General features: G+C 41.7%; 1 long non-coding RNA gene across 1 annotated transcript; it reads right to left on the bottom strand.

Moving 5' to 3' along the window:
- Nucleotides 1–24,549: 24,549 nt before the first annotated feature.
- LOC129639927 (uncharacterized) lies at nucleotides 24,550–93,736 on the bottom strand. The gene is made up of 3 exons (XR_008708676.1): nucleotides 93,596–93,736; nucleotides 24,902–24,979; nucleotides 24,550–24,658 (listed from the first exon to the last, which is right to left on the bottom strand). It is a non-coding gene; the product is annotated as an uncharacterized LOC129639927 (long non-coding RNA).
- Between the last annotated feature and the right edge of the window lie 50,443 nt (nucleotides 93,737–144,179).

Genomic DNA, 144,179 nt, shown 5'->3' with positions numbered 1-144,179 from the left:
CTTTCTTTATAGTCCAACCCTCACATCCATACGTGACCACTGGGAAAACCATAGCCTTGACTAGATGGACCTTTGTTGGCAACATAATGTCTCTGCTTTTCAATATGCTGTCTAGGATGGTCAGAGCTAGGTATGACCAAATATGAGTGCCTTCCCCCCTACACTCCGTTCCCAAACCACAAAATGGTATTTGCATGGCACACTAGATACTATGGATGAGACTATTTATGACCAAACGTGGTGGTTAGACTCTGATGCCACAATCTCTGCCAGCCCACCCTGAGGGGGAAGGACTTGGTGTCTCCGCTGACTCAGGACCAAGCACTGAGCTTGGCCAAGCCTCCTGCGCTGGCTGGGAAGGTCGTTATAACACATCCTGTGAAATGACTCTGTGGCAGACCCTGGCGAGCGCACCAGCAGTTTCCTTATCTGGTGCAGAGGTTTGCAGGATCCTGTGTGCAGTCATTCTGGCCCTGATCATAGTTCTCTTGCGCCACTGTCCATGCTCCCCCCAACCTCGTTAGCCGGCAGCCCAGTGTTCCAACAGGCCAGAAACACATGCGAGAAGGAGCCTTTACTCCTGAGACAGTATTTGGAGAAAAGCCTTTAGGAAAGGCCCCAGACCTCCCTTTAGGCCAGGATGCCACTGAGAAATAAACTTTTATAGCATTCAGGCAATGAGGTATTAGAATATTTTTCTGTCGTGTGACAGCCTAGTGTGTACTAATAGAGAGACAACTCCAAAAGAGTAAAACAAGCTCCAAACCTGTTCGAAGCAACGGCAGCACCATCATAAACCCGTGCATGCACGCATGCATGCTCACTCAGTCGTGTCCAACTCTTTGTGACCCCAAGGACTGGAGCCCACCAGGCTCCTCTGTCCATGGGGATTCTCTGGGTAAAAATACTGGAATGGATTGCCATTTCCTTTCTCCAGGGGATCTTCCCAACCCAGGGATCACCTGTGTCTCCTATGACTCCTAAATTTGCAGGAGGGTTCTTTACCACTAGCGCCACCTGGGAAATTCCATAAACCCCTGCTTCAGCTGCTGCTCCTGCTGCTGCTGCTAAGTCGCTTCAGTTGTGTCCGACTCTGTGCGACCCCATAGATGGCAGCCCACCAGGCCCCCCTGTCCCTGGGATTCTCCAGGCAAGAACACTGGAGTGGGTCCATAAATCCCTAAGTCTCTTGAAATGGTATGAAGGACAACACTGATTGCCAAGTGTATCGGTACTCATGGTTTTACTTAAAATGTGATACTGTTATTTTAGAATTACACTCTGCAAACTTGTGTGGTAAGTCACTCATGTGCTGAGCAAGATTTCTCCGAAAAGAGCTAGATGTTGAGGTCAGGTTAGGATTTGTGTGGCTGAAAAAGGAAAGGGAGGGCGTTTTAGGTAGAAGGTATGACGAAGCACATGGGTGAGCGCCTCTGACTGGGGTGGAATGCAGCTCCTTACAAAGAAGGAAAATACTCTTCTTCTCCCACTTTTTAAAACCCAAACAAAGCAGGTAAGAGTAGCCAGATCTTGTAAACATCCCCTAGCTTTGAAAGACCCAGATTTTATATAATGTCTACCTGATTAAAAATTCTGAGTTTTAAAATAAATTTCAAATTGTTATTAAAAGCACAAGACTTCTGGAAGTTCCAATATCAATAGCTAATTTTTACTGAGTGTTTAACATGTTCCAGGACATAAGCCCTTTGCTTTTAACTGGGACAAGCACCATGGGTGTCCCCGGGAGCTTGTTGGAAATGAAGGATGTCAGACCCCATCTCAGACATACCGGATCAACCCATGTCTGTCTTTTAGCTAGAACCTTGGGGGATCTGTATATATGCTAAGGTTTAAAAAGCACTGCTTTGAATACTTTATTACAAATCCCACAAAAATCCTATTTTTCACTTCTTATTACTTCAAAAATTGACATGTTTTATATCTCATGGAGAGACTTCTGGAAGTCACAATACCAACAGGTAGAATTTACTGAGTATTTAACATGTTCTGCAAAAATCCCATAAGGTAGGCACAGGTATTAATTATTAATCCCATTTCAATAGATAAGGAAATAAGGGTCTCAGAGATTAAGTAATTCACCCCAAAATACAAGTTTAATGTCTCTGATAATACATATATATATACACACACACACATATATATATACACACACACATATGTATATGTATGGTGGCTGATTCTAGAATCTAAGCTTTTACACCCTGCACTGGCGGCCTCTCCTTGTACGAAAGGCACTGCCAGTGGAAATTAGGCTCACTAGGGACACACGAACCTGACTGGAAGAACATACCCAATTGGGAAGTGCAGCAGAGTAACCTACAACATATAGAGAAGTGACTGGGAAAGGAAATCGTTGAAAAGGTGAATCAATAATTAAATATATATTTAAGCATATGAAAGAACACACATTCATACACAGGTAAATACGGTAACTTGTAACTTTAAGTCTGAGAGCTTTAGCAACTGAGGTCTAAAAAAGCCAGGACATGGAAGCAACCTAGATGTCCACCAGCAGATGAATGGATAAGAAAGCTGTGGTACATATACACAATGGAGTATTACTCAGCCATTAAAAAGAATACATTTGAATCAGTTCTAATGAGGTGGATGAAACTGGAGCCTATTATACAGAGTGAAGTAAGCCAGAAAGAAAAACACCAATACAGTATACTAACGCATATATATGGAATTTAGAAAGATGGTAATGATAACCCTGTATGCGAGACAGCAAAAGAGACACTGATGTATAGAACAGTCTTTTGGACTCTGTGGGAGAGGGAGAGGGTGGGATGATTTGGGAGAATGGCATTGAAACATGTATAATATCATATATGAAATGAATCGCCAGTCCAGGTTTGATGCAGGATACAGGATGCTCAGGGCTGGTGCACTGGGATGACCCAGAGGGATGGTACAGGGAGGGAGGTGGGAGGGGGGTTCAGGATGGGGAACACGTGTACGCCCATGGTGGATTCATGTTGATGTGTGGCAGAACAATACAATATTGTAAAGTAATTAGCCTCCAATTAAAATAAATAAATTTAAGTTAAAAAAAAAGATTTTATATTTCTTTCTGAAGGAAAATTAATTGGGATATTCCCCCATTTATAAAATTCATTGAGCCAAGAAGACAAAATCTAGGACACACTAGTGAATGAAATACAAATTTCTGTGGCTTTGACTTATTGTAACTGTTTTTACTGCTGAGGGCACCTGCTCTAAGACTTCAGTACAGTGGGTCTCAAACTTTAGCATCAAAATCATCCAGGGAGCTTGTAAATGAGTTTGCTGGGCCCCTTCCCTAATCTCTGACTCAGAAGGTCAGAGGGGAGGGGTCCCACAGTGTCACATTTCTAATAAATTTCCACACGATACTGGTGCTGCTGGGCTGGGGACATCTTGAGGCCCACTGGAATGGGATGATGTTCTAGAGTAAGTGTCAAACCCAAGACTGAGGTTTCAGGTTGCGCACAGGTACTGTAAACCTTCCCAGGTCAAAAAAAAAAAGAGAGAGAGAAGGGTGGCAGAGCAACCTGGTGTTCCACACTGCAGGCCTTCCTTGGGGGAAATTGCTCATTCTTTCTGAGCCAACCTCTTGCTTTTAACTGGATTCCAAGCCAAATGTGAGGAGCAGGACACACGTCTTTATAAGGTGGAGGCAGCCTCAGTTGGCTTTGCCCGGCCCTTTCCCACCTCTCCTCTCTGCTCCTCCAGCCCCTTCCTCTGTCTTAGCTCCTCAGCCTGGCTCTCAGCCATTCCATCAGCATGGCCTGCATGGGGCACTGGGCCCTCTGTATACCTAATCCTCGGGGTAACTTCACAAAATAGCTATTGCTCTTCGTGCACAGATGAAATGCTGAGACCCAGAGAAGTTAAATAATTGACCAAAAAAAGACAAAGCTAATAGGTAGTGAAGTAGAGTTCAAATTCAAATTTCAGTTCAGTCGCTCAGTCGTGTCCAACTCTTTGTGACTCCATGGACTGCAGCATGCCAGGCTTCCGGGTCGATCACCAACTCCCAGAGTTTACTCAAACTCATGCCCATCGAATCGGTGATACCATCCAGCCACCTCATCCTCTGTCGTCCACTTCTCCTCCCGCCTTCAATCTTTCCCAGCATCAGGGTCTTTTCCAATGAGTCGGTTCTTTGCATCAGGTAGCCAAACTATTGGAGTTTCGGCTTTAGCATCAGTCCTTCCAATGAATATTCAGGACTGATTTCCTTTAGGATGGACTGATTGGATCTCCTTGCAGTCCAAGGGACTCTCAAGAGTCTTCTCCAACATCACATTTTGAAAGCATCTATTCTTCAGGGCTCAGCTTTCTTTATAGTCCAACTCTCACATCAATACATGACCACTGGAAAAACCACAGCTTTGACTAGGGCCTTTGTTGGTAAAGTTATGTCTCTGCTTTTTAATATGCTGTCTAGGTTGGTCATAGCTTTTCTTCTGAGGAGCAAAGGAGAAAAGGAAAAATATACCCACTTGAATGCAGAATTTCAAAGAATATCAAGGAGAGATAAAAAAGCCTTCCTCAGGGGCTTTTTTCCCCCTCAGAAATAGAGGAAAATAATAGAATGGTAAAGAATAGAGATCTCTTCAAGAAAATTAGAGATACCAAGGGAACATTTTGGGAGAAGGCAATGGCAACCCACTCCAGTACTCTTGCCTGGAAAATCCCATGGACAGAGGAGCCTGGTAGGCTGCAGTCCATGGGGTCACGAAGAGACGGACACGACTGAGCAACTTCACTTTCACTTTTCACTTTCATGCATTGGAGAAGGAAATGGCAACCCACTCCAGTGTTCTTGCCTGGAGAATCCCAGGGACGGGGGAGGCTGGTGGGCTGCCGTCTATGGGGTCGCACAGAGTCGGACACGACTGAAGCGACTTAGCAGCAGCAGCAGCAGCAGGGAACATTTCATGCAAAGATGGGCACAATAAAGGACAGAAATGGTATGGACCTAACAGAAGCAGAAGATATTAAGAAGAGGTGGTAAGAATACACAGAAGAACTGTACAAAAAAAGATCTTCATGACCCAGATAACCATGATGGTGTGTTCACTCACCTAGAGCCAGACATCCTGGAATGCAAAGTCAAGTGGACCTTAGGAAGCATAACTACAGACAAAGCTAGGGAGATGATGGAATTCCAGTTGAGCTATTTCAAATCCTAAAACATGATGCTGTGAAAGCACTCACTCAGTATGATACCAAAGCTGGAAAACTCAGGAGTGGTCACAGGACTGGAAAAGGTCAATTTTCATTCCAATCCCAAAGAAAGGCAATGCCAAAGAATACTCGAACTACTGTACAATTGCACTCATCTCACACGCTAGTAACGTAATGCTCAAAATTCTCCAAGCCAGGCTTCAACAGTACATGAACCATGAACTTCCAGATGTTCAAGTTGGATTTAGAAAAGGCAGAGGAACCAGAGATCAAATTGCCAACATCTGTTGGATCATGGAAAAAGCAAGAGAGTTCCAGAAAAACATCTATTTCTGCTTTATTGACTATGCCAAAGCCTTTGACTGTGTGGATCACAATAAACTGTGGAAAATTCTGAAAGAGATGGGAATACCAGACCACCTGAACTGCCTCTTGAGAAACCTGCATGCAGGTCAAGAAGCAACAGTTAGAACTGGACATGGAACAACAGACTGGTTCCAAACAGGAAAAGGAGTACGTCAAGGCTGTATATTATCACCCTGCTTATTTAACTTATATGCAGAGTACATCATGAGATATGCTGGGCTGGATGAAGCACAAGCTGGAATCAATATTGCCAGGAGAAATATCAATAACCTCAGATATGCAGATGACACCACCCTTATGGGAGAACGTGAAGAAGAACTAAAGAATCTCTTGATGAAAGCGAAAGAGAAGAGTGAAAAAGTTGGCTTAAAACTCAGCATTCAGAAAATGAAAATCATGACATCCGGTCCCATCACTTCATGGCAAATAGCTGGGGAAACAATGGAAACAGTGAAAGACTTTATTTTCTTGGGCTCCAAGATCACTGCAGATGGTGACTGCAGCCACTAAATTAAAAGATTCTTGCTCCTTGGAAGAAAATTCAGGTTTATCTACCTGCAAAGCACTCTCCTCAGGGCAGTGCTTGTTCATGCTGGTTAGCTATTAGGGTCCACTAATGCCAGGGCCCCACCCCAGATCCATTAAATTAGAATCTCAAAGCTGGGACCACGGGTGTTATTGTTTTTTTGTTTTTCTTTTTTAAATATCCACAAATGATTCAAATGTGCTGTCAGGATTGAGAACAGCTGCTTTATCGGTATCTGTTTGACTCCATTATAGATCATTACAGATATATTCGAACACAAACACATATATGTGTATATATACACACATACACATATATACATATAGATTTTAAAGTAATACTGCCCCTTTGACATTGACCCAAAGGAATAGAAATGGTAGAATGTTCCCATATCTGTATATTTAAGGGATAATTTCAAATCTCACCAGCAGGAGCAGTTTTGTCTAAGATATACAAAATCTTCTTGAAAACACGTTGTCACAAGCTGTTTGACTAGGTGGGGACATTACGATCTTGAAATACTAAATTTTTACAACACAGTAACTAGAGTCAACAGCAGAAGTAGAGCCCCAATCTCTCTGTACAGAGTCTGCTATTTAACATCAAACTAATAATGATGGTTATTCACTTTTCTAAAATTATGTTTCCTTATTAGTACAATATCTACTACACCTGTGGGATGGCATAGTTGTTTCTAGAGCCCAAAAACAGAACTCAGAAAACTGCATCCTGTTTGTTCTGCTCGCTCACCACTCCCCTGGAAGAATTCAGTTAGCAGCCTTTGAGCATGAAATATGTGAAATATTCTTGCTATTTTTCCTTTTACCCTGGCTAACAATGAAGTGAATGACCTAAAACTTCTCTTTTCAGGCTGAGAACTATTGTATACACCTATGTAAACAATTAAGCTGAATTGTCCCTCAAGAAATAAGGAGGAGAAGTGCAGGAGAAAGCAAAATATTGAAAACCACGCAGATGTTAGAATCAGGCAAAACTGGATTCAAATTCTGGTTTTGGCCCCCATTAGCTGTGTGAATGTGGGAAATTTGAGTGTCTGAGTTCTCTCTCTCTCTTTTTTAATCTGAAGAATGTGGCTCCTGATATCTACTTTAGTTGTTATAAAACTTACCAGCACATGGCAGACAGTGCATGAAAGGCAGCTCTCAGCACGTACCATAACGTGCCGGAGACTTAGTTCTAGGCTGAACAGCACCACCTGAATGTTTACCTGAAGTCTCACACGTGATGTGTCAGAAGCTTCAATTTGCTCTTTTCTCCAGTTTTCTGCCTCAGAGTGTGGCCTCAGCGTCCCTCGGCCCCCTGGATGGCGAGGGTCTTTGGAGTCACGCTCAGTGGCTCCCTCCCCTCTTTGCCCCTCTGCTCTTCATCTCCGAGGCCTCCTGAAACCATCTCTCTTCTGTTTTCTCAGGCACCAGAAGTCAGATTTTTATTTTCTGCCTGCACAAATGGCAAGGCGACAGCTAAGGGATACTTTGTCCTCCAGCCTTCTCAGCCTCTTGTCCACTGAGCTCATTCTATGAGCGGCTGACAAAGACATCGTTTTGATCACGCCTCTTTGATGGATTGCCATTGTTACATAACAAATTCTAGATCCTCTGCATAGATATTGAGTGGCCTACATTCTGCCATCTAGGACTTTAAGCCTAATTTTCCATCAGTCCCAAATTCTTTGCTCCATTCTAATGGACTCAATGATTCATTCCTATAAGTCCATGTTCCTCCAATTGATTCTTTAGCACTCCTCTTCAGTCCTTTTATGGGCTTCTCTGGTGGCTCAGATGGTAAAGAGTCTGCCTGCAGTGTGGGAGACCCGGGTTCAATCCCTGGGTCAGGAAGATCCCCAGGAGAAGGAAATGGCAACCCACTCCAGTATCCTTGCCTAGAAAATCCCTTGGATGGAGGTCCCTTTATATGCCCTGTCCCCTGTACCTGGAATTTCTCTTCCTCTTCACCTGTTCAAGCTGTTCAAGTCCTACAAAGGCAAATCCATCACCATGGCCTAGGTGCCTCCTCCCATAGACCTCAATCACCATGAATTGTTTCCTCCTGAATACATCTCTGCTGCATTGTTTAAAATTCACCATGTAGCCCTAGCATCATCCTTATCTGTACACATTTATCTGTTCCAGTCCCAAATTTAAAAGATCTTAACATCAGAACCCAAGTCTTATTCATCATCTTTTCAGCCATGGTGGAATCCAGATATTATTGAGAATCAAATGATTGCAGTACATTTTGACCATAATGAGGACTGAGATCCTGTCTTCCCCTCGTATTCCCAGTACAATAAACACTAGTCATGTTGATGAGTGAATACATGGGGAAAATAACGAGGAACTCTATGCAGTCTAGAAAGGTATTTAATATTTTGCACTCAATCTTTATTGTCATTCATAATTTTGTCCAAGATTGAACCCATGTTCAGTAGTTAAATGGTTGTTTTTATGTCAAAAGCAATGGAATATAGAACTTTCTCCAAAAAAGTGGACGCTGACCATGCTGAAGACAAGGCAGGTAGCCACAGGGACACACACACACACACACACACACACAGCTGAACTGTAGTGTCATAAAAATTGAAGGAGAAGATATTTTTCTATCGTAAGTAAACTAGCAGGAGAGCATTTTGTAGGACCCTTTAGATGGAAGTAAAATCTTCTTAGTGAAAAGGATGCCAAATTCTACATAAGCTAACAGAAACAGCTGATGCAGAGACTCAGATATGCTTGTTAATGATATTACAAGAGAGTAAAATCTCAAGTGAACCAGTGCGGGACATAGAAGCATATCAATAGAACCTGGGTCAAGAAAGAAGAAAAAATCTTACTGGGAAAAGAACTAAGACTATCCCTGGCTATGTTCAAGCTAACAGAACCTTTTAAGTTCTTCAATGAGTATATACTTCAAATTACTATCAGAAACTCACTGATCATGCTGAATGAAAAGGGATAGGGGCAAAGAGGGGCCAGCTCAGAGAGAGTGGCTGGCTCATCAATATGCCTCACCAGAGGGGACAGTAGCCAAGACTCCCTGCCCCCAGATATCATTTAGGGGAGAATCACCAGGTTTCAGCTCCAGGATTTTTTTTTTTCTTTCTGTATTTTAATGGCTGAACAAGACTCAGAAAAAATACATTCTTTCTTTGGGTAGTATTAATATCACTCAATACCTCCTTGTCTTTTTTCTTTTTAATCTAAAGAAACATCTTACTGACGTGCTAGCCTTCATACGATGTGGCATATTTCTTTTCTCATTTCTGATAGACAAATCAGAGTGATATTGATATCCCAGGGGCCATGTTCCCTTCCCACATAATTCCTCTGCATTTGCAGTAGCTGGCCACAGGGGTGGGCACAGGACAAAGGCTACCTGGGCCATAACCCCTCGCTTCCCTGACCACAGCAATCGGCTCAAGGAGTAAGACAAAGTCAAGGTAATCAGAGTCCCTCCCTGTGTTTTTCAAACTGGGTTGGGAGGAAAAACCCTTTGTTTCTTGCCTGATTAGGAGGCTGTATGAAGCTCAGAGGTACCAGCATCTATGGTTCTAGCCTAGTCCTAGGACAGACTGACTTCAACATGCACACAGAGGCAGAGAGAGCTGGTGACATAGAGCCCTTGGCTCCAGCAGCTCCAGAGAGTATTCCTTCCGATTCCATGAAAAATCCTCCAATAAACCCTCCCCTATCAACGTTGTTTTCTCTTAATTTGGTCTGATTTAGATTTCTGCCTCTCGGAACCAAAAAGAGTCCTGATAAATATATAATCCATCATGTACTGATCTCAAAATTTAAGTCTCAGAGGGCAATTTTACTTCTCCTGTCCCGAACTGGCAACGTCTAGGGAACAAACACCACTTTGTCCCTGTCATCACACTTCAGATATTGATACACTGTCCTTTTCTCTGGCCCTTGGACATGCCAGGCTGCTTTATTTTTCCAGGCCTTTGCACTTGCTGTTCCCTCTGCCTAGAAGGACTCTTCCCAGCATAAAAGGACTCTTTTATGCTTGGCATGTTCTTGGTATGTGAGTCACATTCAAATGCCAGTTTCTGGAGTAGGTTTTCCCTGGCCACCTTAAACAAAGCTGTCGAGGAAGTTTACCTGCCGACCCTGTTTATTTCCTTTATATATATACATCCTAATATGAACTTCTCTTGTTTGTTTGTTACCCATCTTCCTCACTTCAGCTTTCCAAGGGCGGGACCCTTTTCTGACACTGCCTGTCTCATTCCCAATGCCCAGCCTGCAGTCAACACATAAACATTTCTGAAATGTTAAGTGAAGACATAGTTTCGCTCACTGCATATAATTATCGTTGCGGTAACCTGTTACATGGACTGCATGCATTTTGAACACTTCTCACGCCATGTACGTTTTGCCCATTCTCAGCGCCCCCTGGCTCCCCCGTGAAGTTCTGAGTCAGCTCACTCCTCTGGATGCTCTCACGTACAGACCCCGAGACCCCACCTGACGTCACAGGTGGGATTCTATCGCTCAGAGTGGAGAGGCTGGGTCTGGTAGCCTCTCATAAAGGGACTTGTCTGCTGCCCAGAAGAGTCTGAAGCTAAACCCAGAGCGTCCAGCCCGGAGTTCAGGGGGATCCTGGCTGAAGGCATCACTTACTGCAGTTTTTAATTAAGACACTAGGTGGCAGATGACTATGCTCTTGGAGACAAATGAGCAATTAGCATTATAATGCTTAACAAACCATGGATAACTTTCTCTGGTGACATTAATGTCACCAGGAATTATAATCATTTGACAGGATGGTAAGAATTATGACTGGGGCTTTGGCCTGAGCCTATGAAGGGTAGGATATATTCTGAAACATTTTACTTTCAGATTCACGAAGGAAATGTACAGCATGGAAAAATTAAAAGACTAATCTAGCAGAGAGATTTATATCAGCTACAGGGGACCACCGATTGAGCTAATGTCTATATAGTAAGGCTAAAATTGCTATTTGCACTGTAATAAGAATTCTGTACCTTTTGAATTAATAATCTAATTTAGCAAATAATTGATCACATCTTTCTCTTTCTGTTCTCTTTTCTACTTAAACACCAGGGAGTGTTTCTTTCTTTTTTTTTTTTAAAGTCTTTCAAATAGAAACTGATCAGAGAATCCATTGTTTCCCTGGTAACCTTCTATGCACAGTCCTGGTCTTGGAAAGCCTTTATTTTCTGCCAAGGCCACAGCGCACGGCAGAAAACAATCGGAGGGACACATGCAAAAGCGGATTGCATTGGTATTTCTTTTAATTAATCACAAATAAAATGCTCAGATCGCCTGCTATTAAATTAAGAAAACAGAACACAAAATACAATAAACACAAGAAATCCCAATACATAGATTTCCTTTTCATGTGCAGTCGTTAAAGAATGGCAGCAAGGAAAGAGATGAGAGGAGAGGCAGCCAGAGAAGGAAGAGGGTGAAAGAGCGAGGGAATGAGAGGTAGTGAAGGGAGTGGGGTGGGGGGACATTGACACAGAAGGGGAAACCAGAGGGAGAAGGAATGCGAAGAGGCAGAGAGAAAGGAGAGTCACACAGGGGAAGATAAATCGTAGAGGGAGGTGGGGAGCAGGAACAGAAAACTGTAAGGAAAGCCAAGGAACACAGAGAGGAGGAGGAAAAATCCAGAGGAGGAGGAGCAAGGGAGACATCTAACAGGTTTCCAAATGTTTTCATCAGCGCCTATTTCTCCAGGGCTTCCTTATTTTCAAACTTCAGAAAGGAAAAAAAAAAAAAATCACCTGTTATTTGCTGCCCTTTGAGATGTTTATTAATCAGTGAATCATTGTTTACTGCTCTTTGACTGCCCTAATACTTAAGCCTCTGGAGTCTTGCTTCAGATAGATGTGAATGAGCCTCTCGTAGGTTGCAAGGACCAGAGAGAGGCTCGGGTTGAGTCAGAGGATTAGAGAGTGTGGAAGGGATCTGCAGAGATGGAAGGAAAACAGGAACCACGTGTAGCCAGGCTCTTCAGAAAAAAATCGGATCTGAAGGATCTTTTAGCTGAGAACACTCTGACAGCTCAGTTGGTAAAGAATCAGCCTGCAATGCAGGAGACCCCAGTTCGATTCCTGGGTTGGGAAGATCCGCTGGAGAAGGGAAAGGCTACCCACTCCAGTATTCTTGGGCTTCCCTGGTGGCTCAGCTGGTAAAGAATCTGCCTGCCATGTGGGAGGCCTGGGTTCGGTCCTTGGGTTGGGAAGATCCCCTGGAGAAGGGAAAGGCTACCCACTCCAGTATTCTGGCCTGGAGACTTCCATGGACTGTATAGTCTGTGGGGTTGCAAAGAGTCAGACACGACTGAGCGACGTTCACTTTCACTGTTCGAGCCGCCACGCGTCCTGTTGCTAGGTCAGCAGCACAGATCTCCTGTTCTTTCTTGGCTTCTTCTCCATTTCTGTCACTTCACTTTTCAGCTCTGCGTCCACAATTCTCCCCATTATCCACCATTTTCTCTCTGTCTCTGGACTCAAACTGGGTACGGCAGAATATCCAGGTGTGGTCATCACCACCCACTTAGGGTGCCCTTAGGGGCAGAACTCTTTCTTGAGGCCATTTCCGAGAATGGCGGGCCTTGAGTTAGGTGTTCACTCGTGGTTCAAGTAAGTCTCATCAGGATAAGAAGGACTAGGAGGAACATGTATGTGAGAGGCCTTTCTGTATTACGGAGCCGGTAGGGCCGCAATCCAGAAAGGGAAGGGATAAAACCAAAAGGCACACTGGTTGGTAGGACCAGTGCATCCCAGGCTTGCGCATCAATCATATATATATATTTTTTGGTGGGGGTTGGGGGGCAGATATGGCTTCAGCACTGCCCACGTTGTACTAAACCTACTTAAACCTCACAAACCCAGGGCCAAGTTTAGCCACTACATCCAGGAGATATAACATGAATCACTTCAAACCTAAGTGTTCGAAACACTTTGAATGTTTTTGAAACCTAAGCCCAATGAAGCAATAATACAGAATGTTTTGAGTAGAGGGAAAGGGGAAATACAGGAAACAAAGAAGCTGTTTGGGAGAAAGAGAAGGGAAAGAAAAGAGATTTTTCTCTGGTGAGAGACGGAGGGAGGTCTGTGGACCTACCTGTGCCCACACCTGAACCCAAGGGGGTGGCAATACTTCAGAGATGATGGATCAGGACATCTTGGGAGGGGGATTTCCAGCCTCTGCAAGCATTTCCGTACCTCCCATGAGGCTGGCTTAAAGCCTGGGGACTCTGACAGACCACTACGGATTTAAGCAACACAGATGTCATGGCGTCCTTGATGGCTTGAGGTATGAAGACCCCAGAAAGGCAGATAGAAAACAGATGTTACAGGATACTGCAGGCTTCCGGGTACTCATCAGACCTGAATAGGAAGCCAGTTCCAATATTACCTGATGTGAATTCCCTGACAGCTTGGGAAGATGTTTGCTTAAATTCATATTTCATTTGATTTATAGGAAATAAACCAATAGAGATATTTTTGAATCTCTGAGTTTAGAGACTGAAAATTATACCACTTGAACATTTTTAAGCCTGGGGAACAGATTGGGACACTACTCTTCAATGTCCTAAGTTAAGATAGGCCTTGGTCAAATCATGATTTTTACCTTGTCTGTTTGGTGACTTAAGATTTTTCTATAAACACAACCATACCTCTAGAAGTCTCACAAAAGTTCTGTATCAGTGATTGCTTGGTCTTCTTGGGATGTTACAGCAAACACACCCTAGATTAGGTAGCTTGTAAACACCAGAAGACTCTTGAGAGTCCCTTGGACTGCAAGGAGATTGATCCAACCAGTCAATCCTAAAGGAAATCAGTCCTGAATATTCATTGGAAGGACTGATGTTTAAGCTGAAACTCTAATACTTTGTCCACCTGATGTGAAGAGCTGACTCATTTGAAAAGAGTCTGATGCTGGGAGAGATTGAAAGCAGGAGGAGAAGGGGATGTGGGAGGATGAGATGGTTGGATGGAATCACTGACTCGATGGACATTAGTTTATGCAAGCTTTGGGAGTCAGTGATGGACAGGGAGGCCTGGCATGCTGCAGTCCATGGGGTTGTAAAGAGTCGGACACAACTGAATGACTGAACTGAACTGAAACAGCAGACATTCATTTCCCACAGTACTACAGGCTATAAGTCCAAGACCAGGGTGCCAACATGCTCAGGTTCTGGTGAGAGCCTTCTTCTGGGATGCAGATAGTCAAGTCACCCTTGTATCCTCCCACGGCCCTGAGCAGAAAGGGAAGCACCTCTCTCATGACTCTTATAAGGTCACTAATCTCATTCATGGGGCTTCCCAGGTGGCACAGTGATAAAGAATCCACCTACCAATGCAGGAGATGTCGGTTCAATCCCTGGGTTGGAAAGATCCCCTGGAAGAGGAAATGGCAACCCATTCCAGTGTTCTTGCCTGGAAAAATCCCACGGACAGAGAAGCCTGGTGGGCTACAGAATACGGGGTCACAAAAAGTCGGACAGGACTTAGCAACTGAGCACTAATTCCAATCACGAGGGTTCCACCCTCATTACCTCCCAAAGGTACCTCCTAATACCATCACCTCCCAATACCACCACCTGGTCGGCTTTCAACATCAGTGTTTTGGAAAGACCCAAACATTCAGTTCATAATAGTGACCATCATCACTTTTTCTCATAGAAAAACAGGAGCAGGACAATATTTATTGGCTTGCTCTGTGGCACCCAGCCCACGTGGCCCAGCTCAGAGAGAAAGAAAGTAAGCAGAGCCAAGCCATGGCCTGTCTTCCCAAAGATCAAGGCTGTTGTCCTAGAGAAAGCACAGCTGGGAGGGAAGCTGGTTTCCCACTTGTTTTTTCCAGTGGTGGCATGGCTGGGACGTGACCATCCTTTTCGGTCCTGAACATGATGGAGGCTGAGTGCAGGGAACTGGCTGGCCTGTGCGCAGATTTAGGGCCCTTTCTCAACTTGGGTGGGGAGAAATACATGGGACAAAGGCAATAAAAAAATGGGTCTTTTGTCATTTCACTTGGGACAAGGAAATCTACAGCAAAAATAGAGCATATTTTCCTGTAGGCTGACTGTAAGCTCTCCTTAGGCATAGAAGCCAGAGCTTATTTATAGAACAGAGTTTTGCCATGTCTGGACAGCTAGTCTAACCAATTCTCATCAAGCCAGTTGCACAAGTTCCTGCTATGATGGATTCCCATAAAATCACTCTCTGGGCTGAGCATCTCTGGGGAATGTGAAGGACGATATTGGCTCAGGGATGGGAGAGATGAGCTCAGCTGGTGCACCTGCAGCTTCGTCGCCTCCTTCCTCCAGCCTTCTCTCCCTGTTCCCTGCCCCTTCCATGCCTCCGGATGCCCACTGGGATGACTCAATGCTAGTGCCGAACCACATCACTGCTCTGCTCCTCACTTTATTCATTTATAGAGGGATGATGTCTACTTACCCGGATTACAATGAGGCTGAATAAAATAGCACATATGAATGTCCTTGCACAGAACAGACACTGGATAATTATTCAGCAGGAAATAAGGACAAGAAAAGGCAGTAGTTAAAGTGCTACCCAGCACATGGAAAGATAAATCACTCGATGGAAGGTTTATCGGGTGGTAGGACGTGAGGAGGGTGAGTCAGAGCAAACTAATGAAGGAGGGTGATATTGGAAGTTGCAGGCTTGTCACTGTTGCTGCTGACGTTATTTGAAAGAGACAGAAGGCTACATCTCCAGCCGGTATTAATTAGTGGAGCTCCCTAGGCATTCTATGTAGCTGGGATGGTAAACCCTCATGTCCTGCTTGAGACCAACTCCTGTTTGTATAATTACCTCCTGACAGCCGGCCCTCAGCTGTACAGTTTTTACAAAAAGATAGCATCTCTTCTATTGTACTCGCTGTAATTAGCCTTTCACAAAGAGGATGAGGAAAAGGTGACAGGATGCAATGGGGTCCCCTTCTCTTTCTTAGGGCAGATGGGTGAATTCTTGGGCAGACTGTGGCATTAGAAAGACTTAAGAATGCATGAATATTAAAAGGTGTTCTGAAAGTATTTTTCATATTGTTTTCTGATATGGTCTTCATCACAATAATGACTATGAGGTCATGGACCCTAGAAGTAAAAAATGGTGCTATCCTGACTGTCAACATCTGATGCTGACTGAATTATGTCACCCCCCCACCACTCCCATTCATATTTTGGAGCACTAAAAGCTATGGTTTTTCCAGTGGTCATGTATGGATGTGAGAGTTGGACTATAAAGATAGCTGAGCGCTGAAGAATGGATGCTTTTGAACTGTGGTGTTGGAGAAGACTCTTGAGAGTCCCTTGGACTGCAAGGAGATCCAACCAGTCCATCCTAAAGGAGATCAGTCCTGAATATTCATTGGAAGGACTGATGCTGAAGCTGAAACTCCCAAACTTTGGCCACCTGATGTGAAGAATTGACTCATTTGAAAAGACCCTGATGCTGGGAAAGATTGAAGGCAGGAGGAGGAGACAATGGAGGATGAGATGATTGGATGGCATCACTGACTCAATAGACAAGAGACTGAGTAAGCTCTGGGAGTTGGTGATGGACAAGGAAGCTTGGCGTGCTGCAGTTCATGGGGTTGCAAATAGTCAGACATGACTGAGTGACTAAACTAAACTGAACCCCCAGTGTGACTGTATTTGGAGACAGGCTCTTGAAGGAGGATTAAAGCCCAGTGAGATCATAAGGGTGGATCTGATAGGACTGGGGTCCTGTCAGAAGAAACACAAGGGATGTCTCTCTCCACACGCACAAAGAGGAAAAGCTCCGTGAGGTCACAGTGGCAAGGCAGCTTTTGGCAAGCCAGGAAGAGAGACCTTGCCCCAAACCAAACTCCCAGCACTTGACCTATCCCAGACCTGCTGGCACCCAAGCGCTTGGGACACTGGTCTGTGGCCTGACTGGGGTGAGGTCGAAGCCCCCTCTGTGATCTGTGTGGAGGAGGGAAGAGGATCTCAGCAAGTTCTATCACGCACTTGGTTTTACTGGCATAGCCCTTTGATTGTAAAGGGCTCCGCATCTTAGTCCGTGTTCTTCAGCGCCTCTGTGAGCTTCCCATTGCTGCTGTAACAGATTAGCACACTCTCAGTGGCTTAACACGACACAGATTTATTCTCTTATGGTTTCGAAGGTTAGAAAGTCAAAAATCAGTCTGACTGCTAACGTCAAGGTGGTCACAGGGGTTCCCCCTGGAGGGTCTGAGGGGAAATCTGTTTCCTTGCTTTCTGTGCTTTTGGTAGCTGCCTGCATTCTTTGGTTTGACGTTGTTTCCTCCATCTTCAAAGCACATCACTCCAATCTCTGCTTCCCTCTCCTCTGACCTGGCCAGCATCTGTCTTCTAAGGGCTGCTGTGAATTGCCCTGAGCTCACACAGATAATCAGCCCACCTCATAATTGGATCTCATCTGCTGTTCTTCTTGCCACGTGAGCTAATGTTTGCAGGTTCTAGGACATGGCCATGTATAGAGGAGTGTCAGCCTACACACCGCCCTCCCCAGGGTTCCGTACTCCCAGGCAGAGATCCTTTATGGAGATCACCGCCACAGAGATCAGCTTCCTGTGGGTTTATTACAGCCTTCCTGCCTGGACTGAGTCTCTCTAATATTCAGGTCTTGTGCCACCTCCTCCCGGAAGCCTTCACTCGCTCCTCCAATCCACTTTGATGTCCATACTACTTAAAAAGTGAACTTCATTATTTGGCTCTAATGTGTTAGGCTGCTGCTGCTGCTAAGTCACTTCAGTCATGTCCAACTCTGTTCGACCCCATAGATGGCAGCCCACCAGGCTCCCCCGTCCCTGGGATTCTCCAGGTAAGAACACTGGAGTGGGTTGCCATTTCCTTCTCCAATGCATGAAAGTGAAAAGTGAAAGTGAAGTCGTTCAGTTGTGTCCAACTCTTAGCGACCCCACGGACTGCAGCCTACTAGACTCCTCCATCCATGGGATTCTCCAGGCAAGAGTACTGGAGTGGGGTGCCATTGCCTTCTCCAGTGTTAGGCTGAGTTCAACCCTATTTTGTTTCGCGTGTGTTTGTTTTCTTTCTGCAACTAAACTGTAAGTTTCCTATCTAAGTTTTGTGCATCTCCCCTGCTTTCTTCCCCTCCATTCCTTAAACAATTTCTTTAGCCTCTAGGTCGCCTTCTCAGCTGGACTCACCAATGCCTGCAGGGTCTGTGTCACTCCCCAACTAAGTACCCGAACCCACCATGGACTCTGCTTGTTCGTTCCCCATATTCCATCCTCGGCCTTGGTTGTGGGTCAGTTTCCTGCTCTGGTCCTGTCTGAGATCCTGTTCTGAGAACCTTCCTGAATTGTTGAACCTTCTGTGACTCCACTGCCTTCCAAGACCGGGGTCCTGATCCTTTTGGTTGTCCTTCCTGGGACCTGCGGTTCTGCTGTTGAGTCTCTATCTCCCTGGTGACCAGGCCTCAGGTCTATGCACACAAACACTCCAGACAATACCTGCTTGATAGGAATCTAGGGGCTTGGGCTACAGTCTTGCCTTGAGGCTGAAGCCAGACAATTTACCAGGATTGCAGGAATCACGCTTTTCTCTGTGTACATAGACATCCACTTTGGTATCTTAGGCAGATGTCCTGGCCCCTGGCCCGTGTGATGCTGCATGTATATACATATCTCCTGTGAGCATTAAGCCCTCACCATTTATCCTGTTTCTGGGAGGAAGCAGCCAGACCTCTTAGATATAATGTGGCTCTCTCACACACCTAACACAGACACAGGTGTTCAAAACCAGCACCAACTGATTGGGGGTTTGGTTTTCTCCTCCCTACCCCATATTGGCACCTTGAAGACAAAATGTACTTTGTTAGGCACTCCTTCAGGGCTTCCCTGGTGGCTCAGAGGGTAAAGCATCTGCCCACAATACAGGAGACCTGGGTTCAATCCCTGGATCAGGAGGATCCCCTGGAGAAGGAAATGGCAACCCACTCCAGTACTCTTGCCTGGAAAAGCCCATGGACAGAGAAGCCTGGTAGGCTATAATCCATGGGGTCGCAACCAGTCGGACACGACTGAGCAACTTCACTTTCTTTCACTTTCATTCTGGTATGAGAGTTGTTTATTTTGTTGCTCCTTTTCTAGAAACATTAAGATTAGCCACAGTTGCCTTTTAAAATTCATCATGTAAGAGTTTGCTTCATGAAAGCTCTAGGGATACTTAGGTGAAAAACACTCTCCCCCCTTTAGGAAACCCCTAATCTAATGAGGCACACAGACAAGGACAGCAGAGACGATGACGGGCTCAGCAGGGTCAGCTGCAGAATGCAAGTGTCAAACCTCTCATTAAAAAATCAGAATAAAAGTCCCCATTAACCCTAAAATATAAAGCTTCTTGCCACGCGTGTACTCTCTGCCTTTAGTGTCCTGGCGAATCAGTAAGGGCTGGAAGTAAAGGGACTGTGGGCTGCCTACCTTTCCCTTTTTTCCCCTGTGCTATCACTTCTGGTGTGAGTGGTTGCTAACACAGGGACGCTGAGAAGAGTAGGAAGGAAGATAGGATTCCTTGTTCATTCTTCCTTGTTAGAACATCACTGGCTTCTTCATATCTTCAAAGCAAGTTCTAGCTGGAAAAGAAAGCATGTCCTTTTGGGCTTGTAAATACCACTGCTTACTCAGTAGTAGACGTGCATGCTCGGTTGCTGAGTCATGTCTAGTGACCCCATGGACTGTAGCCCACCAGGCTCCTCTGTCCATGGGATCTTCTAGGCAAGAATACTGGAGAGGGTTGCCATTTCCTTTTCTGGGGGAACTTCCTGACCCAGGGATTGAACCCATGTCTCTGACACCTCCTGCAACGGCAGGCAGATTCTTTACAACTGAGCCACCTAGGAAGTCCCAGAGTTGCCAATGTTTTAGGTGGATGGGGCCGTTTAAAGAATGACACACACACACACTGCATGGGTGTCCTCTGCTCAGGGGTACGTTCCATTCTCCTACAGGACTTCACTTGAAAACACACATTTAAAGATGAAATTATCAGGAATTTCAAAGGGGTCATACCAGAGCATTAGGTAAAGTACAGGGCCCTCCAGAGAGCAGGGTTCTGTGTAACTATACAGCTTGCACGCTCACAGGGCTGGTCTGAATTTCAAAATCCTATGAGAAATCCATGATCAAGACGTATACAGGGCTCCAGAAGAACAACTCAGTAGAAAGGAAGTAAAGAAGAGGACTTTCCAAGAGGGGTTGGCACTGGGGCTGAGGTCTCAAGGATGAGAAAGGTTTACCCAAGTGAACAAAGGAGGAGAAGCACATTATAGCTGAAGAGACGGCAGGTGCAAAGAAGGCGCGAGGCATCATAAAGCCCTGCACATGTGGGGAACTCAGCTGATGATGTGGCTGGAATGCTGGTGGGCGTGAGATCATAAAGGAAGATGAGACTTAAGAAATACCATGAGAATCACATGAAGGAGTTTCAACTCTCTGTAAAGCGATGCAATTATCACTGGAGAAGTATAAGCAGAAAGGTGGCATTAAAGGATTTGTATTTGCAAATTTTCTCTCCGACAGCTACGTGGGTAACGGGTTGAAAAGAGGGAAATGGTACCTAGAGAAGTCAATTGGAGGCCATTGCTGTGCTCTGAGAGGCCAAGACTGTGGAATTCTTTAGTTTTGTTCCTTTAAAATTAAAAAATACACATATTAATTGAAAAAGGCCGACCCATACTAAGGAACAAGAGTTAAAATATTAACTGAAAAATTTACTAAAGCACAAGGCCATTTACAGCAATAACAATTGCAATGGAGTTGGGCTCTTATATCAACGTTGAAGTTGCCCTCTTCAAAGCACAGGACAAATATTTTGACAAATACAGCTTAGATAAATGCTTTTTCTGATTTGGTCTTTATCGTATTCTTCAGTGATCCTTCCGTTGTCATTGTCAAGGATTTACTGCTGAAAAAATTTATGCATGTTTTTGGCTCTGCTACTTTATCTTAAAGCAAGAGCTATGAACAACAAATCCGCCAGGCAGGAGCTGTTGTTCCAACATCATGTGATTATTGTTTAAGTTCTGCTTATTTAACTATGCAAGGAGTTGGAGAACTCAACCAAACCTTGTCTCATCCTGGCTTCCTCATTCTGAGTTGTCTCTGCCCAAGAGCATCGGTTTCCCTGGTGGCTCAGATGGTAAAGAGTCTACCTGCAATGTGACAGACCCAAATTTGATCCCTGGGTCGGAAAGATCCCCTGGAGAAGGAAAGGCAACCCACCCCCTAGTATCCTTGCCTGGAAAATCTCGTGGATGGAGGAGCCTGCCAGGCTACAGTCCATGGGGTCGCAAAGTGTCGGACATGACTGAGCGACTTCATTCTCACTTTCTTTCTAAGAGCAGTGGTTTACTGTTTCTCTACACTTTCTGTCTCTAATCCTTCTCAGGAAAATATCCCCCCATTAAATCTAATTCATCTGAGCTGCATTCTGTTGCCTTTCCAGGTAGCAGCGCATACAGCTAATGATGTGACTGTGTGACGCCTGGGGGTTAGCGGGCAAGGTCACCTGCACCTGCAGGGGCTGCCCTGGGTTCTGGCTGCGCCAGTCCCCACCCTCGGGCGGCCGTTGCCTCGGTGCACCTGCAAACCATTTGCTGCACAGCAGCCTGCCTCAGCACATAAACGGGGACACTCTCTGCAATAAACATTCTTCAGCCCTTTCGAGTGCCCATGTTCACTATATGCTGCTTCTCAAACGTTACTATGCTCATGCAACACCTGGGAGACTCATTAAAGAAGAGCATTCCACAGGTCTGAGACTCTGCATTTCCTACAAACTCCCAGACGACACCAGGTGGGTTCCTGAACCATACGCTATGTAACAAGGAGATAGATAGCTCATTAACTCAGCTTGCTCTGGAAAAATAACAATATTTTGAAAAATTATGTGTGTGTGTTAGTCGCTCAGTCATGTCCGATTCTTTGCGATCCTGTGGACTGTAGCCCATCAGGCTCCTCTGTCCATGGAATTTTCCAGGCAAGAATACTGGAGTGGGTTGCCAAGCCCTTCTCCAGAAGATCTTCCCAATCTGGGGAATTGAACCGGGGTCTCCTGCATTCCAGGCAGATTCTTTACCCTCTGAGCCACCAGGGAAGCCTTGAAAAATTATAAAATTTCTTGATTTTTTAATATTAGTTACTAGAGCAACATCACACACACACACTAGATTAGTTACTAGAATGCCAGAAATAGTATAGGTAAAGTCCAAATTGTAAAGTCAAATTGTAGGTAAAGTCCAACACTCTTATTTGGCTAAACCTGCCTCGGTTCTGTTATACACATCTAATTAGAAACTTCAAATTATTGTTCTTGGTAACACTCTTTTAAAACCCATGTAAAGTGATTATAACTGACAGTTCCTATTATAAGGAACACTTGTCTGGAGTGCAGAGGACTAAATTTGGCTTTCTTGTAATCAAAGAAAGATCCTTGTCAAAGAGAGGTGAGAGCTGGTTATTTAGCAAGACTCTTGTACTAGATTGAACATACTCAAAAAACATAATTATGTTGAAAATTATTATATTCTCATGGTCCTTGATGCAGATAAATTCTGCCATTAAAAGAATCCCTTGACCTAAAACAAAATATCCTTTCCTCCTAAGATTGTGACTAAACCATTTGCTCTAGAAACTGTTCCTGTTTCTTCCCAACTGTCAACAAATGCAGACTCAGATGAAATGTTCTATTTCCAAGTGGAAATAAATTTAATGGCAAATGTAAAAATGACTTTCAGACAAAGTGAAAAGTGGCATTTAATATAAACTCAATGGCTTTATAATTTCTTGAAAGAAGAAATGAATTCCCAAGACTCAAAACATTTTGAAAATGAAAACTTAAACCTCCTAGTTTTACACAAACCAGTTTTCAAATAATAAAAAGCACTGACACGTTATGAGACTGAAAGGAAATATATCTCTATTCAAATTCAAATTGTGGAAAATTGGGAATTTTTACAAAAGTGTTTATTTATATAAGACCCAAACACTTTACTTCAACCTCTTTGAAAAGTTTATGGAACATTTGGCAATTTAGTACATCAATTTTTGTAATATGAGCATTAGATGAATCTAAATTGATTCACAGGGAGTGAATTTAACATTACTTAGAAATCTACTATCTTTAAAGTATTGTAACTGAACTCACTGTTTCCTGAATGAAAAGGTCATTGGAAGGAAGGGTAGTTGAAGTAATAAGCTGGAAAAGCTAGAAAAGAAAACATCTATCTTTACAACAAACAGGGAAGAAAAAAGAATATGTGGGAAGACAACTTGGTGATTCTGGAGGCCTAAAAAATTACTGCTTTCATTTTCAAATAAATTATGAAAGTGAAATGCAGAATTCCATTACTATTTTTATGAGGTCTTCCTTTTATGTTGCTGCTGCTGCTAAGTCGCTTCAGTCGTATCCGACTCTGTGCAACCCCATAGACGGCAGCCCACCAGGCTCCCCCGTCCCTGGGATTCTCCAGGCAAGAACACTGGAGTGGGTTGCCATTTCCTTCTCCAATGCAGGAAAGTGAAAAGTGAAAGTGAAGTCGCTCAGTCGTGTCTGTCTCTTCACGACCCCATGGACTGCAGCCCACCAGGCTCCTCTGTCCAAGTGATATTCCAGGCAAGAGTACTGGAGTGGGGTGCCATTGCCTTCTGCTTCTATGCAGAGCTAAAAAATGGGGGTGGGACTTTCTCCATATGGGGTAACTGTTGATCAATTTCACACCAATCCTTTCTCAGAAAATTGCATTAAGAAATCATGGCACAAAATACTTTGACTATGGATGAGTAGTTTTATAGTCAATAAATTGTAGTACATGGTGTTTCACATTAGAGAAAAGGGCAATCAGATTTCATGCTTCTGAGTGTAAATGGATTACTCTCTTGGGATCTGAATATAAATAATTTTTCTGGCCATTTTACTGCACTTTCATCCAGTTGGTAAAAGCACCTTTTTCCTTATCTGCATTGAAATTATTAGACTTAGACCACTACAGGTATCAAATGGCAAAACCTCCTGAACTGCTATCTTATTTTAATGAAGAAAATATAAATTTAACATAGGTTAGAACATCTAACTTAATTGTATGTACAGGTTTTGGTTAATAAAAGAAATAACAGCATTCTAGAAGCTATTGCTTCCTCTGAAGTGACTACAGTTTAGGTAATTACACCCAGGTGGTGGCTGGATTGTGGAACAAAAGTCTGAACAGCTAGAGTTTCAATAAGGACAAGAAAGCTGAAGTACACCTGTGATAAGCACTGTGCTATGTATTCTACATTAAATACCACAAGAAAGATTATATGTAAGAAAGACTACTTTCCATGAGAACTGAAGCTTTTCCGAAACAGCTAAGCAAATCTTCCAGAATATTCCTTATTTAAATACCATATGTTACTAGAAACAAAGAATACCCTCACCTTAGGGGTATCAGGAATTGATCTTCAGTGTTTCTCCATCAACAGTTTCCTCCTGATTGATCACGAACTATTTCTTGAAGATGAAATCTCTTTGAACATGTCCACAGAGCTGAAATTGTCAGTAGATTTGCCATGTATCATGATTCATTAAGCTCAACATTCTTATTACTCATTTTCTACCCACTTTTCTGCTTAAAATACAGATGCATTTAACAAGTCAAAGAAACAGCCATTTTGTTCTGTGCCCAAACTATTCTCTACTCACAAAGAGGACACTCAAAATATTTACCAACTTATATGTGCAGCAGCCAATCCAGAAATAATATTTCTAACAGTTTCTTCTTATACTTACCAGCATGACTATCCTTTCACTAGTCAGAAGTCTTCATCAGTCTCCCCAGCCAACCACTTGCAATCCTAGGTCTTTACCCTTTGAAAGACAAAATGCATTATTATGTTGTTGCAACTCTAGGCACCTGCAATAGACCTTCTGTGCTACAGAGACAATGGCCCTGGCAGCTATAATGGGTTGCTATTAAATATAGGTTAATTTTGCTTTCTATACAAAGAGCTGCTTTACTAGCTGATGTGGTGAATTGAAAATGAGGGTCTTATTTTCTGAAAGCAAAACTCTATTGCTTAAATAACCACAGCAATTATAGAAACAAATAACACTCTATGTTCAGTAATAGCTGAGGCAGCTTGACACAGTGAAAAGATCATAGGCTTTAAACTCTAATAAATCTGGGCTTGTAGGCAGCTTTCCTACCTCAGTGATCTTGAGCGTGTTCTGTAATATGGAGATAAAAATACCTTAGGGTGTTTTGCTTGAGACTTACATGGTATACATAACGTATAGAGAGGGCTTAACACAGTGACTGGCTAACACCGTAGGTGCCTGGCCAGTTGGAGCTCTTATTATTCCTCTTATCCTCTTCCCTTTCTGAATTAACCCCTGATTAATTCCTACTAGGTAGGCATGCTTTTAGTCCCTCTGCAGATTTTTATGGGACACTTGGAAGATGGGCCAGCCCTCTGAAAGTCCTAATTGTCTCTTAACTTTTAGATCCTCTATCAGAAACAGAATGCTGAGTGGAATTCATCATAGAACTGATGGATTGTGGTAATCCTTCCATTTTATACACATTTTGCTTTTCTATAGCTCCAAACTCTAAGCCCTCACCCCTCAACCACCTTGTTATATATGATATTAAGACAAAGGCTCTGAGCGATTTCAGCAGACGAGATCTGGCAGGACAGAAGGAGGAGAAGCAGCCTGGAATCCATACACAGGAATTTGGGCATTATTCTACAGTTTATAGGAAGTGAATTAAGAGGCTTAAGCTATGGAGTAATCGGGGTTATTCTGTGCAGACAGGATGAATTGATGGTAGGAAAACCGGTGGTAGGGAAATCAATCGGGTATAATTTAAATGGGACATAAGAACCTAATCCAGTGGAAATGAAGACAGATAGGGGCTGAAGAGTTGAGATAATATATAATGTAAATAGCAATAAAAACAATTGAATATAATGGAGTCTAGAAGACATCCAGTATAAAATAATTGCTTCTTCTGTAGCACCGGTATTAGTGGGCTAGGGCTACCGTAGCAACATACTACCGACTGGGTGGATTAGACACCAGAAATTTATTATCTGGTCCCATCACTTCATGGGAAATAGATGGGGAAACAGTGGAAACAGGGTCAGACTTTATATTTTTGGGCTCCAAAGTCACTGCAGATGGTGACTGCAGCCATGAAATTAAAAGACGCTTACTCCTTGGAAGGAAAGTTATGACCAACTTAGATAGCATATTGAAAAGCAGAGATATTACTTTGCCAACAAAGGTCCATCTAGCCAAGGCTATGGTTTTTCCAGTGGTCATGTATGGATGTGAGAGTTTTCTTCAGTTGTGAAGAAAGCTGAGCACTGAAGAATTGATGCTTTTGAGCTGTGGTATTGGAGAAGACTCTTGAGAGTCCCTTGGACTGCAAGGAGATCCAACCAGTCCATCCTAAAGGCGATCAGTCCGGGGTGTTCACTGGAAGGGCTGATGCTGAAGCTGAAACTGCAGTACTTTGGCCACCTCATGTGAAGAGTTGACTCATTGGAAAGGACCCTGATGCTGGGAGGGATTGGGGGCAGGAGGAGAAGGGGACAACGGAGGATGAGATGGCTGGATGGCATCACCGACTTGATGGACATGAGTTTGAGTGAACTCCGGGAGTTGGTAATGGACAGGGACGCCTGGCGTGCTGTGATTCATGGGGTCGCAAAGAGTCAGACGTGACTGAGAGACTGAACTGAACTGAACTGAACTGAACAGTTCTAGAGATTAGGGGTCCAACACCAAGGTATCAGTCGGCTTAGTTTCATTCTCAGGCTGCTTTCCTTGGCTTGCATATGGCCACATCTTCTGCTGTGTCCTTCCACAGCTGTCCCTTGATCTGTGCTGTGTCCTGATCTCTTGTAAGAACACCAGTCATACAGGAATCGGGCCTACCCTAATAGCCCCCTTTACGTTATACCTCTTTAAAGGCCTATCTCCACATACAGTTATATTCTAAGGTACTAGAAGTTGGGGTTTCAACATATCAGTTAGGAGGGACACAATTCATCCTGTAACACACATCTTATGTATTAATCGCACTTAACCATGACAGTGCGTGCATACATCGGTACTGGTTACTAAGCGACTGCCTCTCAGTTCCAAACCTGCCTGTGAGGCTGGAGCTGGGGACTCCGCCATTTTCTGCTTTGTCATCTGGTTGCTACTGAGGCTCTGCCAATAGAGGGCGCTCAAGAGAAATGACAAGGCTTGATAAGGGAGCAGGAATCTGGGCTCCTCCTCCAAATTTCCGGGTTAATGATCCCAGATTCTGCCCTGTGTTTCTCTGGTCCTAGCGGTGAAAGCTGCTTCCTACACTGAGTTTCTCTGCATTAACTCCATGTGTCCCCGTTTGCCTTTTCAGTCCTCCAGTGCCTTTCAACCAATTTCCTATATAACATTTTGTCTGTTAAAGTAACTGAGGTTATTTTGTTTTGTTTTCCCAACTGAAGAAACATCTTCCTTTTGTGAAATTCTTCCCTCCTCTGCTTCATGCAGTGAAGGGGTTACCAACTGTCTTATATTTACACAAAAATTAATATCAGAGGAGTGAAGAATGGCCAACATTAGTTATCATCTAGGGGGCATCAGAATTCCATACCTATGAAAAATAATGAGCAGAAAAAACCCAGCAACCTGTTATTAACTTTAACAGCTCTGTCTTGCAACTATGACAGAAGGCACACCATAGAAGAAAGAGTACTGTTTCTCAGTCACTAAGTCGTGTCCAACTCTGTGCGACTCCATGTACTGCAACATACCAGGCTCCTCTGTCCTCCACTATCTTCCCAAGTTTGGTCAACCCCTTCATGGATCACAGCCTCATCATGGTGAAGATGCTTGTGTAACTCAGTGAAGCTATGAGCCATGCCATGCAGGCCACCCAAGATGGACAGGTCATAGTGAAGAATTCTGACAAAACATGGTCCACTGGAGAAGGAAATGGCAACCCACTCCAGTATTCTTGCCTGGAGAACTCCATGGGCAGTATGAAAGAGTACTAGATTTACCTTAAAAGACCTCATTTCTATCTGCTCTCTTCTACCTTCATCACTTGCTGTTTGGTGTCTTCTCAGAACAATGGTTTCTAATCACAAAGTTTTATTGAGGAATAAAATAATAAATGCAAAAGTCTTATGACAATTCTGTAGCATAAATGATTGCACACAGAGTGCCTCTTAGCCTTCCCCTTTATTCTTCTCCTTGGTATCCATAGTTCTCATAGTATTTAAATTTGGGCAAAAGAATGTATAAAACAATAGTGGCATTAATATATGTGGAATGCTTATCCCACGCTAGATACCATGCTAAATACTTTCTGGATATTGTTTCCTTCACAAGAACCCTGTGGTGACAGTACTAATATTATCCCCAGATTTTGCTGAAAGGGAAACAGCAGCACTTAGAGAAGGTGCGCGTGTTACACTGAACCGTAAAGATGGTGGAACTAGAATCTGAACCAAAACACTCAAACTCTAGGTCTGTGTTGGAAAGTTTCCTAGCTCACTTAATTTCTCAAAATACATTTGCAATAGAAAAAGAACTGTTTCAAGAGGAATGCCTTTCTTTCAAATAGAAAGTGTCGTGCAAGTCATTTACCAACATTTAACTTAACTCCAACTCCCAGTAACAACTCCCTCCCCCGCCCCAAATGACAGTATAAAATAAGAATGAGGGAAGAAGGATGATCAGATACTGAAAAGAACAAAACAGATGTTCTCAAGTGGGATAAAGAGCTTTTATATTTTAAGGTGGGGTGTTCTGAAGGAAGTAAGGACCATTTAAAGATTTGAGGACTAAGGACTTCCTGGTGGTCCAGTGGTTAAGAATCTGCCTTGTAATGCAGGGGCCATGGGTTCCATCCCTGGGAGGGGAACTAAGATCTCACATGCTGCAGAGTAACTAAGTCTGAGCCACAACTGGTGAGCCTGCAACTCCAGAGCCCTTGTACCCCAAGTACTGAAATCCCTGTGCCAGAACTTGTGCATCATAACTAGAGAGCCTGTGCACCACAATGAAAGATCCTGCATGACACAATGAAGATCTTACGGGCTGTAGCCAAGACCCAGTGCAGCCAAATGAATAAATAAATAAGTAAATGAAAGATTTGAGAATTATGTGAAGAAATCACTCTAACAGAAATGTTTCGAGCTTCACTTACCCTACCTTTACTTTCCTGTTTTCCCTTGCTTGTGTTTTGGGGCAGGGATTATCAAGAGTTTTAGCAGTGAAATTTCCTATCTTCCAAATTATACTGAATCATAAAATAAACAATAGAATTTTAATACACAACATTATTTTATGCTTTGACATTCATGATACTTGTTAAACAGCCAATCAGTGAGAATGTATATTCATATTTTGATGGTTTCCAGTGTGTTAAAATTGGATATGTATCACATTTGAATATGTTTGCTAGCTAGTTTTTAATTACAGTCTTAAAAATAACTATTTGAACATATTTCAAACACTCGCAATGAATGCTTGCTGGGCCCCCGAAGCACCTCTGAGGAAGTATCACAGATTGCAAATCACTGATGGAGGGAAATGCAGGCGTCCGGCTGCTCACCCCCATCCAGTACACAAGGAGATGGCTTTCTCTGCTTCCTGAGTACATTTATGCTGGCCCACGCTCCTGGCAAAGGAGCAGGCATCGGGCTCCATCCATCTTAGACACACAGAGTCACTTATCCATATGCTCAGGGTGTTTAATGCTGTGTCCCTGCACAGTCACAAATTAGTCACTTTCTGCTAGTGACTATGAATATAAAAGAGGCATTTTTTGAAATATGGATCTTATTTCAACAATTAGGCATAGAGAACCAATAACCATTTGTTCTTCATTTATTATATATCTAAATGAAATAGCTTCAGTTTGTGGCCTGCATACATGCTAATGAAAATATTTCACCCCTTATGACTGCTCCCAAAGTCCCAATTCTAAAATAAGGAGAGTAGATAAAAATAGGGTAGAAAACTTGCCTTCCTTCCTTTCTCTCATTGAGGCCACTGTGCTGAATTTATAGAATTATAGAATTTCTGAGTCAGAAGAAAACTAAGAAATCACACAGACTAATATGTTTAGAATTCTCTAAAAGAATACCCCAGAAAGAATTTCTAACAGCCTTTGATGGAACATTCTAGTATGAGGAGCTTACTACCTCATTATTCCACCCTTGCAAGGCAAGTATTTATGTAAAGTTCTCCCTTCGATTGCATATGCCACTGTTTAGCCAATCACTAGTTGATGGACATTCAGGTTGTTTCCAAGCTCTTTTCACAAAAGTGTTATAGTAAACTTATTGATGAGTATCTTCCTAATTCTAGGTTTATTTCATTAGTGAAGACTCTCACAATTGGAATTGATGAGACAAAGTATATGTGTACATTTTTTATTTTAACAGATAATGCTGGATTACTTTTCAAAAAAATTGTGGTAATTCATATTCTACCAAAGATGCCTATTTCCCATTGGATTTTTATCAAGTTTTTAAACTTTTGCCTGTCCACCAACTGAGTTTTTATTATTATCTGTGTTTGGTCTTCTGTGATTTTTTAAAAAAATTTTTGTATTGTCATTGTAGAATTGTTTGTCAGTTTGTCTATGGATGGTTTATATTATCAATTTGAAAGAGCTCTTACTTGATTAAAGGTTTATCTTTCTACTGATACTCATGGAACTTAGTGTCTAACTTCTTTTTCTGTCATTGAAATATGTTTATAAAATACATACAAGGAAAGGAAATAAAATAAATCTCCTTTAGAATCACGCCAATCAGAGATGACCATCATTTCCAATTTGATCTACTTTCTTTTTTAGTGTCTAACTTCTAACTATCCAGCCTTATGTTCTCGGAGCAAATTCATTACTCAAAGATTCTCTAAAGATGTGGTGATTGCTCATAAATGAATATCTCACCCTAGAAGTGATCTGTATGGTATAGGGCTTTGCTCCTCAAAGTGTGGTTCCCTGATCAACAGAACTAGCATCATCTGGAGATTTTTTGACTACAGAATCTCCTGCCTCATGCAGTGTCTAATAAATCAGAATCTTCTGCTGTACAGGATATCCAAGTAATCTGCATGCACATTAAAATTTGAGAAGCACCATGATAGAGCATGAAGGATCTTTAGCTTTTGCCCCAGTTCCAAAATTTGTATTAAAATTATCATAGCTTTTTAGGTCACAGTAACTAAATCTTTTATTCTGGTTATCAAATAAAACTGTTAATAAATTGCTTCCTGACCTGTATTCACTTAGTAGTATTTTGTACCTAAATATATGATTTTACATTTATTCTCATTAAGTTTTATTATATTCATGTAAAATCATAATTCTGATTTATGATACACTTGTTGAATACTGAATCTGCATTTTAATACAGAGGCTCTCATTACTCAGTTTTTGGGGAAATTAATCTAAAATCTTTAGTAAATAGGTGTGGTAAGACTCCAGATAAGTCCCTTTATGTTTTCCTTTGTCTTAGTGAAAGTGAAAGTGGCTCAGTCGTGTCCGACTCTTTGTGATCCCATGGTCTACACAGTCCATGGAATTCTCCAGGTCAGAATACTGGAGTGGGAGCCATTCCCTACTCCAGAGGATCTTCCCAATCCAGGGATCGAACCCAGGTCTCCCGCATTGCAGGTGGATTCTTTACTAACTGAGCTACCAAGGAAGCCCATTCCTTTGTCTTATGGACACATTAGATCCAGTTAAGATGAATCTTAAGACAGGCTTAAGAGAAAAGAGAAGGAAGGCCATGTTCATAATATAAACATTTAACTGAAGATATTTATCCATGTGTTGGGACTTGACTGACTTTGTTATTGGTTTTTCCCCAAACAATAACCTGTTTGACCACTCATCCTCACAAGCTGCTTCTATGACAGATCCAGGCGCCAAGTCACAGAAGAAATTTGGGGATCATGTGGCTGCTTCAAAGCAGCAATGGCTAGGAACCACGAGTGCAAAAATGACTCTGGTCCCCGGAATGATGAAGTTTTTAAACACAGATAGGAGACATTTGAGAACCAATGACAACTCCTCTTTTAAAAATATACACAAACTCTGGTCTGGACAGAATGGTGGAGACCTCTTTCTCCTTGCTCATTCCTCTAAATATTAACTACACTGGAAATAACTCAAGAGGCAGCCAGAGGAGACCCTGATGGGTGATAAGAAGGGAAACTTGTTTGGGACCCCAGACAGACAAAACAGCACAATGGCAAGGCATTTTGCAGGTCCTACCCAACAGAAGAAGGTGATTCAAACTTGGCGTTTCCCTGGCCCCCAATCTAGCAATAGATGGCAGCCCAAGTGGACTCATTCCTCCTCTGGGTTGAAAGGGAGCTCCTCTGAAAACATCCTTCTGAAATCAGCCTGACATGTTGGGCAAGGGGAACAGAACTAGAGACCCTCCGAATAATACATGGCCAAGAAGATCTCTCAGTTGCTGTCAGGCTAGGGACTACCTTTCCAGTCCCCCCAAGTACCAAAGCTAGTGGGAGAAACAGGCAAAAGGGACCCATTACAACATGTGACTTGGCTGCAAAGCCTCTCTGATCCCATATACTCTGCCCAGGGTCATCGTGGAGCTTGGGGTGGGGGGTTACCATGAAGGGGACCCTATCACAACAAGTGCCAGACTAAGATGCCTCTCTACCTCCTCTTGAAAGAGACTCCCCTTCTTCACTGGGACAATTATCAAAATCAGGAAGGAAATAGCAGATATCACTACAAATCCTGCAATTATCAAAAAGATAATAATGGCCTAAATCAAATCCCTTACAGTGGAAATGACAAATAGATTCAAGGGATAAGATCTGATACACAGAGTGCCTGAAGAACTATGGACGGAGGTTTGTGACATTGTACAAGAGGCAGTGCTCAAGCCCATCTCCAAGAAAAAGAAATGCAAAAAGGCAAAAATGGTTGTCTGATGAGGCCTTACTAATAGCTGAGAAAAGAAGTGAAAGGCAAAGGAGAAAAGGAAAGATATACCCATCTGAAAGCAGAGTTCCAAAGAATACCAAGGAGAGATAAGAAAGCCTTCTTCAGTGATCAGTGAAAAGAAATAGAGGGAAAAAACAGAATGGGAAAGACTAGAGATCTCTTCAAGAAAATTAGAGATACCAAGGGGACATTTCATGCAAAGATGGGCTTGATAAAGGACAGAAATGGTAGGGACCTAACAGAAGCAGAAGATATTAAGAAGAGGTGGCAAGAATACAAAGAAGAACTATACAAAAAAGATCATCATGACCCAGATAAGCAAGACGGTGTGATCACTCACCTAGAGGCAGATATCCTGGAATCTGAAGTCAAGTGGGCCTTAGAAAGCATCACTACAAACAAAGCTAGTGGAGGTGACAGAATTCCAGTTGAGCTATTCCAAATCTTAAAGATGATGCTGTGAAAGTGCTGCTTTCAATATGTCACTAAATCTGGATAACTCAGGAGTGGCCACAGGACTGGAAAAGGTCAGTTTTCATTCCAATCTCAAAGAAAGGCAGTGCCAAAGAGTGCTCAAACTACTGCACAATTGCACTCATCTCACACACTAGCAAAGTAATGCTCAAAATTCTCCAGGCCAAGCTTCAACAGTGCATGAACCATGAACTTCTAGATGTTCAAATTGGATTTAGAAAAGGCAGAGGAACCAGAGATCAAATTGCCAACATACACTGGATCATCAAAAAAGCAAGAGAGTTCCAGAAAAACATCTACTTTTGCTTTATTGACTATGCCAAAGCCTTTGACTGTGTGGATCACAACAAACTGTGGAAAATTCTTGAAGAGATGGGAATACCAGACCACCTGAACTGCTGCCTGAGAAATCTGTATGCAGGTCAAGAAGCAATAGTTGGAACTGGACATGGAACAACAGACTGGTTCCAAATAGGGAAAGAAGTACATCAAGGCTGTATATTGTCACCCTGCATATTTAACTTATATGCAGAGTACATCATGAGAAATGCTGGGTTGAATCAAGCACAAGCTGGAATCGAGATTGTCGGGATAAATATCAATAACCTCAGATATGCAGATGACACCATCCTTATGGCAGAAAGTGAAGAAGAACTAAAGAACCTCTTGATGAAAGTGAAAGAGGAGAGTGGAAAAGTTGGCTTAAAACTCAACATCCAAAAAACAAAGATCATTGCATCTGATTCCATCACGTCATGGCAAATAGATGGGGAAACAATGAAAACAGTGGCCGACTTTATTTTTTTGGCCTACAAAATCACTGCAGATGGTGACTGCAGCCATGAAATTAAAAGACACTTGCTCCTTGGAAGAAAAACTATGACCAACTTAGACAGCATATTAAAAAGCAGAGACATTACTTTACCAATAAAGGTCCATTTGGTTAAAACTATGGTTTTTCCAGTAGGCATGTATGGAAGTGAGAGTTGGACTATAAATAAAGCTGAGCACTGAAGAATTGATGCTTTTGAACTGTGGTGTTGGAGAAGACTCCTGAGAGTCCATTGGACTGCAAGGAGATCCAACCAGTCAATCCTAAAGGAAATCAGTCCTGAATATTCATTGGAAGAATTGATGCTGAAGCTGAAACTCCAATACTTTGGCCACCTGATGTGAAGAGCTGACTCATTTGAAAAGACCCTGATGCTAGGAAAGATTAAAGGTGGGAGGAGAAGGGGACAACAGAGGATGAGATGGTTGAATGGCATCACCAATGTGATGGACATGAGTTTGAGTAGGCTCCAGGAGTTGGTGATGGACAGGGAAGCCTGGTGTGCTGCAGTCCCTGGGGTTGCAGAGTCGGGCACGACTAAGCAACTGAACTGAACCATAAGCTACTTTATGATCTATGATCATGTTTGATAACTAAGAATAAATTAATCAATTACTTGAAAAACCTCAAACTACCAAAAGTCAACCAAGATGAAAAAGATGATCCAAATAGTCCTCATAATATTTTTAAAATTAAATTCATAAAGAAGAAGTTTATGAAAAATAAATCTCCAGACTCAGATGGTTTAACTGGAAAATTCTACCAAACACTTAAAGAAGATTTAGCACGAATTTTACACAAGCTTTTTTTTTTTTTTTTTTTTTTCAGAAAATAGAAGAGGGAATACTTTCCAAGTCATTTTATCAGTCCATTATTACCTTGATAACAACCAGACAGATATAGTACACAGAAGAAACTACAGATCAATATTTCTCATGAATTTAGTTTTTTAAAAAAGAAATCCTCTAGCAAATCAAATATGAACATGATTTAAAAGAATTATACCATGATCAAGTAGATTTATTCCAGGCAAACAAGACCAATTGATCATTCCAAAATCAACCAGTGTAATTCATCATATCAACAAAGTTGTTTAAAAATCAAGAAAAATCATATAGTTGTGTCAGTTGACATAGAAAAAACATTTAATAAAATCTAACATCCATTCATGATAAAACCTTTCAGTAAGTTAAGGAACTGTCTCACCTTGATAAACACAAAATCCTACAACTGACATCATACCTCATGGTGCAGAACTGAGCACTTTTCTTCTAAAATGAGGAACAAGGAAAGGACATCTACTCTCAGCACTCTATTCAACATAGTACTGGGACTTCTAGCCACTAAAGTAAGTTAAAGGAAAGAATAAAGACATATACAGACTCAAAATGACAAAATGAAATAATTTCTGTTAGCAGATGACATGACTGTCTACATGCAAAATCCTAAGAAATGAATAAAAAACAATCCTAGAATTAGTGAGTTAAAGTCATAGCATATAAGATCAACACACAGAGATCAATCTCATTTTCATATTCTAATAATATATGTGAAACTGCAATTAAGTTGAAAATACATCAGTATACACTTAACAAAATACATGTAGCATCTGTATGCTGAAAATTAATAAATGCTGATGAAAGAAATAAAAAAGGACTCAAATAAATGAAAGCATATACCCTTCATTTGGAAGACTCAACAAAGTGAAGTTTGCAATTCTCCTCAAAGTAGTCTATAGGTTTAATTTGATTCCTATCCAGACCCAAGCAAAATTATTTGTTATTTGTTTTATGACATAGACAAACTTATTCTGTCATTTATTTGAAAAGCATAAGCAGAGAGATACATAAATCAGTAGAACATAATAGAGAACCTAGAGATAGACCCACACAAATATGCTGACCTAGTTTTTGACAAAGGTGCAAAAATAAATTTATGGAGGAAACTAGCCTTTTCAACAAGTGATGCCAGCCAGAGCAACTGGTGTATAGGCAAAAGGATGAATCTTGATCTAAACTCCATAACTTGTATAAAAATTAACCAGAAATGGATCATTGACAGAAATGTAATAAAACCATTAGAAAAACAAGAAGGAGAATATTTGGGGAATCTAGGGCTAAACAAAGAGTTCTTAGACTCAACATCTCAGAAAGTATAATCTGTAAAAGGAAGATTTGATACAATGGACCATGTTGAAATGAAAACTATTGCTATGCGAAAACCTTTCTTAAAAAGATGAAAAGAGAAGCTATACAACAGAAGAAAATATTTGCAAACCATATATTCAATATATGACTAGTACCTAAAGATAATCACGATGGTGTGATCACTCACTTAGAGCCAGACATCCTGGAATGTAAAGTCAAGTGGGCCTTAGACAGCATCACTACAAACAAAGCCAGTGGAGGTGATGGAATTCCAGTTGAGCTATTTCAAATCCTGAAAGATGATGCTGTGAAGATGCTACATTCAATATGCCAACAAGTTTGGAAAACTCAGCAGTGGCCACAGGACTGGAAAAGGTCAGTTTTCATTCCAATCCCAAAGAAAGGCAATGCCAAAGAATGCTCAAACTACCGCACAATTGCACTCATCTCACACGCTAGTAAAGTAATGCTCAAAATTGTCCAAGCCAGGCTTCAGCAATACGTGAACTGTGAACTTCCAGATGTTCAAGCTGGTTTTAGAAAAGGCAGAGGAACCAGAGATCAAATTGCCAACATCCTCTGGATCTTCAAAACAGCAAGAGTTCCAGAAAAACATTTATTTCTGCTTTATTGACTGTGCCAAAGCCTTTGACTGTGTGGATCACAACAAACTGTGGAAAATTCTTGAAGAGATGGGAATACCAGACCACCTGAACTGCTGCCTGAGAAATCTGTATGCAGGTCAAGAAGCAATAGTTGGAACTGGACATGGAACAACAGACTGGTTCCAAATAGGGAAAGAAGTACATCAAGGCTGTATATTGTCACCCTGCTTATTTAACTTATATGCAGAGTACATTATGAGAAATGCTGGGCTGGAAGAAGGACAAGCTGGAATCAAGATTGCCAGGAGAAATATCAATAACCTCAGATATGCAGATGACACCACCCTTATGGCAGAAAGTGAAGAGGAACTAAAAAGCCTCTTGATGAAAGTGAAAGAGGAGAGTGAAAAAGTTGGTTTAAAGCTCAACAGTCAGAAAACGAAGATCATGGCATCTGGTCCCATCACTTCATGGGAAATAGATGGGGAAACAGTGGAAACAGTGTCAGACTTTATTTTTTGGGGCTCCAAAATCACTGCAGGTGGTAATTGCAGCCATGAAGACGCTTACTCCTTGGAAGGAAAGTTATGACCAACCTAGATAGCATATTGAAAAGCAGAGACATTACTTTGCCAACAAAGGTCTGTCTAGTCAAGGCTATAGTTTTTCCAGTGGTCGTGTATGGATGTGAGAGTTGGACTGTGAAGAAGGCTGAGTGCCGAAGAATTGATGCTTTTGAACTGTGGTGTTGGAGAGGACTCTTGAGAGTCCCATGGACTGCAAGGAGATCCAACCAGTCCATTCTGAAGGAGATCAGCCCTGGGATTTCTTTGGAAGGAATGATGCTAAAGCTGAAACTCCAGTACTTTGGCCACCTCATGCGAAGAGTTGACTCATTGGAAAAGACTCTGATGCTGGGAGGGATTGGGGCAGGAGGAGAAGGGGATGACAGAGGATGAGATGGCTGGATGGCATCACCGACTCGATGCACATGAGTTTGAGTGAACTCCGGGAGTTGGTGATGGACAGGGAGGCCTGGCGTGCTGGGATTCATGGGGTCGCAAAGAGTCGGACATGACTGAGCGACTGAACTGAACTGAACTGAGTACCTAAAATATATAAAGCATTATCAAAACCCAACAGGACAAAACCAATCAATCCAATTAGAGATGGGAAAACATATGAGGGTTTGGATAACAAGTTTGGATATTTATAATGGAATATCATTCAGCAATCAAATCACTTTTAATTAAATACTAAAGCATAGATCATAGGAAAATCTCAAAAACATCATACTGATCAAGAGAAAAGAGTACAAGTTTTTACTCGAGAACAGATAGAACTAACCTATTACATGGCCCCAGAAGTGGCTGTCTGAGGCGGCAGTGGGGGGTTACGGTGAAGGGGCACAAAGGAACCTTCTAAACCACTGCCACTATTTTCTGTCTCGTTTGCAGTGAAGGTTACACGGGTGTGCACATCTGTTGGTGTTCATCAGACTGTACATTTTTGATTTGTGCTTGACATTTCTTATAAATTTACTTCATTAAAAAGCACAAAAAGACAAAATAAAAAGAAGAAAAAAACAGTCTTAAGGTTACTGAAGATGTTTTACTGAAGAAGAACCTTACTTAAGGTTATTGAAGTTTAAATTTCTCATCTTCCGGGGACTCCCATAAAGATCTGATAGAAAACCATCTGGCTCTTACCCAGTTGAGTCATCACACCCAGTGTACAGTCCAAGGGCATAAAGCATAAAAGACAAAAAAAAAAAAAAAAAAAAAAAAACCAAAAAAACCCCAAAACAACCTCTCTGTAATGGGGTAGACTCAGCAACCACAAGAGTCACCTACCTCCTTGTCCTTCAGTATCACTGTTCCTGTCCTTCTCCCCAGTTAGTCACCAAGTAACCTGTTCCTGTGACCACTCAATACCCTGCCTGGCTTGTTTCTATTGCATCCTGAACACACTTGTTATTCATTTGACCTTTCTTCCTGCTGTTTTACCAAGTCCCGCCAGGCTGTACATAATGCTGTGAGCCATATCCTCCAGGGCTGCAGACAGTTGGTAGACAAATACAGACTCCCTTCAGCTCTGGCAGGCTCACAGCTGCTCTGCTGGCTGGCAAATAACTGAAGCAAGAGGAAGCCTGTCCAAGGTGCAGAGACCAGCAGCAAGCAAGCTTTATTTTCAGCCAAGGGAACTATGCAAGTCTTGTTTTCATGTCCAAGTCAGATGTAGTTAGAGGGGATCGGGAAAGGGAGACCAAGAGATCCCAAGATTCAAAGGTATTACTGAATGGTTTCTCTAAAAAACCAAAGGTACTACTGAATGGTTTCTCTAAAAAAACCCTCTCCAGGGTTGCAGCTTTGAAGCATATTAAACTACCCAGCTTACAGCTTTTCTACAAAGTAATGTGTCATAGAAATAGCACAAGTTATATAATCAGAAAGAATCAGCTTCAAATTCTTTATCTGTAACTTACTGCATGCATATTTCTGGGGCAAATTCTTTAACTCCTCTGAGCCTCAGTTTCCATACCTGTTAACTCTAGAAAGCAATACTTAGGTGACAGGGTTGGGATCAGATTCAAGTGTTTAATAGTTATAAAGCTATCACTGCTGGAACATGGTAGATGTCCATTCATGTATGAACTAATTCACTAATTCCATTCAACAATTCATTTACTAATTAATCCTATATTTATATATTCAATAAAAACAGCACCTTGAACATGTTAGGCACAATTTTAGGATACCTCAGTGAGCACAGCAAAGCTCCTGCCCTCAAGGAATTATATTCCATTTGGAGAGATAGGCAATGAACAGGTAAGTGAATAAGCACATACTATAATAAGCATGTAATATAAGAGGTATAAAGGAAAGTAAAGCAGGGTTGGGGTATAGAAAGTGGTGCAGGACGCTATTTCTGATCAAAAACCCCCTCTGTGGAGATCACAGTGAAAGAGAAGCCAGACTGGCATGAAGGAGCAATGAACTGAAACTCTGTGACTCCTTTCCCCCTGGAATGGTTATTGATATCAGAAGACTTATGAAGCATACTGACTCCATTCAATGGTCTGTTCAGGCAATTATAACCATTCCCGGGTGAATCAACCTAGATCAAAACTCAGCATGTTTCTTTATCAACTTAATTCTCCTATAAGCCCCATCAATAACTATATGGAATAGTCTCAAAATTCATAGCACTGATAGGTCAAATAAATCAACAACAACAAAAAGATGACCAGAGACTACCTGTGTGAAGAAGAGAAATCAGCTTCCACTCTTTTTCTGATCAAAGTGAAGAGGTATTAATGAGAAAGAGAGCTAAGCCTCCTGAGATGTTTTTAAAGTCACAAATGACGGAGTAGCTTCTTTACATGTCCTCTCTGCGCCCTCCCCCGCCTCCCAGCTGCAGTATTGAGCCCTGCAAAACATGGAGCCAGAATGAGGTCCAGCTTTTAATATTTTATCTATAGCTCTGAACTTGGACCTGTTACAAAGGACAGCTTTGGCTTCTGAGACCACTCCTCAGGGTTTACCATTCAAAATCAGAGGCTAAGACACTCCAGCAGTTTGACAGAATTAAGCTCTGCTGGCTAACCTCTGCTTCTCCGAACATGAACTCACCCAATGTGGCATCATTACGCAGAAAGGCCCTAAATTCATAACACCATTCAGAGTTCTGGGGATCACCATATCCTGCTAACCAAAAGTTGGGAGCCATTGACACTGAATTTTTTGGTTCCTGACAGTGTTGGCCTAAGGATCATCTAAGTTCACCCCTCCATTTAACCGAGTTATTCTGTCTACAAATCGGATAAACTTGGGTCATCGTGTGGTCAATTTCAGCATTGTATGGCATTCAAAAGAAATATCAGTTTAACATTCTCCCCAAAGTTGTGGAAATGGCTGTAAATCTTTACTAAATTTGCCTAAAGAAATGCTAAAGGGGTAACTCATGGGAGGGCACACTGCACATGCCCTAAGCATCCTCTTTACCTTCATCGTATTTTCACTACAACAGTACAGAACATTCATTATGGAAGGATTTCCCCTGATATCTCTCTATTATCTATCTATCTATTTTCTATCCCTTCTCCAGCTCTACCTTTTTAAGCTTTTCTCCTTTACTCCCTCTGTTTTTCATCTTTATAATCAGTTGTCCTTATGTGAGTTTCAGATCCATTCTAATGTGAACTAACTTAGCTTTCCCCCGGTCCTTCCAATTCAGCCACTGTTCTCATTTCCCTGATCTCTACAGAAATAATCTAGACCACAGCTCCACGATTGGTGAAGAAAAGTTCCTTCTTTCCCAGCTAGCATGATGGGGAAACAGTTGTGAATACATAAATGCCATTATTTTTATTGGTCTCAAAAGTCATTTCATAAATATTTTTGAGGGCCTCCTCGGTTGGTACGTGTTCACTGTGGTAAACAAGTCACAAGCATTTTTTTTTCCCCCAAGGATCCTAAGGCTCTCACAGTCTGTGGAGGTAGACAAACAGGTCTATAAATGTGCTTCTCGACTGCAGTGCTGTTCAACATTCACAAGTGAGCTACCGATTTTAGATCAAGCTATAAATTTATTTTTGTTATAGCTGAGGATGCAACCCGTCACTGTGATGTCAGTCAGATGGAATTAGACTGAGAAGGTCTTAGACTGAGAGACAGGTGCCACCTGCTTTCAGCGACTGAAACAGGTGAGGCATAATGTCAAACGGGAGCCATAATCAGATGTCTTATTTACAGATTCCAAGCAGAAATGTGCTCTGCCTATTACACAGAGTGAAGTAAGTCAGAGAGAGGAAAAATATCATATATTAATGCATATATATATATATATATATATATATATATATATATATGGAATCTAGAAAGATGTACTCATGAACCTATTTGCAGGGCAGCAATGGAGATGCAGACATAGGGAACAGACTTGTGGATACACTGGGGGAAGAAGAGGGTGGGACAAATTGAGAGAGTGGCATAGAACATATACATTACCTTTTGTAAAACAGACAGCCAGTGGGAATTTTCTGTATGATGCAGGGAGCTCAACCCGGGACTCTCAGACAACCTAGAGGGTTGGGATGGGGTGCGAGGTGGGAGGGAGGTTCCAGAGAGAGGGGACATATGTATACCTATGGCTGATTCATGTGGATATGGCAGAAATGACACAATATTGGAAAGCAATTATCCTCCAATTAAAAATAAATAAATGAAAACAATGTGCTTTGTGCACATGTAAGAGGGTAGGCAGGAGGGAACTGCTCTCTTCAGACAGTAAAACAGCGCTGAGAGGGGTACAAAGGAAAAATGCAATAACTGTGGGTGCTTTCAGAGCCAGCTTGAGATATTCGACGGGAGAAGTCATTGTCTTGTCACTATTGATGACTTGTTTACGACTGTTTCAAGACTTTTAGTCCCTTCAAAGGAGAGACCTTCCCAAATCTGAGTATTCCTAAGTTAGCAGTGAAACAAAACTGAAAATAACAAAAGGGGAAACTGAAGATCCATGTGGACCTCAGGGAGAGGGGCTGCAGAGAGGCTGGTATGTCTGGGTCAGGGTGACAGAAGCAAGGGGATGTGACATACAAAGACAGCCAGAGGCAGCTGGCCTCTGGGTCTCAGAAACAGGGTACTTGTGGGTCTCCCAGGGGGTTTTCCTTCACATGCATGGGTCACAGGGAGCAAAATAATAGCTATTCCTATTTATTGTTCATTTATCATCAAGCGGGGCTTCCCTCATAGCTCAGTTGGTAAAGAATCCGCCTGCAATGCAGGAGACCCCGATTCATTTCCTGGGTTGGGAAGATCCTCTGGAGAAGGGATAGGCTACCTGCTCCAGTGTTCTTGAGTTTCCCTTCTGGCTCAGCTGGTAAAGAATCCATCTGCAATGCAGGAGACCCCAGTTCAATCCCTGGGTTGGGAAGATCCCCTGGAGAAGGGAAAGGCTATCCACTCCACTATTCTGGTCTGGAGAATTCCGTGGACTGTATAGTCCATGGGGTCCCAAAGAGTTGGACAGGACTGAGCGACTTTCACTTTCACTTTATCATCAAGCAGCTGAGCCAGAATTTGAACTCAGCTCTGTCTGACCCCTAAATACTTCCCATTCTGATGTGACTGCCACACAGGTCGCATATTTGTGACAGAGACAGAACTCTGAGTGAGGAGGTCTCTCACTGTGTCTGTTCTTTCAAGGGCTAGAATGTTAGGAATGTGTTTTGAATGCCTATTTCAGCAAATAGGCATTCCATAAAATGCAGTTTTATTTCTCTTGGTTTGGCATCAAGAAGTCCTCAGGGAGTTTCTTCCACTCATTATCTTAAAATGTGTAACAGCAACAGCTGAGGAGGTGCAGCCTCAGGCTTGTGTTCTGGGGGCGGCGGGTCCAGAGGAGAGCTGGTCTGTCTGTACAGAGTGTTGCCGCTGCCCTGTGCCAGGACGGTCTTCTATTTTGGGCTCTGACAGAACAACAAAGGCTGCTTCTGTGCTGATTTCTCACACATGTATTATTATTCCCTTCCATACAATTTTCAATGTCCCTTCTGTTTGGCTTTTATGCTCATGTAGAACATTGTTACGCAGAATATTGTTCACAATATTCTACGTAAGTACAGCCTGAATTATGATACATGTTGGCAAACATCCAGTCATTTTAGTTGCCTTTCACCAGCCCTTTGAAATATTCCCTTGTGCAACACGCACAGGAAGGAAACATCCCTATGAAAACGAAAGAAATATGCACAGAAAGAAAAAGGAAGGAAGAAGCACCTCACTTCTCGGTACCTGAAGGCAAACCATAATGCCGGAACACTCCCCACCCTGCTCTGTATTAGAGGGATAAATCAACCACCTCTACTTTCGGCCTCTTAATGGCAAGAAAAAAGTGAAACAGCATCTGTCGGAGGTGTACGGTGGTGTGAGAGTCTCTGGAAGGCTAAGCCATCCACCAACGTTCTGGTGGGGATTCAGTCTTGACTCAGAGCTAGACACCTGCCCGTCCCTACCCACTTGCAAACATTAAATTTTAATTTAATATTAAAATTAATATAAAAATTAATTTTATATAATAAAAATATTATATATTTTCCTACCCAGAAATAGAAGTTGCAAACTGGGTGCAGTCAAAAAGTGCCTTTTCTTCAAAAGAAATTTTGCCCCAAAGTCCAAGAAGTCTAAATGTGTAGAGTCAATAAAGGTAAAACTGCCTAGGTTAAATCAGGAAAAGGCATGTCACCTGCCTCCTCTTTTATCCCCTCCCCTTCCATGGGACTCAGAAGCTCTGCTAAAGCAGGGTTTAATGAAACATCCAGATCTTTAGGTGACTCTGAAACACCTGCATCATCTGGTTCCAAATTACCCTGCCCATACATATCACGCCCTCCTCACCTTCTGGATACTGCAAAATCGAACATCAAACGATGCTGACAGGTCTTCACTTGCCCCCTCTGACCCTGCTCACCCATCTCTCCCACCATGGTCAACCAGTATTTGTTGAATTAATGTGTTACGGCAGCATACACACGAAAAGACAATATGAGCCAGACCCTGTGCTCAAGGACACTGTAGTCAAGAGACACACGAAGAACGTGTAAGGAAAATGGTGAATAGTCAAGAGCGGAAGCCCCCCACTCCCATTTCCAAAATCAACAGCCAGAGGACACCCTGTAGAAGAGGGGGAGCTTGCAGTTTCTCAGAGGATGAGTGAGGACTGGGTGGGCAGAGGGAAGGTATGGAGGTGAGAATTGGTAATGCCGTTTTGTGGTTAGGAAGGAGAGGATACGGTCTGGAAGGAAGGGTTAGCATTGTGAGAAACAGGAGCTCAGGATGGACAGATGTGCTGGAGCCAAACTGTGGAGGGTGTTACAAATTAGGGAGAATTGGGTGTGACTTGGTTTTCAGTGGGGAGCCATCATCTAGTCTTAACTAGGAGAGTGACATGATAAAAGTGGTAAATGAAGATCTGGAGGAGAGGAATAACGTGATTTGACTCATAGACTAGAAAATGAGTCTAGCGGTGTTATGCTGACGAAAGACGGGAGGCTAGAAGGCTGCTTTAGGAATGAATGAGTTCTCTTCTTTCCTGCTGAGAAAGAGATGTATATGCCTACACTCAGATTCAGAAACGCCCACGTAATTTGCAGCAAATGCTGACAACCATTCTTGTGGCCCTTCTTGTGCAGATGAAAGCAACCCAGTGTTGTGTTTAAAACAAATTCACATGTTTGCAAACAAGTCCATGTGGGGGGGAAAACATAAATAAAGCATTCTTACTATTTCGCAAACTCAATGACAGTGTCTATTTTTAAACTCCATTTGTATATGCAATTAAAGTTGTGTCAGCTTTTTACTAAAATTTTTTATTAACTTCAATTTTTTAAACCTTCCAATTGTAAATACATTGGTTTCCATGCCTGCCCTAGCAGGGGTAGAGGTCATGTATGGTTTGTATGTATTTTTTAGGTTGCTAACCCTTTCCTTCCCTCTGTCAGCTCTAGACTTTAGATAACTTGAGCTATTCTTTCTTTGTTACACCCGCTTTGTGCCTGGCTCAGTGCTCTGAAAACAGTGACCAGCACGTAAACACATGGACTGTGATGCTCTCAGCTTTATTTCCAACAGGTTACCTCTGTCTTTGCAGAGGTTCCTAGCTTTCTTGCTTAACTGCCTGTGGTTCATCCTGTTTGAAGAAGGGTCAGAAACTGCTTCTGGTTGTTTTCTTCAATTTCATGTCATCAGTGGTGGATTAGCATCACCCTGTCACACAACTTTTCATTCATTTTTTCCCTTCCTGTTTTGCTTTTGGGGCTCATCTGCTTCATTGCGATCTTAATTTAGAAGAGAAGGGATTGCATTAAGGGAACAATGGAATCAACAAGTCTGATATATGAATCAGACAAATTCCTCAAGTGCTTTTCTCTGAGGCAGAATTTGCACACAGAAATTCACATTCATTAGGCTAAAGGCAGAGCGTGCCAAGCTAGTTGCAGGTTTAATAGAGAGGTCAGACCCTTTTCTCTCCATCTTTCCTACTGAAGACATCATTAGAGCTACAGTAAAATAAGAGAATGTCACAGAATGTCAGCCTAGTCATAGTGCAACTGTTCTTTTTTCATTAGTGACTCAGCTGGTTGCTATGGCAACCCCACTCTAGTATCAAGGATACTAGGGCTGATGCTTTTCCGTCTCTATTTTCAGTTAGGATAAATTGTGCTCCCACCTCATGCGCTCCTGCCATGATATTTATATTTGGGTCACGATAATAGAGCCAGTTGTAAATATGTCTGTTGAAATTCTAGCCAGGCAGAGAGCCTTCCCACTAAAAGGGAGAGTGAATATAGGATTTCGAGGTTTGATTTGAGTACCAATTATCCTGTAGGAGGGAAGGTATTCCCTTCTGCTCTGTCTTGTGGGGAGACTGCAGACCTCTCATGTGCTCATTTTTAGTATATGTACTGCTGAAGCGAGTGTTCTCATGTACTCATTCTGCACTTTCTCTAAACTGGCTGATAGGCTCCGGAAAAATTAGGCAATCTATTTTCTATGCTCCCTGACTCACCCAAGGCTCCGTCCATTTAAAAGCTGCCTTCTGAGTGTGCTCAATACCACTTCATTTATTTATTCCCTCATTTATTTATTAACTGCAGAGTAATTATAATGGGGGCTTCCCTTGTAGCTCAATGGTAGAGAATCTGCCTACCAATGCAGGACCCTGGGTTGGAAAGATCCCTTGGAGAAGGGAATAGCAACCCATTCCAGCATTCTTACCTGGGAAATCACTTGGACAGAGAAGCCTGGCGGGCTACAGTCCAAGGGGTTGCAAAAGAGTCCAATACGACTGAGCAACTAAATGGCAACAATTACGATGGACCAAGCATCATGTTAAACAGCACAGTTAGCTGCTGGTTTGGGGTCTAGTACTCACAATAGCTAGAGAGCAGGCCAGGGAAGGAAGCAAGAGTATAAATAAAAGCTTATCATACCATCTGACACATGTTTTAGTTGAGGTCTAGGCATGTTTTCAAAGGAAGAAGGAGACAGTAACTCTGCCTGGAAGTCAGTTGGCAGATACTTCCAAAAGGAGGTGATATTTAAGTTGGAGTCTTAGCGAATGTGTTCTCCAGTTGAACGCCTCACTGATTCAGAGCTGAGGTGAGCCTGAAGGACTCTGGTGACAGCAAAGTTTTGCCTCGTTGAAAGTTAGCTTGTTCTTAAAAAGTATATTAATTCTCTTGAATGCAAAAGTATTTGCTGGCCACCAGGATGAGTGTCTCTTTCAAAAAGGAAAGATTCTGGAAAGCAAAGCCAGCTTCAGACAATAGTCTCTGGAGTCAGAGTACACCCAAGTGAAAAAGTTGACAGATACGAAGATCTTGTTGTCAGTTAACCTTTTGCCTGGAATTGATATATCATGAAGGCTTCCACTATATCTCTGAAGCAAACAAAGGAAACAAAGATTGAACAACAAAGAAAACTATACTGAACAAAAGTGTTCTATGGTCCTTGAGTTGGTTGGGAATAAAAGGATCCTTCTTTGCACCTATTTTCTACAAAATTCAGCATTTGGGGACCCTGTAGGATAAATAAAAGCATCTCTTTCTCCTGCATATCAATCATTGTTCAGAAGTAGGGGCAACAGCTTAATGAAGCCATTGCATAGAAGACAGTGCTCTTTATGAAATGTATCGTGGACCAGGGCCTCGTGATAGAACCAACATTATTTATCATGGACTGGAAAAGTCCTTTCTTACTGAGCCTGTATCACTACGTAGCTCACATATTCAAGCAGCACCTTCTAAGATGAATGCTGTCAACAGGCTGCCTACAGCAAAGAGTATTGCCAACATGTTCGGAGAAAGGCAAGAAGTGTGCGTCACTGTGTCTGCAGAACAGATCAGGACACAGGTCTGTGCAGGATCAAGAGGCCTCGCCTGCGTCCTCTGCCTTGAACAGGGTGGGCAGGCCTGGTATGGAGAGGATGGTCCTTGCCAAACTGTGCTCCTTAAAATCCAATTAACAATAGAGTCCAGCAACTGCAGCAGCAAGCATCACTGGTATATTGCAAGCATTAAAAATAATTTATAAAAGTGACATATTTTTGCATAGGTAATATATGCAATATGGTACAAAATTCTAAAAGTATCTAAATGTGGACACAGTTCAAGTATGCCTCAATCCATTCCTGACAGTTCAACATTTTACTTCCTTGGAGAAAACTGCGATGACTAGTTTCCTGTTTTCAGGGATCTCATGCTTATAGATACATATAAATATTTATGAAGTGGTATAATATTATGCAAACTTTCTGCACTATGATTTTTTTTCACTTAAAAATATTTCTGGACATCATTCCACATTCCAAATGAGCTGCTTCCCTTTTTTCTTTTTTAATGAGCTACATCATATTCCATTGAATGGACGTATAAGCATTTAACCAACACCATCTTAATGGATATTGTCTCAGCCCACTTGGGCTGTTTTAACAAAAGGCTGCAGAATGGGCAGGTTATAGACAACAGAAGTTTATTTGTCAAATTCTAGATGTTGGAAGTCCAAGGTCAGGATGCCAGCATGCCCAAATGAAGGCTCTCTTTCGGGTACATAGCCTGCGCTTTCTTACTGTACCTTCACATGATGGAAGGCTTGACAGATCTCTCTGGTCCTTCTTTTATAAGAAAATAATCCATTTTGTGAGGGCTCCATCCTCATGACCTCAGCAACTCCCTAGCCCCCACCTCCTAATACCATCATCCTTGAGGGTAGGAGTCAATGTATGAATTTTATGGCATTCAAGCCATAGAAGACATTGAAGGTCATTTTCAGTCTTTCACTATCATAAAAAATAGTGCAATGAGTACATCAACCGTAAAGTTTGTAGAAGTGCAAAGTGCTGAGGGAAAGTGTGTATACATATAATTTTAATAATTTTGCACACCAATTTTGAATAATTCATTATTCCCCGCTTACTTAAATGCTTAATTTTTCATATGCCAAATGTCAGAAGTCTGTTTGGTGTTAGGGGTCCGTTCCACTGACTTGTGTGTTCTTCACATGCTAATCGGAGAAGGCAATGGCACCCCACTCCAGTACTCTTGTCTGGCAAATCCCATGGATGGAGGAGCCTGGTAGGCTGCAATCCATGGGGTTGCTAGGAGTCGGACACGAATGAGTGACTTCACTTTCACTTTTCACTTTCATGCATTGGAGAAGGAAATGGCAACCCACTCCGTGTTCTTGCCTGGAGAATACCAGGGATGGGGGAGCCTGGTGGGCTGCTGTCTGTGGGGTTGCACGGAGTCGGACACAACTGAAGTGATGCAGCAGCAGCAGCAGCAGCTTATGCTAATAGTGCAGAGTTTTATCATTTGTATCTCTGTCAGTTATTAGAGCCAGTTTTAAGTGAAAGTGTCAGTTACTCAGTCATGTCCAACTCTTTGCAACCCCATAGACTGTAGCCTGCCAGGCTCCTCTGTCCATGGGATTCTCCAGGCAAGAATACTGGAGTGGGTTGCCATGCCCTTCTCCAGGGGATCTTCTCGATGGAGGGATCGAACCCAGGTCTCCTGCACTGCAACGGGCTTACTGGTTTAGCTCAACTCTCCCCATTCATCAGTCCCTATTCACCAGTGGCACAGAAGGGGGTTCAATCTATACTTTATTGCCCTGCTGGTATTATGGGAGTTGGCTCCAGTAAGTATTTCTCCCTTGCCAGGAGAGGGTGCTGGAGGGTCAGTGCAGGAAGAAGGAACATTTTTTCCTGATTTTCTTGGCTTTCTCCTGTGACAATGATGCTTACCTTCAAGCTTGCCTGGCCTGGTGTGTGGCTTCCTGTCCACCAGTCTTAGCGCGCTAGCATCCTGGTGGCGTGATTTCCTGCATTCAGTTCCCTGCCCTGCCAAAGAGTCTGCCTGCCAGCTGTGAATAGCTCTGGTCTGGGGAGAACTCAGGGCCAGAGCAGGGACGTATTTCTGCTACATTTTTTGCTATTTATCTGAAATTCAAATTCAACTGGATCTCTCTCTCTCTTTTTTTTTTTTTGCTAAATCTGGCAATCATACTCAGAATACATACTCACTTCACTGAAGCACTGAGAAACAAATTAGAGAGAGAAGTACTGCATCCTTGAAAATGCTATAGTTGTTCCCTGTGTGGAGGCAGGGTATGGTCATAGGGGATTCCTGCACAGGATCCCAGAGATCTTTGGGGTGTATCATGCTCTAGATGGGATGTCTGCTGGAGTATTAGTTGGTCTGTATGACAGAAAACTCTAGCTATGGTTGTTAAAAAGATGACTAGCATCACCATAGTGGAGAATCACGGCTTCAGTGACAGACTGAAGTCAATTCATAGACCCTGAATTCCTTGGTTGGAAGGTAATTTGGGTCTTGTCTTGTTGAAGAGGTACATAATATAAATATTTCTCTAGGGCTTCTCCACAGGACTTGGAGAAAAGTACCCAGATGTTGGGGGAATTACCACCCATTGCTCTGAACTGACAGACACCCAGATGCCATTGTGACCCACCAATCAGAGTGGAGGCTACGACTGTAGGTAACATCTTAAGTCTAACAGTGACCACGTAGGCCCAAGGACCCACCTTGTGTTTATTTCTCCAGTTCTTGATGTATAATTGGGACAGACATGCTTAGCAATGGATGGAGTCCCCACATTGGATTTCAGACCCTGGAATTTCCTCAAGTTCCTACCAAGGTCAGATCAGATCAGATCAGATCAGTCGCTCAGTCGTGTCTGACTCTTTGCAACCTCATGAATCGCAGCACACCAGGCCTCCCTGTCCATCACCAACTCCCAGAGTTCACTCAGACTCATGTCCATCGAGTCAGTGATGCCATCCAGCCATCTCATCCTCTGTCGTCCCCTTCTCCTCCTGTCTCCAATCCCTCCCAGCATCAGAGTGTTTTACAATGAGTCAACTCTTCGCATGAGGTGGCCAGAGTACTGGAGTTTCAGCTTTAGCATCATTCCTTCCAAAGAAATCCCAGGGCTGATCTCCTTCAGAATGGACTGGTTGGATCTCCTTGCAGTCCAAGGGACTCTCAAGAGTCTTCTCCAACACCATAGTTCAAAAGCATCAATTCTTCGGCGCTCAGCCTTCTTCACAGTCCAACTCTCACATCCATACATGACCACTGGAAAAACCATAGCTTTGGCTAGACGAACCTTTGTTGGCAAAGTAATGTCTCTGCTTTTGAACATGCTATCTAGGTTGGTCATAACTTTCCTTCCAAGGAGTAAGCGTCTTTTAATTTCATGGCTGCAGTCACCATCTGCAGTGATTTTGGAGCCCAAAACAATAAAGTCTGACACTGTTTCCACTGTTTCCCCATCTATTTCCCACGAAGTGATGGGACCGGATGCCATGATCTTCATTTTCTGAATGTTGAGCTTTCAGTCAACTTTTTCACTCTCCACTTTCACTTTCATCAAGAGGCTTTTTAGTTCCTCTTCACTTTCTGCCATAAGGGTGGTGTCATTTGCATATCTGAGGTTATTGATATTTCTCCTGGCAATCTTCATTCCAGCTTGTGTTTCTTCCAGTCCAGCGTTTCTCATAATGTACTCTACATATAAGTTAAATAAGCAGGGTGACAATATACAGCCTTGACGAACTCCTTTTCCTATTTGGAACCAGTCTGTTGTTCCATGTCCAGTTCTAACTGTTGCTTCCTGACCTGCATACAAATTTCTCAAGAGGCAGATCAGGTGGTCTGGTATTTCTATCTCTTTCAGAATTTTCTACAGTTGATTGTGATCCACACAGTCAAAGGCTTTGGCATAGTCAATAAAGCAGAAATAGATGTTTTCTGGAACTCTCTTGCTTTTTCCATGATCCAGCAGATGTTGGCAATTTGATCTCTGGTTCCTCTGCCTTTTCTAAAACCAGCTTGAGCATCAGGAAGTTCACGGTTCACATATTGCTGAAGCCTGGCTTGAAGAATTTTGAGCATTACTTTACTAGAGTGTGAGATGAGTGCAATTGTGCAGTAATTTGAGCATTCTTTGGCATTGCCTTTCTTTGGGATTGGAGTGAAAACCGACCTTTTCCAGTCCTGTGGCCACTGCTGAGTTTTCCAGATTTGCTGGCATATCGAGTGCAGCACTTTCACAGCATCATCTTTCAGGATTTGGAATAGCTCAACTGGAATTCCTTTACCTCCACTAGCTTTGTTCGTAGTGATGCTTTCCAAGGCCCACTTGACTTCACATTCCAGGATGTCTGGCTCTAGGTCAGTGATCACACCATCGTGATTATCTGGGTCGTGAAGATCTTTTTTGTACAGTTCTTCTGTGTATTCTTGCCATCTCTTCTTAATATCTTCTGCTTCTGTTAGGTCCATACCATTTCTGTCCTTTATCGAGCCCATCTTTGCATGAAATGTTCCTTTGGTATCTCTGATTTTCCTGAAGAGATCTCTAGTGTTTCCCATTCTGTTGTTTTCCTCTATTTCTTTGCATTGATCGCTGAAGAAGGCTTTCTTATCTCTCCTTGCTATTCTTTGGAACTCTGCATTCAGATACTTATATTTTTCCTTTTCTCCTTTGCTTTTCACTTCTCTTCTTTTCACAGCTATTTGTAAGGCCTCCCCAGATAGCCATTTTGCTTTTTGCATTTCTTTTCCATGGGGATGGTCTTGATCCCTGTCTCCTGTACAATGTCACAAACCTCATTCCATAGTTCATCAGGCACTCTATCTATCAGATCTAGGCCCTGAAATCTATTTCTCACTTCCACTGTATAACCATAAGGGATTTGATTTAGGTCATACCTGAATGGTCTAGTGGCTTTCCCTACTTTCTTCAATTTAAGTCTGAATTTGGCAATAAGGAGTTCATGGTCTGAGCCACAGTCAGCTCCTGGTCTTCTTTTTGCTGACTGTATAGAGCTTCTCCATCTTTGGCTGCAAAGAATATAATCAATCTGATTTCGGTGTTGACCATCTGGTGATGTCCATGTATAGAGTCTTCTCTTGTGTTGTTGGAAGAGGGTGTTTGTTATGATCAGTGCATTTTCTTGGCAAAACTCTATTAGTCTTTGCCCTGCTTCATTCTGTATTCCAAGGCCAAATTTGCCTGTTACTCCAGGTGTTTCTTGACTTCCTACTTTTGCATTCCAGTCCCCTATAATGAAAAGGGCATCTTTTTTGGGTGTTAGTTCTAAAAGGTCTTGTAGGTCTTCATAGAACCGTTCAACTTCAGCTTCTTCAGCATTACTGGTTGGGGCATAGACTTGGATTACTGTGATATTGAATGGTTTGCCTTGGAAACAAAGAGAGATCATTCTGTTGTTTTTGAGATTGCATCCAAGTACTGCATTTCGGACTCTTTTGTTGACCATGTTGGCTACTCCATTTCTTCTGAGGGATTCCTGCCCGCAGTAGTAGATATAATGGTCATCTGAGTTAAATTCACCCATTCCAGTCCATTTCAGTTCACTGATTCCTAGAATGTCGACATTCACTCTTGCCATCTCTTGTTTGACCACTTCCAATTTGCCTTGATTCATGGACCTGACATTACAGGTGCCTATGCAATATTGCTCTTTACAGCATCAGACCTTGCTTCTATCACCAGTCACATCCACAGCTGGGTATTGTTTTTGCTTTGGCTCCATCCCTTCATTCTTTCTGGAGTTATTTCTCCACTGATCTCCAATAGCATATTGGGCACCTACTGACCTGGGGAGTTTCTCTTTCAGTATCCTATCATTTTGCCTTTTCATACTGTTCATGGGGTTCTCAAGGCAAGAATACTGAAGTTGTTTGCCATTCCCTTCTCCAGTGGACCACATTCTGTCAGATCTCTCCACCATGACCTGCCAGTCTTGGGTTGCCCCACGGGTTTGGCTTAGTTTCATTGAGTTAGACAAGGCTGTGGTCCTAGTGTGATTAGATTGACTAGTTTTCTGTGTCCTACCAAGGTAGTGAACCAAAAAACAACAGGGCATCCTCAGGGAACCTGCTGATATTAACACCATCAGAGACTTTAAAGAAGCAGGGGTCATGAACTATCATTACCCCATTTAATTTACCTGTTTAACTTGTTCAAGCCAACAAAGGTTCGTCTAGTCAAGGCTATGGTTTTTCCAGTGGTCATGTATGGATGTGAGGGTTGGACTATAAAGAAAGCTGAGTGCCGAAGAATTGATACTTTTGAACTGTGGTGTTGGAGAAGACTCTTGAGAGTCCCTTGGACTACAAGGAGATCCAACCAGTCCATTCTGAAGGAGATCAGTTCTGACTGTTCATTGGAAGGAATGACGTTGAAGCTGAAACTCCAATACTTTGACCACCTGATGTGAAGAGCTGACTCATTAGAAAAGACTGTAGGGCAGGAGGAGAAGGGACGACAGAGGATGAGATGGTTGGATGGCATCACCGACTCGATGGACATGAGTTTGTGTTGAACTCTGGGAGTTGGTGATGGACAGAGAGGCCTGGCATGCTGCGATTTATGGGGTCACAAAGAGTTGGACACGACTGAGCAACTGAACTGAACTTGTTAAAAGTAGGACGGATCTTGGAGAAAGACTATGTACTATCATAAACTTAATCAGGAAGTGACTTCCAATTCCAGTTCCTGTCCCGGGGGCAGTATCTCTCCTAGATCAAGCCAGTATGGTCTCTGGCACTTGGTTTCCAGCTTCAATCTAACAAATTCCTTTTTCTCCATAGGCATTTGTAAAGACCACCTGGAGCAGTTTGCTTTTGTCTGGTTTGTCACAGATTACTTTCACAGCCTTGCCCTACGGCTGTGTCAGTTCTCCTGCTTCTTGCTGTAATACAGTTTAGAAAGACCTTGATTACCTTGACATTCCACTATGTCAGTGTCATGCACACATTGCTCCATGACACTGATGACATGTGCTACTTGGAACTGAGGTGCAGAAAATATCGAGCACTTGAGATGACTTAGGAAGACCTCTGAGAACTTAGGAAGAGAGTAGGCGATAACCCCAAGATGATTCAGGAGCCCCCCACTTCGGTGACATTCCTGAGAGTTGGTCCTGGGAGTGTTGAAATACCTACTTCAAGATGAAAGACCAGTTTCTGCCCCTTATATCCCTGCCACTAAAAAGAGGTGTGATGTTTGATGGACTTTTTGGATTTTGGAACATTACCTAGGCAATATATGCCGCATCTGAATCTGCTGCTTTGATTTGTAAAAGAAGGCAGTCTGCACCATGACCTGAGATCCACTAATACTCGTGGTGTGTGGCAAATGAGAGATGGCATATGAACCTCTGGCAAAAGAGAATCACAGTGAAGCCTAGGATTTGGGAGCAAATAGCTTTCTGAAAAACTTTTTTTTTTTTTTTTAAATTTTGAGAAACAACTTCTGACTTTGTAATAAGCACCGGTAAAGATCCTGAATCCCTGATCATGTGTCATCAGATGACCATATGGCCTAAGCTTGCCATCATGAAACTGGCTGTTTCTGACCCACCTAGATTTACTGTGCTCAGAACAATACATCATCAGGTAGGAATGGAATATAATAGACTAAGCTTGGGGATATTCAAGGCAGTGGGATAGGAGGCCCAGACATTGAACACTTGGCTACTATTGCATCATCCCCTATCTATCAGTCCATGGTTTTGGTCACCTGGGATGTTTCTAATAACCAACTATCCAAAAAATAAAGAAAAAAATTCTAGTTTACAAATGGGTCTGCCCATTATATTAATATGGCCCCGAAGTGGAGAGCTATAGTACTATTCTCACAAATAACCTTGTAGGGCAGTAGTGAAGGAAAATCAGTTGTCGTGGTCAGAACTATGAGCAGTATGTTTAGCTGTACATTTTGACAGTAAGAGACAGCCGGAAAAACAGATATATTCATAGGCGGTGGCTGACGGTTTGGCTGGATTGTCAGTAACTTAGAAGGAACAAGGGTGAGGGCTTAATGACAAAGAAACCTGAGGAAGGAACATGTGGCTGGACTAAAGATGGCGAACGGTCACAAACAGTGAAGACATCTGTGAACCAAGTAAAAGGTCAGCTGCCGGGGTCCAGCCCCGGCTGATCCAGGGTATTCGAAGCGGGGACGGCGTCGGCGACCTATTTATTTATTTATTCATCAAAGATTTAAAGAGTAATAGAATGAGGATAGCTCAGTGAGGAAATTCAGTGGAGAAAAGAGGCTGAATAAAATTCCAAAGCAGGGTATAACGTCACCTACGAAGGCCGCAGGCGTCCTCCCGTTCTCCCGAAGGAGAGGAGACACTAAGGCCTCCCCGGTCAGATCTTAGAAGCCCAGGCAAAATTAGTAGGCTTGACGAGCTTCCCCGCCTCAGAGGAAAAATTCAGCCAGAAGGGGAAAGAAAGAACGACATGGGGAGACCAAATTTCAGTGAACAAGGCCCGCACTTTATTTTCCAAAGTAGTTTTTATACCTTAAGTTATGCATAGAGGATAATGGGGGAAGGGGTAGAGTCATGCAGCAAGCCAGGCTTTTTTCCTGTAAACTTATCATATGCAAAAGTTCAGGTGATAGACATCATCTTCTGGCCAGGAGGCCTGTTAACATTTTAAGAAACTTATCTTTCTCTAAAGGTGATTATTCCAAAGTCAGGCGCCAGCCTTCCAAAAAGCATTGGACAAAGCTGCATTTTACATTTCTATACACCCATTATATCAATCAATACACTGCCAAGGACACAGTAGGTAAGGAGTATGGAGACTTAGCAGCAAACATTGGCCCAACAAGTGAAAAACCCTTCACCAATACAATTTCTAATCAATCTTTTAACTACTCAAAGGAATCTGTGTTTAGGCAGTTTAGAACATCTCTTGCCTCTCACAGTTGGGAGGCTCTGAACAATCACATGTGGCCGGAAAAACCCATTCAGGCAGGCTAGAGGATTTCCAAAGGAGTTTGTAGGTTGAAACACTGTCACACCCAGGAATTATTAACTGGAGCTGTAAGCTAACTCTTTTTTTCAGAGAGAGGTAGTGGGGGACAGCCCCCTGTAAAGTCAGAGGTGTAGGTGAAAGCACAAAGCAGAAAGTAGGCAGACTCTGGTTTTGGGGGGTAGATGCTCGAGAATTTCCAGGGGGACTCCTGAGGCTCGATCCCGCCTTTGCGTATGCCGAGCCTCCTTCCTCATGACCTTTGTCATGGGCGGAGTTCCTCACGCTGGCTCCCAGCAGTGATAGAATTCCAGTTGAGCTATTCCAGATCCTGAAAGATGATGCTGTGGAAAGTGCTGCACTCAATATGCAATATGCACTCAATATGCAATATGCCGGCTCCCGGCAGTCAGCAAAGGGCATTCACTCCAGAGGATGCTCTCAGTCCATGAAGAAAAGGACACGTTTTGCATGTCAGTCAGCCTCTTTCCCCAGACAGTGCTTGCTCAATGCTTGTTCAGTAGGCCTCTGAGATAAGTAGCATCAGATAAGTGACATAGTGGCATGGATAAAACCTTACGTGGGCTGAACAATCTGGACTTCCTCTTACTAAGACTGACCTGGCTAACTGCTGCTGACTCTTGTGATGTGTGTGACACACATTTGGCAAGTGAGCATATGAAAAGATGCTCAACTTCATTTGTCACAGCTGCAAATGAAAAGAGCAGTCACATACCACCGCACACTTATTAGAAGGTTAAAATCCTGAAGCCAACAATCTCAAAGGCGGTGATGCATCAACAGAAACTCTCATTCATTGCTGGCGGGAATGCAAAATGCAGCCCACTTTGGAAAAGAGTTTGGCAGTTTCTTACAAAACTAAACACAGTTTTGTCTTAACATATTATCCAGGAGTTACACACCTAGGTATTTACTTAATTGAGTTTACAGCATGTCCACACATGAAGGTTATGGCAATTGTATAATCATTACCAAAATCTTGAAGCAACCAAGATGGTCTTCAAAAGATAAACAGATACGCTTTGGTACATTCATACAATGGGATATTATTCAACCATATAATTCAGAAATGACCTATTAATCCATTAAAAAGTCATGGTTTGGTTTGGTTCAGTCACTCAGTCGTGTCCAACTCTTTGCGACCCCAAGAATCGCAGCACACCAGGCCTCCCTGTCCATCACCAACTGCCGGAGTTCACTCAGACTCATGTCCATCAAGTCCGTGATGCCATCCAGCTATCTCATCCTCTGTCGTCCCCTTCTCCTCCTGCCCCCAATCCCTCCCAGCATCAGAGTCTTTTCGCAGAAGAGCCTTAAATAATATTGCTAAGTAAGGGAAATAAGTTTGAGATGGCTATATACTGCTATGTACTAATTCAAATTAGATGACGTTCTTGAAAAAGTAGAACTATAGAGACAATTAAAAAAAATCACTGGCTAGGAGTTTGGAGAAGAGAAAATTAAAAAGGTAAAACATGGAAGAAGTAAAACACAGATGAAACTGTTCTTTATGATGCTGTCAGAGTGGATACATCGACATGTGTTTGTTAAACCTATAGAATTTTAAAGTACAAAGAGCAAAACTTAATCTATAGACATGAAAAAAATCATTTATTCCCTCTGGTTCAGGGAATCCCAGGGAAAAATGCAGTTTATTACAAGAGAATCTAAGTGTATTACAAACATATGTGAAACAGCCTCAAAGAAAGGGGTGAAGGAAAAGTGCTGACCTAAAAAACTGTGGAAATGGAGTTTGTTTTTTAAGACAAAAGGCCAATAGAATTGCACAGAAGTACTGACTCTAGTCAATACAGTTTTTTCCCGTCATGGGTGTATGTATTAACAATTTTGACTCTGCTTTATGTGTATCAGTTCAATTCAGTCGCTCAGTCGTATCCGACTCTTTGCGACCCCATGAATCGCAGCACGCCAGGCCTCCCTGTCCATCACCAATTCCCAGAGTTCAACCCAAACTCATGTCCATCGAGTCGGTGATGCCATCCAGCCACCTCATCCTCTGTTGTCCCCTTCTCCTCCTGCCCCCAATCCCTCCCAGCATCAGAGTCTTTTCCAATGAGTCAACTCTTCGCATGAGGTGGCCAAAGTATTGGAGTTTCAGCTTCAACATCAGTCCTTCCAATGAACACCATACTGGAATTAAAAATTAAGTAAACAGATGGCAGATGGTGGGATCTAGGCTTTTCACTGTTTGAGGAAAAATATACAGATCAGCAAAAAGAGTAGGCTAGAATGATCCATTTGGTAATAAAGACATCAGTAAGAACTCAATTTAATTTACAATAGATACTGATGATTACATTTAGAAATATATACAGACATGTGTAGACAGCACATGTAGATACACGTCAGTACACACACTCATATTGCTTTGTCAGCTGAGAGGATCGAAACAAAATGACACCCCTTTAGCATGAGCGTTCCTAGCACGCAGACCTTGGTTTCTAATGCCATCCTCCAATAAAAGGAAACAGGGCTCTTTGGAGAAATGGCTGTCTTTAGGACTTGGGCAGGAAAAACACAAGATGAGCTTAGAGTGGTTTGTCAGCTTGTAGTGCCATAAATAAATAAGTGCTCAAAACCAGATAAAGGATGACACTGATGAATGGCAAAGGGGCACAGGAGCCAGCTGAAAGAGCTCCTGATAGCTGAAGCTGGAACGCTTCAAACGACAAAATAAAGTAGTATTGGATTATAATCCAAAATATAAGATAGACATTCATGAGCACATACTGATACAAATGACTGAAAAATAAACGTCTCATATAGAAGAATTCCAAGTGAATTACACAGACGCTCCCTGCTAAAGGGGACAGAGCATAACCCCCAGCCCTGAGCCTAATGATCTGCTCTCAAAGAGTACAGTATGGAAAGGAAGAAGGAAGAGGAATCTTACATTGGAGAAACCTGACAAACTCTACTTCAGCCAGTGATCAAGGGCAGTATTGTCAGTGATAAATCATACCGATAGTATATGCCCTTGATACCACGTAACGAAAATATTAATTTACCTCTGTGCTCTTTCTCCTTAAAATCCTAAAATCCATGTGTGTGCCAAGTCGCTTTAGTCGTGTCTGACTCTTTGTGACCCCAGGGACTGTGGCCCACCAGGCTCCTCTGTCCATGGGGATTCTCTAGGCAAGAACACTGCAGTGGGTTGCTGTGCCCTCCTCCAGGGCATCTTCCCGACCCAGGGATCGAATTCGCATCTCCCATGTCTTCCAGGTTGCAGGTGGATTCTTTACTGCTGAACCACCTGGGAAGTACCTGGAAACCCATAACCCCAGTCTAATAATGAGGGAAAGCATCAGACAATTTCACATGCAGGAGCATCCTACTATTCTTCTAAATTGTCAAGGTCATCAAAAATAAGACCGTCTAAGAAACTGACTCTAAGGAAACCTGAGAACTATGAGTATATGGTGTCTTGGATGGGATCTTAGAATAAGGACATTAGGTAAAAACTAAGGAACTGTGAATAAACCATGGATTTTAGTTAATAATGGCATACCAATATTGTTTTATTAGTGTAACAAATGTGCCACACTAATGTAAGATATAAATAATAGGGGAAAGTATGTACAGAGAGATATACGAGAACTTTCTGTACTACTTGGTTTTTTTTTTTTCCTATAAATCTTAAATGGTTCTAAAAGTAAAGTCTATTGATAATAAATACTGAGAGAAAAATATAAAGATGGAATAAATGTTTTTTTAGACTTACAAAACCTGAGAAAAATCCATCAGCAGCAGATATGCACCACAAGAAATGTTAAAGAAGATCCTTTCAGCAGAGGCACAATGATACCAGATGGAAACCCAGACTTGTACAAAGGAATAAAAAGCACCAGAAATGGTAACTTATGTCGGTTGAGTTTTTTCTTATTATTTAAATTTCATTTAAAAATAGCAAACTGTTTGAAACAAAGACAAAAATTATATCCTGCAGAGTTTATAATATCTGTGTAAATTTTATGCCAACAAGAGGATAAAGACAAAGAAGGGAGAAATAGGACTAAATTGTTAAAAGATTTTAATTCTATAAATATTAAAGGTACACTGTAATAAGATAAAGATATACACTAGAAACCCTAAAACAACCATTAAAATAACAAAGATATGTATAATAAGCCAAAAAAAGGATAAAATTAAATAGTAAAAATATTCAATTAACCTATGACAAGGCAGAGAAAAGGAAAAGGAAAAAATGAACAAAGATAGATGCATTGAAATAAGAAATCAAGATGATAGATTTAAACCCAATGATATCAATATTCACATTAAATATAAATGGTATAAAAACACCAATTAAAGGTGGAGATTGTTAGATCACTTAAAAAAGAAGACCAAACGTAGAGACATGAACAAGTTAAAAGTAAATGAATGGGACACATTAACATTAATTGAAAGAAAAGTGGAATGACTATTAATATCAAGGTAGATTTCAGAGCAAAGAATATTACTCAGGACAAAGACCATTACACTGTAATGATAAAAGTGTCAATTAACCTACACTATATGCAATTTTAAACATTTAAGAACCTAATTACAGAATATAAGTTCTCATTATTCCACTTTTTCACTTTCAAACAGTTGGCAAGATATAAGGATTGCATGGTCGATTCAAACAGGATTAAGTGTATTGTCTCAAGACTTTGACTCTCAAGTTTTGCTGGTTTTTTAAGCCATTCAATATATTATTCAATTTTGAACAGTATGAGTCAATGCTGATGAATTTTTAAAACGGTGATATTCTGACATTTGCTATGATTGTCTTCATACATGTTTTATGAGAAAATACAAATAAGGGAGAACAGAGTTTGCCTTTACTTTAACTGCAAATGTTAGTTGTTGATGGGACCAATCAAGGATTATTATAATGAAAGTTCTGTGGTATTTTTCACATAAAATTCAGAATGGTTTCGTGTCATCATATTGACCGAATATGAAGAGCTTCCGCTTAGGGTGACATGACAGCAGCAGAATCATTAAAAATAATGCCTCTATGAGTCATTTGACATTGATTTTTTTTTTTAAACTTCACTTCTTGAGGATTTTTTAAAGTTTTACACAGCCAGAGTGCAGTAACATGATATCCCTATCCAATGGTGTGAAACAGAGATAATATCCCAAAAGTCACTCGATTTCTGGCCAGAAGACTGTACATCTGAGGGAGGTATGAGAGGTCTTACGTGTGACCAATGACATAGTAATTCAATATTACACTTTTTGTTCCTTTTGATTTCAAAAGACTCTTGTTGCAAAACTTTTAAGACTGAGGTTAGTCTCAGACCTATTTCTAGCTATTTGAACATTTCCTGGTTTGCCTACTGATTCTACTAACAATTCAGAAATTCAAGAGATGTTACAAAGTTTAATATTTTCCAAGATTTTGAAGGTCGTTGGTCATAGCTTTGCTGGTCCAGTGTTTATTATTTATTTATATGCTTTTAAATGTTTTCCAAACCACACTGGTTTCCAAAGGACCTTTAAACTATTTTCTGTCCTAACAAATGAATACAGAAGAGGACTTCCCCTTCTACAAATAACCATGAAGTAAGACTCACATCCACATATCCTTATATAATTTTATATCTATATCAATCACCATTCACTGACCTACTTTCCTAAATAACTTCAAATTAAGTAGTGATTGTAAATTTATCCCTAGAACCTGATAACAGCTCTCGATAACCTCTGTGGTTGAAAGGAAGCTATTCCCTGGAGGGCTTGAAGGACACCATGTGGCCCTGGTTTGTCTAATGAAGCATTTTTCTTTTGCAAGCTGTTGTGTTTGCTTTGTGTGTACATCACATGAACTGAGCAGGGTTTTCAGGGAGCTGAGGGAGAGAAGAGGCTGAGAAGTGAGAGATCAATGGGAGATAGGGCTGGACGAGTAGAAGCTACAGGAAGATATTTTAGGGTAAGAGCTAAGATGATCTATGGACATAAAGGACACTTTTGGTGTATAATGTGCAGACAATCCCTTCCTCCCCCTAAAAAACATACTCACAAACATATATATTCAGTTCAGTTTAGTCACTCAGTTGCGTCTGATTCTTTGTGACCCCATGAACTGCAGCACACTAGGCCTTCCTGTCCATCACCAACTCCTGGAGTTCACCCAAACTCATGTCCATTGAGTTGATGATTCCATCCAACTATCTCGTCCTGTGTCATCCCCTTCTCCTCCTGCCCTCAATCTTTCCCAGCATCAGGGTCTTTTCAAATGAGTCAGCTCTTCGCATCAGGTGGCCAAAGTATTGGAGTTTTCAGCTTCAACATCAGTCCTTCCAATGAACATCCAGGACTGATCTCCTTTAGGATGGACTGGTTGGATTTCCTTGTAGTCCAAGGGACTCTCAAGGGTCTCTCCTACATATATATTAGACATCTCTAGTTTTATTTGGGGATGCATACTGAGACTGGCCTCAGGTAGAAAGAAGCATGGCCTGAGGGGCTTAGTGACAATCAGATTACTCCTGGAAGTAGCACCTCCAAAGCAAAGGAAAAGAAAGTTGTCCACCTTTTATTGCTGCTCTTTCATTTCTCTGCTGCTTTCAAAATGTCAGAGTTTATAGGTGAAGAAAAGAGAAATGACAGTTTATGGAGAAATGAGATGAGCTTAACCTCTTTGGAGAGGAAATGATGAGTCATTTGCCATGAGAGTTGACTAGATAAGGATTTTTTTAAAAAACTCTTCCTGTGTTGCTCACAGAAACTGTGTTTTAATAAGTTCTCATCTCAATGGCTAATCATACACTGATGTGACTTCAGTAGAACAAAGTAGAGGGCTTTTTTAAACCGTAGCACTACTCAAGGGGAGGAGAGAGTGCTTGGAAAGCCTAACTGGGGGCAAGATGGCTTGTATGTTGTTCCAATGAGAGAAAAATGTGTTCAGACAGTTTTACAAAATCTACTGAGAAGAGGTAAGTTGCTTTTATATTTTTTTGGTGAAGAAGCCAGTTCAAGTTCAGTTCTGAGATAAGCTTTGGGAGAAGTGAAGCATAGTGACTAAGTTGAGTTAGGGGTGCAGGGGACAGAGGTGAGCAAGGGTAGGCTTCAATCTGGCCTGAAGCCAATAAGCTGGTCAATAGTCAGGGGAAATCTGACTAGCTACTATAGTGAAGTTTTCTTCCTTGGAAGCAGGCTCTATGTCTCAGTCAAATTTGTATTTCCCTAAGACTTTACATATTCAAGCACTGGGTAGATTTAAATGTGAGAGGTAGACTTTTGAGGTTCTCCTGGAAGAAGACAGTCTGGTTTGGTAACTTTTGTTAGTGAGAATGGGATTGTAAATTCCCATCCCAGGCTCACCTGTGACAATATGATATGGCAAATCACTATATTTAATTTTTACTCACTTCTTCCTTTCTATAAAGAACATTCATGTTGTTACAAACGTTCCTCCACCTAAAAGTCGGACCCTTGCTTACTAAGCTATTTGGGGGCAGAAGGGGTCACTTCCTGTGGCATGATCCCAAATTATTGTCAGGATATCCTGTATAATGTGGCACAGATTTGAGATGACAGCTCAAAAATGGATTACTTTGAGATATGTGGTGGCTATACAGAAAGAAAAATATATCATCAATCCTATAACCCACAGATTTTCTTCAAATCTCATACCTATGCCTTCTTCAAATCTCATATCCATGCCTTACCTTCCTCTTCCCTGATCCTGTAATTACCTCTTCTTCCTCACTTTTTGCTCGCTCATGAATCCACTGAAATCCAGGCTGCAGACCCATCGCTCCACTAAAACTGTTCTTGTCAAAGACACCATTGAGCTCCATGTGGCAAAATGCAATAGACAAATCTGACAACCTCATCTATTGAACCTTCACTGACATTAGATAGTACTGGCCCAGCATCTTCTTCTTTTAAAAAAAAAAATCTTAAGTATTTGACACATGGTGATTAACATGTGGTTTTATAAATATATTTGGTTTTCTCTGTTGTGATTTATTTATACTTAGAATCATACTATGTATATTCTTTTAAAAGTTGCTTTATAATGTTGTGTGAGTTGGTACTGTACAGCAAAGTGAATAAGCTATACATATACACATGTCCCCTCTTTTTTTGGATCTCCTTCCTATTTCAGTTCAGTTCAGTCGCTCAGTCCGTGTCTGACTCTTTGCAACCCCATGAATCACAGCACACCAGGCCTACCTGTCCATCACCAACTCCTGGAGTCCATCCAAACCCATGCCCATTGAGTTGGTAATGCCATCCAGCCATCTCATCCTCTGTAGTCCCCTTCTCCTCCTGCCCCCAATCCTTCCCAGCATTAGGGTGTTTCCCAATGAGTCAATTCTTCGCATGAGGTGGCCAAAGTATTGGACTTTCAGCTTCAACATCAGTCCTTCCAATGAACACCCAGGACTGATCTCCTTTAGGATGGACTGGTTGGATGTTGCAGTCCAAGGGACTCTCAAGAATCTTCCTATTTAGGTCACCACAAAGCACTGAGTGGATTCCTGTGCTATGCAGTAGGGTCTTGTTAGTTATCTGTGGCTATATAATTTAAATGTGCAAAAGGGTCCATCATTAAAAAAAAGAAAAGTCCATTCAGTTGCTGATTTAAAAAATAAAAATACAGGATACCCAGTTAAACTTGAATTTCAGATAAACAATGCATTTAAAAAATATAAGTATATCCCATTTAATATTGGGAATATATTATGCTAAAAAAAAGTATTTGTTGTTTATCTGAAATTCAAATTTAACTGAGTATTTCGTATTTTTTCTGGCAACTCATGTGACCATATCCCATGCTTTATCCAACTCTCCAAAGGCAATAAATTATAATTTTAAAAAAGCAGTTTCTTCTAGAAGTGAGCTCCTTATTTATAAATATTTTAAAACCTCCTGGTTTTTTACTTTATCCCTTTGCTTCTGTGATGATGAATGAAGATTTAGTTCCCTTGCATGATTCCCATTCTCCCTTTCCCACTTTTTTTCAATAGAATCATACTTGCTATGTTAATTGCTGTTTCCTTACAAGCTTTCTAAAATACCAACAGCTTCAAATTCTTATTCGATCAACTACAGGTAATAACTTCTGACTTTTTGGAATGTGAGGGAATTAGCACTCCTGCCCTATTCTTTATCTCCTCTTTCCACTTCCAGCTCCTTCTTTCTGTCTTCTGTACTTATTCTATTGATAAGGCAAGGCTGATACTACTTACCATTGGTTCTGCAACAGGAACTAGGCTTATATTTTGATCCTAAAAACTACAAGTCAAGAAAGTGCTTACATTATTTTGACACCCTACCAATGCAGTTTTCATACTTTGTTACATTAAAATCTATTGATCTCATACTTTCAGGAGCTCTTTTGCTTGTGTGTGATATAATACCATGCACTGGTTATTTAGACAGTGTTGATTCAATGAGTTATGCATATCTTCCCAATGTTGACACATGTTATTTTACAATATCAAAAAAATAACATTTGTTAATATCACCACTGATCTCATCAGGAAGGTCTTTAAGTATCGAGAATCTGTCAGGTTCATAGTAGTGGATACAAGTTTTCCAAGATTGTCATTTCTGCTTGACAGTTTTCATTTTATCAGTGGCAATAAATACTGTCAGTTCTTTTCTTTGAAGCGACGGGCTCATTTCACTCATTTTAGGAAATGTCTGCCAAAACTCCAAGTTTGAATAATCAGAGTTTGTCTATCAATTGTTCACTCAAGTAAAAATAGTGCTTCATGGCAAAAGCATCTAATTTAGCTCAGAAACAGCTGCACAAGTGCTTGTCCCCAAGAACACCTTCATGCTGCCGTTGATGGAGGGTTGTGCACATTTGTTTTGATGCAAAGAATATTAAAAAAGACATCCTCAAGAGTCAAGATGAAGAAAACTAACAATTTGTGCTGCTTTGTCTATGACATTTTAAAATAAAGGGTGGTGGGTTCTTTTTCATTTTTGTTCTTGGTTGTTTTCACCAGAGTGCATGGCAGAGGAGAATTCAGTGCCTGTTAGTACTGCTTGGTAGCACCAATGCATTTATGCTAGTAAGCAATTTTAACCATCTTGGCTTATGCAAATTTCAAAGCCATACAAAAGGCATATCTTAGCATTATTATGAAAAGTGTCTATCTCGGATCTCGATCTCACAGACTCCCTGAAAAGGTCTCTGTGTTTCCTAGGAATCTGCGGAGCCTAGTTTGAAATCTAGTCTGGGTCTGGAGACCTCCCTCTGAGCACCTTCTAATGTCCTTCTCTTTGAGCAAAAGCCCCAGCCTTCCCTTCACAGGCATGAGTTAGAGATTCCGTTATTTGGATCCCATGTCATCTTTTTGTTGTTATTTACCCCTCGATTTATTACCACAGAAAAAGCTTATATGGGAGGCAAAGTTTTCTGAGTCCTTGTATACATAAAGTATCTTTATTCTATCTTCATATACCATGGTTTAGCTAGATATAGAATTACAGTTTGAAAATCATTTTCCTTTGAAACTTTACATTGCTCTGCTGTCTTCTAGCCCTTGGTATTGCTAATTGCAAAGTCTGATGAGAAGGTGATTCTTATTTCTTTATAAGTTGTTTCCTCCATATCCCATTGAGAAAGCATTTCAGATCAAGTTTATATCCTTGATGCTTCTACTTTTCAACAAGATGTGCCTAGGTGTGGGTCTTTCATCCACGTAGGACTGCAGATCCTGTAAAACCTGTAGACCTTTAAATCTGTCTCTCTGAAGTATCCTTGCGTTATCTCTTTGATAGTTTATTGTTTGTTCTCTTTCTGGCACTTTCATCAGTCAGTTTTTGGAACATCTGGATTCTTTAGTTTTCTTTCTACATCACTTATTTTTATTTGTAAATAATATTTTCTATCTCTGACTCATTCTACTTTTCGATGTTTCCATTTGATTTGCAAAGCTTCCATTGAATGTTGTACTTTGGCAGTCATATTTTATTATTCAAACATCTTTCATTTTGATTATTCCTTTCTTTTTGCTGCAAGCTTTTTGAAGATTTTTCTGTTCCATATATTAAAATTTCACTTCCTCCAGACTCATATTTACCTATTGTTCATCATGATCTCTTTGTGTTGGACACCTTCTCAGAATCTAGTGATCTTTAATTCTCTATTCATATTTAAGAATGAGGCAATAAAAAGTTAATTGGGTGCTCTGGGTACATGGAAGACCCTGTCATCTCACAGATTTAGATCGAGGTTAACATGCCTTATTAAAGCATGTTAGTTCTCCATGCTTCAGGCTCCATGATCCAGATTCCAAAATCACTGCAGATGGTGATTCCAGCCATGAAATTAATAGACGCTTGCTCCTTGGAAGAAACAATGTGACCAATCTAGACAGCATATTAAAAAGCAGAGACATTATTTTGCCAACAAAGGTCCATCCAGTCAAAACTATGGTTTTTTCAGTAGTCATGTATGGATGTGAGGGTTGGACTATAAAGAAAGCTGAGCACCGAGGACTGATGCTTTTGAACTGTAGTGTTGGAGAAGAGTCTTGAGAGTCCCTTGGACTGCAAGGAGATCAAACCAGTCAATCCTAGAGGAAATTAGTCCTGAATATTCATTGGGAGGACTGATGCGAAGAACTGACTCCTTAGAAAAGATCCTGATGCTGGGAAACATTGAAGGCAGGAGGAGAAGGGGATGACAGAGGATGAGATGGCTGGATGGCATCACCGACTCAATGGACATAAGTTTGAGCAAACTCTGGGAGTTGATGATGGATAGGGAGGCCTGGCATGCTGCAGTCCATGGGACTGCAAAGAGTCAGACACAACTGAGCTGAACTGAACTGAACTAACATGCCTGTTAGGGAGGTAGATTTTATTTAAAGGAGGTAACTTCTAGGAACTGTAGAGTATAGGCCTTCAACGTATAGAGAGGATCTTCTGTTTGTTTGCTTTTTCTAGCCAGAGATTCAGAATGCAGGGGTGAATGTGGTCAAAGAGCAACAGTTATTTCTTTCTACCCATTCCTCTGTGTTCAGCCCTTAGCCTCACTTGTGTTCTCTGTGGTACAATCCTCCAGGATTCTGCAGGGCAGGTCGGGTCTCCCTGTAACCCCGTCTCTTGCAGTGTTCTCTGCACTGTGTCTCCCTCGGTCCACTCAGTCACTCTTTCATCTCCTTTCCATCCTCCAGAAATCACTGAAATGAAGCCACTGGCGGTTCTTCCCCGTGTCTTTGCTGTAGTCAGGTTTATGTCTTTTCTAAAACCGCGTCACTGATACCGTTTCCTAGGTCTTGGTATAGAAAGGGGAGTGGGCGATATGCTCATCACCCCAGCATCCTTAACCAGTAACTCTCTTCTTTTGACTCCTATGACCTCTGCTCTCCCAGTTCTGCTGGGCTCACTCTTTTACTGGCTCCCTCTTCCGTATTGATGGCTTCATGTAGGAGTTTCTCTTTTCTCTATACTCTCTTCCGAGACAATCTTATCCGCTGGATCATTCTTAAATGTTTATCTATATGCTGATGGTTCCTTATCTGCACCTCCCTCCCTGACTTGACTTCTGGACTCCAGGCTCTTTAATCCAACTGCCTATTTGAAATCTTGAGCATTTCAGATACTTCCAATGCTAGTTTCCAACATTCCCCTCTCCAGCTTGCCCCTGTCTCAGTAAAGGGCCCTTTCCCTCTGCAGAGATTTCCACTCTTATTTCCTTTTCCAGGAATGCCGCTCTCTTCTCTACCTACATGGCTACTTTCTTCTCATCCTTAGGCAAAACTTCCCTAACTATACAAAGTTTCTCCCTCCTTCCCACACTGGTATTTTGTCTCTTGGCAGCCTGCTATCAATCTTCATAGAACTTTTTAAATTTGAAATTATTTATTAATATTATGCTTATTTGCCCCCTTTCTTATTAAATGGTAAGGCCCACTACAGGTAGGGACTGTGCCGGCATATATGTCACTGCTCTTTTAGCACTACCATAGTGCTTGACACATAGGAAGAATTTAACAAATACTGTGGAATAGTTAGATACAGCTTAAAATGAATGCTGAGATCTCAAAATGTTTTCTTATTTACAATCATCTGAAAACTGCCTTAAAGGGCCTCAAAAATATTCTAAAAACTCGTCCCATCATTTACTTTTTAAAATTTACTTGCAACCTGAAGACATAACTCAATTAAAGCAGAATACTGTATTGATACAGCCATGATGGAGAAGAGTATGGGGGTTTCTTAGAAACCTAGAAACTACCATTTGACCCAGCAATCCCACTCCTGGGCATATACCCAGAGAAAACCATAATTCAAAAAGATACTTGTACCCCAATGTTCATTGCAGCACTATTTCCAATAGATAGGATACAGAAGCAACCAAAATGTCCAGCAACAGAAGAATGGAAAAAAATTGTATCATTAGCAGAGACACAGGCAGACCTAGAGACCATCATACAGAGTGAAGTAGGTAAATCAGAAAGAGAAAAACAATATCCATATGATATCACTTATATGATATGGGGGTGGGGAGGAAGGGAGAAGGAGGTGAACTGGGAGATTGGGATTGACATATATACACTACCATACATAAAATAACTAAAGGGAACTTACTGTATGGCACGGGGAATTCTACTTAATGCCCTGTGGTAATTTAAATGGAAGGGAATCCAAAAAAGAGGGGATGACTGAGTCACTTTTCTGTACAGCAGAAATTAACTCAATATCATAAAGCAACTATACTTCAGTAAAAATTAATTAAAAATACAGAATACTATAATGCTTGTGAATACAGTTTAGTCCAGAGAACAATGTGAGTGCATTTTAAGGCATATGCCACTTCTTGAAGTGGTATATGCCATCTTTTTTGATATATGCCATCTCTTTGCCATCTACAGGGTGAGAGCTCCAAATGAATTTTCTCTCAGTCTTTTCCTTTTGTCCTTACCTGACCCAACTTTATGAAACTGATATGGCTTGCCTGATTAGGGCCATGAATGTTAAGTTCAAAATGGATTATGAATCATGACATCACTGAGAACACAGGAATAAAAAAGCAGCAAGACTTTCCTGCTAAAGCCAGACAGCTCTCTATATTTCACTCCTTTAATCCTGCCAAATAAAATATCATGAAATAGATCAGACAGATCGAGAGGATCTCGCTGTCACGAAGAGCCGTATTCATCAGGTACGTGTCAATTGTCCTGCTACAGATCCTTGGCTTGATTCCCACACCCACTTCTTCAGGGAAGAAGCAGAAACACAAAGCTGGTTACCCAGAGAACTAAGCCCTAGGAACTGACAGAGTAAGATATTATTAACGGCTCTGAATATGTATTTTGGCCAGACCAGTCTTCACCACAAGATCCTTTGATTATCTCTTGGCACTAGAAAGAATCACCTGGACTAAGCTTACGAATGCTACTAGCTGTCAAAGGAAAAGAATACCTTTTATGTTGTAATTCTTGATTTTAATGAAACAAATTCTTGGAAACTGTTATTTAATCCAATTTTTAAGGTACATATTTGATATAGCAATAAGCACTGTTCTGTGTAGTAATAAGAGCTTGTCTTATCACATCCGAAGGAAACCAGCTGCTAGGGAGACTCTCCTTCTGCCCCTCTTATCCTGTAAGACCCTTGAAACATGTGCCCTAGTCTCCGGCAGGCAGCTCCTATCCTGTAGGGACGAGGTTCATAGAAAATCATTCACCTTGTAAGGCCTTCCTCTGGTCTCAAGGAAGCTATAAAGGAAACCGGAGGGGCCTGGTGGAGAGGTGAATGTTTGCTTGGAGAGGTGGCTATTGACAGAACCACAGATGGGGAGGAAGTTGTGCTAATTAACTGGATCTGTGTCTACTGCACTGGTCTCCTAAGCCCAGGACGACACATGCCTCCCTCACTGTGCTCTGGCTAAGCTTAGAAATACTTCCTTAGGAGGAGACCGAATAAATTCAAGTTTTAAAGTCAGACCACCTAGATTTGAATACCAGTTAAAATCATTTTTAGGGCTTTCCTTGTGGCTCAGATGGTAAAGCGTCTGCCTGCAATGTGAGAGACCTGGGTTTGATCCCTGGGTCGGAAAGATCCCCTGAAGAAGGAAATGGCAACCCACTCTAGTACTCTTGCCTGGAAAATTCCAAGGACCGAGGAGCCTGGTAGGCTACATACAGTCCATGGGGTCTGAAAGAGTCAGACATGACTGAGCGACTTCACTTTCTTTCTTTAAACCACTTTTTGGCTGGGTAACTTTATCAAGTAAACTCAGCTTCCCTGAGTTTCAATTTTTTTTATCTGAATATGTGCATAAAATCAGAACCTCTCTCTGTGTTTTGTTTTGTTTTTTTTTGGTGAGTATTAAGTGAAAAAGTTCTTAGAACTGTGAAAATATAAATCAAGTGCTAAAAGCATATTGTTAGTTGCTATGAGCATTGCTGCTACCTTTCCATCACTCATTCTCCTTCTCCTGGAAACTATCCCATTCTTGTCTGGGTTTGCATGACCAACCCTATAGGTCCTTTGCATTTGGGTCTTAGCTCAGTATTCCTGGCTCAGGCCTTAAGCGACACAGTCCCACCTCCTGGCCATGGTTCTTGGTCCTAGGGTGGGTATGTGATCTACTTTGGTCCAGTGAGACTTGAGATGATTGCTGGGGAATCCTAAGAAAGAAACATTCTTGCTTTTCCAAGAGAAGTTTCCGAGGGAAGTGGCATCATCATTATTAGCTCTATTTCTTTTATTATTATTATTGCAGATGACAATTCTAGGTTTTCTGGAGGGCCTTGACCTTTGTCATAGAGGGACGAGTCAGACTGGACACAAACTAGATTCAAGGAATTTACTAAACTTCGCCATTGAGCATAGGGACAGAGACAAGGTTAGAACCTCCACAAGAATCCTCACAGTCACACACTGAGATCACGTTAGGGAAATTAAAATGGAACTAACCTTGTTCAGGCTTCAGAAGCACAACAGCAGGCCTCTGACTGACTTCTGATCCTGCCTGAACGGCGTGCCTGACTGCAAACACACCAATCACTACCAGCAAGTCAAGTGGCACTTTAGATAAAAGAGGGAGTGGGTCTTGGATCTTCTTGAGCTCCTGGCAGCCTGGCTAGACCCCTGGGTTCAGAAAAATCTTATGACTTGTAAGGTGAAACAAAGAGCATTAGAAGTTAAAGGAAAGCCAGCTGCATTTTTGCTCACAAACTGATGATACCGCCAGTTCGTGGCCTGGGGTTATATGCAGGAGTGCCCCAAACTGCAATTTGAAGTCTCACTTATGGGGTGGATGCACATCCCGGGACCTTTTCCCAACTGGGACTCCAGATTACTGTTAAGCAGGGACTGCCCAGTGCTGTTTAAGTCTGGATGTTGGTCAGCCCAATTTGGTGATGTATGTGCTGTTACTTTTCTCTATTATTTTTATTGCTCTTCTTTCAATGACTGTACATTGAAATTTAGTTAAATAATCCTCTATTAAATATTGAAATTATTTACTGTGTGTGACATGTAGTTTCTTTTGTTAATGAGTCCTTTGAACCTAAAACAAAAGTAAAACTTTTGGCAAAACAGATGGCAGCCAAGGTTCTGTGCAACTTGGGGCCCCATGTTATATATCAAGAGGCTTCTGAAAGTGCTTCATGAATTTCTTGAGGGGAGTGAGGAGAGATAAATTAGGACTATGGGCTTAACATAAACACACTGGTATTTGTATAAAATAGGCAAAGGACAAGGACCTACTATATAACACATAGAACAATAATCAATATCTTATAATAACCTATAATGGAAAAGAATTTGAAAAGGAATATATATGTGTGTGTGTGTGTGTGTGTGTGTGTATATATATATATATATATATAACTGAATTACTTCACTAACACAAATTTTAAAACACAAATTTTAAATTAACTATACTTAAAAACATTGCTTTATGAATAATTAACAGCAAGATAGCAGGAAGTTATGTGACATTAACAATCCTGAAAAAGCAAGTTCTCCAAGGTCCCTGCCTTCCTTCCAATAACTTGGCCACAAAATGGGGAAATAGTCTGATGCCATAGAGACAAAAGCAAAGGCATCTCAGAGGATATTGCAGTTGCAAAACTTGCTATCTGAAACCCAGTAACGTGGTACAAACGTAGGCACCAGCAATCTGTGGCATGTGGGCCAGTTATGAGACATAGATCAGCTTTTGTTGTCAGGGGATCAATTGCCTCTCACTTTCACCTTTCTGGTTGGAAACCAAAGTTCCCTCTGATCGAGAGAACTATCAAGGGGCAGGAAAGCAGTTGCTGACAAATGTCTCTAGCCTCATTTTAGCTGTTGGTTCATCCACCTTGGGGAGACAACCCTGGCATGCCAATTTTCACAGCTTGCCAACCTTTGTAGCAAAGCACAGTGAAACGAACTGCCGTTTATATTTTGTTTTATTGCTTGATTCCCTGTAATGCTTATATTTTTCTTTAGCTTAACTAAATGATAACCAGATTCTTGACTCAGCGGAAACATCAGATTACAACTCATAGGCGAAAGTGAAGACCTCCAAAGGCAGTGAATCATAGAAATAATATTTAAGTTAGGAAAGGGCAAAAATGTAACTAAGCCTGATTCTCAACAGCCGTTTGAAAATGTTTCATGAATTTTTAACTGCAAGAGGGCAGAAACTTGTCTTTGTGACTCAGCTGAGGGATGAATCCTCATAACCCACTGGTTTCATTTGAAGTTCAGAAAAATAACATCATCTATTAAATCATCAATATCACTGGTTATAACACCTTGGGTTTCCCTTGGAGACTTGGCTCTGACGTATAATTCTATAACAAGCCCCAGATTAGGGGAAGGAAACATGGTGAGTGCCTAATGAATTTCACCATGATGATGACGTGAGGAAGGGTCAATGGAACAACACGTTATCGAACAACAATGTGTTATGTTGTGTGAGCAACATAACACGCCTTGGTCCATGTCATAGTCTAGACCAAGTACATGCCTTCAGGGAGTTGATAGCCTAAAATGTGACTACGTAGGATTAAATCAATGTGGGAAAACAAAAAATGATGAGCCAAGGCAGCAGGCTGAGGAGTTAGGATGAATCACTCTTCAGTGATCAATATGGTCCCCACTTCTAACCTTGGCCTTCAGAGACAGCAAAGCTGCACCAGGAGACTGCAAGGTTATTACTCAGGAGGCCTGAGTTCTATTTTTAGCCCTATCCTCACAGCAGGAGTAAATATTAACTGACAATAGGTGGTTTAAAAAATACTATGTTGGAAAAAAAGATTCTCCCTGAGCTCCTATCTGCTCGTGGAGGAAAATTCACCCTTGATCTCATTTTGGGCCTGGCCTCTACTTCACAGGATAGTCTCAGTTCACTTAAAGTCCAGAATAGAGAGGGCACAGCCTACTGTCTCACTTTCAATTTCACTAGACCCACTCCCACAATATACATTTTCCTGGAGAAGGCAATGGCAACCCAATGGAAAATTCCATGGATGGAGGAGCCTGGTAGGCTACAGTTCACAGGGTCGCAAAGAGTCGAACATGGCTTAACTTTTACTTTCACTGTCTGGTTCACCCTGGTCATCTCTCTGGGAAATGGGCTGCTCGGGCAGAGAAAACTTTTCCAACACTGGGAGGTGCTTTACGACTCACATCTGGCTGCCTGAGCCACACACAGGGCCGCTGCTCTTAGGATGTGCTCTGAAGGCAATGCAGAGTGCTATGAATGAGCACAGCTCTGGTCCCTCCTAGCTGCCAGACAGACCAAACCCTGACCCCTTCTGCCTCAAGGAAGCTTCAACACCTCTCTCCAATCCACTTCTGCTTTCCCCAAACTTTGGAGCTCCTCTCCCCTTACAGGTACTTTGCTATCATTGTTTCCATGAATTTATGCCATGAAAGCAAAAGTTGAGGCTGGGTTTATCTGCTGAGTACCTGTCAACGTTGGCTCTTGGTCCCACAACACAAGAGCCTGTTAGACATGGGGACAACAGCTGAGCTACCTTTTCATGATGGGGAAGGGAAATGTATCAACAGCAGCAAGATGGAAATATGAATTAAATGATCAATAGGTGATCCTTTCACACACACTGGTGTGGATGGCATAAGCAATTCAATGATCTCTTCCTCTTGCATGTGCTGGGTTGAAATCTATAAAGGGGGAGGGAAAAAAATCTCTTTATTGCAGAGACTCCCAGTTCTCTTTGAATATGTATTCTTGGCCTCCTTCCTGGCAGCAGAACTGCTGATGTGGCTGGAAACCTGGATACATGTAGTAAAGGGTTCATTTCCCAGCCTTTTTTGCAGCTAAATGTGGTGTTGCAGCCAAGCTCTGACCCATCAGAGGTAAGTGGAAGCCTATGTAAATTCTGTGAGTGTAGAGTGTCCTTAAAGAGAAGGAACATGTCTTTCTTGGCCCTTCCTCTTTCCTGTGGACTGGGATGCAGTTCCTGATGCTCCAGAAGCAACCTGGTTTCTTGCAGTGGACACCGCGTGTTGAGGGTGGACCAGAAAGAAGGGTATGATCCAGGCCCTGGTGACCTCACAGAGCTTCACCACCAGCCTGGACTGGCCTAGCCTCAGACTTCCTCCACTCTACAGAGAAATAACCTCCTATCTTGACAAGCCTAGCTATTATTTTGAGATATCCCAGCTGATATTCCTCAAGGCAAATGAGATAACACCAGGTTTTATATTCTCAGAAGAATTCCTCAATATCAGCAATTTCACAGTACCAGGGGATAACAGAGCAATTTCACAAACATGCGAATTTTGCATTCTCTCTGACATTTTTCAATAAGGACATGTACCTATGTGTGCATGTGTTCCTAAGATGTGTAGAAAGGAAGCTAGCTTGAGTGTCCACAATGAATTTCTAGGCTGATCCAGCAGGCATGTGCATTTGAGTGGCTGTGGAGCCTCCGGACCTGAGCCTAATCTAAGCAAGGAACGAGACAGGTCCATAAGCTGGTGAGGTCCCTGGACTAGAGGGAGAGTTCCAGGATGCTCCAAAGGTAACACTCAGCTCATTTCTGAACATGCTTGGATTGCACTCAAGCCACAAAGTGAGAAGGATCTGAACGTTAAAATGAAAATACCTATGTTCCTTAAAATATTTGGTGTGATTGGGAATTGAGTTTGGGGGCCTGCATGGTGTAACTGTGGGCATCAGGAGGAGGCGATGGCGGTGGCGGCAGGAGGTGGTGGGTCATGGCAGATGGTGGCAGGAGGGACAGGCGCTGGTGGCAGTGGGGCAGCAGCACCCTAGCAGCAGTGGTGTGGTGTACAAGTGGGCAGGGCGTCAGCTCACGGCGTCGATAACCCAAGAAAGAGGACGGCTTCAAAGGCAGCAAGAGGCACTGCTGAAGATTACAAGTCTGCAGAGAAAAGGGAACACTTTACTACTGTTAGTGGGAATGCAAACTAGTACAGCCACCATGGAGAACAGTGTGGAGAGTCCTTAAAAAACGCAATCCCACTGCTGGGCACACACACCAAGGAAACCAGAATTGAAAGAGACACATGTAGACACATGTATCCCAGTGTGCATTGCAGCACTGTTTATAATAGCCAGGACATGGAAGCAATGTAGATGTCCCTCGGCAGATGAATAGATAAGGAAGTTGTGGTACATATACACAATGGAATATTACTCAGCTATTAAAAAGATTGCATTTGGATCAGCTCTAATGAGGTGGATGAAACTGGAGCTTATTATACAGAGTGAAGTAAGTCAGAAAGAAAAACAGCAATACAGTATGCTAACACATATATAGGGAATTTAGAAAGATGATAACGATGACCCTATATGTGAGACAGCAAAAGAGACACAGATGTAAAGAATAAGCTTTTGAACTCTGTGGGAGAAGGCTAGGGTGGGATGATCTGAGAGAATAGCAGTGAAACATGTATATTATCATATGTGAAACAGATTGCCAGTCCAGGTTCGATGGCGTGAGACAAGGTGCTCACATGGCCTGGGGAAAACATAGGTTACATTTTTTCTTTTAAGGCTCTTTTTTTACGCTGACTCTTGTGATTTTTTTCACTGTGCCACATTCAGTTCACCGATAGATGGGTTTGTGACAGGCTAAAATGATCCTTTCCAACAGCTACCTAAAGGCATTTTAAATTGGGTAAGAGAGACTTGCCTTCAAGAAACTGATATTGTCTCATGTATGCAGTGTGTTGGAGGCAATAAGTAAGTGACAAGACTGACATACTATTCTGCTAGAAATGGGAAAATAAAATACTGCAAGGACAGATTATTTGATCTTTTACATTAGAAAAGGAAGAAAAATGAAGACCAGGTGGTCAACAACTTAAAAATAAATCTTCTAATTTGGTTTGAGAATTGGACCTTGAATTGTGTTGTCTGCAAAAACATGGAGTAAACTAGGTTTAACCCTTGTCTTGTCATCCTATGTAGTACAATGACGAGTTATAAAAAAAATCCATTCATTAAATCAGGAATTACCTCATCATATGTTATATTCTAACAGCTGAGATATATACCATAGGAAATTAGAGGCAAGTCAAAGATTAATAAGATATAATTCTTGTCCTTGAAAAACTCAAAGCACACGAAATAAGCAGGCAGAGAGACAGACACACAGAAATAGATGGTTACAATATAAGGTCGTAAATGAATCCAAGTGACTATGTGAGTACAGGAATGACAAGTCCTATGGATGGGCATGTGACATATGAGGATGTGTGATCTTTGACTTGGTTATGAACAACAAACAAGGTTTTATTAAAGGCAGACTCACTGCATAGAGCATTTCACTATGGACATTGGACATTCCTCATGACTCAGACAGTAAAGCGTTTGCCTGCAATGCGGGAGACCCGGGTTTGATCCCTGGGTCGGGAAGATCTCCTGGAGAAGGAAATGGCAACCCACTCCAGTACCCTTGCCTGAAAAATCCATGGACAGAGGAGCCTGGTAGGGTACAGTCCATGGGGTTGCAAAGAGTTGAACATGACTGAGCGACTTCACTAATCCCCTTGAGAAATCCTAGAGATTATTTGGGGAGTGGGAGACACAGTATGGCGTGGCTGGAGCAAAAGGAACATGCCTGGGGACTGAGGAAGGAGAAGCCGGAAGGAGAAGCCAGGGCCAGCCTGAAGGACACTGTGTGCCAAGGCAAGGAGTTTAGACTTAAAATCTTTAATAGTGATGAGTCAGCAAAGGATTTTAAGTAGCAGAAGGGCATGATCAAATTGACTTAGCTTAGCAGGTGTTCAATCAACACTTACTAAGTTTTTCCTAGGTGCCCAACACTGTTAGGTGGATAAAAGGAAGAATGCAGCTCAGGAATCTTACGGTTCCATGGCAGAGGTGACCACACAAACATCCAGGGGTCAGGTCACAGGATGTGCTGGGCTTAGCCAGCCTGGGAGATGCAGAAGAGGTTCAGGAGGACCCACGCTGAGCCTCACAGAGCTCATGTGGCTGGTGTGCATCTCCGACTAGAATGGAATCTCTTGGACTGGAGGACGTGCTCCGGGCACACAGTCCAAGTAGCATTCAATACATTCTTAAACTGAGAGCAAAGACTTATCTGCCCTGGTCCATGTCTGGAGCAAAGCCTGCACATAGTAGGTGCAACACAGATATCTGTTGAGAGATGAAGGCAGGCGGGCAGCAAGGGTGGGCTGAGGTGAGGAAAAGCATTTGAAGTAGAAGGAACAATATGCACAAAAGCACGGATGCATTAAAGAACAGAGGGTGAATAGCTGACAACAAAGTTTGACTATTGCGGAGGAGTGCGTATCGAGGCCAGCGAGGAGCTCGGTGCTGAAGGAGGCCCTCTGCTAAAGGACTCGCGTGCACCATGCAGACACCTGGAAGCCAGAAGGATTCTGGAAAGGCGGTATCTTTTAGACATCTCACTTTGAAAACAGCTTGGAGAATGGGCTGAAGGGGTAAAACTGGATTCTGTTCTGCTATGGCAATAAAATGATGACAAAGAATGGATAAATCTGGATATTTAAGAGGTGGAACACCTAAAAGCTTGGATATTTATTAGGGGAGAGAGCTGAGAGAGTGAGAGTAGCCAGAACACAATCTTCCATCTTCCTTGGTTATACAAGGAACACACACACATGCACACGTACACACATGCACACATACATACACACATGCACACACATATGCACACATGCACACATATACACACACGCACACACATAGGCATGCAACACATTTGTTGGGGGTGAGGCGTTTATTTCAGATGTTGTGAGTTGAAGCTCCTATAGCGTGTCTGTATGTGTGTGTGTTCAGAGGACTCTTGGCAGTACAGATCTGAACTGAAGAAGGGAGGAGGGGCTACCTTGGGAAGATGACACATGAACACATTCACCAGTCTTCCTGACTCACCTCTAGAAACAGCGGAAGAGATGAGAAAGTAAAACAAACTCAAATCAGCGCTGGGAGATACGATGGGACACTCTTAGGGATTAGAAATCATGAGAAATCTTTGAGAGATGGAAGCAGATGGATTGATTGAAGATGAAAATCCCAGCTGGCCTAAAACTCAGGCAAAAGTGGGATTGGTTTTGAGGGAGACTTGAGCACAGCCAGAACAAATATAGGGACCAGAGGTGCTTTTGAAACAACAGAAGAGGGGCTGGGGTATCACAGGAGTGCCCAAGTGGGTGGGGGGAGGCGGGGGCGGTTACCACTGTTTTCCAAAACTGGATATAAGCATGAAAAAGTGCATATAAAATGATGAGATGAGCTACAAATATTTTTTAAAAGAAATAAAAAATAGATTACAAAGATGAAATGAGGTGTGTAGTGTATTAAAAGTCATGCTATGAAATCCCACACACTTGCTAAGAGTGTGTCACAAATTAGGCTATAAATTTTCATTCAATGAGAAAAGGAAAATAGAATCTCTTTACATAGCTACCAGCAACCAAAGGGTTAAAAACATATTAGCTGCTTTTAATTTGATTTCCACAAGTTCAGCCTGGAATCTGTTCACATTCAGAGAGGAGCCAAGGGGTTAGATGCAGTGGAAGAAATGAACTATCAGTTATAACATGCCTGCCTGGTGCCAGACACCACCCCCATACTTTCCGATTTGGTATTCAAACTTTGTTCTTAGTCCAGATCCTGTGGGCTTTCCATCATCCTCTGCTTTCCCTCAGGAAGAAGAAGCTCCTGTGTACTTTGCTGTCTGCTGAATCCTTAGTACAAAATGCAGGTTGATTCCTCTGGTGTGTATCGATAATTTGTGAAGGAATCTTCCATGAGATGTGAATCAAAGGACTTTATCCAAGATGATTGATACTCACAGCTGTCTTTTAAGATTATGATACATTCTGTTGATCCTTGCTGTCAGGCAAAGCGCGATACTATTCCTTCTCAAAGAGAGTTGCTTGACCCAACACAAAGCTTCCTGGATCACCAGGAATGCCTTATCCAGAGTTTTGTACCAGAACAGCCGTGCCCATGGGATGCTGTCCACAAGTGTTCTGTGAGGTATTTGAATTTATGGGGAAAAGTCAAGTGTTTTTCCAACTGAGTCCAACCCTTGAGTCAATCCACCTGAAAGCGTAAATGTACATTTTTAAGGTAAATCTGATTTAAATGCCTATTAACAGCCCAGATGTACACTAAAATGGGCAGATGGTGTAATTAGGGTTCTGTAGCTTTTGAGGATGATTCTCTGATCCTCCCAGATATCCCACGACTAAACTGATTCCCTTTAGTATATTCCTTTCTTTTAGCTAGCTAATGTGGATTCTGCTCTCTGCAACTAAAACTCCAATAGTTGATATATATCTATCTGTAGAGGAGAAGGAGGTAAAGGAATAAGATTCACATTGTATATTAAGGGCTTCCCGGGTGGCTCAGATGGTAAAGAGTCTCCCTGCAATGCAGGAGACCCAGGTTCGATCCCTGGGTTGGGAAGATCCCCTGGAGAAGGGAATGGCAACCCACTCCAGTGTTCTATCTGTAGAGGAGAAGAAGGTAAAGGAATAAGATTCATGTTGTGCATTGAAGCTATAACTAAATACCAGGTGAAATGAGTATAGGTACTAGTTCCCTGGTGTCACTCTTCATTACTTCATTTCCTTAGTTACATTTGAATTGCCTCAAAGACAAGGACATCTTCTCATGAGAGTTTAGTATTTAAGAACATGAGTTCTGCTACCAGACTGCCTGATAGGAATCCTGGCTTTATCATTTTCTAGCTGTGTGACCTTGGGCAGGATATTTAACTTCTCTGCACCTCAGTTTCTTCATTGGTAAAATGTTCAAAGTGATAACAATCATAAAGAGCTTGTCACCATCTTGGCAATGTGACAAGACTGAATAAAGACTGCTATCCTTATTATCTTGATTTTAGCTTGTATCAAGATTGCCAGGAGAAATATCAATAACCTCAGATATGCAGATGACGCTACCCTCATGGCAGAAAGTGAAGAGGAACTAAAGAGCCTCTTGATTAAGGTGAAAGAGAAGAGTGACAAAGCTGGCTTAAAGCTCAACATTCAAAAAACTAAGATCCTGGTATCCAGTCCCATCACTTCATGGCAAATAGATGGGGAAACAATGGAAACACTGACAGACTTTGTTTTCTTGGGCTCCAAAATCACTGCAGATGGTGACTGCAGCCATGAAATTAAAAAATACTGTTCCTTGGGAAAAAAGCTATGACAAACCTAGACAGCATATTAAAAAGCAGAGACATTACTTTGCCAACAGATGTCCATCTAGTCAGAGCTATGGTTTTCCAGTGGTCATGTATGGATGTGACAGTTGGACTATAAGAAAGCCGAGCACTGAAGAACTGATGCTTTTGAACTGTGGTGTTGGGGAAGACTCTTGAGAGTCTCTTGGACTGCAAGGAAATCCAACCAGTCCATCCTAAAGGAAATCAGTCCTGAATATTCATTGGAAGGACTGATGCTGAAGCTGAAACTCCAATACTGTGGCCACCTGATGTGAAGAACTGACTCATTGGAAAAGACCCTGATACTGGGGAAGATTGAGAGCAGGATGAGAAGTGGGCGACAGAGGATGAGATGGTTGGATGGCATCACCGACTCAATAGACAGGAGTTTGAGCTAGTGAAGGACAGGGAAGCCTGGCATGCTGCAGTCCATGGGGTTGCAAAGAGTTGGACATGACTGAGCGACTGAACAACAACAACAATTCTTATCACATGCTAACTCCACAGAACTTGCTATAATGACAGTGATGAATAGCCAGTGTCAGAAAAGGAGTTGTACAGTGAATGGGAAACATCTCAAATCCTGCAGTATCTTAGGACATGATAAAACACACTTTTCTCACCCTCTGAACTTTGAGGCTTTCCCTGCAGTTCTTTTTCCTGCTCATTGGCAGTGGAGCAATGGTGAATGCAGAATCTGTCAACTTACTTTGACATCCTTAACCTTACACAACTCACTCCAGTCATACAGCTCCATTTACATACCCTCCTCCCCAAATCTCTTCTACATCTGATTTCACATGGAGATCATTACAGGCAGAGTGTTTATACAAGTTTCCATGGTGACAATCCATTCTCTTGTCTCCACGGTGACACGTGCAAATAACTCATAACCTCTCCAATTCATTTTGTTTATCTGAACCATCTACTGATTGTTATCAGCCTAAGCCATGTATAACAACACAAATTTATGTCTTTCTAGGAATAAAAAGGGAGAGAATAAAGTAAAATAATATTTAGGGCATGTCTCATATGGAAATAATGCACTAAAAGAGCATATGGGGAAACTAAAACTCTAAATTTTATTTCATCCTTTAAATATACTGAGAATGCATAATTAGCACTTACAATTATTTACAAATTGTCTTCAGTGGTAGGACAACTATAATCTCAGTAAAAACAAAGATGGGTAGGACAAACATCGCCGAGTCAGTAATCAGAGGACCTGAAATTAAGACCTAATCTTAGACTGACCAACCATTCCAAGATCAAGGGGGCTTCCCAGCACAGGAGACTTTAGTGCTAAAATCAGGCCATCTCTAAGTGTCCTTTTTCTCTTCATTGTTATGGGGGTGCTGGAGAGAACCACTGCTGTGGTTCCTTCCAGACTGAATGTTTTGTGATTGTACAAAATAGAGCTGGATATTTTTCCCCCAGGACCATCCAAGTTCAGTGTGAGCGTGGTAGATCGTACTTTATTTCCCAATTATAAATGCATATTAGAAGTGAAAAGTGCAGTTCTTTTAGAGCTGAGTGTGCTTAGGTACAACAGAGGTCAAGCAACTAGTTACGTTGTAAACTATAGCAAACCGCCTTAAATCATATGCATTCTTCTCACTTGGGCTTGTCTCCTAACATTTTCACCAAATAAGGAAAATCTGTTTGGGGGATTAAGAGTGACTAACATTTATTTTTCAAAGCAACTGTGTTTTTTTAGGGTACATAGCCTGCCATTGCAAAATACCTCCAACCACCAGTAAGAAAGTCACTGGTGTGCAGACTCAGGCTGAGAAATAAGAATGGATGTTAAAAGGTGCAAGGTCAGTATACCTCTTTGCTTCACAGCATGAGAGAACACATGTAAAAAAATAGAGATTATTCTGAACCAATCTCTTTTATTTTCCCACAACTGGAAGGTTCACCATGTTATTACAGACTGCGGAGATGGGTGAGTCAAGCAGAGATGTTTTGAACAGAAATAATGTATTGATATGCTTCCATTTCAGTTCACAGCTTTGTATGTCCCTTACAACCATTTCTATGTGAAGAAAAATTGTTGTTTTTGTAGAAGGACTATGAGCAAGATTTTTTCATTCCCCTGAAATGCATGTTTACCATGTTAGCTGAGGCTTCTTTCTTCACAGATAATTCTTTGGCAACTTGGTGACTTTGATGTGAAGACTTGCTCACCGGCAGTTTCATAATTGATAGGCTGGGTTGCCTAGCAGGTTTATCTGTCAGTCTCTAGCTGTCTATCTTGAAGAATGGTATTTATAAAACAACAGTTATATACAGAAATATTAAAGGAAAAAGGACTTTTTAGTTATAAGGTTCTATCTTAGAAATCCTTTGGACTTATATCCATCTCTGTTTCTTCCAATTCTATGTTCCCTAAAACTTTCTAAAATTAATTTTACTGATTTTTCCTCATTAGTATAAAATTAATCCATTGCTTATTCTCTTCTGCAGCAGGATGGAGTCCACTGTCACTTTGACTTTTTTATTACTCCTCATTCTTGCCCTTGAAGGGAGAGAACAAGGGCATGCAGACACTGAAGCTACGTGATGAGAACTGATCAATATCAGCAAAAAGAGTTTTGTTTGCTTCCATAGGTGCTGCTCACTCAAGGGTTCGAGGGTCCAGTTTTGTTTCCTTGGGCTGGAAAGAGGGACAGGTGTTGCTGGCCATGATCACAAGGGGCAGGGAAGACCGCAGGCAGGGGAGAGAATACAAAGGGAAAAAGAACTTCCTGGTGTCAACAGCCAGTGAATTCTGTATGGTTTGAAAGGCAATCTTTGTGGGAATGAGAATTGAATATTTGAGCCATCCTCCAAACTCTTTGCATGTGTGCGATCACCTATGAGTACATTTGAGTTCATTCTTGAATTATACCTTACGAACATGGAAGGGGTTGGCATTGCTGAAATGTAGTACGGGGAGTGGCTACATCAAGTGAAATAAGCCAGGACCGCTGTACTGCGGTAGACAAGTGATAGGCAGATTCAGCCTGAGCTGCTGGTGTACTCAGTGTATCCTTCCATGACAAGGAACATCAAGCACTGAAATCTGCTGTGTGGATAATGGCTTAGCAGAAATCTAGAACTGTGCTATGATGTGAAGGCTCATCAGTATGATTCCACAGAATATTTCCTACAGAAGACGCTGGCAGAGTGGGAAATATGGACTCTCATATCAGCCAATATAGATTTTAAAGAAGGTGGCATTAGTCCTTGGCAGGACGGGAAGGATACAAGTGGAATGCTGGAACTGGTGGGAGGGCCTGTCCCCATCAAATCTGGCCTCCCAGCCTCACACCCCCCAGGACGGTGGAACACAAAGTGGGAAAGCAAGGTGTTTGTGGAGACTGTGGATTGAATGCCAAAGGGAGGAGTATAAACCATTGCTTGCACACATTTAGGAAATACTCTAGGAAACAGACTGTCTCAAAGAGCAGACAATGCAGGAAGATCGTGGTGAGACCCCAGGATCCCACTCTCTACCTGGTCCCAGGGGCAAAAGTGGAGAAGCAGGGTACCCACGGGATTGTCTGCCGGCTCCAAGGAGAGTCTGCGACAGAGATGTGATTGCCAACAGCAAACACCCAGCACCGCCCAGGAGAGATGAGACCTCCCAGTCTGTTCTCTCAAATTGGTTCAGAAGGTTCAGGAAAGACTCTGATCTGGAGGGCGGAAGTGGCCAGGATCTGTGGGTTTAACTGTGGCATCGACAGGCTTTAGATCTTGGGGGCTTCTACTCTGCTGCTTCCACAAACTCTGATGGGAGATATAAGGGGCAGGCTTTGTGTTCGGCTGGGATTTCCTCTCTCCTGCAGACCTCGGTACTGGATCATTCAGGCTCCAGTCAGAAAATAGACAGTCAAAAAGGGCATTATATACAGGTATCTGTTACACAGATGACGAAAGAGCTGAGAAGTCAAGCAGGATTCAGCGAGAAACCTACTGATTAACAACTGAGGAAGGCCCTCCCACCGTCAGATGCAGAGATGAGTGGGATGGTGATGCTGGGTCCCAGGAGCGGGGACCACTGGACAGAAGCTGGAGCTTTCCCTGTGGAGAGAAGCTAGTCTGGTGCGGGTTAGCCCTATATCCACTGCCTCTCCTGCAGCAGAGAGAAAGGAGAAGACAGACTCCGGCTTTTCCCCTCCTCTGGCCCTCTGGGATTCAATCAGTGCTTCCTGTTAGCTGTCTCCTTCTGGAAAGCAGAAGGCAAGAGAGCCTGGGAAATGTCTTTCCCTGAAAAAAAACAGCAGAACTTCCCAGGTGGCACAAGGGGTAAAGAACCCGCCTGCCCATGCAGAAGATGTAAGAGACGCAGGTTCGACCCCTAGGTTGGGAAGATCCCCTGGAGGAGGGCATGGCAACCCACTCTAGTATTCTTGCCTGGAGAATCTCTGTGGATAGGAGAGTCTGGTGGGCTATAGTCCATGGGGTTGCAAAGAGTTGGACATGACTGAAGCGACTTAGCACAAAAAGGGAAGGAGAAGACAGAAATATGATTTGCACTGGGGTTGAAACAAATCAGAGATTGCACTTTTCTTTTCATATGAAGGAAGTATGGATGTAAGTTGTCCGGTGTTAATATGGTGACTCCAAGATATTAGCAGGAAGCCAGGCTACTTCTCTCATGCCACCCCCCCTCAGTGTGCAGCTTTCATTGTTCACCCTCCTTTACGGTCCCAAATGACTGCTGTTGCTCTGGTTGTCACATTTACCTTCGAGCATGAAACAAGATGGCTGAATAGGACATAAAGAGCTTTCCAGAAGCCATGCCCCAAGACTGCCACTTACATCTATTTAGCTATTCTTGCTGGTGAACGAGACTTGAAAGTATTGTTTTTCAGCTGGGCAAATTGCCCTCGCATTTGGCCTTTAACAAAAGGGAAGACGGGATACTGGGTAAACCACAGGCAATTTCTGTCACAGAAAAAGAAAGACTGGCATTTAACATCAAGTGAAAAATAGAACAGGCTGGTTGGGCAGCATCTCAGAGCAGTGTCTCAGACACAGGCCCAAGTCTCATAATCCACAGAAATCCAAGGCAGAGGAATAGGACGGGAGTGCCAGCTCTATACAGCTCTGTCCAAATTTGAGTAGAAACCTACAGAAAGTATTCAACGTTGAGTACAGTCTTGATCGACTGCAAGTAAAGATAGATTCTTTCTGTGCTAATAGCATAGTGTTCCAGATTATCGGGTACATAAAAGAAATCTCACCATTCATTCATCTACTCATTATTTCAGCAAATACTCATCAGGCGCTGTACTATGAGCCAGGGTCTCAGAGATGAAGAGAGAGAGCAATGTCTGTTCTAATTGAGCTTACAGTCCTTTCTGGAGGCTCCTTAATGTTTGGCCTAAAGTTCCCAAGTGAATAAGCTGTGAGTCACCTATATGATTTATTTCTTCCAGAGTGTTAACTAACTATTTTTTAAATGCATACTAATTGATAGCTATTATGAGCTAAATTTTGTCTTCCTTGCAAAATATACGTTGAAGTCCAAATCCTCAATACCTTAGAATGTGACTGTATCTGGAAAGAGGGTCACTGCAGATGTGATTAGTTAAAATGAGGTCAACTGGTAGGATGGGCCTTTAATTCAATATAACCTGTTCAGTTCAGTTGTTCAGTCGTGTCTGACTCTTTGCAACCCCATGGACTGCAGCACGCCAGGCCTCCCTGTCCATCACCAACTCCCAGAGCTTATTCAAACTCATGCCCATTGCATTGGTGATGCCATCCAACCATCTCATCTTCTGTTGTCCCCTGCTCCTCCTGCCTTCAATCTTTAATAGGATCAGTGTCTTTTGCAATGAGTCAGTTCTTTGTATCAGGTGGCCAAAGTATTGGAGTTTCAGCTTCAGCATCAGTCCTTCCAATGAATATTCAGGACTGATTTCCCTTAGGATGGACTGGCTGGATCTCCTTGCTGTCCAAGGGACCCTCAAGAGTCTTCTCCAACACCACAGTTCAATATGACCTTTGGTGTCCTTATATGAGGGACAGAAGAGTCACATGTGCGCTTTCCAACCTATCATGGAAAATAATTAAAAAAAAATTATATGTATATATATGTATGCTGCTGCTGTATATGCATAACCAAATCACCTTGATGTGGACCTAAAACTAACATAATATTGTAAATCAATTTTAAAAAATCAGATTTTGTATTTCTCTTGGAAGACAGCAGATCTGACAAAACTGGACCCAAATCTTACATGGCCACAGTGCTGGAGCTGAGAAACCACTATATTCTCCAGTTACAGTAACTGTCTGGTTTATTTTCCACATTAACTGGTTTATTTTCCACAGCTCTTAATAGGAATTGGCATTTGTACCCCACTGTCTCCAGCTTTATTTTTTGCTTTTGGTCACAGCCTTATCTGATGGACTTGACATATGAATTCTGTGCTGTCAAAGGGCAACAAGTATTTACTTAAAATCTCAGTGGAGATTTCTCTGCCCATCCTATTTACTATTGCTACTCCACAGTCTATTCTCTGCTTTGTATTTCTTTCTATCCATCTAACTATTTTAGCTTATTTACTTTTTATGCTCAATTCTCAGTAGAACATAAGTTCCCCAGAGAAAGATATTTGTCTCTTTTGTTCACTGTGGCAGCCCCAGTGCCTAGAGAAGTGTCTTGCTGTGAATAAAGGAACTATGGAATGTGAAAGCTATAATAAATCCCAAACATTAACTAACCCAATCTTAACGTTTTAACTCTCAAGGAAACTAACCAGGCCGAGAGAGGACATGATTTGAGAAAGGTCATATAGCCAATCAGCAGCCAAGTGAGTCAGGATTAGGACTGAGGTTTTTCTGCCCTCAAGTCCAGTGATCATTCTGTAGTTCCAGGCTGCCTCTCTAGTGATGTAATCATAGTATTTGAATTTTAAGAGTTAAGAATTTTAATTTTACCATCAAAATGGTAATAGAGAAATGATAGCTCTTATGTATTCCATCTAACTATTTATCTGCTAAATGTTTTCAGAACAAAACTGAAAAAATATTAATTCATGTTTCTGATATCTGAAAAGGTGACAGATTTACTGCTTCTTTATGATTATTCATAGTAAAGATTTAATTGTCATAGTTTGGTAAATACCTTTTTGATTTCAGCCTCAGAAGAGAACCCAGCTGATTTCTTGATAGCTATATTCTATCTTATTATTAAGGAGGTAGTTAAAAAAAAACAACAAAAAAAAAAACTACATTTCCATCCACCAGGTTGAAACATAATATGCCAGAAACTCAAGTGATGGTTTTTCACTAATTAACCCATCTAATTTTTCTAAGGAAGTTCAGTTTGGTTGTTGAAAAGAGAATATCACATCAGAAAGAGCTGGTATGTGTTCACCACTATATATCAGTCATTCAATCATTCAGCAAAAATGTAATGAGGTCTTGCTATGTGCCAGATCTCTCCAATGATTAAAACCAGACAAGGTACCTCCTAGATAAAGCTTCCCTAGTGGCTCAGCTGGTAAAGAATCCACCTGCAATGGGGGAGACCAGGGTTTGATCCCTAGGTTGGGAAGATCCCCTGGAGAAGGGAAAGGCTACCCACTCCAGGATTCTCGCCTAGAGAATTCCATAGACTGTATAGACCATGGGGTCACAAAGAGTCAGACACAACTGAGCGACTTTCACTTTCAGGTAAAGCTTATGTTTAAAGCAGTGTTTTCCACAGCTGCCTAATAGGAGGAGGCTCCTTGGCACCTGTAAAACATGCAGACTCCTAATTTCTACTCTAGACCTACAGAATCAGAAACTCAGGGAAAAAGACCTGGGAATCAAGTGTTCAAAAAGCATTCGGGTTCAATTTCATCAGGAGTGCTCGGATGCTCAGTTACTCAGTTATGTCCATCTCTTTTGTGACCCCATGGAATGTAGCCCACCAAGCTCCTCTGTCTATGGGATTTCCCAGGCAAGAATTACTGGAGTGGGTTGCCATTTTCTCCTCTAGGCGATCTTCCTGACCCAGGGATCGAACTTGTCTGCCCTGTGTCCCCTGCATTGGCAGGTGAGTTCTTTACCACCAAGTCACCTGGGAAACCTTTCCCCAGGCAAGTTTCAGCAAAACTTGTAATGGGAGCTATAGACATTAACAAAGTATTTACACTAAAGCATGTATGGTTCCCAAAATAAGTGCTATGGAAAATTGTATACAGTGATTGCTCACTAACTATTTATTCAATATGTTTTTATTGAGCACCTAACATGTGCTAAACACTGCTTTAGATGCTGAGCATACAGCAGTAAATAAAAGAGATACGATTTCTGCCCTCATGGAGTTTTCATTTTAGTGAGGGAAACAGATCATGAGCACACATTCTAATGAGAAACCACAGTTGTGAACACCATGCCCTTTGGGGAAGCCTTTCTGTGCCTGGTAACCAGGCTAGGCAGAAAAGGAAGAGAAGCCCAAGAGGCTGGCTATGAAGGGTTTAAGGACTCAGGTGTGTTGAGTTGATTTCAGAAAAAGTCCTGGTTTGTCCTTCTCTAGGCCCATCTGAAAAGACTGCGCTTCCCAGAGAAGCCCCGGGGTTAAAACTATCCGTTGCATCCAACAGGCAGGGGGAAGGAGAGTAAAATCGGCTGAGAAAAGTAGCTAAGAGATTGTATGCAATATCCTCTCTGCTCCATTGATTCTCCATGGCTTTCTCCCAGAGTGTTAGGAATCTAGACATTTCTGTGTCTGGGGTGAGGGGCCGGCATGTGGAAATAACTGAAGATATCAGCTGGTGAGTCAGTGATGCCAAGCTGGTGGCATCACCGACTCGATGGACATGAGTTTGAGCAAGCTCCAGGAGTTGGTGATGGACAGGGAGGCCTGGTGTGCTACAGTCCACGGGGTCGAGAAGATTTGGACACGACTGAGCCACAGAACTGAACTGAACTGAGCAGCTGGTGAGCTCACTGGCCAGGAGGGCTCGGTGCAGACCGGCACTATGGCTCTGGAGCTGGGAGCCACAGCAGGGATCAGCCAAGCCCCAAATCTTCTGGTCATCAGAGCTAGGCCTCCAAGCATCAGCAGCACAACCAAACGCAGAGTAAAGAGACAAGTGGGCAAGGGGGAAACCATGAGGGTTCAACCACGACGTGCTAACCTGACTCAACTCTGAAAGTCACAGTCTCTTCAGAAGCAGAGGACCCAGAGAGGAGAATGCCCTGAGAGTCAGACTTCATACCATCCTCTATTCCAAGAAGACACTAGCCATCTTTACAAGGCACTATCTTGAAAAAGAGGAGAGACACTGCTTTGGGTTAGAAAAGATTTTTTTTTAATTATGAATATTTTGAAACTTGAAAAATAGAATAGTATAATAAATTCCATATATAAATTATTCATGTTATAGTTTTTGTCATTCTTGTTTCCTTAATAACTCAATTCTTTAAAAAAAATATTTTACAGCAAATCCTCATGCCATTTTGCTTCTATGGACTTCAGTAGGCATATCGAGAAATACAATTTCTAATATTACCTCAATGTTATCATCACACTTAGGCAATTAACAACCATTTCATGAATTATCTAATATGCTGCTGCTGCTGCTAAGTCATGTCAGTCATGTCCAACTCTGTGCGACCCCATAGACGGCAACCCACCAGACTCTGCCGTCCCTGGGATTCTCCAGGCAAGAACACTGGAGTGGGTTGCCATTGCCTTCTCCCATCTAATATACAGTCCATTTTAAATGTCTCTGATTGTTTCACATTGCCTTTTTCTGTTGGCTTGTTTGAATTGAGGTTTAATCAAGGGTGACATGTTATGTTTGGTTGTTAATGTCTCTTTAAGTGTCTCTTAATTTAGAGCAGCTCCCTTGCAATCATCAGAGCAAGAATTTAAGAAAACAAGATCAATTGGGAAAAACAAATCATTATCCTATTTTGCTCACATGAGTCTGAGGGTGTATATTTTGACCCCACAACAAGAAGAAGCATTAATAGTCATATAGAATCTCATGCAACTGGAAGGTACCTTTAGGAAATCTTCCTGGGTAAATTATGTTAAAAAGCAGCAAGAAGGTACTGGAGCAAAGGCTCTTATTCAGAAAATATTTTTCGGCACTATTACAAAGGCCACTAGACGAGCATGCTTCCTCAATTTCTTCCTTGCCATCCTGTAAATCCTGCAAGACTCATTATAAGCAGCACCTACTCTGACTCACAGACTATTAAAGCTTATTGAGAAATAACCTGGACTTCCCAGAAGACTAATTTACGTCAGCAAGCAAAAGGATAATCACAGCCATAAATCTCAAACCGATCCAAGAGTATAGCTGGTTAAAAAAAATTCCGTAGTATTTTGTTACTTTAATCCAAAAGGCTTTGATTTTTCTTTCTTTAATAATCCACAATGTTTTAAAAGCCACCCAGTTTTATTGCTGTTCCTTTCCTGCTATTGTGCAGGGTAACATCAAATCAGTTATGGCCGAAAGGCCAAAGTTCACTGTTAGCTTCTCTCTGTTCGGTTTTACAGGCTGTTGGGAAACCAGAGAATAAATACTTGGAAGGAAAACAGAATTTAGACAATGGTACACATAAGTATAGAGAAACCCTCACATAATCAAGTATTACCAATCTTCATTTGTGTGGATTCCCATTTTTAGAAATTGAAGCCATTCTCTCTTATCGGTTTATTGGTTAATTGCTTCAAAAGTGCCTCTGGGAATAATTCCTAAAAATGGTGATTAAAACAGTCTCCTGAAATGCAGATGCTCCCCATCGCCAACCCAGCTCATTGCTCTCTGTGTTCATGTTAATATTTCTCTGGCCAGTGTCTGGTCAAAGACAGATTATTTATAGCAGAAACACCAGAGCTCAAAGCATCCTGCTTACCTTGTGTTGTCAAGGTAACAACTTAAGATCCTTTCCCGCTTCTGCTGAAAGGTCAGATCTCTGATGATATGAGTCACAGAGCTCAGGGGGATTGTTAAAATTGAGATAGCACTTTGTCAAAGCCAAATTAAAAATAAGGCTTTATAAACATCCAGACCGTTTTAAATTGGATTGAAACCACTAGGTGGTTTATAGTACGTAATTAACCCTGCCGCCTCCCTGGTTGGGCTCTGGGAGGCGTGGCTTAGCCTCCCGGCCACTCGAAGAGCTTTCTTCCGAGGACAGCAGCGCTCTCAGCTACGTACTGACTCTGTTAATTGCAAACAGAACTGCTAATTCTCATTTGCGTGAGACATGACAGAGACTCCTAAAAATGTTTTTTTTCCTTTAAATTTCACATTTAGAAGCTTCGAAAACTACAGTGGGGTAGGAGATTTTGGAGTTAACTTTGAAAAGGAATCACAGACCAATGCAATAGGAGGTAAGAGCGACTTGAAGCATTATCTATGAATTAAATTCTCAGAACAACTTTCTAAGGTAGAAAATATTAATCTCAAATCCTTTTATTTTTTTTTTTTTAATAAACAAGGATGGTGAGACAGAGATTGAGTAAGTAACTTAGCCCAGGTCATAGGAAAACTTGAGGGAGAATTTGCTCCCAACAGTTCACTTGATGTCTACACTCTCACAACTTGGCCAGAATTCCTTTTAACAAGCTCATCTCTCGAACTGAGTTACAGGAAAGTCCTAAGGTGGCGTTCCGCTCCGGAGGGACCCATGCCAACTTGTGTGCTTGTGCTTTCGTGGGATCCTCCAGCACCCACATACCTCCTCCAGTATAGGGCCCCACTTCCACCCTGCAGTGCCCAACAGAACTAATTTAAGAAATAATAAATCTGGGATATAAATAGTTGAGTACCTCAGTCCAACCTCGTCCAAAACAAAGTTTTGAAAATTTAGGTGCGTAATGTTAGGGACTTTGTGCAAGGGACTGACTCCTTTGAGCTGACCGCTAAGCAATGAACATGAAAGGGAGCAGACTTTTTAGAAAGATAAATAATCTTGAGCAAAAACAAGATTTACAATACCTGCCAGTCGCTTTGTACTGTGTGTACATGTTTTTTTTTTTTTTCACAATTAACTGAAGGAGCAGTTTGTTCCTGACAGTCAACTTTGTGTCAGAGGCTTAAAGAAGAGAGGCTGAGGGGTATAGGGCATCTTCCAGAACCTCTCAGAGGAAAATAACCAGACACCCTACCTTTCCTCCCTAAAGTCAATTTAACCACTGTTTTCTGCAGCATCTCCAGGCTCTAATATTCAAAGAGATCGAGAGCACCAAGGAGTTTTAGCTAAATCGATTCTTCTGGCCCTCCCGTATAGCTACACGACAGAGGTTTGTTCAGATTTATAAAAGATTATTTGGATCCTAGGAACATCTGACTCATGTGTGTTTGAGATCTGCATAACTACAGATAAGATTCGACTGGATGCACCAGTTTCATACATCAAAGAAATAATTGCTACCGAGTGGAGGATTATTACACAGATTCGGATGAGCCACCGCAGAAGTCACATTGCCCCTCAAGCGTAGCATCCTTAATTAGTTAAAGCCTGATGGAACAAAGCGGGGACGAATGAACACTTATTTAGCTTCCTGTGTGCTCCCCCTTCCCCAACCCCGCCCCACCCCCCGCCCCCCCTGCCCCCCCTGCCCCCCCTGCCCGCCCCCTCCAAGTCTGGCAGGCTCCTCTCCATCCTCAGCTCAGGCCTCCCCTCAGGCGGCGCGAGCTGGAGCGCTCAGGCCAGCGTAGGAGCATCTGCTGTCTCCTGCCCCAGACTCTGCCCCACAGCCATCTGACACTTTCAGGCCCTCGTCACAATTTGCAGTGAGCGATTTTTTTGTTTGTCTATATTCTGCCTACTCAATAGCTTGCAGGTTTTTGTGAAGACAGAGGCCACATCCACACTAACAGCAGCATTCAGGAGTTTGACTCCTGGCCAGAAGCCTGTGTTGTGATTTTTTTCAGGCCCAACCACAGGCCTTTACCAAGGCTCTGCCTGAAAATCTGATGGAGAAAGTCTGCCCTCCCCATATCAGACTCACATCATCAGCCTTCCCACCCCCTACCCCTGACTGGTCAAACTCTTACAGGTATTTATATTTGCAGCCAAGGGATCTTTACATGGGGGGTCTCTTTATCAAGATCCTTAAGTAGAGGCCTTGTTAGGTGCCTCTGAGAGCTGGGAGTGGGGTTGCAGGCGGCGGGAGGCGGGGTAGATGCTGGAGAAATGAAAATCTGAAGATATTTTCTCCACTCTGCTCAGTACTCAGTGCTTTTTGTCTTCCAGCTATTTCCTCTCCGCCTTTACCCCTCTCCCACCGCACGGCTCTGGGGTCCATAACATGGCAGGAGTCTTTCAACCAGGACTCTTGATAGTGAGACAATTCCCCATGTCTGGGCTGAGCCATCTAACCCTCGCCAGTGTCCTTCTCTAGGGAGAGTGGAATAATGGGGGAATCTGTGCTTTCTCTACTATAACCTCATGCTAATATTATCACAGAAAGTGGTTAAAGGCTAGACCGTTTCATTTTGACTTGTCTTAATCAGCTACTCATATGTTGGTGGCACAGTTCAGCTCTCAACAAAGATATAGTAGATACTCAATAAATATTAAACAAAAGATTCAATGAGTGAATGAATGAATAATCCCTGTAGGTATCACGTATTACGTTAAGTACTTTACCCACTCTGTGAGCATTTGCTAAACACCTCCTACGTGCCTAGCACTGTTCTAAGCTCCTGGGATTCACACAAAGATTTCCTGCCATCAAAGACCTTACATTATATGCATTCTATTATTATCCCAGTTAATCCTCACAGTAACCCTGTCAGGTGAAAACTGAGAATTATAAAGATTAAAAATTTGCTTAAGGTCATAAAATTGTAAGTAGCACAACTGAAGTTGAAAAATCTCTTTTTTTTGTGGCTATGGCCTTGTCTTCCCAAACCACCCGGGTGAGGACTAACTTCTCTCCTGATCTCAGGAGTCCACAATCTGCAGTCATCACCCAATAACTGTAGCAGCTTCCACTTCGCTGGTGTCCATAGGACCAACAAGGCATGTGCACCCAGAATCCTCTGTTCCTGCCCCCTAGCAAGGCTCACTGAAGTCTTCTTAGCCAAAGAAATCTGAAAGGGGCGCCTTCAGTGGTGGCCCACAGAGGCAGGACAAGGAAAGAGGGGACTGAAGGACTGAGAGCTGGTGTTGGCTGTGCACTTTTCCTTTGTCAGTAGAATTCTAAAGAGCTCTTGCATGAAGGCTGAGAAGGAATGGAAGAAGACGTAAGACTGCTCCCTTTCCTTAGTTCCATTACTACGACTGCCCATGATTCCTGTCCTAAAAACCACAAAATGCTGCTCAGAACTTTTATTTATTTATTCCTTTAGACTGGGTAATTTCATGACAAATGCGACCTTAAAAAGATGAGACTTATTAACAAATGTCTTCAGAATTTGTTTGACAGTTTCTGAGAGAGTTAAACATACACTTACCACATGATCTTGCAACTCTACTACTTGGAATTTACCCAAGAGAAATGAAAGCACGCCCACACAAAGACTTACATGCAAATGTTCATAGTAGAGGTGCCAGAGTCAAAACCATGACACAACCCCAGTGTCCGTCAGCCGGTGAATGAATCAATGAAATGTGGTATCACCATGCAATGGCATACTATGCTGCTGCAGTAAAGAACGAAACACCGATACAGGCAGGAGCATGGATGAACCTCAAAAACATTACGCTAACTGAAAGAAGCTAGATACAAAGGACTGTGTATTGTGAGATTTTGCTTATATGAAACTTCTAGAAAAAGGCAAAACTACAGAGACAGAAAGCAGATCAGCGGTTGCCTGGGTTGGAAGTAGGAGCAGGTATCAACTCCAATTATCAAGGGGGAAGTTTTGAGGTGATGGAGCTGTTCTACAACTGGATTGTGGGGATGGCTGCACAATTACTACAGTTACCAAAAGTTTACAAACTGCACACTTAGAATCGGTGAGCTTTTACGGAGACAAGAGTTTTCATTCCAATCCCAAAGAAAGGCAACGCCAAAGACTGCTCAAATTACTGCACAATTGCACTCATCTCACATGCTAGTAAAGTAATGCTCAAAATTCTCCAAGCCAGGCTTCAGCAATACATGAACTGTGAACTTCCAGATGTTCAAGCTGGTTTTAGAAAAGGCAGAGGAACCAGAGATCAAATTGCCAACATCTGCTGCATCATCAAAAAAGCAAGAGAGTTCCAGAAAAACAACTATTTCTGCTGTATTGACAATGCCAAAGCCTTTGACCGTGTGGATCACAATAAACTGTGGAAAATTCTGAAAGAGATGGGAATACCAGACCACCTGACCTGCCTCTTGAGAAACCTATATGCAGGTCAGGAAGCAACAGTTAGAACCAGACATGGAACAACAGACTGGTTCCAAATAGGAAAAGGAGTACATCGAGGCTGTATATTGTCACCCTGCTTATTTAACTTATATGCAGAGTACATCATGAGAAATGCTGGAAACACAAGCTGGAATCAAGATTGCCAGGAGAAATATCAATAGCCTCAGATATGCAGATGACACCACCCTTATGGCAGAAAGTGAAGAGGAACTAAAAAGCCTCTTGATGAAAGTGAAAGAGGAGAGTGAAAAAGTTGGTTTAAAGCTCAACATTCAGAAAACGAAGATCATGGCATCTGGTCCCATCACTTCATGGGAAATAGATGGGGAAACAGTGGAAACAGTGTCAGACTTTATTTTTTGGGGCTCCAAAATCACTTTGGAAGGTGACTGCAGCCATGAAATTAAAAGACCAACCTAGATAGCATATTGAAAAGCAGAGACATTACTTTGCCAACAAAGGTCCATCTAGTCAAGGCTATGGTTTTTCCAGTGGTCATGTATGGATGTGAGAGTTGGACTGTGAAGAAGGCTGAGCGCCAAAGAATTGATGCTTTTGAACTGTGGTGTTGGAGAAGACTCCTGAGAGTCCCTTGGACTGCAAGGAGATCCAACCAGTCCATTCTAAAGGGGATCATCCCTGGGTGTTCTTTGGAAGGAATGATGCTAAAGCTGAAACTCCAATATTTCGGCCACCTCATGCGAAGACTTGACTCATTGGAAAAGACTCTGATGCTGGGAGGGATTGTGGGCAGGAGGAGAAGGGGACGACAGAGGATGAGATGGCTGGATGGCATCACTGACTTGATGGACATGAGTCTGAGTGAACTCCAGGAGTTGGTGATGGACAGGGAGGCCTGGCATGCTGCGATTCATGGGGTTGCAAAGAGTCGGACACGACTGAGCGACTGAACTGAACTGACACCTCAATACATCTCTTAAAAGAGGGAAGGGGAAGAAACTGTTTAGGCATGGTTTTCCTTTAAGATTAAAACAAAAAAAATATTAGACTAAGAAAAAAGGAGTATCCTAAATGCAAGCTCTATTCTTGGGATATGGTTTAATTTTAAAATCTGCTCATAGATTAGTATTTGCTCAAACGCAGCAATCATCTGACATTTCAAGCTGGTCTCTGTGTGGGCTGATATATGCAAGTGCATTCATGTTACCAAGTTCTTGGAATTCTCTGGAGGACTTCCTGACAGGATCAGAGAATAAACTGCCACCACACACAGGAAACGAGGAAAGAGACAAACAGGAACTGTGCTGAACTGGATGTGCTGGTCCACTTCTAGAGCAGCTGATGGGGCCAGACCAAGTCAGGGAGGCGGGAGGTGAGGAGAGTGAGGGACTGTAGCCCGCCAGGCTCCTCTGTCCACGGGATTCTCCAGGCAAGAATACTGGAGTGCGTTGCCATGCCCTCCTCCAGGGCATCTTCCCCACCCAGGGATCAAACCCACATCCCTTGTGTCTCCTGCATTGGTAGGCGGATTCTTTACCGCCGCGTCCAGCGGGTGGCAGGGTTTTAATCTCCTCCCTAAAACTGACCTGAGGGCTTAGGGACAAAAGCGGCAGAAGCGTGTGTCACAGGTCCTGCATGTGGACGATAGTCAACTGGTCCTCAAAGAAATCAGACTCTGGCCCAGGTGGCATTTTAATAAAAGCAGACAGCTGCCTCCTGCCTTGCGGGTCAGCCTCCCCACAGTCTTGAGACTCACTCTTCTCTCTCTGTGGGAAAGCCTGCTAGAGGCATATTGGCTGCAAAATGAGGCTTCTTTTACCATTTTTTTCCCACCTTTTAAAAAACCAGCTTGAAGCTCATTAAGATTAGGAAAGTGAATGAGACACTTGTGAAATAGGAAGAGTGGGGTGCAAGGCCGGGGAAGAAAAGACAGATGCGGACTTGTGTAAAAAGGTGGACTCAAAGGGTGGTCAGGAAGGGCAGGGGCCCTGTCATTGCGGCTGCGATGCTTGGGGCTTCTATTCCCTCAAGTGAGACTATCAGGAGGAGTCCACGTTTTTCAATAGACCAGCACGACATTAAGCGGATGGTTCCTGAACATTGGCACTCCAGACTGCAGGGTCTCTGCAGGTGGGTTTTATACTGTACTCTTTGGTTGCCAGAATATAAATCCCACATGAATTGTGCAGCAGCAGCAGGTTTCATGGGTAGCAAAGAGGATTATGTGCTCTGGGGAAGTGCTTTTCTCCCCCTTTCTTCTCTTGCCTTAAAAAAAAATTTTTTTTTAAATGGAAGCATTCAACTTCCCAGAGAGATGGAACCATGTCTTTACAGCCAAAGTGAAAGGGAGGTTTGAGGCAAAGCCATAATAACTGAGGTCAACGAGGACTGTCTTGGCCACCCCACCTCCTCCGTCACTTCCACCTCACATAAAAGAACATACGGTGAACAAGTATTTCTAAGACTTGTAGAAATAAGTAGAAAAATGGGCAAAGAATATAGACAGACAGCTCACAGACAAAATTGTGTAAATCACAGTTAATACATGAAAAGGCTTATTGCCCCTGGTGACTAGGGCTATGCAGACCAGAGGAACAATGAGATGCTAGTCTTCACATTTCAGATTGATAAAAATTAAAAGGTACAATAGTACACAGAAGATAGGAAGCAGCCCCTTCAACGTATTGCTTGTAGGGAAGTGATCTACAGCAGGCTTTTGGTAAGATAACAATTAACTTAAAAAAATTTTTTTTTAATTGAAGGATAATTGCTTTACAGAATTTTGTGGTTTTCTGTCATATATCAACAAGAATCAGCCACAGGCACACCCATGTGCCCTCCCTCCCAGACCTCTCTCCCGTGCCCCTCCCCATCCTATGCTGCAGCCCGTCACAGAGCCCCTGTTTGAGTTCCCTGAGTCATACAGCAAATGCCTGTTGGCTGTCTATTTTACACACGATATTGTAAATTTCCATGTTACTCTGTCCGTACATCTCCCCTTCTCCCTCCTCTCCTCCCACCATGTCCATAGCTAGAACATGGAAGCAACCTAGATGCCGGTCGACAGATGAATGGATATAGAAGCTGTGGTACATATATATAATGGAATACTACTCAGCCATAAAAGGAACACATTTGAGTCTGTTCTAAGGAGGTGGACAGAACTAGAGCCTATTCCACAGAGTAAAGTAAGTCAGAAAGAGAAATATAAATATCGCATACTGACACATATATATGAAATCTAAAAAGATGGCGCTGATGAATTTATTTTCAGGGCAGCAATGGAGAAACAGACATAGAGAACAGAACTAACTTTTAAAGTTAAAAGAGGACTCCCAGAGGGAGGGGGGAATAATTTGGGAGAATGGCATTAAAACATGTATAATATCATATAAGAAATGAATCGCCAGTCCAGGTTCGATGCAGGATACAGGAAGCTTGGGGCTGGTGCACTGGGATGACCCAGAGGGATGGTATGGGGAGGGAGGTGGGAGGGGGGTTCAGGATGGGGAACAGGTGTACACCCGTGGCAGATGCATGCTGATGTATGGCAAAACCAATACAATATTGTAAAGTAAAAAAAAATAATAAAAAAAGAAAGAAAATTGACCTTGTTAAATAGAAAAAAATAATAATAATAAAAGAGGACTCCCAAATTCCCCTCTTGGTAACTTGTCCTACAGAAAAGAAAAGGCACCATGTTGGGAGGCAGGAAAACTGGAAACCCAAACCAATCAATCAAAAAGGGATGAAGAATTATGAGGCGTCTATATTATAAGGTGTCATACAGGCAGTAAAAGGAATGAGTTGGATTCATATTTATTAATCTGGGAAAAATTGTCATGATCTGTTCAATATAGAAATACTTCTAATTAATGTAATGTAGTATATCTAATCAGAGAAGGCAATGGCACCCCACTCCAGTACTCTTGCCTGGAAAATACCATGGACGGAGGAGCCTGGTAGGCTGCAGTCCTTGGTGTCACTAAGAGTCGGGGACGACTGAGAGACTTCATTTTCACTTTTCACTTTCATGCATTGGAGAAGGAAATGGCAACCCACTCCAGTGTTCTTGCCTGGAGAATCCCAGGGACAGAGGAGCCTAGTGGGCTGCCGTCTATGGGGTCGCACAGAGTCAGACACGACTGAAGTGACTTAGCAGCAATATATCTAATATTCAGTAGAAAAAATCCTTTACTTCCCCCCAAATAATATGAATAATTTTGGACAGATAACTTAGTATATGGATATAGTTAGGTCATCTGGACCACCTTAAAAGGGAGGAGAAGACAGAGAGCTACATTTTTTTCATACATCTTTGGATTGCTCACTTGTAACAATGAACATGCATTACTTTTTAATTAAAACAAGGAAATTCATTTAGTTAATCTTTGTGCTTAGTCACTCAGATGTGTTTGATTCTTTGTGACCCCTTGAACAATAGCCAGCCAGATTCCCTTGTCCATGAGAATTCTCCAGGCAAGAATACTGGAGTGGATTGCCATGCCCTTCTCTAGGGTATCTTCCCAACCCAGGGATTGAACCCAGGTCTCCCGCATTGCATGTGGATTCTTTACCATCTGAGCCACCAGGGAAGCCCAAGAATACTGGAGTGGGTAGCCTATCCTGTCTCCAGGGGATCTTCCCAACCCAGGAATTGAACCAGGGTCTCCTGCATTGCAAGCAGATTCTTTATCATCTGAGCTATCAGGCAAACCCTAGTCAATCTTTAGTTTGCTTTAATTTTAGTAGGGTCTTTGCTGAGGCCCTGCTAAATTTTGAACTGTATTTCTGCCACCAGTCGGCTTACTAAACAACTGCAAACATATGAACAAAGAGAATAAAACCAAAGAAAAATAAATGACCATACATGTCAAGATACTCTGTCCCTTTGGAGGCTGGAGAGCTATGTGGGCCAAGGCAAGAGGGTACAACTATGTGTTTTCTTGTGGGGGCAGCAACAGAGCCAAGATCTTGAAGTACAGGATTTGTGTTATGGGTGCTGTGGGAAGAAAAAAGCTAAATATACATGGTGGGATTATTAGATTGATCTTGCTAACTGTGTTTTTCCAAATCTTCCAAACCATTACTGATGGTTTTATCTTTAAAAATTACTGGAAGAGGTATATTAACATTTCCTACTCTGACAGTGAACTTGTTCATTTCTTTCTGAGTATTATGTAAATCGAGTGGTGGGTACAGGGATCAGTTAATTGCTTTGATGACCTTTACACCTTGCACAACAAATATCCATTGGTAATCATCTGACATGTATAGAAACAAAACAAACTTTCTTCTGGTTAAGTTTTGGTATTTTTATGACTATTATAAATTCAGTATTTTTATATATTTCTGGTAATTTAAACCTATTTTGAATTATGTGATTACTGTTTTATTCTTAGTAACACTTTATTTCTTAAGTTTTGTCAGATATTGATGTTGTTACACATGTTCTTTTGATTGGTATTTAACTGGGATGACAAGTTCATTCCTTTCCATACCTATCTTTCATGTATGTCTCTTGTTAACTGTTAATAGATAATATTTTTAAAAATTCATATTTCTAATCTTTGTCATTTAACTGAAAACAATGTTAGTTCATGTACATTTATTGTGTTTACTGACATATTGATGCTTGTTTTTACCATATTACCTTGTTTGTATATTTGCCCCAAGGTTTCATACTTAATAACTTCTTTCCATGTCTGATGCCTCTGGTGTCTGAACTTTGTCCTTTATCTGGATCAAGCTTCTCTGCCTAAATTTTCAGGTTGACACCTCAATTAGGTTGACACTGCCTAACTTTTAGTTACAGCTTTCTTAACTTGATTCTATTTACACTTGGTACCACATCCTGCAGCCCACTCCACCCCACTCCATATGGCCCTGGAACCTCAGGAGGATGATCAGATCCAGTACTTGGGGCTACTGCTTCTCTGGGAGAAGCTATTAGGCATTCTTGCCATCCAGGCTCTAATTATTGGATTTACCTTCATTTCTGTCTTTTGCAGTCAACAAAACTCTGACCATTGTTCCTTTAAAATCTATCTTTATTCCACCCCCTATTTCCATAACCACGATCCCAACCTGAGTTTAGGTTCTTAGTGCTTCCAAGTTATGCACTTCATAGCAACTACAGTGGCTGTGCCAGACACAGGGTTTTCACCATATGTCTAGTGGCGTCACGTTCATCTCCCATTATCGCGATCCGGTCATATCACTACTGCCCTCAAAAACTTTCTGTTGCTCTCCAAACAACTTAAATCTGCCCTCAGTGTAGAATTCCTAATCTACTATTTCAACTTTATCTAATTACTCTCTAGTTGATTTTCTAGCATTAGTTCTATTCCCTAACCTAGATTATAATCTTTCACTGTAGGGAATTCCATCTTGTCCGTTTTTTTAGTTTTTCTTATCTTATCACTTTGATTTCTTACTCACCAGAATCTTGATCATACCTCAAAACTATATCAGACTGTGAGATCCTTGAGGGTTGACACTGATGTCTTCATAATTGTATCTTATCATAACACAGGTGACAGGAACAGAGTAGTTACTCAAAGAAGCTTTCCTTACACACTACTATGAATTGGTTGTCCCGCTGTGGGAACAGGACTGTCTTTGTCATAGTTAATATTTATATACCTAGTTCCAATATCTACCTGTAATCATACCTGGTAGACCCCTTAATTCAGAACTTTATGAAAGTATCTGTGGCACATGGAATCTGTTGCCATTTCAACAGGCTATATTCCCTTCTCTCATGTTAAGAGAATCCCTATTTTGTCTAGGTGTTAAGAAGCATGGCCATCCAGCCCCAGGAAACAAATCATGATGAGTCTAGACCAGGAATGGTCTATTCTCCTCATCAGTGATTAATTTTACCTTTAGGCATATGACTTTGTTCTGACCAATGAGATACAGCAGGATTGCTGAAAGATTCTCAGAAAAATTTATAAGAAAAAAAGACACTTGAGGAGAAATGGGCTTTTCTGTCTTGGGGTGTAATTGCATATAGAAGTGATGCCTGAAGCTGAAATCACCATCCTCTTACTATAAAGAGACAAGCTTCAAGAAGAAAATCAATATGCTCAAGATGAGAGCAGAAAGGTAGAAAGAGTCTGACTTATGGATAAAATCAGTCCTGGAACCAGCTACATCCATATTGGACAGTTTCTGCCAATTCTAGGCAAGTCTTCTGGCTATAGCACAAAAACAAAATAGCTTAGGCTGTGAGAGCTCTCACTATTGGTTGAAACTATTTGTAAACATATTTACTATACAGTTAACTTAAAGTAATTATATACCAGTGAAGTTGCCCAGTCATGTCCAACTCTTTGCAACCCCATGGACTGTAGCCTACCAGGCTCCTCCACTGGAATTTTCCAGGCAAGAGTACTGGAGTGGGTTGCCATTTCCTTCTCCAGGGGATCCTTCCAACCCAGGGATCCAACCCAGGTCTCCTGTATTGCAGGCAGATGCTTTACTGTCTGAACCACCAGGGAAACCCCCAAAGTAATTATATAAAGAAAATGATAATATCAATAAGGAAGTTGATGTTTCTTTTGATACTAATTTCACTCACACTAATTTTCCACCCTAAAAAACTTAATAGTTAAAAAGGTTTAGCAAGTATAGCTTAAGAAGACTGTTTCTGGTTTCGTTCTTTTCATCTTGCTGTTCCATGCTCTCCATGCCATTATGTCCTTATGCTGGGAGTCTAATCTGCAGATAAAGACAAATCTCAGCCCCTACTCATGTGATTACTTGTATTTCATTTTAAATTCTAGACATTTTCCAAGTATGGATAAGGATACGTCCTCAATACCTGCTGGAAACTAGCCAGCACAAGCTATCATTACCCTTATATTGTGCTGCTACAAGGGAGCTGAGTATCCTCAAAGAAACCTGAGGCTCTGTTCTTAATCTCTTAGAAATGGGTCAGCCTGTTTGCTTGGCCTTGCTGTTCTTGGACTGTCCCCGATCCCGTCCTATTCTCCACCTCTATGCCTTGTGCTTAGCAGAAGTACAGACACCGATGAAGAGTTAAAAAAAAAAGTTAAAAAAATTGAAATGTTTTGTATTTCAGCTCTTTTCTTAGTTAATTTCAGTGAATTTCCTCACTGCAAAGAAACACGGATCCTCTATTACTCCAGCGGAACATCATTAAACCTCCTCCCTGCCGTGTTTGAAGCCCAGTGTCTCTTAGTATGCACAGCACGGGGCTCGGGGTTGGTGGGAGTACATACTGGTTTAGAATTTCCAAGTGACTGAACTACATTTGAGGTTTATTTTTGCAGCTTGCCCAACTTCTAACTGGAGACTGTAATTTAGTTGGTGAGGAAACTGAACCCACTTCCCTTTAATCTCTCTCTGGTGAAGAGGCGAGATAGGGGTAGAATTAGATTGTGAGGACAAAGGGAAATTTCACTTTTGCTCCATTCCTGGGAGAGCCGGGTACCTTACCCAGACTGAAGAGGAGTAAAAAATGAACAAACGTTTAAGCCTGAAGTGAGAACAGTATAAAAATGTTATAAAAAGGTACATAAAAACAATAATTTCAAAGTAAAACTAAATCAGAGTTAGGGTATTTTTACATAGAGGGTTGTGTGATTTCTTGAATGGCAACTGTTCTCTCCTTGTTTTTACAAACTAAATCAATTTTACAAAGCGCTGCTTCTGTTAATTTAGGAAGAATATCTTGGTATATAGGAAATAAAATTATCTGTAGCTTTTATCTGCAGTTTTACTTTATCGATCTTTTAAAGCATTTCTTGATAATTTTTTGTGGTAAAAATAGGGTAATATTTATGTGAAATATGAATTTAAAAAATATTTTCCCACCCCAAAATCAATTGGCCTGTTGTTTTGGACTTTAAGCTGCATCACTGCACCTCACTGAAATGTTTGCATGCATCTCTATTGCTCCACTCCATAATTAATCACTTCCTTTTTGTTGATTCGGCATGGGACCTCGCGTTAGCTTGACATTTAGTCTATTCTCAGCTCATGTTCTTTAGTTTTATCTATTGTCTTACACGTTCTTCACTGAAGTTTATATTCATCATTTGGTCATTCATTAGGCTCCGGCACTGGGATGGAAGATGATATAATTGGCTGGTGGGAGTCTTGTGTGAGAGGAAAAATTGAACATCTTTAGTTCCAAGGAGAGAAAAACAGAATACATAAGAACAAAGGGAGCTTTCCAATGTAAGCAAAGAGCTCTGATGATGATATTTTCTTTCAGTTCAGTTCAGTCGTTCAGTCGTGTCCAACTCCTTGCAAAGCCATGGACTGCAGCATTCCAGGCCTCCCTATCCATCATTAACTCCCAGAGTTTACTCATATTCATGTCCAACCAGTTGATGATGCCATCCATCCATCTCATCTTCTGTCATCTTCTTCTCCTCCTGCCTTTAATCTCTCCCAGCATCAGGGTCTTTTCCAAGGAGTCAGTTCTTCTCATTAGGTGGCCAAAGTATTGGAGTTTCAGCTTCAGCATCAGTCCTTCCAATGAATATTCAGGGCTGATTTCCTTTAGGATGGACTAGTCGGATCTCCTTGCAGTCCAAGGGACTCTCAAGAGTCTTTTCCAACACCACAGTTCAAAAGCATCAAAGATGTTTCCTTAGGGAGCTAACATACTAGACAGAGTAGAAAGAGACTACACTGGCTGCTGATTTGCTTTGGTGCAAATCAGGTTTTATACTCTATAGATTTTTAGAAAAAGAATTGTTTGATTATGGAAGATTAAAGGCAAATACAAAGTTAGAGAGAATAACATAATGAAATCACATGCTACCCATGGTCCAATGGAAACAGTTATTACTCTACAGAGATCTCCTTTTCCTCCTAAACAGTGTCCCCAGCAGCTTCCCTTGGCTAAGTTTGAAGAGAACCAGGGCCTCCCTCAAACAAGAGTAAGTGGAAACATTGCAGATTCCTTCCTCAAATACTTTTATAAAAAGTGAATTATCTTATTTCAAACATTGCATATGTAAAGTGCACATCAGCTGTATAGCTTGATGACTTTTACAAACTGGGCACAGCTGCATAACCAACACACCTAGGTCAAGACACAGAATATACCCAGCATCCCAGAACACCCTGCACCCCATGCTTCCTTCATTACTAGCCCCTCTGGAGATGAGGATTACATGGACTCTATCCCAGTATGTTAGTTTTGCCTGTTTTAGAACATTATGTAGATGGCTGAATTGTGTAGTACGTACTGCTTTGTGTTTAGCTTTTTTTCAACATTGTGAGATTCATACACTTTGTGTACTTTTATAGTTTATTCATCTTCATTACTTATAGCGTTCCACTGTCTGAATACATCACAATATATTTATCCACTCAACTGTTGATAGACATTTGGGCTGTTTTCAGTTTGGGCTTATTACAAATGCTGCTACTATGAGTATTCTTATGTACCTTTCCTATATATGTAGATACCTGGGAATGGAATTGCAGTGTCATGGGTTTTGCTTATAATCAGTTTTTAAAAACACTGCCAAAGAGTTTCCAACCTGGTTGTTTCTATTTATATTTCCACCTGCAGTACATAAAAGTTCAAATTGTATCAATCCTCACCGGGCTTCAGTATTGTCAAGCTTTTAAATTTCAGTCATTCTGGTGAGTGTGCAGAGATATCATAATTTTTTTTGCATATCTCTGATGACTAATAAGGTTGAATAACTTTTCATGGTTTCTATCCTCTCTTATGTAAAACATCTTGTTGAATCCCTTACCCATTTGTTTTATTGGTTGGTGCGCCTTTTTCTTATTGAAATAGAGGGGTTACCTATTTTTGATACATCTGGGTCTTCTGTCAAACCATTTAAATTGCAAACATTTTACAAGTGGCTTGCCTTTTTACTATCTTACTACTGTTCTTTGATGAACAGGTTTGTTATTTTTTTAATAGCTAGTACTTTTCATATCTTATTTAAAATTGTTTTGTTTATGCCAAGATAATCTCCCATGTTTTCCTCTAAAAGTTTTATGGTTTCTCACTTCATATGTGGATCTATAACATCTCGAGTTGGTTTTTGTGTATAGTAAAAGGTGGGGGTCGAGGTTCATTTCTTTTCTGTTAGGGATGTGCAGTTAATTCAGCAACATTTGTGTAATGATGACCTTTTCCCTCCTGTACTGCAACATGATTTTTGTCATCATTTATATGCACACGTGTGAGTCTGCCTATTTGTATATGATTATGCCTACACCACACTGTCATTATCACTTCATAATATGCCTTGAGAGTGCATATTGTATCTCCTCCAGCTTTACTCTTCTTCAAGATTGACTCTGAGCTGCTATCCCTGGCTCTTTGCACTTCACATGCATTTTGGATCAGCAAGCCAAAATGACAGTTTACATATACACATATCCCTCTGTTGAAATTTTGGTTGAAATTTCTTGAATATTTGGATCATGTGGGTAGTGGCCTATTGTCTTCTCTATATGCAGCACGTGGGAGAGTCAGAAGAGAGGAGGCTGGAAGGTTCACCGGTCCAGGTAAGGAAGGTGAAAGAGATCATGTTAGGTATTTTGAGCTTTGTTCCCAGAGCAATGAAAATCCACCTCCAGGTGATCTGATAATCACTGGTGGTCCTTATCAGGCCCTCTCCAGTGGTAGGCTCGGTAAGGAGGCAGTTCTGCCTTGTGGATGTCTGAAGCACATGCATCCAAACGTCAACTCTTACGAAGTCTGGTCTTGAGCTGCATTTTCCTCTTCATTACTTTTTAAAAGGACATGGAAGTGACCTCCAGAGATCATCAAGTCCATCTCAAAGGAGTAGACTCTTTCTTATTCCCAGAGCCTCAGATTCACTGTTTCTGAACTAAGTGGCACTAATAAGCTGTGGTCAGTTTAATTGCCTGTGTCTGTGTGACAGGAATCTCGCCTCTAAGCCCAGCTGTGTGGAGAGAGCATGGCATCTCCTAGAGGCTGAGGGGGCCCATTATCTAAGTGCTATCATAGCCTGTCAGCAAACAGGAGGACCCACGTGTTGTTACTGACAGTCTTGGGATAGAAGAGGGGTGAGGCTTGGAAGGGCAGGAATGGAGAAGGATAGCACACACATGGAATCTTGTGTCTGACATTCCACCCAGCCGTGATTTCTGCATGATCGTGTTGCTCTAACACATGATGCACCTCAGTGATCCAGGAGTATAGCTCTCTTTTTACTATGGATTTTGTATTGAGTGCATACTATTTACTATATATTATAGTATACATTATAAAACACAACATAATTTTAGAAATGTCGTGAACTATTCACAATCTGCATTACCAGGAGAACCACTCCCTTTGTAATAAACGAGGAGGGGATTCTCTGTGGTTGTTTATTACCCAACTTGCACATTTAAAAATGGCAACCATCACATCCCATGAGTTTCTTTATCCATGGAAGAGGAGGGGCTTGACCTCAGAAAAACCTAACCCTTGTTACTCCCTAGTCACCCTCAGGTCTGCCTCAAGCTGGCTTAAAAAGCAAAATAGAAATTGTTACGCCTATGAGTCTCTGTGGAAACCTAGATTTATGTTTGCAAGGGCAGGACAAATATTTATAATTACCCTCTCAAAATTTCACATTCCCTTACTCAATTTGTCCAGAGAGCTTTGGATAGCTGAGCATGTCTTATATAAACTAAAGGGGGCTTCCAGGAGTTTTGAGAACCCAATTATTGGGCTGAGTTAAATTCTTCCAAGGTGAACTCTGTACAGAGGTAGTGGGTCGGATATTGATCCTATTCATCATTATATGCCCCCTTCCCTCATCCCAAACTGCTCTTTGGTATCCTTGGTTTTTTTCCACCTGAAAATCTCAGTTTGTGCCATTCCCAAACATTGTAGAAGCTTCAGTAGAGTTGAGCCTCAAAAGGAGACAGAGGGGTTTTGTCTTGCTTCTCTCCAAAAGGACATTATTCTCTAGGTAAATTTACTAAACTTTTCCTAGTGCCAGGGAGAAACCTTTGTCAGCTTACAGAAGGTTCTGCTACATCCTTCCTCCAAGATAATGGTTACCATTCACTTCTTGTACATTTGAATAATAACTCCAAAAATCTAAGAAATGAAGCTTTTTCCAACAAAGATCTATTTTAAGGAACATGCTATCTTCATCTAGAAACAACTATCTAATGACTTCTCTAGATTAAAAGAAACACTACATCTTCATTTGACAAAGTGCCTTGTTCATATCCAGTACTCAAAAAATGGCAGTCATTATTAGGCTGCTGTTATACTTAGGTTTAGTATTTTTCACATCGAAAATACATTGTTGGATGTTAACAAAAATAAGAGAATGGTTCATCAGTGTTCATTGCACATACTCAGTTTTTTGACTGCTGCTTTTCTATTCTGGATATAATTAGATACTGTTGATGACTTCTCGTCACTCAGAAAGAAATATCTGTTTGTAACAGAATACTGAATTCACATAAAAGTGAAAGTCGCTTAGTTGTGTCCGACTATTTGTGAACCTATGGACTGTATAGTCCATGGAATTCTCCAGGCCAGAATACTGGAGTGGGTAGTGGTTCCCTTCTCCAGGGAATCTTTCCAACCCAGGAGTCGAACCGGGATCGACTGCATTGCAGGAGGATTCTTTACCAGTTGAGACATCAGGGAATCCTCAAAGATTATTATAATCACTTCAACCCTGGGATAGACTATTGAATCAAAGGCAGTCCTTCCCATAACACATTGGATTAGCAAACAGTTTTCTCAAAGGAATTATTTTTCCTAACTCCACTTGGTTCTGCTCTGAAGCCTACAGTTGATTATTAATTATACTAACAGGTGATATTTTTAGTCATGTGTCCAACTGTATTAAAATTTTATGAGTTAGTCATATTCTATAAGATTCTCATAAGTAAAGTTACATAAAAGCAAAAAGGAAGAAGTTATTAACAATGAGTGGAATGCTAGAGAAAAATCTTACATACAAGTGTTTGCAGGACTTCCCTCATGGTGCAATGGATAAGAATCTGTGTGCCAATGCAGAGGACACAGGTTCGATCCCTAGTCTAGGAAGATTCCACATGCCTCAGAGAAACTAAGCTCATGAACCACAACTACTGAGCCAGCACTCTAGAGCCTCTGAGCTGTAACTACTGAGTCCACGCGCCCTAGAGTCCGTGCTCTGCAACAAGAGAGGCCACTGCAATGAGCAGCCCAAGAACCGCAACGAAGAGTAGCCGCCACTCTGCAACTAGAGAAACCCCCGCAAAGCAACAAAGACCCAGTGCAGCCAGAAATAAAACAAATAAAAACTATTTTAAAAGGGTTTGCATTTTTTGTTTCTAACGTATCATGCCATATACCTTAATCTTCTATTTAACACAACGCGTTCAGTGCCATTTCCAGATGCCATCCGGATTCACAGTGATGACAATATAAATTAAATTTCATTCACATGCTTTCAAAAGCCATACTCCAAAGTTAAATCTTTAATCTGCTCTTGGCCAAGTACTTTCTACAGGAGGAATGTTTGTGTTATAGTTTGGAATAAGGTTCAGGTTAAGGCAGTGATATACAAGGAAAGGTCAGAGGCCATCCAGAGCCTTCTAAAGTGGCTTAAACTTTGTGGCTTATTCTAGATTTGTTTCCCAGGTGGCTCAGTAGTAAAGAATCTGCCTGCAATTAAGGAGACATAGGTTCAATCCCTGGGTTAAGTAGACCTTTGATTTAGGAGTCCTTTGTTCTACAGGATCTGAAGCCTGATTCAGTGTGTGAAAATAGATCTGTCTCACCGACCACCTTACATTGACCCAAACTGTTGAGATACCAATGTGTAAGAACCTGTTAGCTAATATATTAATTTACAATGAGACTACAATTGATGTAGGGGATGAAACAGTCAGCAGCAGATACATATGAGCCTCTAAATGATGCTCAGAAAGTATGGAATGAGGAAATGGTGATTTAATTCTATGTTCAATGACTTCCCAGTGTGTGAAGTCAAGGGGGCCTTAGGAAACATTACTATGAACAAAACTAGTGGAGGTGATGAAATTCCAGCTGAGCTTTTTAAAATCCTAGACAACGATGCTATTAAAGTGCTGCACTCAATATGCCTGCTGCTGCTGCCGCTGCTGCTGCTAAGTCACTTCAGTCGTGTCCGACTCTGTGCGACCCCATAGACAGCAGCCCACCAGGCTCCCCCATCCCTGGGATTCTCCAGGCAAGAACACTGGAGTAGGTTGCCATTTCCTTCTCCAATGCATGAAAGTGAAAAGTGAAAGTCAAGTTGCTCAGTTGCGTCCAACTCTTTGTGACCCCATGGACTGCAGCCTACCAGGCTCCTCCATCTGTGGTATTTTCCAGGCAAGAGCACTGGAGTGCGGTGCCTTTGCCTTCTCCTGTGCATTTGGAAAACTCAGCAGTGGCCACAGGACTGAAAAAGGTCAGTTTTCATTCCAATCCCAAAGAAAGGCAATGCCAAAGAATCTTCAAACTATTGTACAATTATACTCATTTCATATGCTAGCAAGGTAATACTCAAAATCCTTTGAGTTAGGTTTCCAGAGTACATGAACTGAGAATGTCCAGATGTTCAAGCTGGTTTTAGAAAAGGCAGATGAACCAGAGATCAAATTGCCAACATCCGCTGGATCATGGAAAAAGCAAGGAGTTTCAGAAAAACTTCTGCTTTACTGACTATGCCAAAGCTTTTGACAATGTGGATCACAACAAACTGTGGAAAATTCTTCAAGACATGGGAATACCAGACCACCTTACCTGTCTCCTGAGAAACCTCTTTGCAGGTCAAGAAGTGACAGTTAGAACCAGACATGGAACAATGGACTGATTCACTATTGGGAAAGGAGTACGACAAGGCTGTATATATATTGTCTCCCTGTTTATGTAACTTCTACAACAAGGCTGTATATTGTCACCCTGTTTATTTAACTTCTATGCTGAGTAAATCATGCAGAGTGAAATGCCGGGCTGGATGAAATCACAAGCTGGAATCAAGATTGCCAGAAGAAATATCAACATCCTCAGATATGCAGATGATAACCACTCTAATGGTAGGAAGGGAAGAGGAACTAAAGAGCCTCTTGATGAAAGTGAAAGGGGAGAGTGAAAAAGCTGGCTTAAAACTCAACATTCAAAAAATGAAGATCATGGCATCTGGTCCCATCACTTCATGGCAAATAGAAGGATAAAAAGTGGAAGTAGTGACAGATTTTATTTTTGGGGGGGTCCAAAATCACTGCAGATTGTGACTGTAGCCATGAAATTAAAAGACACTTGCTCCTTGGAAGGAAAACTATGACAAACCTAGACAGCATATTAAAAAGCAGAGACATTAGTTTGCCAACAAAGGTCCATACAGTCAAAGCTATAGTTTTTCCAGTAGTCATGTATGGATGTGAGACCTGAACTATAAAGAAGGCTGAGCACTGAAGAATTGATGCTTTCAAACTGCGGTGCTGGAGAAGACTCTTGCGAGTCCCTTGGATGGCAAGGAGATCAAATCAGTCAATTCTACAGAAAATTAATCCTGATTAATCATTGGAAGGACTGTTGCTGAAGCTCTAATACTTTGGCAACCTGATGTAAAGAACCAACTTATTAGAACAGACCCCGATTCCGGGAAAGATTGAAGGCAAAAGAAGGGGGCGGCAGAGGATAAGATGGTTAGATAGCATCACTGACTCAGACATGAATCTGAGCAAACTCCGGGAAACAGTGGAAGACAGAGGAGCCTGGGTGTACTACAGTCCATGGGGTCACAATGAGTCGGACATAACTTAGTGACTAACCAACAACATTAACGTTATTATGCTATGACAATATGATGTACTAATTTATATAAATAAATCTGCATTCTCTAACCTCTAGGGAGAATTCGAGGAGCATTCCCCATGATTTACTATGTTAAGAGAATAGACCATTGTTATACAGTAGTTTTAAAGTGTAGTATTAGCCTTCTGGTAGAGAGGCCCAATCTCATTGTACAGAACTGTCTAGCATATTATAGATGTTTAGCATTCCTGGCCCCTAATGTTCACAATGATGGTCCCCAATCGTTACAGCAGCAAAAGCAGTCTCAGATACTTTTAGTGTTCCACTTTCCCTGCCTCAACTCTAGCTGAGATCCACAGTTTAATGGAAAGGATCAAGAACTTAAAAATCTATACCTTGCGCGTATGGTATGCCCACTTTTTGATTGGCTTTTTTCCGTGATTATATGACCCTGTGCTTCTCTTTTCTTAGAGAATCTCTCAGAGGCCCACACCATATATATGGTAAGATACCAAGGTACATAAATTGGAGGCCACCTGGGGACCACAGAAGAGTCCTTGGGGGAGGATCCAAGTTGACTTTATCAAAGCAGTGAATTTTTGTAAATTTTTTAGGTGCAGAAACAGTCGCCAAGAGATCTTACATAGAACTGCAGTGTAATCTACAGACGAAAGTGAGCTACTCTGGTGGAAAACGGGATGGGGTAGAGGGGGAGGCTCTGCCTGTTGAACTTCCCTGGCATTCCTTGAGGCAGCTCATGGGATAACTGCATGAGCCCCTAGGGTCCTGAGGAACACAATCTGAAAAATTCTGGTTGCAGAGAGGCAGACATGACTGAGTGACTGAACTGAACTGGGAATTTTTTTGATAGTACAGAATAGGGGTAGGAGGGTTGTGAGAAATAGGCTACACTAATTGGCAGAGCAGGAGTAAAAAAATCCTTGATCTGTGGCCATAAAAACAATGATGAGTCTCTTTATTTCAGTTCAGCTCAGTCGCTCAGTCATGTCCCAGTCTTTGCGACCCCATGGACTGCAGCTCTCCTGGCCTCCCTGTCCATCACCAACTCCCGGGATTTATTCAAACTCATGTCCATTGAGTCAGTGATGCCATCCAACCAGTTCATCTTCTGTCATCCCCATCTGCTCCCACCTTCAATCTTTCCCAGCATCAGGGTCTTTTCAAATGAATCAGTTCTTCACAACAGGCGGAAAAAGTATTGGAGTTTCAGCTTCAGCATCAGTCCTTCCAGTGAATATTCGGGACTGATTTCCTTTAGGATGGACTGGTTGGATCTCCTTTCAGTCCAAGGGACTCTCAAGAGTCTTCTCCAATATCACAGTTCAAAAGCATTAATTCTTCTGTGTTCAGCTTTCTTTATAGCACTCTCACATCCATACATGACTACTGGAAAAGCTATAGCTTTCACTAGATGAACTTTGGTTGGCAAAGTAATATCTCTGCTTCTTAATATGCTGTCTAGGTTGGTCATAACCTTTCATCCAAGGAGCAAGCATCTTTCAATTTCATGGCTGCAGTCACCATCTGCAGTGATTTTGGAGTCCAGAAAAATAAAGTCAGCCACTGTTTCCATTGTTTCTGTTTGCCATGAAGTGATGGGACCAGATGCCATGATCTTAGTTTTCTGAATATTAAGTTTTAAGCCAACTTTTTCACTCTCTTCTTTCACTTTCATCAAGAGGCTCTTTTGTTCTTCACTTTCTGCCATAAGGGGGATGTCATCTGTATATCTGAGGTTATTGATATTTCTCCTGGCAATCTTTATTTCAGCTTGTGCTTCATCCAGCCCAGCATTTCTCATCATGTACTCTGCATATAAGTTAAATAAGCAGGGTGACAATATACAGCCTTGACATACACCTTTCCCAATTTGGAACAAGTCTGTTGTTCCATGTCCAGTTCTAACTGTTGCTTCTTGACCTGCATACAGATTTCTCAACAGGCAGGTTAGATGATCTGGTATTCCCATCGCTTTAGGAATTTTCCAGAGTTTGTTGTGGCTCACACAATCAAAGACTGGGGCATAGTCAATAAAGCAGAAGTAGATATTTTTCTGGAACTCTCTTGCTTTTTCTATGATCCAAGAGATGTTGGCAATTTGATCTCTGGTTCCTCTGCCTTTTCTAAATCCTTCTTGAACATCTGAAAGTTCACAGTTCACATACTGTTGAAGACTGGCTTGGAGAATTTTGAGCATTATTTGCTAGCATGTGAGATGAGTGCAAATGTGCAGTAGTTTGAGCATTCTTTGGCATTGCCTTTCTTTGGGATTGCAATGAAAACTGACCTTTTCCAGTCCTGTGGCCACTGCTGAGTTTGCCAAATTTGCTCACATAGTGAGTGCAGTACTTTCACAGAGTCATCTTTCAGGATTTGAAATAGCTTAACTGGAATTCCATCACCTCCACTAGCTTTGTTCATAGTGATGCTTTCTAAGGCCCACTTGACTTCACATTCCAGAATGTCTGACTCTAGGTCGGTGATCACACCACCGTGATTATCTGGGTCATGAAGATCTTTTTTGTACAGTTCTTCTGTGTATTCTTGCCACCTCTTCTTAATATCTTCTGCTTCTGTTAGGTCCATACCATTTCTGTCTTTTATTGAGCCCATCTTTGCATGAAATGTTCTCTTGGTATCTCTAATTTTTTTGAAGAGATCTCTAGCCTTTCCCATTCTATTGTTTTCCTCTATTTCTTTGCATTGATCACTGAGGAAGGCTTTCTTATCTCTCCTTGCTATTCTTTGAAACTCTGCATTCAAATGGATATATCTTTCCTTTTCTCCTTTGCATTTCACTTTTCTTCTATTCACAGCTATTTGTAAGGCCTCCTCAGACAACCATTTTGCCTTGATGCGTTTCTTTTTCTTGGGGATGGTCTTGATCCCTTCCTCCTGTACAATGTCAGGAACTGTCCACAGTTCTTCCGGCACTCTGTCTATCAGATCTAATCCCTTGAATCTATTTCTCATTTCCACTGTATAATCGTAAGGGATTTGATTTAGGTCATACCTGAATGGTCTAGTGGTTTTCCCCACTTTCTTCAATTTAAGTCTGAATTTGGTAATAAGGAGTTCGTGATCGGAGCCAGTCAGCTCCCAGTCTTGTTTTTGCTGACTGTATAGAGCTTCTCCTTCTTTGGCTGCAAAGAATATAATCAATCTGATTTCGCTGTTGACCATCTGGTGACGTCCATGTGTAGAGTCTTCTCTTGTGTTGTTGGAAGAGGGTGTTTGCTATAACCAGTGCATTCTCTTGGCAAAACTGCATTAGCCTTTCCCTGATTCATTCTGTACTGCAAGACCAAATTTGTCTGTTACTCCAGGTATCTCTTGACTCCCTACTTTTGCATTCCAGTTCCTGATAGTGAAAAGGATATCTTTTTGGGGTGTTAGTTCTAGAAAGTCTTGTAGGTCTTCATAGAACCGTTCAACTTCAGCTTCTTCAGCATTGCTGGTTGGGACATAGACTTGGATTACTGTGATATTGAATGGTTTGCCTTGGAAATGAACAGAGATCATTCTGTTGTTTTTGAGATTGCAGCAAGTACTGCATTTTGGACTCTTTTATTGACTATGATGGCTACTCCATTTCTTCTAAGGGATTCTTGCTCACAGTAGTAGATATAATGGTCATCTGAGTTAAATTCACCCATTCCAGTCCATTTCAGCTCGCTGATTCCTAGAATGTCAATGTTCACTCTTGGCATCTCCTGTTTGACCACTTCCAATTTGCCTTGATTCATGGACCTGACATTCCAGGTTCCTATGCAATATTGCTCTTTACAGCATTGGACTTTACTTCTATCACCAGTCACATCCACAACTGGGTGTTGTTTTTGCTTTGGGTCCATCTCTTCATTCTTTCTGGAGTTATTTCTTCACTGATCTCCAGTAGCATATTGGGCACCTACCGACCTGGGGAGTTCATCTTTCAGTGTCCTATCTTTTTACCTTTTCATACTGTTCATGGGTTCTCAAGGCAAGAATACTGAAGTGGCTTGCCATTCCCTTCTCCAGTGGACCACAATTTGTCAGAACTCTCCACCATGACCCATTCATCTTGGGTGGCCCTAGAGGGCATGGCTCATGAGTTAGACAAGGCTGTGGTCCATGTGATCAAATTGGTTAGTTTCCTGTGATTGTGGTTTTCAGTTCTGTCTGCCCTCTGATGGAAAAGGGTAAGAGGCTTATGGAAGCTTCCTGATGGGAGAGACTGACTGATGAGTCTGATGAGAGATCGATGAGTCTCTTAGCTCTACCTTAATATCACAGGCTCATCAGAGTTCATTTTTCAAGCCCCAAGCATCATGAGGGCCAGAAATATTCTCTGATCAAAGAGAAAATTTATCCTCTTTTTCTCCTTAACTCATATGTGTTTGAAAAAGAAACTTAGAAAACTCAGTTAAACTCAAATGGGAAAACTATCAATAAAAAATGAGAATCATGATTGGTGGAAAAGTCCAGGCTTATCATTATTTAATATAAATTTACCATCTGCTCCATATTGAATAACCCATCTGGTGTCTACTGCCAACAAGTATCAACACCTCTTCCAGATGTCTCTGCTGAGCATAATTATGAAAGCTTGTACTTGATTTAAAAGCAGATGTAGACAGGCAGAGTATATATGTTTCACTACGACTGAAATTCTGATGGCTTCACTTTTCAGACAACTCTAATCTGCTCATACAAAATCATTAGCTGGGCTGAAAGTGTCTTTAAAAGTCACAACTGGTATGTGTTGGGGAAACTTAACAGTTGTGAATATGAGCGAAGCCATTGGTAATGGTAACCATAGGCCTAAGAGAGGAATATGCTCAGAGAAATTCCAGCCTCTCATGAGAAACAGAATCCTGGCAATGTAAAAAGATCAACAAGAGTCCTCAAACGCATGTAACAGACTTATTAAACATGCATTTATGCAGGTTCTTTGAAGCTTGGAGCAAAAGAAGATGGACACAGCACTAACAGAATCGTCAGTAAGCTTACAGTCTTCCCCAAATAAAGCCTGGCATTGACTTCATACCAGCAGTCAAGAAGCTGCATGGTGTAAATAGAACACAGCACTGGACTTGAGTCCATGTGATTTGGGTATGAGCTTCGAGTCTGCACTTCACCAGTCGTCTGATTTTGGCAAATTACTTGACCCCCCTGAACTGCTCTCAATTTGCAGGAGTTGTCACAAGAATCCTGACAGCTGTTTGTAAACTACAAATCAAGACAGAGTTGTTTCATATCTTTTAGAACAAGTCAGATACCAATGGATTTTGTTATCAATAAAAATAAATATATTTTTTAAAGTAACTAAAATGTTATTTAATCAAAAGAAAAAATAGTGAAGATCAAATTTAAATCAGACAACAGACACAAAAACAGAAAAATCTTCATGAGGAAGAAGTCAGAATAATTATTTTATAAATCCTCAAATTGATCATTTTTAATTCAACTTTTTTCTTCCTAGTTAACCTCACCTTTGCAAAAATGACCAGGCTAACACACAGTAAGAGTTTAATTCAATCAATATTAATGAGCATTTACTACATTTAAAGTTCAATGCTAGACATTACAGAGGAGGTAAGACTGAGAATCATGCTGTAAACACTGTCACGGCTACCTCACTTGTCAGTAGTCAGCACACATTTTTACAGCTAATGCTTATCCCATGCTGATTTTAAGGATTTGCTCTGAATACAAATATGAACAAAACATACCCCTCTTAGCCTTTGTCCACACCTTAGATCATCTCAGTTTTCCAAATGCACAGTTGGTAAGTGGCACTACTTAAAGTACAGATAGTTGAAGTGCTAGTTAGGTTTGACCAACATGCTAACTGATTCATTGGCTGACAACAAGAGTTTGGCCATTTGAATCTAACTTATGTTTGTATTTTACTGGGGAATCTGTGGCTTCTTATCTTGATCCACAGCTTCTTTAGAGATGTTTTCATTTTCTTGACTGTTTATAATAGCTTCTACTTATTGTGTGTGTTATGTGTGTTCAAGTTGCTCAGTCGCGTCCAACTCTTTGCAACCCCATGGGCTGTAGCTCACCAGTATCCTCTGTCCATGGAATTCTCCAGGCAAGAATACTGGAGCAGATTGCCATTCCCTTCTCCAGGGGATCCTCCTGATCCAGGGATCGAACCCATGTCTCCTGCATTGCAGGCAGATTCTTTACCATTTGAGCCACAGGGAAGTCCTTTTCTACTTATTATTAAACATCAAATATGTACTTATTATTCAACATCAAATACCAGATAATATACTAAAGTCATCCTTATTATCGTGACAAGTCTGTGAAGTTGATAAAACTGTTTTAACAGACACTTAATAGGCTGAGCCAGGGACTCAGAAGTGATGGGTAAATTTCCTAAGATGTGATGACTACCAAGTACTAAAGAAGTTGACTCTGGGTCTGTCTGTCTAACCTCAAATCTGGACCTTTTTACCATTCTCCATTGAATGATTAGCAGAACTTCTTTACCAGCATGGGTGGGCCCTGTTTCTCCTTGATCTGTTCTTCCCTCTAACACTTTCATTTCTCATCCATAAGATTGTAGTCAAAATCAGAAGCCAACATTCACATGGTAAAAAGGAGAAAACTTCCTCTCTCATCATAGCTATAAAGATAAATAACATCCGACCTGTGACCAGACAGGAACATCTCAATCATCAGAACAGAGTGGGTAGTGAACTCCTGTCACCATCAAGAGAAGAGTTCTTTCTTCATTACAAAATCTTGTTACAGGATGCACAGAATTCTTGGGGCTACAGGACAGGAAAATATTGTGAATATCTATAAATCATGGCTCTGAATCCTCTAAGGGTCATCCAAAGCAAAACAGATGCAAGCATAATTCTAGAAGAGGGGTGAGGGAATGGCAGGCAATTCTCATCACCCTATTCTATTATATAAGGCCCTTATTATACATGGGCACTGCATAGAGGACTTTCATCCATTGCTTCATGTAATTTGGTGGCTCAAATGTATTTCTTATCCTCCTTATAGACAACCTTGCAACTCTGGTTCAATGACAACTAACCATGTGCTAACCTGTGTTAACCTTTACGAGTCCTAGTTTTTCTCATTTCCTTCTCTTCTTCTCTAGTACTAGCAGGATTGTGTTTGACAGATCATATTGACAGATTGCTTCCAGGGGATATTTTTAGCACTATGGATAAGAAAATCTCCAGCAAAGGTCAGATCTTTCTGTTTTAATTAAATTTCAGTAGAGAGAGATTATATCATAAGGGTGGCCAGTCAGCTAACTCTACAGCAATATACACAAAGCCATCATAAGTCTCCTTCGTTAGCATGAATGCGTAAGAATGACGTGGGCACCAGGGCCAGGTTTTAATTTAAAATGAGGCTCAATAATTACTTAGAGTTTTCTTCAAAATTGTTGTCAAGGGATATTTAATAAGGTTTTGCAGATCCATAGTGACTGTGATTATTACTTTTTATTGGTATATTTTATTACTTCCCCTTCAGACATGAGTAGGCAATTTTTAACCAGTAGGATTTTATCTTTAGTCACTGAAAGCCACCAATTTAAATCCTTTCAAAAGTATTTTTCCACTTATTTACCTTTTCATGTATTCCGCAGATGAGAAAATTGTTTGAGTTCATCTTGAAATCAAATACCGAAGAGACTATTAAAGACTGTACCTGAAATGTTACGGCTACGAGGGGGTTGAAATATTGCTGCTTTGTAAAGAAATACAAACATTCTCACTTATAATACATCTGCTTCTTATTGGACCCCAAGCAGGCCATAACCCAGCTCCACAGACGATTCAGCTCAAACTGCCTTTTAACAGAGTGGGCAATAAAGAATTTTTACATTGGTTTCCTTGGGTTACAAATCGGGTATCTGCATATTTACTCAAAATGCCAGAAGATATTCTAGAAACCACTTTTAATGGATGTACAAAGCAGGCTCTGATCTGAATTAGAATCACCTGTCATTTGGCTCTTGCAGATTCACTGTAAGTTTGATTTTGTGAGCAAAGAGAGAAGCCGTTGAGCAGAACATGACAAACTAGGACTGGATACTGACTGCGTGAAAACAAGGCAGCGCTACGGCTAGTGACTCTTGGTGATTATTTCTTCCCATGAGGAGCTCCTTTTTCTCTAGACTAGAGAGTCTTCTTAAATGGAATACACAGCACATACAGGAGAGGACTAGAAGGGAGGCAGGGAAAAAGACAGCATGAATCAAAATGTAAATTTATTTGCTTTTTTCTACTTGTTAAATATAGTGAGAAGGATCCCAACATCCCGTCACTGCTTCCTTTGTGCACATTCTTTTTTCTGGTTGAGAGCTCTCTCCACGTACCAGTTCAGCTGTAGGCAGTGGCTACTGAGGGGTATCCATTGCCACCAATGAATTCCGCTCCAGGGACTATCTTGTTCTCTGGAAGGCTATTTGTGGTCTAAATCTGCCTCCCCCTCCCCTTTCACTGCCATCCTAATTGTTTCTTCCCCTTGATGGCCATAGCTCTTAAAAGAGCTGTGCCCACTATCTGCATGTGCTTGCCACCCTTTAATCTGCTCTCTGCTAATTTAGCTCATTCCTGTTCCCTTTCACTGAAACTGCTTTCCAAAGGTCACTGGTTGCTTCTCTGTGAACCATGATCGTATAGACTCCTTGTCCTTCCCACTAGATGCTTTTCTCTTGGTTTCCATGGCACCAAAATACTGCTTTTCTTCCTGCCTCTTTAAGCATTTCCTTGGCCTTTATGAAGTTCTTCTCCTCTGCTCCTGCCTCGTATGTAATGGCTCCAAGTTCATTCTCAGGCTGTCTTCTCACTTTCTCTGGATGATCTTATCCAACTGCCTAACTGCACCTCCTAGGACTTTAAGTGTCAATATTTCCAGATCTCTAACTTCACTTCAGCCTATTGCTGGAGTTACTCAATCCACTGATGCGATGGCCTACAAGTCAGATCAATTTAGATATATTTGTAGGCACTAAAAAGTCAACCTGCCCAGAATAGGATTCATCCTGTCCCTTCCAATCCCAACCATTTCAACACATGGTGTTCTTTATCCATCCTGATGTACAGCAGTTTACTAGGATCAACCTGGATTCCTCTGTACCTTATTTCTATATTCAATTCCTTTCTCCCCATTTCCATTGAACTACCTCAGTCCAGGCCACCAAATTTCCCTGCCTGGAGTCCCCAGTGACTTTCCTAATTTTTCTAACTCCTGCCTTAACTCCCTGCAAACCATGCTCCATGGTGGAGCCAGAGTCAACTTACTTCTCTGCACATCTGATGGTGGGTTTTTTTTTTTTCTCCCTTAAAACCATTAATGTCTTTCTAAAGGTCTTAGGATCAAATGCAGCTGTGTAACATGATCTACACTTGCCTGGCTGTTCCTGTGGCTTCTTAATTCTCTAGCCTCTTCTGATAAACCCAGCATCCACCCCCCAAGAAAAGTTCTCCCGCAGAGCTTGGCTTGTCCTTATCTAGGGCTAGCTACCCCCACTGGCTGGACTGCTCCTGCCTCCCTCTTCACCTGGTAAGTGGGTTTTCTCCCTTTTGACCTCAGCTGTATTTGCCCTCTTATAATTTCTTGTAATTTCCCTCCCCCCCTCCAAAATATGTAAGGGTGTTTGGCTCATGGTAGTTACTCAGTATATCTTTTTTCAATGATTGAATAAATTTCAAAGGCTAACTTCACAGCAACCTTTTCCCCAAATATTTTCACTATGCACACTTACTTTCAAAAAGATCTGCTGAATTAGTGTTGCTAAGTTGATTGTCTGGTAGTTTAATTAAATAGGCAATCAAATCCAGAAGCAACTGCTAACGACATGAGTCCTTCTATCAACGCTGACATCGGAGTTTTTAATGCACCATGTACATGATAAATGCAGTCTCCTCCCACGTGACCTGGGGACCTGACCTGGGTTCTATAGACAGATACCCTGCTCTGTGTGCATCCTGCCAGTGCACACTTCTCGCTTCTTCAACTTCTGCTTACTGTTCAGTTGCCTCAGTTATACCCAATTGACATCACAGTTCCCTCTCACCTCCTTTATCTCTATCACCAGCCACGCCTTGTGTACCACTTCACGTGTTCAACTGGTTCTATCAAGGATGCTGTGAGAACTAGTCATTACCCCTTATTTGATAAGGAAGAAACTGAAGCTTGTTATCATAAAGTATTCAGTGGCCAAGCTGGGCTCTCACTCCAGCTCATTTTATGCTTTCTGGAGAGAAGAGAGTCTTCTGAATACATCACTGTCACCAGTCATGTGCAGGACATAAAGTAAGTGCTCAGTAACTGCTTATTGGATAAACGTCAGTAAAATAAATTAGGATGTTAGAAACAAGAAAGAGTATTCTTTCTACTTTATGTTAATCTGTTTTAGTGTAGTTTCTTAATGACTATATATGTATATTAAGCACAATTATACTCAAATAATTAACCAGATGAAACAACAAAGATAGAAATGGTATGAAGGTTCACCTTGACCAATAGAGTAAGGACCAAAGACCTTCCAGAAAACTGGGAACACCTTCCAGAAAACCAAGAACAGATTGTGACAAGATGATTGGAAACAATGAGGCAATTTTCACTTTGCAGTTAAATCCTATAATTTGGCCAGTGTGCATTTGTATCAAATGTGCTTCACTTCAAGTGATGTATAATATTTAAGATGGATAAATTTGATGTGGGGTAAAATGAGGCATAAAATGCACTGTTTTTATTCTATTAGTTTTTCATAGCAAAGAATTACACAAATATTTCATTTATTAGCGATACTATTGGTTTTTCAGTAGTCATACATGGATGTTGAGAATTAGACCATAAAGAAGGCTGAGCACCAAAGAAATGATCCTTTTGAACTGTGGTGCTGGAGAAGACTCTTGAGAATCCTTTGGACTGCAAAGAGATCAAACCAGTCAACCCTAAAGGAAATCAATCCTGAATATTCACTGAAAGGACTGATGTTGAAGCTAAAGCTTCAATATTTTGGCCACCTGATGCATTGAGCCAATTCATTGAAAAAGACCCTGATGCTGGGAAATATTGAAGGCAGAAGGAGAAGGGGGATGAAATGGTTGGATGGCATCACCAACTCAATGTACATGAGTTTGAGTAAACTCCAGGAGATGGTGAAGGACAGGGAAGCCTGGAGTGCTGCAGTCCATGGGGTTGCAAAGAGTCGGACACGACTTAGCCACTGAACAATAACAACAAAATTGGTTTCTACTGGGGCCTTGTTAGGATAGATAATATACTCACTTAGACATAAGAGCAGAAGAAGGGGATTCATACTTTATTTTGATAAAGCAAATTGCAATAAGTTATAAAGTGGTGAACTTTTAGAAAATACAAATGATTTAAGTTTCTTAAAAAGAGAAGTGAGATATTTGCCCAAAGTCATCAATTATCTGGAAAAATATACTTATATCACTGCTTAAAAAGAAATGCTTAAATTAGCAGCATGAATCAGGGGCATAAAAACGGGTGTTTGAACATTTGATTTGTGTCCCTGGGTAGCACGCGCTCTCTCGTCCCACTGCCTTGGAGTCTAGTAATCATCTCCAGCCTCTGAGCCTGAAGGCGCCTTCTTACAGTTTGCTTGATGAGGAAAATCTACAGGCCCTCCTATCCTCCCACTCTGTCATCCTCTCTAATGCTCTTTATCCTCATTTTAGACCTCTTGATTATATGTTCAAATTTGGCATTTGCAACCTGGATAATTGAATCAAATTGGGGACAGAAAATGAATATTCTCACCTGCAAAAGACTAGGAAGAGAAGACATACAGATTTTTGTGTTAGCATCTCTTAAAATAGCCCAGCGGTGGCACTGAGAGCATATGTAGCCTGTACCATCACCCTAGGAACACTGGGCACCATCCCTGGATGTCGCAGCGCTATGAGTCAAAATACAATGGTGCTGTTGTCAAAATAATTGCTGATAATGTTAGTGAAAGCAAATTGTCAAGGTGGTTGTCCAATTATTCCGAGAAGTAACTATTTTGTAAGAAGGCTTCACAAAGGCACAACTTAACCTAGGTTGGTGGATCCATTTGGAAAATAAGAGGAAGAATTGAATGGGCCACATAGAGGCAGAGCCAGTCTAGAGATGCTCATACTGTGTGTATGTGTGCCTATGTCTCTACACTCTCTACCCATATATCCATGTATGTACCCCCTGATGTAAATTATCAAAATCTGATTAAACCGGAAGGATAAGTATCCTGCCTAGAGTATGGCGATCTTGCAAATTTTCAGCAGACTTTGTATATTTTTATCTTATGAAACATAAAAAGCAGTCTTTTGAATTTGCAAATTCTGTGAAACTTCCGTTGTTGTTGTTGTTGTTTTAAACTCATTGATCTACCAGTTACCAGATCAACAACTGTGACGGAAATAGAGATTGATGTCTAGCTGGGCTCTTCAGACTTAATTAAAAGACTGCTAAGAATAGACTTTCTTTTTAGCTGTTCACATCATGACTGGCATTGATATGGCTTCTTTCTACACTAAGATCTGTCCACTTATTATTAGACAACTGTGAACTGTATGTACTGCTGCTGCTGCTGCTAAGTCGCTTCAGTCGTGTCCGACTCTGTGTGACCCCAGAGATGACAGCCCACCAGGCTCCCCCGTCCCTGGGATTCTCCAAGCAAGAACACTGGAGGATGTGTTAATAGAGTGTGCATGTGTGCTTGAATGAAAGAGGAAAGAAAAGTATTACACTGAACAATTATCTTCCTACTGATTGGAAGTTGGACTAATTTGCCATGAATATCAGGACTGTCCCATGGGATACTCATGTGGGTAGCCTTTCAGGTTAAGCATAGAGAATGGGCTAGCCAAGAAAGTGATGTCTTTGAAATGCATTTATAATTTTCTTGGAGCTTCCATTTAAAATGTTCCAAGTGTTTGGAATAAATAAAAAAGAATGAGAAATAAAGAGGTAGAGTGATACTGCTCTGGCTTGGCTCTAAAAGTTTCTGAGCATAGCTCTAGCTAAAACATCTTTCTGGATAATTCCTAGCATCACTTCAGAAGTGTTGCTGGGATGATGGTAAGTGGTCAACTTGGCATCAGATAACCATGACATTCTTTCAAGTGAACATTGTTAAGAAATAATCAAGTGATACAAACAAGCACAAACGTGGAGAAAAATGAGTTTGGTGCTATCTGAAAATAAAAACAAAAACCCCTCGGTGTGAAAAAAATCAACAAAAATAAATTCTAATGAGAAATGTTGTTGCATGTCAAATTTACTCACTCTAACCCTAAATGTGCACCCAAAGGAGCAGCTTTCTTATTTTCTATGGTAGAAGTGATTTTCCTTATGAGATCCCCACCAGCAGGGAGAAGACTTGCCAAGAAATAATATTTTACTTTCTTCTAAACGTTCAATCACAAGTAAAGAAGGGTTGAAATTGTTTCTTCTGGAGACTACTTTTTCCTGACCAAAATAAAGCAATAGAGTTCTGGTATATGAAGGGAAATGAACCATGACCCTATGGCAGGGGTAGCTGAACTCTTAGATCCCCTGACTGTACACTGGATCCTCTCCTCTCTCTACTGTTCTGTTCTCTTCCTGCACTGCTGACCTTTAAGCTGCAACTGTTTCCATCTGGCCATTGGAGAAGATGAGCTGCCCCCTACTCTTGGGAGCTATAGTCCTAGAAACCTCCCCTGTTTGACAGTCTTTTTAGCAGCAACCTCTTATTTCACCCCCAATCCTTTGCCCATCCATGTCCCCTCACTTGAGGGCATGAGAACTTCCAGGATCCCTCCTTGTGACTCATGGACCCAGTAATTTGCCAAAGTAATTTGTGTGATCAATAGGGCACCCTCTGACCCACTACTGCTGCTCCTTGCCCACCTGCAAACCTCAGGGCACTCAGCCACTCTGATCTGCTTTGTAGCATTTGCTCATTATTTAACAGGAAAAGCAACTGGGTCTGAAAGCTGCTAAAGTTAATATTCAGGTTCCTTTCTTATGCTTTGGTATGAGATGGAAAGAAGAATATCCAAAGATTTTCATTATTTATTACTTCCTGCAACAAGAGCTGGGGCTTAACATTAGTGGGATTTAGAGATTTCAGCTCCTCAAGGGCAGCAGGAGAAAAGTACCATGGTAACAAATACTCTGGAAGTCATTTCAGATGAAGATGCTACTATGAGAGGTAAAGATGGGGAAGCATGGTCCCAGTTCCTGTCCTCAGCTACTCACCCTAGTCTTCATTTCCCCAAAAGCTGGGATGAGGGTTCACTCTGACAGACCTACTGGCTAGGAAGAAGTATCAGATTTTGGGCAACCAGAATGGCCAAGGGACTCTGGGAGATAACAGAAAGGGTGTACAGATATACAGGAAGTCCCAAGTGAAAGAAGACTGTAGTCAGGAAGAGGGGGGCAGTGCAGTGTTTGAAAGGAGGTTCAAAGGATGAATCCCTCTCATGGATCACAACCTTGTCACAGCAAAGGGGCCTACATAACTCAAAGGAAGCTATGAGTCATTCTGTGCAGGGCCACCCAAAATGGATGGGTCATAGTGGAGAGTTCTCTCAAAACATGGTCCACTGCAGAAGGGAATGGCAAACTACTCCAGTATTCTTGCCTTGAGAATCCCATGAATAGTATGAAAAAGTAACAAGATATGACACTGGAAGATGACCTGAACTCTTTAAAATCCTAAAAGATTATGCTGTTAAAGTGCTATGCTCAGTATGTCAGCAAATTTGGAAAACTCAGCAGTGGTCACAGGACTGGAAAAGGTCAGTTTTCACTCCAATCTCATAGAAGGGCAATGCCAAAGAGTGTACGAACTACTGCAAAACTGCATTCATTCCACATGCTAGCACGGTTATGCTCAAAATCCTTCAAGCTAGGCTTCAATAGTACATGAACTTCCACATGTACAACCTGGGTTTAGAAAAGGCAGAGGAACCAGAGATAAAATTGCCAACATTCATTGGATCATAGAGAAACAAGGGAATTTCAGGAAAAAAACATCTACTTTTGCTTCATTGACTATGCAAAAGCCTTTGACTGTGTGGATCACAACAAACTGTGGAAAGTTCTTAAAGAGATGGGAACACCAGACCACTTTACCTGCCTCCTGAGAAACCTGTATGCAGGTTAAGAAGGAACAGTTAGAACCAGACATGGAACAATGGACCAGTTAAAAATTGGCAAAGGAGTACAACAAAGCTGTATATTTTCACCTTGCTTATTTAACTTATACACAGAGTACATCATGCAAAATGCGGGGCTCCATGAATTACAAGCTGGAATCAAGATTGCCAGGAGAAATATCAACAACGTCACATACACTGATGATGCCACTCTAATGGCAGGAAGTAAAGAAGAACTAAAGAGCCTCTTCATAAGGGTGAAAGAGGAGAGTGAAAAAAGCTGGCTTAAAACCCAATATTCAAAAAACTAAGATCATGGCATCCAGTCCCATCACTTAATGGCAAAAGAGGAAAAGTGGAAACAGTGACATTTTCTTGGGTTCCAAAACCACTGTGGATAATTACTGTAGCCATGAAATTCAGACTCTTGCTCCTTGGAAGGAAAGCTATGACAAATTTTAGACAGCATATTAAAAAGCAGAGACATCACCTTCTTGACAAAGCTATGGTTTTTCTAGTAGTCAGTTATGGATACAGACTTCCCTGTAGGTCAAACAGTAAAGAATCTGCCTGTGATGAGGGAGACCAGGGTTTGATCCCTGAGATGAGAAGTTCTTTTGGAGAAGGGAATGGCAATCCACTCCAGTATTCTTGCCTGGAGAATTCCATGGACAGAGAAGCCTGGTGGGCTATAATCTGTGGGGTTGCAAAGAGTCAGACACAACTGAGCAACTAACACACACACACACACACACACACACACACGTACACACAGGTATGGATGTGAGAGTTGGACAGTAAAGAAGGCTGAATGCTGAAGAATCGATGCCTTCAAATCATGGTGTTGGGTAAAACTCTTGAGCGTCCCTTGGATAGCAAGGAGATCAAACCAGTCAATCTTGAATGAAATCAGCTCTGAATGTTTATTGGAAGGACTGCTGCTGAAATTTCAATACTTTGGCCACCTGATGCGACAAGCCAACCTATTGGAAAAGACTCTGATGCTGGGAAAGACTGAGGGCAGGAGAAGAAGTAGGCCACAGAGGATGAGATGATTGGATACCATCACCGATGCAATGGTTCTGAATCTGAGCAAACTCTGGGAGATAGTGGAGGACAGAGGCACCTGGCATGCTACAGTCCACAGGGTGGCAAAGAAGCAGACACAACTTAGCAACTGAACAGCAACAAAAGGAGGAACTACCCGTGGGGTCAGGTTCTCAGGGAACCAAGGCTGTATATAGGGCTTCCCCTGGGGGCAGGAGTAGAGGTGAGCTCCTGACCATCTCCCCTGCATGGGGAGTCTGACGCCTTTGACTGAGAGCACCAGCCAAGAGGCAGAGGACAGGCAAGGCCTTGTCTCCTCTTCTCGTCATCTTGCCCAACAGCACAGTTTTTCTTATTGCTATAATTTTTAAAACAGGCACAGAAGGGCGAAATATCACAGTCATCTCAGTCCACAAGGCAGTTTGGCATCATCCAGAGACCTAGTATCTGGTCTCAGTGTGCATACTGTCTCCTCATGTGAAGGCATTTCCTGAGAATAAGACCCTGACCAGACACCAGGATGGTTCCTCTTCTTAAATTCAACCTCCCCTCTCCCACTTCCTGACCACAGTCTTCTTTCTTTCTCTCAGGTACTTCCTGGACATCCTTTCTGTGATCTCACAGAGTCCCTTGGTCATTCTGGTCACCCAGCATCTGAAGCTTCTTCCTATGTTTGGGGGAGTTTCTTGGTAAGAGTAAGAGCATCTTCTCATGCCAGAAGTTTTTTTTTAAAAAAACAACATAAAACATAGCCAACTATGCAGACGTCCTTGCAAGCTGGAATTCAGGCCCATGACAGGGGCCCCAAGACATCAAGACCTCTTGCCCAGACTTTGAGTTTGGAGGTGACGCAAGTTGTAATTAGCAAGTAATTTCAGGAGGGGAGCCTTCCCAGGCCCTCGGAAGCACGGCTTAGGGGGTGGCATCTGGTATTTCGTGGGGTTAGGGCTCAGCAGCGGTGGCAGGGGCAGCCTCACTCGTCAGTTCTGGATCCTGATTTGGACCTTCTTCCTGACAATGCAGCCCTATGTGGTTCTTTAGGTCTGGAAAGTTCTGTGAGCTCACTCAGAACATTTGAATACTTTTGTTTTCTGCTTAAAACAGCCAAAGTTGGTTTCTTATTATATCCCAAAGCCCCAAATTTTATGTATACACACACACACACATGTACATATTAATAACTTCGTTGTTTAGTTACTAAGTCGTGTCCAACTCTTTTGCGACACCATGGGCTGTAAACCCGCCAGGCTTCTCTGTCCATGGGATTTCCCAGACAAGAACACTGGAGTGGGTTGCCATTTCCTTCTCCAGACATACAGCTTACTGGCCCTTTTATGATTCAACCACTACTTTCCTCCCTAGATTCATCTTGTAGTGTGACTTCCCACCGCATATGCTGCAATGTAGACATAAAGTATTTCATCTTGCTAGGAGAAGGCAATGGCAAGCCACTCCAGTACTCTTGCCTAGAAAATCCCATGGATGGAGGAGCCTGGTGGGCTACAGTCCATGGGGTCGCCACGAGTTGGTCGTGACTGAGCGACTTCACTTTCACTTTTCACTTTCACGCAATGGAGAAGGAAATGGCAACCCACTCCAGTGTTCTTTCCTGGAGAATCCAAGGGACTGCAGAGCCTGGTGGGCTGCTGTCTATGGGGTCGCACAGAGTCGGATACGACTGAAGCAACTTAGCAGCAGCAGCAGCAGCAGCAGCTTTTTCTTACTTCCAGATCTATATAAACACTCTTCCTTCCTTCCTTTTGGAAATCCCCTCTGTGCCCTCTGCACTAACTTATCCTTTGAGTCTCAGCTTTGGCTATCACTGGGACAGCTTCTATGGCAGAATCTGCTAGTTCCCCTCATCCCTCTATGTCAACAGAACCGTGATTTTGTACAGACTGGTGTGGCCCAATTAGTGATACTCACCTCCTTAGTCTCTCTGAAACTCTGAATGGCTATGTGACTCAGTCCTGGTCAATGAGTTACAAACAGAAGTTGGTCAGGTGGGGACTCCAGGACATAAAGGGTCAGACCCAGTCAACAGATGCCCTTTCCCAGCTCCTTCCCCTTTTACTTGTAATGTAGACCTGATGTCCAGCTTGGAAATATTTTGAGGCCATAAGAACCACAGTGGGGGAGAAGGAAGTGATTTCCTGGCATGGTTGCACCAGATGTGGACTGCCTACCTCCAATTTCCTGTTAAGTAATACAAATAAATCTCTCGTTAGGCCACTGTTGTCAGACTTCAGAGTGCAATTCTGAGTCCATCAGGCACTCTGACTAGGTGCTCTTTTGAGTTGTTTTCACAGCATCCTTTATTTCCCCTATGGATTTCCTATTTATGTATCTGTATCTTCACTCTCAATGGTAAGCTCCATGAGGACAGTGACTAGAGTGGGTTGAGTTGTGTTCCCTCAAAGTTATATTCCAATCCTAACCTCTGGCACCAGTGAATTGGGATCTTGTTTGTGGCTCAGCTGGTAAAGAATCTGCCTGAAATGCAGGAGACCTAGGTTTAATCCCTGGCTTGGGAAGATGCCCTGGAGAAGGGAAAGGCTACCCACTCCAGTATTCTGGCCTGGAGAATTCCCTGGACACAGTCCATGGGGGTCGCAAAGAGTCAGACACAACTGAGCGACTTTCACTTGGAAATAGGATCTGTGTAGATGTAATCAAGTTAAGAGGACTCTCACTGGCTTAGAGCCCTAAATCCAGTGACTGGGGTCTGTGCAAGAGAACAAAGAAGAAGGCTTGGCTACAAAGACCCATACAGGGGGACAGGGCATGTGATGATAGAAGCAGAGACTGGGGTTAAGCTGCCACAAGCCAAGGAACAGCCGGAGCCTCCAGAAGCTAGAAGAGATGACAGGCCTTCCTCCTAGAGCCTCAGAGGGAGTGCGGCACTGTGAACACGTCAGTTTTCGATTTCTAGCATCCAGAAATGAGACAGTATAAATATCTATTGTTTTAAGCCATACAGTAGTTGGTAAATTGCTAACAGCAGTCCCAGAAATCTAGCATGGTACCCATGCCTGCATTGTTCAGATTTGTACCATGTCACCTTATGTCAGAGTCACCAACGCTAGTCCTTCTCTGAGAGCAGGTCAGCCCTCAAGCCATCATGCAGGTGGATCAGAGCCAGAGGAGATAGTGGCCTGCTTTGTGAGGCAACAATTAGCTAATTCCGTATGCTATGGGCTGGCATCCTCACAATGAAGTCAGCATCTAAGAAATGACAATCCAAGGACGGCAAACGGGTCTTCACTTTGATTGCCTAGAGCACCGCATAGGCTATGCAGTGCATAGCATTGCAGTGTACTACACTGCGGTACAATGTGTGGCATGGGATTCTGAGGCTGCATTTGAGTCATTTCATTCAACAGTTGTTTACAGAATGCCTACTATGTGAATATGCCAGGAAATGTCCTGGGACTCCAAAACACACAGAAGAAAGAAATCAACCAATCTATCGATCCTTGTCTCCATACAGCTGATCCTGGAAAGAGTGTCCTGACTAAGTAAAGATGTCTTCCACAAACACGGGAGGCAGGAATTGAAGCAATTAACCTTCCACCTACTGTCCTTCCAAACCCCTAGCATTGGATTTTCAGGCAGTTTTACAATTGTCTGTATCTCTTCTTTGAATCTCATTTAAACAATTCACTTCAATTAGTTCTGATTGCAGCTCTTTCTTGTTTTAATGTTTAAAGAGCGCAAGAGGAAATTTCCTCTAAAGTCAGGAACAAGACAAGGCTGCCCACTTTCACCATTACTATTCAACATAGTTTTCGAAGTTTTGGCCACAGCAATCAGAGCAGAAAAAGAAATAAAAGGAATCCAAATTGGAAAAGAAGAAGTAAAACTCTCACTGTTTGCAGATGACATGATCCTCTACATAGAAAACCCTAAAGACTCCACCAGAAAATTACTAGAACTAATCAATGATTATAGTAAAGTTGCAGGATATAAAATCAACACACAGAAATCCCTTGCATTCCTATATACTAATAATGAGAAAACTGAAAGAGAAATTAAGGAAACAATTCCATTCACCATTGCAATGGAAAGAATAAAATACTTAGGAATATATCTATCTAAAGAAACTAAAGACCTATATATAGAAAACTATAAAACACTGGTGAAAGAAATCAAAGAGGACACTTGTAGATGGAGAAGTATACCATGTTCATGGATTGGGAGAATCAATATAGTGAAAATGAGTATACTATCCAAAGCAATTTATAGATTCAATGCAATCCCTATCAAGCTACCAACGGTATTCTTCACAGAGCTAGAACAAATAATTTCACAATTTGTATGGAAATACAAAAAACCTCGAATAGCCAAAGCTATCTTGAGAAAGAAGATTGGAACTGGAGGAATCAACCTGCCTGACTTCAGGCTCTACTACAAAGCCACAATCATCAAGACAGTATGGTACTGGCACAAAGAAATATAGATCAATGGAACAAAATAGAAAGCCCAGAGATTAATCCATGCACATATGGACACCTTATCTTTGACAAAGGAGGCAAGAATATACAATGGATTAAAGACAATCTCTTTAACAAGTGGTGCTGGGAAAACTGGTCAACCACTTGTAAAAGAATGAAACTAGAACACTTTCTAACACCATACACAAAAATAAACTCAAAATGGATGTATACCTGTGGCGGATTCATTTTGATATTTGGCAAAACTAATACAGTTATGTAAAGTTTAAAAATAAAATAAAATTAAAAAAAAATGATATTTAAGATGCAAAAAAAAAAAATGGATTAAAGATCTAAATGTAAGACCAGAAACTATAAAACTCCTAGAGGAGAACATAGGCAAAGCACTCTCTGACATACATCACAGCAGGATCCTCTATGACCCACCTCCCAGAATATTGGAAATAAAAGCAAAAATAAACAAATGGGACCTAAGTAAACTTAAAAGCTTCTGCACAACAAAGGAAACTATAAGCAAGGTGAAAAGACAGCCTTCAGAATGGGAGAAAATAATAGCAAATGAAGCAACTGACAAACAACTCATCTCAAAAATATACAAGCAACTCCTACAGCTCAACTCCAGAAAAATAAATGACCCAATCAAAAAATGAGCCAAAGAACTAAATAGACATTTCTCCAAAGAAGACATACAGATGGCTAACAAACACATGAAAAGATGCTCAACATCACTCATTATCAGAGAAATGCAAATCAAAACCACTATGAGGTACCATTTCACGCCAGTCAGAATGGCTGCGATCCAAAAGTCTACAAGCAATAAATACTGGAGAGGGTGTGGAGAAAAGGGAACCCTCTTACACTGTTGGTGGGAATGCAAACTAGTACAGCCACTATGGAGAACAGTGTGGAGATCCCTTAAAAAACTGGAAATAGACCTGCCTTATGATCCAGCAATCCCACTGCTGGGCATACACACTGAGGAAACCAGAAGGGAAAGAGACACGTGTACCCCAGTGTTCATCGCAGCACTGTTTATAATAGCTAGGACATGGAAGCAACCTAGATGTTCATCAGCAGATGAATGGATAAGAAAGCTGTGGTACATATACACAATGGAGTATTATTCAGCCATTAAAAAGAATACATTTGAATCAGTTCTAATGAGGTGGATGAAACTGGAGCCTATTATACAGAGTGAAGTAAGCCAGAAAGAAAAACACCAAAACAGTATACTAATGCATATATATGGAATTTAGAAAGATGGTAATGATAACCCTGTATACGAGACAGCAAAAGAGACACTGATGTATAGAACAGTCTTTTGGACTCTGTGGGAGAGGTAGAGGGTGGGATGATTTGGGAGAATGGCATTGAAATATGTATAATATCATATATGAAACGAGTCGCCAGTCCAGATTCGATGCATGGTACTGGATACTTGGGGCTGGTGCACTGGGATGACCCAGAGGGATGGTATGGGGAGGGAGGAGGGAGGAGGGTTCAGGATGGGGAACACATGTATGCCTGTGGCAGATTCATTTCGATATATGGCAGAACCAATACAATATTGTAAAGTTTAAAAATAAAATAAAATTTAAAAAAAATAATACAGAGCACAAGAGTGGAAGACCAGTTTGATGAGGAGGGGTTGAATGCTTGGTGTGACACCAGACAGACTGCTAGAACCCAGAAGAGTTTAAAGACATTCTCTTGCCTAAATCATAATCTCAAGAAATTCAGAGTGTACCTCAGTGAAGCAAAGAATTTCATTTTCCATCAGAGAGTAAAAGCTAGATGTTGGAAGGTATGTAGATAACTTTAAAATAACAGCTGTGGAGAGCTGTCCAGAACAAGCCTGGCAGGAGGTTGACCATGTCTTCAGTTGAACTTCTGAGAAATAACAGGAAAAAAAAAGTGCAAGCTAAATTTAGACTTAATCAGTTCAATTTGCAAATGCAAAATTCACATACACATGTACACCATATATTCAATTTGAAAAGATAACTATAAACAAAGCTGAGCACCGAAGAAATGATGCTTTTGAACTGTGGTGCTGGAAAAGACTCTTGAGAGTCCCTTGAACTGTAAGGAGATCCAACCAGTCCATCCTAAAGGAGATCAGTCCTGAATATTCATTGGAAGGACTGATGTTGAAGCTGAAACTCCAATACTTTGGCCACCTGATGCAAAGAACTGAATCATTTGAAAAGACTGTGATGATGGGAATGATTGAAGGCAGGAGAAGGGGACGACAGAAGATGAGATGGTTGGATGGCATCACCAACTTGATGAAGATGAGTTTGAGTAAACTCTGGGAGTTGGTGATGGACAAGGAAGCCTAGTGTGCTGCAGTCCATGGGATTGCAGTCAGACATGACTGAGAGACTGTACTCAACTGAACTGAAAATGTTCTCTTGATCTCAGTCAAGCTGGCTTTAAATTTGGTGAGAGTCAGGAATCAACTGGAAACAGGTGCTGTGTAAACATATTTATTTTTCAGATTAATAGAATATTACTGTCTGTAAGTCATAAATTCTCCAATCTGTGTGGAGAATTTTTATGGCATCATGCCAGACACCTCAATACCTGATATATCATCTCTTCTTGACTGTATCTAAGGCCTTTTTACAGTATTTGAATCAAAGTTTTTTTTTTCATTATAATTTGCTTGTGAAAAGAGAAAATGGAACATGATTTTGGCTAGAGGCTGAGGAAATATGAGGATATTTTGGTAGCCTCAGGGGGACACTTCGGTTCTGACACAGGAAGACAAGACTATACCCATTTTGGAAAAGGAATGGGGACTGGCCTTGACCAATACAGGCCCTGCAAGCTAAAGAACAAAGACCCTGGGAGCCTGACTCCCAGAGAAAATAAAAAACTAGGTTTGCAGGGATAAAAGGTGAACTTTATTCCTGTTACACTGACGAGTATACCTAGTTGCCATGAGTATACCTAGTGAGGTACTTCCCCGGTGGATCAGAGGTAAAGAATCTGCCTGCAGTGCAGAAGCTGCAGGAGATGTGGGTATGATCCCTGGGTCAGGAAGATCCCCTGGAGGAGGGTATGGCAATCCACTCTGGTATTCTTGCCTGGAGAATCCCATGGACAGAGGAGCCTGGCAGGGTACAGTCCATGGGGTTGCAAAGAGTCAGACATGACTGAAGTGACTCAAAACACAGAACACATACCCAGTGAGAGTTGAACCATAAAGAAAGCTGAGCACTGAAGAACTGATGCTTTCAAACTATGGTGCTGGAGAAGATTCTTGAGAGTCCCTTGGACAGCAAGGAGATCTAACCAGTCAATACTAAAGGAAATCAACCCTGAATACTCATTGAAAGGACTGATGCTGAAGCTGAAGCTCCAATATTTTGGCCAACTGATATGAAGAGCTGACTCATTGGAAAAGACCTCGATGCTGGGAAAGATTGAAGGCAAAAGGAGAAGGGTGTGGCAGAGGATGAGATGGTTAGATAGCATCACTGGCTTAACGGACATGAATTGGAGCAAACTGTAGGAGATGGTGAAAGGACAGGGAAGCGTGACGTGGTGCTCGCAGAGTCGGTCAGGACTTAGCGACTGAGCACCAGTTGCCACAACACAAGAAGCTCAGCTTTCATTTCTACCTTATCTGCTCCTGTGCTTTCTTGCAGAAAATTCTCATGCATTTCTTTCCTCTCAAAGAAATGCTCCCTATTCCTGACTGCCACCATGGAGACACCTGCTACTGATCAAAGAAGTTTGAGGATTTCTGGAAATTATCAGTGATCAAGAGACAACCCTCCCTTTTGATATAAAAGCAACCCATCCCTTCTACTTGGAGAGCTGGCATTTTTTGCCCCCACCTTCTACCTTATGCACAAGCTTTGTTTGCTAAGAGTCTTGTGGCAGCTGTATTCATTTCTATAATATTGTTATTCAAGAATCTGGAAAGGTCCTGGTAACAGATCAAGGTGCGGTATGGCTTGACCTTTCTGGTAAATATTCTGGCAAGCATTCTATTCTCGGTCAGCTGATATCTGTGGAATATGACTCTGGGAGTTACTGATTCAATGTTCAGAATTACGGAACTGCAGAAATTTGACCTGTCTTCAATCTGGCTTGTGACCTCAGTCAAGTCACTTATAACTTCTGTAACTCTCAGGTCCTAACACAATTACAAAGACCACCACATCTGTCTAATCTGGCTGCAGAGCTATTGGGAGGAATGTCCTCTCCCCATAGCCTCAAAGCCTTTTCAATTTTGTAATGTGTTTTTGTGCTAAGAGGCCCTGAGGTCAGCTTAACCAGTGACAACTGAGCACTGAATTTCATTAAGCTCTTAACAGTGTGAAAATCTCAGGCCAAATGACATGTGACATCTGCATACACTAATTTCTGGGTGCTTTAAAAAAATTTGTACTTTCCTTTTGGCCACATAACCAATGACTCTTAAAATAAGCTCCAAGGCTGTAAGTGAATTACTAGTATCAAACACACATTCCTTCTCAGTTCTCACGTGCAAGGGATACACAAAACCATAGACTTTTATTTTCACATAGGACTTAAGGCTGTTTATGGCTAAATTAATGGGTGAGCTATTAGAGTTATTTAGATTTTATATTTGCAAAATAAATTAGCACATTAACTGGGCATATCGAGGACATAAATTCAGTATTCTACTCTGAAGACCATGCTATGTTATCAAATGTGGCAGAGTTTGAATATTTCATGCATATACATAATTTAATTCTAGTATTGCTGCAGCCCCAGTGTTGGCTTAAAATAGATGCCATTTCAAGATGCTGTTCTTTTTTGCCTTTCCATTCTAATTTATCATTATTTTAGCTCCGCTTTAATGCTACAGTGCATGGTGACACATATATGCATAAACTATATTTTTGGCCTATGACCCATGATTTCTATAATGACTAGATTTTATGCATCTGTGTTATGTGGTTTTGGTACAAATCATCCATTCTACCATTCCTAAAATCAGAATGCCTTCTCTTTCTCTGTTTTTCTCTCCCAGTATATGTTTGATTATATAGTGAGACTTCCTTCTCTTCACCTCATTCTTGCTCCCTTTGCGAAGTGGGCCATGGGTGGGGTGGTTGGGTTGGCAAGGGATCTTGGGTCCTGCCAAAGAAGGCCACATTGTAACAGATGGGTGTGATGTAACAGAACAAGGTAGAGAGAACAGATTTATGAAAAGCTGATACTTATGCTTTACATTTGTATTCACATCATCTTTTTAACAATTTTAAAGTTTTAGGAAACTTTCTACAAACACAAAATACACATCTATTTGCCCCTTTCTCCCCTTCTATTTGTTAGGGATGCTTCTTTACAGAGATACAATTTTTTCAAAAGACTGCAAATCATCATCAAACTAGAAGACAGTGTCTGATATAAATCATGTGGATACATGTATATACATAGTGTATATTATTTGTATAGGAGCTTGACAGTTATTTCCAATGCATTCTATTGTCTCCATTAGAATGAGACAAGAGGTGGTTTGATCTCAACTTGTATTTGATTCCTCAAAGTCACCTAGCTGAGGAATCACCCAATTGGAATAAAATGACCAAGTTTTCTAAATATGCAAAGTTGGTTTCTAATCTTTGGAAATTCCTAGATAAAAGAAAAAAAATTAACCTTGGCAGTTGAATTTTTTTTGGAAGAAGGAGGTCACTTCAGATTTTACTCTTTAGTCCAGAGCCTGACCAGCATACATCACCTCTCCACAGAAAACATAATCATGTTCAACATATTGTGACGGGTGTTTTTGAACATCTAGACTGTCAGATTAGAGTCTACAGGCTACATGACGATACTGAGAACAAACACTTGCCCCTGTGGGAGTGCATTTAATCACGCTGATGTACTTTACCACCTATTCAGAAATTTGAAATCACTCGGTAGTTGAGCTGCCACAAAAATTACTTTTAGACACAATACTCGTGAATGAATCATAGCTGAGGTCTCCCTTTCACCTCCTGCCTGGCTCAGTAGTGGAGTGAGAGACACAGAGACAGAATTCCTTTGTAAGGGGTTCTGAACAGTAAGGGTGCTTTTAGCATCAATCTATTAATCGAAGTCAAAAGCAGGGGAGACATGTTCTGGCATAAAATTTAAATTTGTGTATAAGTCAAGCACATATTATTTTTAGTTTAAGTGAAATGAAAGTCGCTAAGTCGTGTCTAACTCTTTATGACCCCATGGACTATACATACAGTCCATGGAATTCTCCAGGCCAGAATACTGGAGTGGGTTGCCTTTCCCTTTACCAGGGGATCTTCCCAACCCAGGGATTGATCCCAGGTCTCCTGCACTGCAGGCGGATTTTTAGCTTAACTGGAATTAAAAAAAAAAATCTGTTCTAGGCGAGATCCCCTTTATCGTCTGCTTTCTCTAGTTAGTTTTGGAATGCCAAAGAACAATGCATTTTCTGTCTTTCTCTTCCATTTGATGTATTCTCCTCCATTTGACATATTTGACATATTTCCTCCATTCGATACATTTTGGTGTAGGCAATGTACTAATGTACCCAAAAGTTACTAAACACACAAACAACAGCTCCCTTTCCACCCTCATTCCTAATGTTCTTTGTAATCTGTCTCAAAAATTACCTGTTTCAAATAAACTCTAATTGCACTTTCATCGCAATGGCACTTCAATTTTAATTGCATTTTAGCTTTTACATCTTTAGTATTTTATCACATATTGGTCTGTAACTGATGTAAAATAGTTTTATGAATGTAGCGATTTATGATCCTAGCTGGTTTGTTTTTGCATGTTTGAAGTCATTACCATGGGATGGATGAGATAGGCATTCCCCTTAGGCTCATGCTTCCTGGGGTTTGGCTTCAAAATAACACATGGGTTTGAGTACAGTGCAGGTTCCTAAACCACACCAGACCCACTCAGCTAGAATATCTGAAGGACGGGGCCAAGGAATCTGCCTTGTAGCCAGCATGCCAGGAGAGGTTCATGAACACTAGTATTTGAGAACCACTGCTCTAGACAGTGCTTCATCTAGATACACTGAGCTGACAGACAGTAGCTATTTAATAAGAAGGAAATTAGCACTTATTAGGAAAAGGCAATGGCACCCCACTCCTGTACTTTTGCCTAGAAAATCCCATGGACAGAGGAGCCTGGTAGGTTGCAGTCCATGGGGTCGCTAGAGTTGGACATGACTGAGCGACTTCACTTTCACTTTTCACTTTCATGCATTGGAGAAGGAAATGGCAACCCACTCCAGTGTTCTTGCCTGGAGAATCCCAGCGATGGGGAAGCCTGGTGGGCTGCCATCTATGGGGTCGCACAGAGTCGGATACGACTGAAGCGATTTAGCAGCAGCAGCAGCAGCACTTATTAAGTGGCCAGTGTAGTGTATAGCTTACATCATTTAAGCTTCACACCAGTATTTTGAGAGAGAGATTATCAACAATTTACTCGAGGACACAGAGTCTCAGATATTAATGCTCTTTTCTGTCCTAGGATCCAATCCAGGGTACCACACTGCTTTTAGAAAGATGGGCTTCTAAATAAATAGTGCTGAAAAAACTGAGTAGCCATTTGGAAAAATATAAAACTAGGTCCACACACAAGAATGAACTTCAAGAAGATTAGGGACAAATACTAAAAATAGTATTATACATACAGGCAAAAATAAAACCATATAAATATTAGAAGAAAAACATGAGTGAATTTCTCTTTAATCTCACTGTAGGAAAAGTTTTTCTAACTACGCTTTAAAATACAGATGGAATAAAAGAAATGACTAATAACTCTGATGACAACAATAAGCATTTGTACACGGCAAAACACACACACCATAATCAAAGGTGAACTGATAATTACAGGAGAACTGAACTCACAGAAAATATTTTCAACCTATATCACAGACCAAGGACTAACATCCCTAATGTAAAAAGAATTCTTAAAATTTAAGGAGCAAAAATGAAAAGCAAATAGGAAAATGGGAGAAAGACATGAAAGATAGTTAACAGAAAAAATAATATAAAATAGCCCTTCAGCATCTGAAAAGATGCTCAAAATTACTAATAATTAGATAAATAAAAATTAAAACACTAAGATAACATTTTTCATTTATACAATCAACAGTTATTAAAATGTATGGCAATGCACTCTTTTGGCAAGGCTGTAAGGAACACTGCTGAAGCAAACATTAACTGGCACAACCATTCTAGAATTTGGCAATTTCTAATAAATCTACGTATGCATTTACCTGTTGACCAAGTGACTTTTAGGAACTTACATTCCCAACAATACAAAAATATATGCATATGAGGTTATATTGTTGTACTGTTTGTACCTCAAAATATTGGAGATACTGTAAACTTCTTATAGAGTAGCTGAATAAATTATGGAGTACTATGCAGCAGTAATGGAGAAGGCGATGGCACTCCACTCCAGTACTCTTGCCTGGAAAATCCCACGGACGGAGGAGCCTGGTAGGCTACGGAGGAGTCCATAGGGTCACTAAGAGTCAGACACGACTGAGCGACTTCACTTTCACCTTTCACCTTCATGCATTGGAGAAGGAAATGGCAACCCACTCCAGCGTTCTTGCCTGGAGAATCCCAGGGACAGGGGAGCCTGGTGGGCTACCGTCTGTGGGGTCGCACAGAGTTGGACACAACTGAGGTGACTTAGCAGCATGCAGCAGTAATCACAAGGATGATGAAGAGATTTATGAACTGATATGGGATGATTTCCAGGATAAATATAAGAAAG

The sequence above is a fragment of the Bubalus kerabau genome, chromosome 1 (assembly GCF_029407905.1).
Source record: "Bubalus kerabau isolate K-KA32 ecotype Philippines breed swamp buffalo chromosome 1, PCC_UOA_SB_1v2, whole genome shotgun sequence".
NCBI lineage: Eukaryota > Metazoa > Chordata > Mammalia > Artiodactyla > Bovidae > Bubalus > Bubalus kerabau.
This window is presented reverse-complemented; position numbering and strand designations above follow the sequence as displayed.